This window comes from Gymnogyps californianus, chromosome 5, assembly GCF_018139145.2.
Source record: "Gymnogyps californianus isolate 813 chromosome 5, ASM1813914v2, whole genome shotgun sequence".
Lineage (NCBI taxonomy): Eukaryota > Metazoa > Chordata > Aves > Accipitriformes > Cathartidae > Gymnogyps > Gymnogyps californianus.
Genome location: NC_059475.1, coordinates 7,184,231 through 7,328,409, shown reverse-complemented (window position 1 = coordinate 7,328,409; position 144,179 = coordinate 7,184,231). Strand labels below are relative to the sequence as shown.

At 37.0% G+C, this 144,179-nt stretch overlaps 1 protein-coding gene across 1 annotated transcript; it reads right to left on the bottom strand.

Moving 5' to 3' along the window:
• Positions 1–41,218: 41,218 nt before the first annotated feature.
• On the bottom strand, positions 41,219–143,357 carry METTL15 (methyltransferase like 15). The gene is made up of 6 exons (XM_050897718.1): positions 143,324–143,357; positions 141,090–141,369; positions 100,891–101,027; positions 52,282–52,473; positions 49,997–50,175; positions 41,219–42,249 (listed from the first exon to the last, which is right to left on the bottom strand). The coding sequence occupies exons 2-6, from the start codon at positions 141,351–141,353 to the stop codon at positions 41,804–41,806; spliced, it is 1,218 nt and encodes a 405-aa protein (XP_050753675.1). The 5' UTR covers positions 141,354–141,369; positions 143,324–143,357; the 3' UTR covers positions 41,219–41,803.
• Between the last annotated feature and the right edge of the window lie 822 nt (positions 143,358–144,179).

Below are 144,179 nucleotides of genomic sequence, written 5' to 3'. Positions count from 1 at the left end.
GTAATTCAAAATTCTTAGCAAAAGTGCAGTGTCATGTTTTACTGTTTCAGACTGGATAATCAATATTTCAGAGTATGCACAAGACACGACATAATATTACAATACAAACATCTTGAATATATGTGAATATTAAACAGGAAATACACATTAATTTTTACATGATTCGCTTCCATTCCTTCACATGTTCTTCTCCACATTATTGGAATAGCATCAGGTCTATGTTCAAGTTTTTCTTACACAGAATGTATTCATTTATGGGATCACAATTCTTTCCATAGCAACCAACCTTCATGTGAGAGATTCAGGATGTGTGAGCTTAATGACAGGTGAACAGGCACAGAAAATGTTAGTTGTGTTGAGACAGAGAGGATGGTATAGATCTGTCTAGTCCTCTAATCGAAAATTGCCATGAAATTCTGTAAAATAGCAGCTTTGGTAAACTCAGAAATAAAAGACACTTCTCATGATCATTATTCACATAACAATAAGTCAAAGCATGATACATGAAAACATTGCCCAGTTTGCATAACGAATATAAAGAAACTTGACATCTCATATACTTTTCTGTGGTGTCATTTTAGTCAGCATTAAAAATCAGGCCCCCTGTCAAACCACTTTACACCAGTGGAAGTCACACGAGCGTTTCAGGTGAAGCGACCTTCAGCAAGCACAGCAGTCTCTCAGTGCACAGCACCCTGGCTGGTACACGACGACCATCCACCTCTCACAGGCCACACTGAAATCAGGGAAAATTGGGGTATTCCAGCTACTTCTGAAACCCACACTTCTCCTTTGCTCACTTTTATTTATCTGGGGCCTGCCTGTGTGCATAAACACTAGAAGCCAAAGGCAAATCCTGAGCAGCACTGATGACACTTTGAGCGCAAGGGAGCACTTCCAGAAAGAGCAGTAATGCTACAAACTAAAATAAACCTGGAGGAAAGCTTCTAAATCAGTACCATTGATAAGACAGACGTATAAAATGTTGATATGAATAGTCAATAAATAGAAAGGTGGGTGCTAAACTGTTAAATATCTAGAGAAATTAATTTACCCTTAACACAGCTGTCATGGTGCATGATTGCTCCTCCACACAGCAACAAGCCCTTCCAAATGAAAAAAAAAAAAAAAAGAAAAAAAAGAAAAAATTATAATAGAATAGTTAAAAAATAGTACCTTGAATTATTCTTACAATGTTACCACTGAAGTGTTGTAACGGCTCCTCAGGACAAATTCTCCCCAGCAGCAGCGGCGCTGCACTTTGCTGTGTGCAGCCAGTGCCAGGCAGCGAGGCCACACAAAGATGGCACCCAGCCAGCCGCCCCTCAGTGCCGGGCCCTGCTCAAGCAACGGGCCCGGCAGCACCAGCGCTCCCTGCCGCCTCCCCAGGCACCGTCCACTGTCCTGCAGCTCCCAGGCCGCCCGGTTTTGTTCAGGGCAGCGGGCTGCCTCTTTCGACCCCCCTGCCTAACTAGGCCTAACTCTGAGTCGGGTCTGGAGCGGGGAGGCTAACACACAGGGTAGTCACTCACCTTCACCTGATGTCACATGCTCTACAACCATTGTGTTTGGGACGGAGTATTCCCCAGAACTTTAGAAAACGGGCGTAAGTAAGCAAATGAGGCGAAACTAAGATAATTTCAAAAGTTAAATGACTGCTCACAACTCCTTTGCCTTGGTTTTAGTGTCAACAGAAATACAGAGAGGGCAAGATCCTGACACACACCTGCAGGAGTCGGTGCGTCAGCAGGGCACACACCCGCGCGAGGAGCGGGACGGCACCTCAGCAAACCAGCCCATGGGCCACTGTGTGTCACACACGGCAAAAGACTTCCAATGAGCAGCTAACAGCATTTTTTAGGTGGCGATACGTGTGTCGAGGACTTCAAATCAGAAGGAGATGGAGGAAGGAAAGGATGCTGTTTAAAAGGAATATATGCATTAAAAAATGAGCAAAATGTTTCAGGGGTTTTTAAATTTTGTTATCAGTGAAGAGCATATTTACCTGTAGGAGCATGTAGCTGTTGAAGAGAAATATTATTTGAAGCATTTTTTTTTGTCTTCAGAACCAGAAGCCTGGGATAAGCACCACAAAATTATTATTTTGTGAATATTATACTTTTATTATTATATTTTAGTATTTTTTTACTTTTGCAATTGTCCTTTTTCTTTGTAATGGACTGAAGACCAAACAAGCCCTGACACAAACAGCCCCAGTCTCAGTTCAGTTGCTAACAGCACCCTGTTACAAGTTTAGGCCCTATATATTGAACTGTCTAATGAGAAGCTGAGAGAAGTTGAGCTCAATTTATAGCACCTTGGTTTAATAAAGATTAAGTTTTCAAAAGCCTGGGTTGACCTAACCCTAGTCTCAAACTGGACAGTATCAGCTGTTAGGGAGTGTGAAAGTTGTGCCACAAAGCTGTTGCCAAATATTCATGAAGTTTCCCCAAACATACAAACACAATTTTCATTCCAGTGGCACAAACGAAAAGCATTCACTTTCCCTAACACATAAAAGGGAAAAAATCCTTATAATCATTCCCTTTAAATAAGTAACTAAACTCTGAAATGAAATCACTGTTTTCCTTCAGTGTTTTTCATCCAGCCACAGGCACAGCTACCAACGCATTTCATTAGACAGAAGATGAAGAGGATAAAAAGACAGACAAAGTCAAAATAATTGTTTTCAATTTAAAAAAAAAAACCAAAACAAACTTTGTCTCATGCCTGTAGAAGGTGAAAATAAAAGATATGTAAAAAGAAAGAAGCTGTTTAGCATCCTCCCCAACAAAATGGGGAAATTACATGTTTCTTCTGGAAGAGGTATTTTAGCACAGTAGGATGTTCTTACGTTATGACAAGATAATGTGTGTGTAAAGCACTCCTATAATTTAGCTGTCACACAGATGCGCCTACTCAAGTGCATGTGTGTCAATGGAGAATTAGCTTTGATCTGTAAAATACATCAGATGGTTTCCATTCCTTACGCTGAATCAACTCAGTTTGATAAGAAATTAATCTGACCATCTTTCTTATAGCCATCTGGAACTTGATGCTGTGACTGCATGGAGCTGTTTACAGGGTAAAAAACTAATGTCAACATGGATAAAAATCACATTTTAATGGTTTTTATCTTAGCACTTCCCCTTTACAGCACCCTAGACGTTTAGGGGCATCAGGGTAACACACTATCCAGCATATTTTTCTGGGAAATAAAAAAAAAGCAATATTTAATCCTGAATAGACACTAAACTTTGGAACTGAGAAATACATTTTCTGTAGCTTTTGCAATTTCAGCATTAGAGATCCAGATGTGAAAATAGAATTATTTTTACAACTATGCCTGCCAACACTATAAAGACTGCCTTAAACTTGCAGTAGTTGAAGCTGTTTAAGTTTAATACCACAGCTGGTACTAAGTTTTTTCACTATAATCATTCTTCCAAATACAACTTAACATCAGCCTGGACTCTTTAAGTTCTTCAGCATGTGCTTCTTCAGACAAACAGAAAGCAGAAGTGACTCCAATTTCCAGGAATCAAATCACAAAGAAAGGAAAATAATATGTGCACACTGCAAATCTAGGGTGAAAATTTTCACCTATTTTGAGGAGTCAGTATGCTTTGAAGCTGATGCTTGCTTTCAGGGACTGAGATCTGGGAGCTGTCTCCTACTTTCCTCATGCACCTCCTGCACATGCTCACTTGGACGCGCAAAATACTTCCACGAAATTCCAATGTTCTTTCTAGACTGAGCATGCTTCAGTCCCTAAAGTTTAGCTGCTGCTGCAATTCATCTGTAACTTTTCACTTGGCATGTGGGAAAAAAGGCTAAACATCAGATCAGAAAAAAAAAAATCAGCTTAAATAAGGCCTTCATCTCAAGTATTCCTCTCTGCCATATACTTCATAGTGCTCCAATGTCTTACCTCTAAGCACAGACAAGTCCTTAATTAAGAATCTAGTGGCAGAGATTGCCTACAGTCATTTAACGCAGCACAGAAAAGAGGACCCAGCATGACAAATGAAAATCACGCCCATACTTGTTCTTAAGTTAAGCACATTGCACGTTTGGCTCTTCCCGCCTCTGACCATTTTATTGTTTCTAAAGACTACTTTTACAGAGTGCAAACATCTATTTTGAGGAATCTAGAAGTCTTCACTGCCAGTACTCCACTTCTATAAATAAGTATGCCTATATGCTAACTAATAGATATGGTAATACTAGTGAAGGAAAATAAACAAAAGAGAATACATGCACATAGATGGGCTATTTCAGCATCCAGTGAAACTCGGGTGATAGGGCAGAGAAAGATGAAGTGGTGGTAGTATTTTTTAAATCTCTCATCTGATGGAGTAGGAGTGTAGAGAAGAATGGGAACTGTGGTGAACAACCAGAACCAAGTCATTTGGACAGGAGACAGGGAAGAGAACAACTGAGTCTCCTCTCTGTCTATCTGTGGCCGTATATATATGTGTGGCTATTAGTTGTATTACTACACAACAGTTACATCTCTGAACAATAGTTATATCTCTGAATATTCAAATAAATCTAATTCCTATATTCATACTACCTTCCAAAAATTATTCTTAGATGTGAAGAGGACACACATTAATTACTCAGTTACACACATTAGTTATGTTTGTAGTTTCAGCCAGAGCAGGGAAGGTAGAGCAGTATTTCACAAACCAGCCCATACGATTTTTTGCAAAGCCACAGGAATCAACAGCTTTGTCACCAACCCTTCACTCAGAGAATCAGCTCTTCTCTGGTGTTCACAAGGCAGCTCACCTCTATTTTCCCAGTGATACCAGCTTCCTTTAACTGCCGATCTGCTTTCCCTCAAGCACCTGTGTACTTTCTTCCTCACTTGGCAGTAGGAACACCCTCCCTCCCTGCAGAAAAACTACCACCTCCTAGGCCTCTTTCAAGTCCCCCTTCACCACTAAGTCCCACTTTGAACCCAGTACCGTCAGCTCATGATGATCAGGTAGGTGGCAAACTGCAGAGGCTGTTGGTCGTTAGTTGACTGTGGTTCTCTCCCTTCTGGGAGGAAATTCTATTTCACTTTTCCTCTCTTCTCTTTGCCTATAATCCCCATCCTCTTGCCCTGCCAATAAGAAGGAGGAAATAACAAACCAAACCAGAATAAAAATCCCAACCTACTTTATTGTTCCCCAACTTCCAGAGAAACTATTCCTCTCTTGCTCAAACATTTGGGTTTTTTTGTGTTTTTGTTGTTGTTGGTTGTTTATTTATTTTTTAATATGATCATGCTTCAGTGGTCTATCTTCACTGCCTTCTCAAATGATTCTTCTGAGATCTTGGACTTCAGACACATACCGTGATTCGTCTATATACTCATTTAAAATACAGTAGATGGGATTTCATCTTGGTCCGTATTCTTGGCTGCAATTGTTGGACTGCAAAAGGACTAGTAGTAACAGGCATACATAGAACTAAAGTCAAGTAGGATGAGATTTGTTGTGAGAAAGAAAGTACCAAAGTGGAATGCAAACCTGGTAAAGACAGTATTTTTTTGCCTAACCCTGAACAAAAACACGAGATGGCCAAAAAAGTGTGTAGGCACTTTTGGGCCCATTAAAAATGTAGCATTTCTGTCTGCAAAAGTTTATTATATACAAGCTGTATGTTTGTTTCTGGCTTGAAAAATAGAAATTTGCAAAGCCAGAATCTGAGTAAGCAGAAAAACGTAATAGATCTGTCCTCATAATACATTCAGAAAGAAACTTGTATACCCTGTCGTATAAAGAGTTTAATGGCTTTCAGATACACAGTGCTGTCCAATAATCAGACAGAATTAAAGTGCATTTAATTACACAGGCTGAAATGAATATATTAGTTACTTGATGGTACCATTTCTATGCCTAATAGGCTTCAAGCTGTATAACCAAAACAGAAATTGTAACCACAGCACAACTTGCTATATGCACAGATAATAGACAGTGGCCGTTAACTGCCTTTAATGGTTTTCACACCATGAGTTCACTGAAGAAAGGGCTACAACAAGTATCCAAATAATATACTACAGTGAAGGTGAAAACAGGCATTCCTTACTCCCTGATGGAAACGTAACTGCAGTAGTTGAAGAAATAATAACTCATAGGGCAAGAAAACCTGGGCTAACTACCAAAGTACAAAAACCATCAAATAACCAGTGTTTATTTGATGAATGTTTGAAGTGACCAGCCACAAAAGGAACCAGTCATTATTCTGCTCCAGAATGCAGAGTCTGTTGATTCATTTTTAAGTAAAATAACACACACACGGCTGTTTTAGAGTCAGTAGTGAGTAAAGAATTGTGTTGAAATTTCCGAATATTTCACAGCATCTGAAGTGCAGAGAAATGATATAGTCTCCCTCCAGCTTCCTTAAAGTAACACATACAGACTACACAGAAAAGCTCTGCAGGACAAGGGAAAGGAATGAACTTCTGGCCACCATTTGAGAGCCTTTCAATAGGCTGCCACTTCTTCTGTGCAACCAGGAAGCAACATTCTGTTACTCATCACACGATTTATTTATTACTGTCATAAAATAGGATTTGAAGGGTTTAGGATTTGATGGAGATACATACCACAAATCTTTTACAAGCAGCAATGTGGCCTATAAATTTGCTTTACTTACACAGCTTTTCTAAAAATAACACACAAACACCATTTCAATATAACTTTTTGAGCTTGCCACTTGACTTTGCCTCCAAACCAAAAGTTTTGCAGACAGTAAGTGCATTAGAAATACTAATTCACTGCTTTAGAAAAAGGGTAGACCTGTATCAAATGAGCAAAAATGTGAATCAACTACATCAAAGTATACTTCTATTCCTAAAATTTACATGGACAACGGTATAAATCTCACAATATTGTCACAGTACCACAAATTATATGCAAATAAATGACAACACAACCATCAGTTCCCAAAAGCTGAGACCTGGAAATGCACAAAAAAATCTTCAGTAACCTAGGCAAATTATCGATGAATCAGGCAGTCTGAAGCCATTCTTCATTAAGCATAATTAATTGCAAATTCTATGATACTCATAAGCAACACTAGCTAGTAAAATAAAACTGCTATGAAAGAAACTCCTCTTCAGTGTCTAGTGTTATGCTAGACATACCTGCAGTGCCAGCTACCTTAATAATCATAATCTGACCTTAATTCATCACATCATTATAGAATTTTTGATCTAACATTAAAAGCTAGAGGTTTCCTTCTGAGAATTACCTTAATAAAATTACCTACGTATTGTTTTTATCCACCATATACACCATATACAAACACTATATCATACACATGGCTTGTGCTCATGTCTTTATGCCATATCTTTGTGTAAATAAGCTTTACTTATGTCAGTTATCACTAGATAAATCAGTTCTTAGATTGGGGGGGGGGGGGGGGAAATCAATCAACAAAGTCAAGCTGATGGAAAACACAAGATGGAGAACCAAGGACTGCCATGCTTCCCACTAAGCCTCTGCTTGGCAGCAGTGCACACTGTCCTGTGGGAGCTACTGCTTGGATTTGATTACACAACCAACAAAAATCGCAACCACTTTAGATTTAAGATTTATAGATTTAAGACACTGGCCCACCTTGGTAAGATCTGCCATTTCTGTGCATGCTTCTGTGTGGCAAATGCAGCTTGCTTGCCTCTCCCCCTCAGCACAAAAATACAGAATTGACTCAGTATTGTTGCTCTCTGGATAAGAGCACTGCTGGTTGCTTCATTACGAAGGGATTTCCTAAGTGACCTTTGTGACTACCTTGGTTTGAAGGCTGACCTATGAAAAGTAAAGTTTTGTAGAGCGCTTGAGGCCTTCTGGTAATTCAACACAAAATACTCTCTATATGGACACAATGAGCTCTTGATACACAACTTTAGCTCTTCCCTAGCAGCCTTATATAAAATTCAGTCATAAATTAAATGCTGTTAGCATTGTTTACGCTTAATTAATTAATACACATTAATACGCTTGTGCATTAGCTATAGAGTTAAAAGCTGAAATAACAAAGCATTTTCCAATTTCACTGGAAAGCAAAAAAAAATTTGAGTGAAATGTATCTGTATGCTCTTTATGTGTGCATCTAGAGAACCCAGAGCTGGACAAGGAAGACGGACAAGGAAGACGGACAAGGAAGACGGACAAGGAAGACGGACAAGGAAGACGGACAAGGAAGACGGACAAGGAAGACGGACAAGGAAGGCGGACAAGGAAGGCGGACAAGGAAGACGGACAAGGAAGACGGACAAGGAAGACGGACAAGGAAGACGGACAAGGAAGACATTTCATCTATAAAAGCCCTTCAGACTGACAGCATACTTTTCTTATTCTGTGATAATTCATTTAAAAATAGAGGATTGGCAATCCCCCATTCAGTTCCCATATGTACAGATGTACTTCTGTCATTCATTTCTCCAAAAAGCCAGAATAATATACACAGGTAATGCGTCTGTGTCACACCAAGATCACATCAAGGCAGTGAGAATGCTCTTAGAAACACCTGGGAAGAAGAAAAGAGAACTGCAGTCTCACTCACTGGACCCATGAGGTGGTCATGGTGGCCTCTAAGAAGACCATGTAGCACAGGATCACTCTTGTGTTCCCTTGTGAAGGAGGAAGGATAAACGGAAAGGCAAGTCTCCATTCTCCAAATCTTGCCTTACTATTAAGATATACATAATACACTATGAGATATAAGTATAGTGTATATTAAGATATACACTATAAGATTAGAGCAGTACATTCCTACTCATAGCCTTCACTTTCTTTCAGCTAGCTCCGTTAATCTTGCACCTGAAGTACCACAGTTCAGGACACTTCTCAAACAGTAATGCTGGTGTGGTGCTGTGCAGGGGGACATGGAGGGGATGGAAAGTTGTTACAATTGTGCATCAAAAAAGAGTTATTGCTGCTTGTTTTCAGCAAGAATACCAGGAAGTAACAAAAATTTCTTTGCATTTTAAACGTAAGTCTCAGGCTTAACGTCCTGCACAGCCTTTCTTTTCTGCATATGGAATGTCCTAGTTCTATGGCTTTTGCACCCACCTGCCTATGAAACTGTTATTCAGTGCATTGGACAAGCGCACTATCAGATCAAGCATTAGTGAAGTTAAAACTGTCTGTTTTGCAAGGTTTCTTTTGAACAGGGCTTTTGTCATGAAAAAAGAAGGGCAACTATATCCTTACAGAGGATTATTAAAAGACCCTCTTATATTATACCTTAGAACTAAACTTTGTGTGCAGAATTACATGTTGCTGTAAAGCCCTAGTGAATCAACTGACGAATTAATATAACCTCTGTAGTTCCAATAGTTTGAATTTACCACAATTATTCTCTCCAAGTCTTAAAATCAGACTGAAAAAAAAGATTCAGCTCAGTTATGTGCAAATAGGACAGACCTGAAGTGATAAATACAGATTCCAAAATATCAGTAGAATATTGTTTTAGTAGTTTACAGCTGAAGACTAAGAAAGAATGACTTTTAAGCAAAACAGAGATACAAACAGTCAGTGTCCCCCTTACCGTCTTAGGATTCAACGTCTACTGAAGTCAGCAACAACTTGTCCTTGGATTTCAGTTAGCATCAATAGGTTCTTCGCAACTTCGTGACTTTGTTCCCATCTGGTGACTGTTTGTTAATTTTTAATAAAACAGTAAGATACAACAAAATGAATCACAGTGACAGCGAGATGCAAGAAATAAGTAGCTCCCCAGTTCAAATGTATGATGAAAGCATTGAAATATAAATTTGCAACAAATTCTATTATCAAATTTTCGTTGTTATTGGCAACAGGCTTTAATAGTTGGAAATATTTCTTTTATTCATTGTCTCATTTTAAATTGTTTTTACCTTCCCTGGAGTACCTGGACTTCAGAAGGTTCATATTTTATCAATGTCTTTGTTGTGAGTCAGTGAATAGCAAGATTCCCAGCTGGACTCTTGCTTCTGCTCTTCAGCTGGATTTGTTCTGACTCTCATGAGCTCAGTCTTGCGTCATTGAGAAAAAATTATTCAAATAACTCTAGCCTCAAAGTTGTTCATTGAGAAGTTGGTTTTTTCCCTCTTTACACAGAGAACGAGCTGTGTTCTTACTAGCATAGTGTTCAGCCAGCTTCCCGCCCCCCCCTTCTAAATTCAGGGCCAAGGTCATTTTTACATTATCTGCTACAGACAGATTTTAAACACACCAGCCAGATGTTACTTACATTTTAAAAACATAGCAATGGGAAGTGTTTTAAGTCAAAACAAAAGAAATCTGAGGATTTTGGAATAGTTTTAAAGTAACTCAAACTAGGAAGGGAGTCCACATGATGTTGCAAAGAAGCAGTTAACAATATATCATGTTGAAAGTACAGAACACTAGAGAGATCAGCAATCCTGAAAATTCTGTAAAAGCATATTAAAATCTTGGGAATAAAATAAATATGATGACTCATATATTAGCAATGTTATTAATGACATTCTAAAATGCCTGTCCGAACAACAACTTCAGAAGCAGCACCCACTCTTACTTGCAAGAAAAATTCTGCCACAGGTTTGTAGTAAAACCTCTCTCAGTACAGTGAAAATCTTCTATCGCTCAACAATGAGAACTTGATATTCACGTGGGAGATCACTAATGTACACTACATATTTACAGCTCACTTGAACTATCCTAGGAGATACCATCTCATTTAACCAACTACTTAAATAAGGAACGGAGTTCACTTTTTAATCTTCTGCCATAGGCAGCCCATGTCAGTGGTGCCCTGGTGAAACCATCCACACGTCAGTCTACCGAGAAGGAATGGTTCTTGCTTTCTTGCACCGTGTCGACGCAACCTCACATAAATCCTTTCTTAATCTCACATCTTTTGACCTTAAAAAGCCCACTCCTAAAGAATCATCAGGCTGTGGCTGTGATCTGGTTATCTGAATTTCAAAGGACCAAAGAATTTTCAGTCTTTTTTCCTCTGCTTTTTCAGAGGCTCCCAGAATGCTCAAGCTAATAGCGCACGTTGAAACCTCAGCATCTTGGAAAGCTTTGTTTTTCTCGCCAAGCCAGGAGAACCGATTTTCTCATTTCTTCCTTCCTATCACTTATCCCCCCCTCCCTATTTGATGCAACCATATTTCAGTATTTTTTTTTTTTTTAAGTTTAATCTTAGTAACTTTTCCATGGTATAGTCAGGAAAACTTTGCAACTCTACACCTTGTAAATGGTACCAATTCTAGTACACTTGCATCTCCTATTTGACAAAATTGTCCAATCCTAGGAAGTGCTGAGAGCATTTAACTCCACTTAAAAAGGGGAGTTATACAAGAGATTTCCATAATTAAAATAAATATTATCAGGGCTTGTTCTCTGTCTCCATGGCCACTGAAAAACTCTTTCTGCTTTTATAAGATTAAACTATCTTTTTCTAAAAAATGGATTGCTTCCAGCTGTCGGTTGGGAGTGATCCCTGGCCCATGCCAGCTACTTTGTGTCCAAGAAACTATCAGGGAAAACACTGTCTGACCAGGCCAAACAAAAGAGGCAAGGAGTGTTCTAACAGGAAACAGCACAGGCAATCAAGTTTCAGTGCTGGGAAATATTCCCTCTTACTGCTGGACAGGATTTACATCTTGGCACTGCCTATGAACCATAAAACTACTTTGTGCAATGCTAGCTATACACTAAATATTCGAGGCCCAGAGAAAAGCTCTTGTAAAAAGGCTACATGTAATGCTCCCTCCTTTCGTTAACATGGCAATAAACAAATATACAGGTAAAATGTTATTACTTTCTTTTAATTTGACTTTGCTCTTGAGTCTTGAGCTCTTGAAAGATCTGAAATAACTTCAGTTGTGCTGTTGGCAGTCTTACGTTATTCTCTGAGATGATACAGCAGGGCAGGTTGTTCCAGCTCTTCTTCAGTTTCAAGTTCTCCAAAAAGACCGACATTGGGTTTCATGATGGAGCCACTGGGGACTGAATGGCAACTCTACCAGATCCTTCAGTATAGCAACAGTGTTAGTTCCTTTCACTAAAGAAACGAGAGAGATATATACACGTATATAAAAGAGATAAATACATCATGCAAAGCCATATCTTAGCACTAATGAGATTTTTTTAACACATCCAGCAGGCACACACCTGGTTGTGAGGTCCACATTACATGTTCAACATTTGGGATCTCAATTATTCCAGTATATAGTCTAAGCACAATTTCATTTATGAAAGCGCTAATAAAAAGTCAGGAGGCTGCTCCTCTGACTCAGCTGTTCTACCTTTTATCCTTTCATTTTTCCTTTCACTGTAATCCAAAGAGCCATGATTTCGTACATGCCTGCCCCTGGTGGGTTACCACCTGTTTCGCAGCTGGTGGGTCTCTTTCTTTGCATAAAGCAGTTTTCAAACTAGACCTTCATTCTGGCACCATGGGGCAAATTTTAGTCCCACTAAAACTTAGTGTCCGATTGTCTTCACATAATCATAGCCACAACCCCAAGCACTGCTGTAATGATTCCAAAAAGACAAAAATCTGTAGCAGTGTGAAAACATGCTTTATTCATCCACGATTTACTGGTCTGTTTGCTTCTTCCAGAAGATTACATATTGTGACATTTTGCTCAGTCGAACAGATACTACAAACAACTCTTCTTAAAGCTGTGACCCTTATTTTTGTTTGCTGGTTTTGCATAATGTGAAAAGACATATTAACAGTCTCTCCAGTAACAGTGAGAATTACTGCAATGGATTTATTCTTTGCCTAAGTATTTTTGCCACATACATAAATTTCCAATGAATCTCAGCTCTTTTGTAATGAAAACTCAGACTTATGCCTTCATATTCCTCCTGATTGGTGTTCGATTTCGCTTTTATTTTTATTCCTGTCCTCTCACAGCAAATGCATTTTATTTAAAAACCTGAGAAGGAAGCGAGTGTCTTTTCAGGACAAAAGGATAAGGGTGTTTCAGAGATGATTTTTGTGGAGTAACTGTTGTTACCATGATTTAACTTTCATTTAACAATTACCTGGTATGCCACCAGGCCAAGTTGAGATATGATGACATATACTGAGACATTAGCTTTCTCTGTATTAAGGGAATGTATATAGTACAGGTCTGCAGGCTTGTTGTCCAGCTAAGTATGGAGGTCATTTATTTATGGTTTTATACACGATTTCTAAAGTTTGCTGTTAAACTTTTCTTCTTTGAAACAAAACACAATGTTAGCACCTTTTGGATTTCCCCACCAAAGACATTTTTGCCTAGGATGGCAAATATTGATCCTTCCACAAGTGCAATATACTATAACGTGAGAGTTCTACTTGTTAAAAGTGCTTTGTAACAATTATACATTCTGCCGTGTTCATTATATTTCATACTTGTTGCAACTTAAGCACTTTAACAAATGTCTTCAGAGTTTTGTTGCTACGGCACGCTGATAAATGAAGAGAGATGCTCACGTAATCTCTGACTGAATGCAGCCGGTCATCTTCCTGTCCACTGCAATCTACATGCACCATGTAGCAATCACGCTAGCTGTGTGCATTTTTACGTGACAAGAAACAACAGTCTGGATAGATGCCATGAAGTGAAAGAAGCGTTCATTCTGCATTGAGAGAGCAGAGCAAACAGCAAAACCCAACACCAGTGCTTTTCCTAAAGATGTGTGCTCTCTCCACAGCTATAAATGTACACCTCTCCCTCTCTCTCTCAGTTTCTTTCTTCTGACATTGCTATTTCTAAAAAGCATTGTTTTGGAGTGCAGTCTGTATGAACAGTTGCATTGTGCTCAGAGGAATAGATCACTGACCCACAAAAGCTTTTGTATGGTTACCAATCTGCCTTTTGCGCACACTTAGGGATTCTCCAAAGTTATCTAGGCTGAAGAAATCTTATCAAAGTCTTTTGTATTTTACCCACCGCAGAAGCTTCAAGGGGAATTTTATGCTAATGATTCCCTTTAATCTCCATATAATTCAGGCCAACTAAAAATAGATCTTTTACAAACAATGAATCATCATGACTTTAAGTGGATGCAGTTCTGCCACAATAAAGTTGAAATCTCTGTTCCATAGCCCCTTTCTTTCCTCTCTCCACATAACAACCACCCAACAAGCCACTGACAAAAATTAATACAATTGGTTTTTCTTCTCCCCTCTTACTTCAGCTATCAGTAGTATGACCAGAGTCTAATAAAGAAACAATTCCAAGTACCATATTCATTTGAAGGATAATTCCAGAAAATAAATACAATTTACCGATTTTTTAAAATTAAGAAAATTAGACATGAGATTGTCAAATCTCATGACAGTAGCAAAAGCCAAGGTAATTTCTTTTCTGAAAGAAGAAAGCACCTAGTCCCAGAGCAGGCTGTAGACCTACTTTTACTGCTGTTCCACCCTCCTGGAATGTGTGAGAAATCAGAGACACATGCAGTGACTGAACCGATTTGTATGATTAATTAGCACCCATGTTACCTTGCAGATCAGATCTGTCTCACAAGATTTCACACAGTGGTGTTCTACTTGCAAAGATTTCTCCTGGTATGTCACTAGCAGGAGAAAAACAGCTTTGCAAATGTATCTCGAAGATAGAGCTAGTTTTGTATCTCTCCTTAGCCCATTTTACTCAAAACTACCATCAGCAAAGGGAAGCAAACAGTCATGCTGAAATCCTAAACAGTAATTCATTTGGCAATTGAAAAACTACTCACCACTTAGTGACAATATGATTGGTTTCCTAACACAATTCTTGCGGATTCCTTGAATTTTACCAACACCCTTCTGGAATTCCCTTAAGACTAGCACAGAAGATAAAGGTTTGTATGCATTTTTCTTAGACAGCAGGTGGAATAAATGAACAACTAGAGAGCAAAGGCCAACTATGAATATCATAGAGGTTTAGGGCCAAGGGAGATCCAGGTGTTGGCTGATGAAAAGTAACCATAAGACAAACTGAAAGATTGTTTCCTGGACTTTGAAAAGCCTTCATGCTTGAACTTCTCTGACATTTGCTTTTGGATCTCATTACATTTTATTTTATACTTTTTCAATGGAAGTTAACAGTATGATCCCAGGGTTAAGTTATGTACCTTACTGACTGTGAGACATCTCTCTCAATTTACCCAAATTTCAACCCATGGAACTGCATGGATCTGATACGATATGGTCCTATAAATGAATGTGGATGTCAGTATTGGGTAGCATGACGGAAGCAAATCCCCCTAAGGAGCAACGCCCCAGCTGCTATGCAATGCTATGTGACCTCTCTTACCCAGTGCACGATGAGGAATTACAGACATTTTTAAGACTACTCCATTTTAAAACATGCCGTTTAAAATTATTGCAATATATACACCAATAAAATCAATGGGTACAGATGCAAAACACCAACCAGGAGACAATGAAGAGCAATCATGATACCTGTAACTAAGCAGACAACCCAGGCAAAGAAGCAGATCCTGCAGGACACCTGGAAGAGTGAAGCCCCCAGACAGCGGGCTCTGCTGAGTTCTCCATAATCCTTCCTAGGCAGCAGAAGAGGCTGCTAGTTGGGAATAGCCCATTCTCTGGGCTGCCATCTTTCCCAGTCCAGAGCATGAAGAGGTCAGTGAGAGTGTCCAAACTTTGTATCAGGATGATATCAGAGACAGCAGGACTCTGAATTATACCTGAGCAAAGCTGAAATTTAACATTTTATTATTTACCTCCCAAGTGAACGTCTAAATCTCTATGTCTTGCTGATTTTTTACAAATACGACTAAGAAAATTGCTTTCTCCTCTAGAAACATATTTCTCACTTAGTTTGCAGGTGCTCTGAATGTTTGAGGTGTAAGTTAAATTGGAATTGTGCACTTAATAGGATTCAGATTTTTATATTTTCTGCAGGAAAGCATTGGAAGCTTTTCCTTCTAGGCTAGTAGTAGCAGATCCAGATACATTTAAATCAGTACAGTGCTTTTAGCTCTGAAGGAACATTTTCTATAACAGCGTATGTATGGAGATACACATTTCCAGCAGAGAGATATTAAAATATGAATAGTAATACACACTGATACAGTAATTCACTTTTGTGGTCACAGACCATAATGATGAAGGTGGGAGAGAAGTCAGCTACAGGGAGACTGTTAAATTCAAAGTCTCCTACCAACAGTAAAAGGAAAGGAAAGGATAACAAAGGCTTAAGCAAAGTCAAGACCCCGAGAAAGCATTAAATATAAACCAAAATAGTGTTAAGTGGTAGTTGACAGACTGTGTTAAAAACAAGAGGTTGACAATGAAGCTGAGAGAAAGCATCATCTAAAATTCAAATATAAAAATCTTCTAAGAGGGAATAAGAGTACATGAGCAGAAGTATGTAAAGACGTAATACAGACCTAGGGCCATCTTTTCATGTGTTGAGTAGTACCTTACGCCACAAATAAGCACCTTAAGTTCTCCATTATTTCCACTGTACCTGGGGGAGGAGCAAAGTCATGAGAAAGTATACTGGAATCTACTTATTCTATGGGTCAGAAGACTTGTAACAAGATTTCCTTTAAGTATCTATGATATTTTTCACCTAACTGCTGACTTTTTAATCTCTTCCTGAACAGAATTTATGCTTTGACCTGTACTAGGGATACACAGAGAAAAAAGGAGAAAATTTTTGAAAGTATTCAGTGTTCCTCAGTGTTGATACCTAGGTAAATTACTTGCTTAACTACTATATAATACGTAAAAGAATCCAGCTTCCACACAATATATATGAAAGCTCTTATCTTTCTTTCCCCTTTATATTTATTTTGGCTTTTATCCTTATTTTCTTCCTCTTTAAACTTCTTCTAGCTTTCCCTTTCTGCTTACAGTAGTCACCTTCTTACTACCAAGCGCTCACTGTCTCTCTGTGCTAATAATTATCAAACTGCTATATTCATAGAAGAATGAACATTAAAGTTTGACTCCGCTTTTTGAGTTACCCCTAGAAATTACTGTAGAGGACATCCAAGGAAGTACAATTACATAACATATCCTAAAGGCAATTAATAGACGTGAAGTAATCTGGCCTAGAGAAGACCCACTAAAGAATATTTACTGGAGCTTACTAAGCCTCGGAATAGCCTGTTTAGAAAGGCTGTTCCTGCATGAAGTGGTACACACACGTACATGTTCTTTAAGGTCAAATTGCAACTGCAGGCAAAGAAGGGTGATAATGAGTTCCTTCTGTATTTCTGAAGGAGCCCTTAATGAGTGCAAACACATCTGGGGTTCACTCTGCTCTGCAGCAATTGAAATAAATTCTTTCACATTTCATAGAATACTTAAGGGCCATCTAGTGCATTACACCTCCCTGCTTACAACCTTCTTTGTAATTTCTGAGGATCAAGAAATCCTCAGAAGGGTGGAAATTTTGACAACTTGTTATTGTGTAAGAAATTAGAATAACAATTTACAGAGCATGGCCCTATGAATTATTCTTTAGACACTCTTGGCTCAGACTAAGCATGAGATTTTTGAAACTTTCACACCTTATTGCCCAAATGAGACAGAAATAGCCTATGTCAGGTGGGTTAAGTTACCTTGCATGTGTTGCACATCAAGCATATCAGCATGGGGAACTACCATAGAAAATTCCAGTAAGCTTCCATGTGACTTTACTTCATGTTCCTTATGCATACATATTGTTATTCCTTTGAGTTTTCTTTCTCAGCGATATAACATACAAATTATTCCCTTACATTATGGAAACTTGTTTACAAACTTAAACTTACGCCGGGAAAGACTTTCCTTAGAGTTTGCATATTTCATTATATTCATACCACAACGTCCATTTTGAACGCCCATGGAGCACGTTTGTAAAGACTAGGGTTGCAACACTTTAAAACTTTGTATTTACTGATTTCTTTCTAGGAAAATGAACACTATCTTCACCATAGCCCTTTAGTAAATGATGTTCCATGTTTTTTTTTCAGTAGCATACCTATCCCAGACAAATAGTAGAACACAAAAGCTGTCTATTTCTTTCTCTCCTTGCTTCCTATTTTTCTTTCATAGCACTACTTCTGTGCTGTAGAAAATAGGATGTATTTTCCAGATTAAAAACTGTTTTTCAAGTTCTCTCTTCACAGCATGTCCCATTGTGCAATGACCTACACACAATCTTACTGCTATCCCAGGAGAGAAAGTGCGGGGAGAAATCCACAGTACCTTTGTCTCCTAACTAGATTATTTATAATTGTGAAATCTGTGAATAAACTCCCTTAGGAAATATTAAAAATTGATCCACTTCAGTAAATCACTATTAATGCTTTCAACTAAATTAAAGAAAACAGTCATACTCGTACGTTGCTTGCCTGATGGGCAAGTAATAACAACAACATCCTTACTTTGTTGTCATCTTCATTTTTCAGTTGCTGAAACCTCTCCACTCTAAATAGAAAGACATGCTGAAAAATCAGAAGACAAAGAATTAGCCTGCCCCATAGTTCTTTGATTCTTCTCTGCTTTGCCTTATTGTTCTCCATCATTGCATACACTGGATAAACATTCTTAAATTGAAGGAACAGCAGGTTCCTTTCCCTCCCTCTACAGAGGGATAGCACAATAACTGTGCTGAAGAAGGGACCATCTTACATGTTGCAGCATTCTCACACAGGTCGTTTGTAACTTTCTTTGAATCAGCTGAAGTGCCTGTGGGAGTTTCTTGGGCTTTGTATTTTTAAGCAACAGGCCCTAGCACTTAATATTTTGGAAATTATTTATCAATACATTTCTCAATTTATACATTTCTTAGGCTAAAAACGTTACCAAAATGAAACCAGATCTCCCTGTAGAAATTTTTGCCAGACATTGTCATTGGTTTTGTAGAATACCATGTTGCCAAAATAAATCATATCGAATCTGCTATTAAGGCATTTTCAATGTGAATGCTGTGAGTCAGTCAGCCCATGGGCTGTAAAGAATATACTCTAATGCACATTTCCTAGGGCTCACCAGAAATGAGGGACTTAATAACTCTGTGACAACGCAAGTCGTCTCCATCAGCACAATTGCACCACCACAATAGATGCCTGAAATTTGTGCTTCTAGTGATATCACTGGTGTGCATCTGTTTGTATAGCTGTATCTATGTGAAGTTATTAAGTTTAGAGTTTTTTACTTTTTCACTCAAAAACATATTCCCAATTTTTTATTACTGAGGAATAACACATTTGTAAACAATCAGATAGCAATATTTAAAACTGTAGGCTTCAGAAATCTGTAGTATAAAACCAACTTACATAACATTAATGAAGTTTTTAAGCACCTGACAAAATTTAATAACTTGATTCTCTTTTGGAGGTGTTCTTACTACGTCAACACGGTGTGCAAATTAATATCGCTGTTCTGATTAAAAAATCAGAATTATTTTTTTTTCAGAGCATTCTGACCATAGCAACCCAGGGTGTGCTGAGCAATATATTCCTTGAGAAGATGGTCAAAAAGCCACCTTCTTCCTTCTCTCCCCCACAAAATAGTAAATTCAACTTGTCCATTATAAGTTTATTTTAGTGATACAGTAACAAGTATATTGGTGTGGGGATCAGTTACTAGTATTATTTCATAGCAAGATACTACTGCTGGATGTTTCAGATGGTCCCGTTACAACGAGTTCTATACATCAATGTATCTTTATCTCACTGGCCTGCTAGAACAATGCTTTTTTTGGAAAAAAAAGCAATCTATTTTTCAAGTAACAGATGGATAAACAGATGGGTGGAAAAGTCCACTGAATAGTGTGTTGGCTGCCTGTCATTGCCTGTATGACAGCCAATAAATATCATATGGACTAAACCTGTAAACTAACACGTCCCTCTAATGAATTCTTTCAGAATGGTACATGTTTGCTTGCCAGTACCCATATAAATGAAATGCCACTTTGGATAAGGTAAATTTTTGCAAGCAGACCAAACACCTAAGCACAGCTTGTTCTAAGATTAAAAACCAAAAGCAAACAGGGAAGGAAACCCCATGGTAAAGTGTGTACGTTTTTACAGACTGTCTATGAGAAGGTACCTTTTGTACACCTGGAACGAATTCCCGGAAAGAGCGTAACCTTCAGTATGTTTACACTTAGGAAAATGTTTTCATACTGCTTACACAGCTTTTTGTAAGAATTTAATATTTTTGGTTTTCAGGCTTGCATAAAGGAGAAGTGCTTAATTCAGTAGCCAGTCATGAGAAACCTACCCACATCAGACCAACAGTAGAATACATATTTCATTCTCTTTTGAAAGATTCTCTCTATTTTGGGCTAACATAAAATTAATGAAAAAAGTACTGACATGACATGAAATCCCATATTTACTGGCACTTAGGCCTTTCTGTGTCACGTGCACCTTGCATTACAAATGACAACAATTTGCCTGTCTGCCAAACCCAGAATGGTTGTGAGGAATGGAACGTGCCTGCTCACTTTAGGGTGTTCATCAGCACACAGATCATTACGTGTAAAAAGGTAGTTCCATTACTTTTCTTCCAGCCTACTGTCTAATATTGACTGAGTAATTTCTAGCTTTTCCACAGAGACAGAGTAAATAATTTTTTCCTTATTCAACAAACCATTACTGATCTTACAGACAGAGGTAAAACTCTTACAGGCTCGGTTCCACAGGCTGCAAAATGACATGGAGAGAGATTAAACAATTTCCTCACACTGCATTGAAAAATCTGCCTTGAAAAGGAGTTCAGTTCTCCAGAGCAATGCTCCAATGCCATCACCACATGGGAATCTTATTCCTGAATTTTTGAAGAAAATACAAAAGTAAATATTCAGGCTGAATAATGACATGAGAATTTAATTATTAAAATTGTTTTGCTTTTAATAATTTTTCACAGGTAGTAGAAATAGATTTTCTGATTTTCAAAAATTTCCTTAAAAACAGTATTCCTGAAAAGAAAATGCAGCACTTGTTGATGTCATAAATCATAAAATATTTAGTTGTGCCAAGATGGAAAAAAATAGAAAATGAAAACAGAAAATAATATCATTATAAAAATATATTCTATTAGCTCAATACCAATAGAAGGGGTAAATTTCAGTAAAAGTTTCTGAAAACGTATAGACAGTTAGAAAACACTGAGAACAATATTTTGCAACACTATCAGACATACAAATACAGATGTGTCCAGCAGAATGGTGTATGACAACACGAAACCGATTATAATTTGAAAAGGAAATAAAAAATGATAGAAAAAACCCTGAATCAGTTAGAAAAAAGATTTGACCTAAGGAAGACATGGTTGTCGTCGTTTAACCCCAGTCAGCAACTCAGCCCCACGCAGCCGCTTCCCCCTCCCCCCTCCCACTGGGGTGAGGAGGAGGAAAGGAAAAAAAAGTAAAACCCGTGGGTTGAGATAAGAACAGTTTAATAACTAAAGTAAAATATAATACTAACAATAGTAATAATGAAGTATAATAATACTACTACTAATGAAAAGGAATACAACAAAAAAAAAGGGGGGGGGGGGAAGCCAGTGACGCACAATGCCATTGCTCACCACCCGCTGACCGATGCCCCAGCAGCGATCCGCCCCTCCCGGCCAACTCCCCCCTGTTTATATACTGGGCATGACGTTCCACGGTATGGAATACCCCTTTGGCTAGTTCGGGTCAGCTGCCCCGGCTCTGCTCCCTCCCAGCTCCTTGCACCCCTGCTTGCTGGCAGAGCATGGGAAACTGAAAAGTCCTTGGCTTAAGATAAGCGCTACTTAGCAACAACTAAAACATCAGCGTGTTATCAACATCATTCTCACACTCAATCCAAAACCCAGCACTGTACCAGCTACTAAGAAGAGAGTTAGCTCTGTCCCAGCCGAAACCAGGACAATGGTGAAGATTAACATTGAAATTTAAAAATAAATTCTGCCCTATGAAAGTGTTAGTATGAAGACATCTTTCCCTTTACATAAGACCTTTTCCTTGAGGAGCTCCAAATCCCATGAAGAGGTTACAGCTTCATGACATTAATTACTTTAATATTATTCCATTCATATGAAATGTGGCTAATGTGACATAACAGGAAAGAAACCAGCAAACACTTTAAGACATTCATTTAAAAAAAAATAAAATAAAAAAATGAATAAGAGAACCTGATCAGTTCAGTCCCCCAAAGCGTCTGAAGAGTAGAACTGCAAAGTGTTTAGAGAAAGATCCAGGCTGCAGGTGTTTGTCCTGTACACTGCATCGGAGAGCCTAGGCGAAGCCAGGCTCTCAGAAGTACAGCAGCAGACTAAACGTATAAACCACTCAGAGGACAGCACGTTCCTGTTATCTACAGCATCACGTAAGAAAATATAAAACACTGAAGTGATGTAATGAGAAAACACATGCAAGAGATTTCTGATTAGCAAGGCTCCTACTCTGCTACAGGAGCTGGTCCTAAGCAGAGACAGGGGACAAGACAAAAATCGGGCAATCCAGTGGTGCAGGATTACACAAACATATGTGGTGCTGAGTCCTTAGTGTAATACAGTTAGTTGATGCCTTCTTTAAAAGCATCACAGAAGCCTGTGAATATCCTTTTAACCTTCAGAGTCTTCCTTACAAGGCTCTAGTACAGCCAGCAAGACCGTAACGCTGAGCAGCCCTCAATCCATGCTGACACCGCTCCTAGTCAGTGTACACAGAAACAGGTAACTTTAGTTTTTTAAAAATCATCTATCATTTTTCCAGCCTGTTTGGGCATATGAGGCATGTGTTTGTGAAGACATTCCCTGGATTCAGTCTTGCCTAGGGCTGGAGAGTTCCTGAATGGTTGGTTCAATTTTCTTATGCACTACAGCAGCCTTTTGAGTGACTGCATACCTCTAGATCTGACTGAAGGGGTGAATTAGAAGTGGAATATTCTCTTTTAGTGTAATATTACATGTCTATGCATCTTGCACTTAGTCATCCCTCCATGTGTGAATAAGCCCTCCTGTGAAAGAGCTGCTCTACTCTGGGCATATTACTATGACTGACAGAATCTGTCAGAAACCATAGTGAGATTTTTGCCCTCTTCCTTAACTTACATATAGCGGAGAGTAAAATTTTTAAAGTAGTAGAAAAGTTAATAAAACCACTAGAAATATAATTGAGATTAAAAAACCCAGGCATTTTATTTTGACCCCTCAAAACTGGAGAGTTTCAAACTTTGCCAAATGAATTTTTGTCCAACACTTTTTTTTTTAAAACACAGAAGTTTTACATTCCAAAAATAACTAAGTAATTCCATAGAAGCTTAGATTAAAATTAAATGAGGCTTAGATGTGTATCTGAACTAATTTTTACTCCTTGGCTGGTTAGTCTCTGGAGTCTTAGGAATGCCTGTGTCCCAGTTATTTAAGGCAATTCAAAGTCCCAAAAATCTGACAGGATCCCAGGTTTCAAAGTACCATCATAGAGTACAAATTTACTCTACTGGATACGAGCAACACAAAACAACCAAGTGTTCTCAGCCTTCTGGGTACGTACAGATTTAAAGCTACTGCTGTCTTGATATTTTTGCATCCCAGCAGGGATGGATTATTCCATGGGACAACAGCCAAAGCAACGCATGAAGTAACTCTTCACACAAAAGTACAAACAGTGCACATTATTGCTAGCCTTTTCATACCTTTCTCCTCCTATTCTCCTATTTGACTGATTTTGACCGATTTGTTCTCAATATCCATGTCATAATCAGACTTCATTTTCTCCATCATCTAGAAGATTTTAGTGACTACATACTTGACTACTTCAGTCTTGCTTTTTCAACACACAGTGCACAGTTAGGTGGATCCATTTTCTTCCCCTCTTCAGCTTTCAGCCTTATGCACCTGCCTTCAGTAGATTAGACTGAGATCCCTAGCAACTCCAGATATATTCCGCTGACAGGTGATATTAGATTGTTACACAGGTTGATGCCACCTTCAGCTGAGCTGACCTGTGAAATGATTTAACCAGACACACAGGGAGTCCCCTTGACATACAGCCATAGAAAACACAGCTAAAACACAATTCCCCCGATACAGCCAACAGAGGATCATCTCCAGGGGTTCCACATACATCATTACTCCCCAGGCAGATTCTCTATGTATATACATTTATCACCACCAGACTACAGCTGACCAGTTTTGGAAGTAGTCTAGAGGACACCCAGGGTGATTTATGTCTCTATGGCCACACTGCTCTCATAGACAACTCCAACTTCAAACTGCCTACAGCGTCTAGGAAGGACTCCGGACCAACTTGTCTGTGGAGACAAGTACAGGCAGGTCACAAAGCAGCAGCTAGATGATGTACAGCCTCATCAGACATACTCTCGCTTCCAAAATATAGTCTACTCGTGCTTGACCCTGAAACACCAAAGCTGAGTTGCTACAGAGATGGTCTTGACTGTAAACCAGGTGACAAAACCTGGAAACCTGGAAAATTTGGCTTTCAAGGTCTACTTTAAATACAATATAGTGCTAGCTCTATCAGTTCCTTGCAAAGATGCAAGAGGCTCTTATGATTTGAATGATCATAACAAATCCTTATTACAAGTGTGTTATCATTTGGAAAAATTAAAAAAAAATGCATAGAAGAATGAGGCAGTGTGCATTTTATTACTAAAGTCACAACATTAATGTTGTTTTTAGACCCTGAAGCTTTGAGTCTCCTAACAGCAATAGTCACACTGGATAAAATAAAAAAACTGATCAGTATCCTTCTTTGTAAACCCCTTTGTTAAAGCGTTCAGCATCTAAAGTGACAGTAACCCCCAATATTGCTGGTTTTTGTTCGTCTTTTTTTTTCTTCTTCTTTCTCCTTATGTTAAGCCATTAAAACTATCTTTCTAGGACAAGATGACAAGAACCTGCAGGAAATAGTTTGTAAAATATGAGCAATGTAGGCTGATACAAGTTTCATATCTCTTATTTAAAAGTCTTGGTGATTCACATTAAATTACTTCCTAAATTTATTTGTTGACAGAAGAAAAACAAAAGCTAACAAAACTCCAGAAAAGAGTCTGCTAGTCAAACACCTAAAAATGAAGATAAGAGCATGTGGGGATTTCCAGGGTGTTTAATTCCCACTATTTTTTTCAACTTCTGTAAATAAAAAAAAAACAACTTCAAAAACCCAGCTCTTCCTTTATTTCGCTTCAACTTATTGGTTCTAATTAGAAATGCTGAAAAATCATGAATGGAAGGCTTAATACATACTGTTTCTGGACTCACTCAAATTAACTAATGAGGAAAAGGCCCCATATAATTCTCAAACTTATTTTGGCGTTACAAGAGGTTCAACAGAAACTTTGAACTTCAGTGTGTTTTTTAAGCTGAATTCCTAAAGCTTTCCAGATTAACCTTTCAATGTATTAATAACAAAGCTGTTTAAACAAAACTGCCATTTTAAGAATTGAACCTAATATTACAAGTACCGTGCAATTTGGTCTTCCCAAACATCTCTCCTAATAAATCCCTTCCAAGCCTCCAAGCTGTGATTCAGAAAGAGAAGAATAGTTCAGGGGTAACAGCACGGTGAAGCCTTGAGTCATGCACACTTTATGGAAAGAGTTGGTGTATCATTAAGTAATACAGGAGGAAAGAATAATTGATACGAGCCTAGTCAGCCAAGAGAGGACAAAGCCTGCATTTGTGATGTGTGACTCAATGCTGCTCTTCAGCAGCAGCGTTACAGACAAACAGCTCTCTGCCAGTCCAAAAGAAGTGGGGTCTTTCGAGAGGAGAACATGGAACTTTTCTTTGGCAATTTGCTACAGCCCAGAATGTCTCTCTGCGGTATCGCTCACGTGTAAATATGAGTTACGCATTATAGGAGAGAATTCAAAAACAACTAGGGCCTCCTTGTTACTTCTGCTATGCTATACATACTACAAAAATAGCACTATATAAACCAAAACACCCTCACAAAGATAAAAGAAACACATTTTAAGCATCACAGATGAAGAAACTGGAGTTCAGTAACGTCATTTGCCATCTCAATTGTCATTTTAGTTGCCGAAGTCCATCTGTTTCTCTACATCCCTGTTCATACATAACTCTTTCAAACAATGGCCACGTCACACAGCAATAGAAATACTGACATTAACTAATGTTGGTTTTAATGAAACATTAACATAGATGGGAAATATTCCTTGAGTTTCTGGGAAGAAAATGGGTATGGTGGTTATCACCATTGCCAGGAAAAAACCCCAACAGAACAGAGCAGGGAAAAAATAGGTAACCCTACCAACGTTTTCCATCTCCAACTACTCATATATCAAACGTAAGTACCAGAGCTCAATTAAGTAGCACCCACAGAATCTGGTGGCCTAAAACGAGAAATGGACTTCTTTCAGTTCGTTCCTCTGCCAATATAGAATAATTTCTTACTTGATAGTTGTCGTTTCTTCATCAAGTCTGATTGGCAAAGCCACCTCCACATCTTCTTTGGAAAAATCTGTGCGTTAATGTAGTTTTCCATTAAATTCACCCTTCTTTCAAAATCCATTTATTCAATTTTTTTCCCTTCAAACCACCCCAAATTCTCCTCCCTCTTGCTCTTTCCATGTTCCAAGTATTTATATTCAAATATCACAATTCTTTGCAATGGTCACTTGTGAGCCAAACACTTAGATGTCAAATGTGTACAGATGCAAGACGGTATTGCAATAAATGGATTAGCAAGTGCAGTCCGTTATCATTGTTCACATTTAAGAGTTTACAACCTGGCATCTGGTGACTGAACCTACAGAAGTGGCTCTTACACCAATATACTTTACCTTTGTACTAGCTTTTTCAGGTGTGTTTTTTGACCCTCTTTCAGGTTACGCTTTCAGCTGAGAATTTTGTATAATTTAGTAGCCTAAGGCAGTAGGATACAAAGATGGGATTTTGGTGAGAGACAGAACAAGAAAACCTAATTGGAAAATGTGCAATAAATGGTAGGGATAAGGCTGCGTTGTATTTATGTTAGCATCTTGATGACATCCGTAGGAAACGTATTGTCTGTTCACCAGCTACTGAACTTATCTACGTATGAACTTCCCTTCATTATCCTGCCTTCTTCCTCTTGAAGTAACAGGCCTTAGTTTCACAAATACCCTAAGGATGGTCACGCTAATTAATGAAGCATGATTTCTTTATGTGTGTCTATATATATATACACACACATCTGTATGTATGTACGCATACCTAGATATACACCTGCATACATACAATTAATTTGGTTAAAACAGTGCAGCTTTATAAACTTTGTGCTGAGGTAAATGAGTAAGTGTAGAACTCATCCAGAATCCTACAGTGTAAGACCTTTGATGCAAACAAATTCATAGCCTTCAGCAGTCATTTGCCATTGTAACACTCTTTATATTAATACCTCTGTAAAATGGAAATTTGATCTAAATTCCAGCACAGCTGCTCCAAATTTTAAAGAAAAATAAAACTGAGATGAAAAAATGGCCAAAAACTCATTCACTTTTTTCTATATCTTCATTTTGGGGTAAAGAAAGAAAAGTAGAATTTTCTTCGCTTCTACTTAAAATCTGAAAAAAATATGCTTGTTTTCAGATACACAAGCTATTCTATTTCCTTCAGCATTTTGACTGAAAAAGCTTTGTATTTTCCAACAGTCATCATTTTGAAGAGGTGTAATATTCTCACTAGGAGTAAGGTGGTTTCCAACAAGCTGTACATTATTTCAGTAACATGAAGAGAAGAGAGGGATAGGATTTACAGAAAGGGAAAGACAGAATTTGAGAAGAAATACTTTGGCTCTTGGTAAGCAGCAACTGAAAGATACTACCATGCGAAAGCTGATCTGTGTAACATGAGGTGTTTATCCCTTCAGTCTACATCTAAAGACTTCAGCCTCAATAAAGACCTTACAGTGGTAATTAGCACCATTTCAAACAAATTACATGAGCTCGCAATTCATTGCTTAATTGATATCACTCAACAGAAGGTATTTAATACTCACGTAAACCAGAATTTTATTAGAAATGTGGTGAATGTTTTATTTTATAGACAACGTAGTATGCTAATAAAGACCAGGTTAGAACTATGATCCCACTTTGAGACTATGCTGGTGCAATGACAATTTTGCAGCAGGAGCTACATTGTAATTATACTAATAAAAGCTTTGTTGCCAGTCAGTTCTCTATATGCATGCCATTCAGATGATGTTAAGTATTTACATATTTATACATAGCTACATACATATGTAAATCTATACATATTTATGATCCACTTTTTCCTGGTCAGAAATGACTAAAAACTATGACTATCATTTAATTAAGAAGATGAAGTGCAACCGAAGCCTCCTCTTCCCCCTAACAAACACTGGAAGGCGAGGGAATTTAAAAATACTGTATTTGCTATTTCAGATTAGTTGAAGCTTTGGTGTGCAGCATCATTTCCACAAAGCCAAGCAACTTATGAAATATGGATTCAGGCATCTAACTTGTAGCATTCATACCAGAACATCCCAGTCTAATTGACTTGCCGCCGGCCAGCCAGGGAGGTGGGCACCGAGCTAGGAACAGAACCCAGAGCCCTGCCCGGTTGCCATCCTACCCTCTGACCACTGCAGTCTGGTCAGCACTACACTTGCTTTCGTATTAATCAATACACAATTTACTAACATTTTCACAATACTCTACAATACCGTATTCCCAATTTAGGTCTTTTGTAATGTCAAGTAACCAGTGAACCAGACAGCATGGCAAATTACATAGCTTCTCTGCTAACTTCAGTTCTATGGAATAGACTGTACCACTTTTAGCAATGGCTTGCCTTTCTACAGGGTTTTCCTCAGTTTGAGAACTGCACTTCCCTTTTGATAAGAGGAAGAGCCTCATTACACTGTACTGGAAATACCTACAGCAGATGGATTGTTATTAATGGGAAGACAAGGATATGTTTACATAGGCAGGGGAACCACAACTCTATTTTTAAATACAGACTTAATTCATTTAAATAAGGATACCTGGAACTTTACACAAAGCAGACTGCTGAAACAGGTGATAACACTGTTATTTTTAAGTCTTGGAAAAGCTTAAATAAAGAAAATAAGATATAATTAATGAAACTCTGCCAAGATTATAAAAGAAAACAATAATATATTTCTTCAAGAACATACTAAACCCACTCATGAACTAATCTTCAAGGAAAGGAATCTTTCCCAAAACAGCCTCTTAGGTTAAACGGAAGGAAATTATGAAACTGAATCACAAAGCTGTAGGGCTCATGTTCATATTAAAAAGAAAAATAATAGGAACCAATCACCCACTCTTTGTCTTCTGTGGTTGCTACTGCGTCTTATTATTTTTTTTTTAAAAAGAAACCAGGCAGGCAAGATTAAACTCTTCTATTAATGAGTACGTGTTGACTCTTGCGAAAAGAATAGTGACTTCTCCACAGCTGTTCACATTAGCTATTTTTAATTTATTGCATAGGCTTAAACATACTGAATGTCCTATGAAAACATTTAATCTGAAAATATTTTAAATAAGTTTAAGCTTTCAAGCGTTTTTAATTCTTAGGTGAGTGAAGCTTGCTAAGAAATAAACATTCTTCCCTTTTCTAATTTATTGTTCACAAAATGCATTTTTGTGGTTTGCAAGAATCGCTGTAGCCAGCTACACACAGACAGCAAAGATTATTTCATTAAAGCCACCCACAGTGTTGGGCTGTACTTGAATATGAACACCTACTTATCTACCCCTCTGGCTGCAAACAGCACTGAATATAATAAAAACGCACCTAGAGATATCAGTATTTAACTTCATTTATTAATTTGTGCAGAGACAGAGAAAAATGCGGACATTTTCACAAGCCCCTTTCAAAGACCTATGTTGACTGCGACAAAGTTTTCTATTTGTTTCCCTGCAGATAACTCAAATAAGGAACAACCACAAACAAAACATCCACCAGAGTTTAACTCGTGTTTTGCAAGCAAAACGGCAGAATTAGTTATTTCTAGTAGAATGTTGCTTTGTTCTCAAGGAACGCAAAGGTGTCCCTTCACCGAATGAAGCTCTCCACCTTCTTTTTTAGTTGCGGACACAGAATGGGGCTGGTACCCCACATTGCCTGCTCGCTTGGGCTCGCCTTGCAGAGCCCTCCTCTGCTACAGGCTCCGGAGAGCTGCAAGTGCCAGACCTTTCTGAGCTTAAAGCACAGCTCACCTTCTGCATTATTCAGTCTCTGACAACTTACTCTCCAAGCACAGAAGACAATCCACATCAACCTCATGAAAGGAGCACTTAGCACCAATACACCTGTTTGCACAGAAACCTGAACTGTCACAGAAAGCTCCGAATAGCAGCTCCTCCAACAGTTATGTCAGCGAAGGACGTCGGTGGTGACAGACGAGAACGAGACGACGCCTGGGTGAGCAGTGCAGTCACAGGCAGCCTGCAACACAGAAAAGAGAGGTCATAAAAATAAAACTGTACATGGTAAAATGCATTAAATAATTTATTAAAATATTAAATAGTACGCTCATTTCTGCATGCAGACACACACTTACTCACACTTCATAAACTCCTGGTTCAACATCAGAAAGAATTTCCTATGTGTATTTAATTAGATTCTGAATATTTTTTCATACACATCCTGATGATTTGGAACATTTCCAAAAATGTTAGGATTATAATTAAATATATATATGAAATTTTGGACATTTTTGTAAATAGGATTTTCATCTTACCTTTTCTGCATAGTGGACCTTGTCATGGCCCACTGGCCAAACAGCTTCTGGGGGCAGCCGTACCGTTCGTTTATTATTGCAATTTGTGCAGCTCATTATAACGAGAAAAACCATCGAAGCTGAGGGCTTTCATCCATCCATAACCCTATGTATTTTTTTAAGCCAGTGGCTAAATCTTTTACTGAGATTTTGATAGATCTTAAGGATTTGTAATTTGTCCCTTAGAAACAGCTTTTTAATTAACTTATTTATTTATTGATGAGTGCAGATGATAGGAAAGGAAAGAAGCAAGGGTAATAAGGAAAGCGTATGTTCCCAGCCTATTAACCTCTGCTATTCAATAATGCTCCAAAAACCCCTCAACTTTCTTTTTTGCTCTCTCTAGATAGATAAGGCAAAATGTTTTACATTCAGTACGGAGGAGAAATAAACATTCTTGCCAGCTACATTTCTGCAGAAAGTGAGCCCCAGATCAATAGATTTGTGTATTTACAGACATCTGCCACAGATGATGAATCCTCCAGTAGATTAAACTCAGAAGAAATGACAAATAGTTGTTGGCATGCTGCTGGAGATTGGCTACGTTGCCATTTCCCATGAAAGAGTACAGGCTTCTAACAGTCTTTAACCTTGTTGGACAAAAAAACCATCCCAAACTATACTATTTGCCAAAACTGCACTTAAACTTTTTCTGAATTAGTTTAATATTGCTTTACTGGCGTGCTCCACTGCTGCTCATCACATACTACTTTAAATAATTCTAGAAAGAAGGATAGTATAAAAAAAACTGCTATAAAAAGGTAATTGCAGACATCACAAAGAAAACAGTGACAGATATAACATGAATTGGCATTTAATGACAGTTTAACATGCTTGCAAGTCAACTGGCATGCTATTAAGTAGAACACCACTGATAAAAACCCAAGCTGCTACAGACTCAGGTTAGTATGTTCAAGAAAACGATAGTGTGACAGACATGGTTGCTCTGTCCCAAATGCAACATAGCCATTTTAACACACTGTCAAGCTAATAAATTTTGCTCAACAAGGATTAATAGCTCTGGTTTAACTAAACTGCTTTCATTTCCAGGACTAACACGTCATCTGCACAGGTTTTACTAAATCAGTTATTAAAACAAATTCATATCAAGTAATTACAGATAGTGTGCATTTAGGCTAATTCTTTATTTTAAGTGAAATCACAGCAAAGTCACAATTCCCTTTTGATGCAAATCATGTGCTTTTCATGCAACATTCAGGCATCTAACAACTCTTCATACCTGCATACACCTTAGCTAAGCAGTTTGCTGAGATAAGGAAAATGACATTTTTATGCCATTGCCCCTTCTTGCCATAAAATGCTGCTACAGTACGCACTGCCCAGGCAAGCAGTCAGCTACAACTCCCTTCTCCTTGGATTTTGGAAAGGAAGCAATGGCTGCAGTGAATGCAAATAAAGCTAATAATAATTATTAAAGGCAGCAACTGGGTACTAGTCACACATTCTAACGTTTCTCAAGTTTTCTCACGACAACGCTTTAAAGCCTTAGAGCATTTCAAGCTGCTGGATTTAACATTGGGTCAGACCCCATATAATTGCTAACTGCCCACCAGTGTAGCATAATTTGGGGAAAAAATGGAAGCATGACTCAGGCAATTTGAATTATATCTCGACTTTAATCACTGAAAGTGATATTCCCAAAGAACTATCTTTCAAATTAAACGCTTCTCCCCATTGCAGAAGATACACCCCTCCAGTTTAACCTGTCCAAGAAAAATCATGCGCAATATTCTTTTTGAGAATGACAAAATGATTCTCCTTCTCCAATAATAACCCTCAATCTTTATCATTACCCATGGCAACTTTACGTTACACAATCACCAATTATACCGTGTACCGCTAGAGGTATTCCTCAATCTCTTAGTATCACTGAACAATCCTTGCAGACTTCAGTCAATAGCCAGATCCAGCCACATTCAAACATCCTACTGCTCTGTCACACAGGATTCCTTTAGGGACAGGATGAGGAGCTAGTAAGCTATGGACCCCACATCTCCAGCTCCCCGAAGCACTGGCAGTCTCATTCCGGCAAGGTGCCTCCCATCAGGAAGCTCGTCGAGAAATCCAGTGACTCTGGCTATCAAGACTAAGGAAATTGCTCATTGGGAAAGACTGGGTTTACAAAGCTGTATTTATAAATATTTTCATTCATGAGTTTAATTCAACAATCTGTTGCCTTACTGGGATACAAAGTGTAAGAAATACTTTTAAGGATCCATTTGTAAAGGTTCAAGTTTAAGAGAGGCTTTTCTGCTTCAGAGAGTGTAAAAATTTGTGTGTTGAAGATGACCTGATTAGCTGATAAATCACACATAAGCAGGAAGCGGCAACAAGCCTCCTTTTCCTTCACTTCAAACCAGTGCCATCACATGTTCTTAACTGTGTCATGACTGGGATTCATAGATACTAAAGATATATGCCAATTAATACAAACGATTTGGCTCAGATTTCAGTTTGGAAGACTTTTAGGAGAAGCCCTAAATATTATATTATGTTCTCAAATTCGATGCATTAATTTAAAAACAAAGATATCTGATCCCTGTCTATTGTACTCCTAAGACAGTAACTTTTCAGCAGGCAGTGCTCAACAAAGGATAATTGAGCGAATAAATGAAAAACCAGGAGCATCTCAAATGGACTAGAGGCAGTAATCTATGCAGGGAACATGCATTCACACAGCAGCGAGGCGTGTAATGGCACACCCAGATGTGTTCTGTGCATTTACTTCATTACATGGTTCCATAAAAATTCCTTGTAAACTGATAATTAACAGCGTCCTACAGTAATTGAGATGGTACATGTTGGTACCACGAAAGAATGATGGCATGCAAGCAAGGCGACAAGTACAGAGCCAGTCCTGTAGGCTCTTTCACGCTCTGCTACGCACACACCTTCTAGAGTGGCAAACGGAGGGCAGGGGGAGAAGGGAAAGGGCTGAAAACGTTCAAAAATCAGAAGGCTCCAAAAAAGACCTGGCTATCCTAAAATAAATAAATAAATAAATAAAATTACATTTGCTTATCATACATACTCATGGAAAAGATAAGGGGCTCCAATTCACATGGTTTCCTCTGCAGCCATGAAGGCTGGAAATCGACTTTAATGTTTCAGGAAAGCTGAGACTCTCATGCCCATGGGAAAACTTGGAACACCATTAATTACAAAGGTAATGAGTGTTGTCAGCACTGAATCTGATGCAGTGTCTTGAACATGGAAACATTTCATAATTTTTAAATGCAAAATAAGTAAAATTACAAGTGTGAATTTCACTTAGAGAAAAGAAAACCTAACTTAAGCAAAGTTATTATGTAGTCTCGTTATTAAATTAAGAGGAACAAAAGGTGAATGCATGCTGAGGAATGCCTGTTATTCCACAGGCTAGAGGAAGTGATTGGGAGTAAGGCCAGTTCAGGCGATACGCTGTGTAAGAGGGAACATGACAGTCAATAGCTCTACTCAGTAGCCAACATTAATTCTGTACCTCTAATTGAAATAATGAATTACTTCAAAAGGAGAAATGATGGCAGAAGTGATTAGATCTGTATTTCCTCATCAAAGTTAAAAACTAAAAAAAAAAAAAAAAAAAAAAAAGGCAAAAGTGCACTGTTTTCTTAGCACAAGACTATATTTGAAGAAAGTACTTTATAACTTTTTTATACAAAGCCTGCTCAAATGAAACAGAATCCTGAAAACTAAGCTACAACTTGGATAGGTGAGTAAAATATTTGCCAACTATAACTATGGAAGTGGCTAAACTGCAAAAGAGTATTTTCAATATGCTGCTGAATTACTGAACTATTGGGAAATGTGGTATTTATGGAGGACTGTGCTCCCATTGGGATATAATTGGATCTAATGGTCACTGCAATTAAATTCATTAGTTATTTTTGGTCTCAAAGAAAAATGTTGACTGCTGCTGCTGATTCCAGGAAAGTTTCACTTAATTTTAAAAGAACAATAGCTAGCTTGCCCCGAGAACAACAACAAAAAAACCCTTATCAAGTTCAAGCAGCAACCAGAAAATAACCCCTACACTCAGCTTGTAATATGTTATTTTCCAAATAACTAGAGCTCTATCAATAAAGCACTAGCTAGTAAGTCAGTGCTCTAAAAAATAAGATATTGTATAACATTTTAAGGGGAAGCTCAGATTTTAATCTACGCATCAGTCATCACACTATCAGCTACAGCAATGCTCCTGCCCAGGTGTGCAGGGTGCAGCCCAACACTGCTGTGTTTACTTAAGACATACACAAGAAAAACTGGCAGGGTCCTGGTGTAAAGGCTAGCGTGACACATCCCTAATCATTCCTTAATTACTTTAGTTTTAGAATACTATTAAGTGCAGTACAACTATATGGCAGGGTATTTGCCAAGCTCATTTAATTAATCTACTGTTTTATAATTTCATATCACCTGCCAGTTTTTAATAGACTGATTAATAGCGATAACTACAGTATGTGTGCAGTTTAGGTCTTGAGCCCATGTTTTTTTAAACCAATGGAAGCTTTTTATTACCTTTAATAGGGGCAGCAACAGTAGAGACTAAACGCCCTTTCCTCTTAAATAATTTTTGTCACCCTCCTGCCCTCCACAAGAGGCAACAAAAAAAATTATATATGAGCTTCAATTCCAAGGATTTTTTTTATTTTCCTAGCTTTAGTCTTCTGAAACCCACTGCCACCATTGTTAAGCCACGGTGAAATGCAGTGTAATATACACCAGTGGACCTGCCTCCACATCAAGAACTTTGTTAATTCAGTATTATCGTATTTAGTTACTATGGTACGAGTTCAGGCAGTTAGCCTGGACTGCCCCATACTCGGTGGACCTTGTTTTGCAGACTGTCAAGTCCTTTCTGCTTCCACAGAGACGCACCTACCAGCCTACTGGACTTACCTCTGCTCTCTCTGTCAGCTCTCATTGCCTACCAAGATTTCAACTCCCATTTGTGTCACAACTTTGAGAAATGGGACATTTTAGAAATAAAGCATGTGTATAACAAAGATGTACCCATAAGTCAAGGTTGCAAGATTAGGCTCTCAGATTGTGCATGTATTAATAGGTATGCATGCGTCACTACTCTTGAGAATATAAATTTTGCACAGTATTACAAAACAGTTTTAATGATATCTTCATTTTCAGATACTTATCAGCCAGGACTGTCAATACGTCTTATTTCAGTTCTTTGCAAAGTCTATGAGAGATGTTCTTAAGCATGAAACTACTTCTGATTTAAAAAAAAAAAATTTTACAGGAAAGGTGTGTAGAAATGAGCTTAAAATATAGTTTGAATTAAAAAAGCAGCTCTTCTAGCCTGAATTGTTGATGACTAAGTTATTACTAAGCTTCCACACATTTTAGTGTACAAGTTATATCACCATGCTTCAAGATTTTTTTTATAGTTACTAACTTGTGATATAACCTTGTTAATGTTATGTTTCTATGTTAATGTTATTAGTAATTACAGCTAATATAAAATGCTAATAACATCATAAGCCTAGTAGAGACTTATTCTGAGCTCTAGCATACATTCAGTGCAAATATAAACAGACAACCTAGAACTGAAAAGTAGACTACATTTTCTTTGTCAGAATCACATCCACAGACTCAAACTAATGTGGCACGTGAACAAATGACAAAGGAGTACACTAAAACCTAAGTTTTTACTCAGGTATTCTAGCATGTATGAACTCTAGGATGTAATTTATATAGCGTCATTTATTTTCATTCCAGTATCTGTCATATCCCCTAATGTTTTACTGTTTATGCAGATTTTTCCATCAGCACAGAAAAATTTTTTTAATGTATGTCAACAAAAACATGAAGTACATTTGCCACTGTTATGCCTGTAAAAATTGTATGGGCACTAAAGAATAGCTAGAATTTTTATACATATTTTATTCTAATAACAAATTACACGTTTAAGAAACTTACTGTGCAAGTTTGGTTTTTTGTCTTTTGAATTAGGTATCTCAATTGAAGTATTTTCAGATAAGAAAATGACTCACTCTTTGTTCTTTTAAAATTCCAGTTAGCATACTTTAAAACAACTACTGACCTGTAAAAGAAGTTATCCACATGTTTTTATCTTGTATCTTCATGTTGACAACAAACATGCTGTTACTATAATCATTTGCAGGTGCACTCCAAAAAGAACAAAGCATAGGTATTCCCAGGACAGATAGAGGGAGCTGTATCTCCAGTTTTACTCTTTAAAGAGACAGCTATAAACAAGGTGTCAAGTTTAAATTTGCAAACATCAAAATAAATTTAAAAAACTCCAGCTTGTTTTTGACTATTACAACCAATCAAGCTAGGCTTTAAAAGCATCAGGAGAAATCTAATTTGCCTAAAGATCAAGGTACAATGAAAAAGTTTTATTTTTTATAAACATAGCTATGTCAGTACGGCAAGACATTCAGGCAACTGATCACTTGCTCTGGTTTTTTTAGCTTAGATTTCCCACGAACAAGTATTTGCCCCTTTTCCCATCTTAGTGATGTAATAGCAATATTGAAAAACATGGTATGTCATCACTAAAATATGTCAAGAAGTATTAAATAGCATTAATTTTAATAAAGTTGGATGGACATGTATTACAGTTTTCTGAAAAAGAAAAGCCCTTCCCTCTGATTCACCCTGGGATAAGCTTACAGAGGATTCAGAAAGGTAAACACAATTCTAACTGCAAAGGAGACAGAGGGAAAAATATACAGAGCTGGATTTAGAATCATACATACCTTCCCGCTATTACCTTTGATTATGCACTAGAAACCATGCTCTGCCTCCATGTACAGAGACTGAGCTACCTCACCGCTAAGGTGTTCAACTTTACTGCTTAGTTCTTACTTTTTCATTAAACATATTTTTCTTCTACAGGGGCTGGGAGAAGGGGAAGGGAAGTTGTTGTTCTACATTCATTTAAATTATTTGCAAGACTCACTGTAGCACTGCAGTCTTAACCCACAAAATCCTGCTTTAATTCCAGTATCCCTCAAGTGTAAAAAGGCCTCCACATTTGATTATACTTCTGAAAGACTTATAAATACGACTGCATATTATTTTAAGTTACAGATTAGTTCTAAGCAACTGCTATATATAAAAAAATAAAGGTATGGATATGAAGACCCACTCCCATACTCCACTGAACAGTCTTTGTAATCCTGGTGTAAATTGTCCTAATCATATTGAAGGGCCCTTCCTGGAGAGATTTTGGGGCACATTACTCTTGCCAGAGGTAAAGATGTTAAGTAAGATGGGCAGCAACAAATTGGCTTATGAACCAATTCATTACTTCTCTGTTTATTCAAATTCGTCTCATTTTTCACCAGTACTTTTGTACAGTGATACTCCAAACAATGAGTCAAGACTGACATCTAAGTTACTTTAAAATTTAAATTAATCAAATAAAATCACCAACAATCTGCACCTAAGACTGCTTATTGCAATCATCCCACCCCTGCACATCACCTTTCCTCAGGGCATAGCTCCTCATGCTTCCCCCCTCATTGTGCTGTTACACTATTTAGGAGCATAAACTCTCCAATTAATACCATGTCTTCTCCAATACAAAGAGTAATATTAGAGCAATTATATGAATCATTAATAATCATAGAAATGCTACCACTCTAGAAAGCAGCATGCAAAAAGTCTGATACAATACTTGCTACTAGAAGAGCCACTTGCTAATAGTGTTTACTGAAGTTCGTATTTTCCCCGTTCGTACTACGTTAGGAATCTTCTCCTTCCAACTTCCATCTATCAAATACTTCAATACGTCTGTACAAAAGCCGACATTTCAGACTGCGATTTTTCCAAGTCAAGTGGCAATCTCAGCAGATGTGACTATAAAAGACTACTGAGAAATTACTCAACTGCAATAGTTTAAAAAAAAAAACCCCAAACCTGAAGAAAGAAATATTAATTCCTTATATTACTTGAAAACAGTATGATTAAGCTTCTGCATTCTGAAACAACGAAACTGATTTTTTTTCTTTAGGAAGCAATAGCAAAGTAATAATTGTTGGTAGGCCCTCATGGGCTATAAATGCAGCTAATTGTGCCTATACTTTAAAATTATATTTTCAAAAAGTACTATATTTTTACTATAAAAACCTTATTCACAGGGTAACTGTGTCTAGGTTTCAAATAATTATTCTATGCAAATCTCTTCACCAGGTAGGTACTTTCAACGGCATATGAACTCTTTACGTTCACTTGGATTAACTAATTAAATCACATTTTCTAATAATTTCAATAGGAAGTATGTTTACAATGCATACGAATAGCCTTATAGCTGGTTTTTATCCTTTTTAAAGTTTTTCCACACCCTTCTGAAGAAAGAAAAAGATACGCACTTTAGCAGTATGCTCTGCACGCACATATTGTTTGGCAACACCATCGTCTCTCCACAACTACTGCTCAATATTCTCTACAAATACTCCACATACTGGATGTTTCTACTACGCTTCCCATCGTGTACAGCACCACGGTATTGCCCTATTCCTTGTAAACATGGTCTACAATCTTTTTTCTTTGTTGATAGATAATCTTGCATTTGGCTGTATTAAAATGTACATTGCTCAGGCTGAATGGCAAGTTTTTAGAAATGATACACAATTTGTATCTTGACAGCATGACTTGGTTTTCCGCAAGACTAATTTTCCACCAGATACGTCTCCTTCATAAATGCCATTGTTGATTATGGTAAAAAAACCCCACATCTAGTTTTACTAACATGTCACATACACCATGTCAGGAAAATTTAAGATATGCTATGTAGACATGTGTCCTGGTAAGAACATAAAGACCTAATACCCTTCACATAACATAACTTCACCTACTAAATGAAAATGAAATGCTGAAAGACAGAAGAATACTTTGACTAAATATAACCAGAGGTTTTTCTGGGAAAACCAGAAAATTCTTTTTTCAGGCAAGCAGAAGTTAAAATTCCAGGACTCTCCATACCACAAGTTTAAAGCTGAAAGTGAGGAGACCCTGAGAGGAGAGAAACAGATCCTCTAAAGAGAAGAGCTCAATGACTGATGCACTGCCATGGCTGTGCAACTCCAACCTAAAGGTAAAGAAAAGTCTCTTACTTTCCCTAACTGAGGGAGTGTTATTTACAAAAACTGATACACAGTAGTTCAACTATCATAAGAAACTGTGCCTTTGAAATTAGATGCGGGAAGCGTGGATTTTAAACGTTGTTTTAAGCATAAGGAATTTTAATGCTTTAATATAATTTCTGGGATACTGATACTTAACTTCTGCTATAACTGGATGGTCTTTTCCTGAAGCGTGTTCCTGAACAACACACAGCATGGCACTACAACTCTTCTAAGCCTATGTTGGAGGCACAGTTTTTCCAGCCTGCAATTGGAGTACATTTCAGTACGGAATCTTAGAGAAAAATAACATTAGCTATTTATATTTAATGTTTGGATGAAAAAATGTCTATTTAAGGTACAGCCTGTTGTCTCTGAGACATCAACAGTAAGTAATATTATTTGAAGTGGAATGTTTTATTTAATATTTAATAGCATGTATAATGAAACTAGTGGAAAAATATTGAAATTTCAGAAAAGTATGAAATGCCTATCATCATTTGACTGTTGTTTCAGATTAGTGATAGATGTTATCATGTGTATACCTAACAATACATTACTTGACTTAGCTTCACCAAGGAATTAAACAATATTCAGATATTTCAATATATTGTGTGTTATAGACAGTGAACCTAAATTTCAACTTGTGTCAATATGACCCAAAAAACTCCCACGAAGTAATCATTTACATCAACATAAAGAGGACGCTTGATGAAAATCAAGTCCAGAATGATCCAGTCAGTTCTCTTCCAGAAGCTAGTAATCATTTAGCTCAGAGTCAGAAATTGCATTTTTTTATTGTACCAGGCAAGTTTCAGGTTCATCACAAATGAAATCCTGCTATCGATTTAATTATCCAAATAAGGACTTTTTTTCCTGAAGAGATGAGTCAGAGGTCAAAGAAGTTGAAACTTACACTATTTTCTGATTTAAGATAAAATATAAACCCAAAGCTAAATCCAATTCATATTAACTTACTAAAAAATAAATTATGTTACATGTTCTACTCCTAGTACAGCATCCAAATAGGAAACTAGTGTTACAGTGGGCCTTTTATAAAATAATTCAATACTTACCTATGTAGCACCTCTTAGTAAATGATCACCAGCAAAGGAGACTACTTCATAAGACCCACAATACTCCTTTTTTGATGAGTTAATTATAATTCCATCAACACCTAAAAGTTGTACTGGATCCGTGCACAGAAGTTAGGGCCGCAGGAAGAAATTCAAATGATCAAGTACAAATCTGACTGCTTGCTTGTAGTGTTCAAGGGCAAACAGTGGTCTTTTAAGTATCTTTTTTCCCCAAGATACATTTATTATTTAGAATCCATAAACATTAAATAACCAGTTGATCACTCAGAAGGAAATGTTTACTTATTTTTAAAAAAGGTAAGAGCCCGTTTACAAATTCCAGGATAGAACATTACATACTGATATCAATTTATTTAAAAACTAGCTCTTGTCGACAGGCGTTCACACAACAAGTCAATTGAGATACAGAGACTTATATATCATGAATTCTTAGGTTAGTTTAAACTTACTCTAGACTAAACCAGCCATCTGACTTAGGTGTGTGAAATCCACCCCCATAAAAATGTGTCTGTCTCAATCAGCTACTGAATTCAGACTTAATGTCAGGGTTTTGTATTTAATCTAAAGGAAATACTCTAAATACACCAAAACTGTAATTTTTTAAAAAAGAGAATAAAAACCAGGGCTTATAAAATATCTTTTCTTTTATAATTAGTTGCACCCACCTAGCTACATTTATTTTACCTTTTGATGCTCTACACTACATCCTAATTAAAAAGAAGCACAAAGTTAAGAAATAAATGTTTTCTAACAGCCTTCATTTTATTTTTTCAGTTTGATACTATCTGTCCAGTTAGCCTTCTGGAAAACAAAATTTAAGGAAATTATACAATTATATAATCATATATTTTGTTTTAGAGTTTGATAGCAGCTCTTAGCTTGGCCGACCTTCCTCTTGGGTTTGTTTGAATATCCTTGGCCTGGGGCGTGAGAACTTTTTTCTGTATGAAAATCCACTTTGAGTTGGATTTTCCACTGGGAAATTCTTGTGTATCATCTTCTTTGGAGCAATTTTTCAGTGCCTGTCTTATCTTCTGCCTTGAGCCAAGATTGTACTTTTCTGTCATGTCTATTCCATGAAGAAAACGTTTGATAATACGATCTTCTAGTGAATGAAAGGAGAGGGCTACAAGGCGACCTCCAGGTTTTAGAAACTTCTCAGCTGTCTTCAGCCCTATAAAGAGTTCATGGAGCTCATCATTTACAAATATTCGCAGGCCTTGAAAAGTTTTGGTAGCAACATGCGTAGGTCTCTGAAGCAAGTCTTTTCGTGCATACAGTGCTGATGCTGGAAAAGCACCTGTCAAATTTTAAAAGGTATATGTTAATATCTTAATATTTCTACATTGCTATCCTGACATTAATCCACTCATGCATTATGACTTTAAAGGAAAGCATACTTACAACTGAACCCTGAGTGGTGAGATTCCTTCTTTATAATATATCTTTATTTTCTGCTTTGAATTCACATTTCTGAAAGTAAACGCTATTAAACTGAGCTGGCTTGCAGTTGAGTGTTTTTTCCTAGAATCTTTCTTAGAAATTCCTTCCCCAAATGCTTCACAAAGCTAAAATACAAAATGATGGCTGAAACCAAGACAAGGAAAAAAATGAAGATGGGCTAGATAAGTCTCACTTTACAGCTCAGTGTAGTCAATGTCAGTTCAGTATTTGTGGTGGTTTGTTTTATGCTTTTAAGGCAAAAAAAAATTTAATATACAATGGACACAATTTTAACTGTTGCCTTCTAGATAATTATGCGTCTATTCACAGGCAGAGATAAGATGAAGACAACGTCTACCTGTGATAAGTATCTTTTAATGAATTACTTAAAGCTTAAAAGAGGCATCTTTGTTTGGGGATAAAAATTGTTGACCACTACACCTGTGCTTCTTCAAATGTTCACTGAAATACCTTGAGAAATTCAGAAAATGCAGCTGATGCTGTTGCTTTTTCATGTGCCTATACAGCAGAACATGTCAACGTATGAATTTGTTGGATGAAAAATCACCAGATTAAATAATTTTTACTAGCTGCACAAAACTCCCTCTTCCTTTCTCCAAAATTCTTATGAGTTATACAAGTCTCTGTAGAGACTGAAATTTTGATAGAAACTTTAATATATCATTATTTAATATATTTTAGGCTTGAATCTTCATTATCTGAGTATAGAGCAAAAAGCTAGAGAAGCCAGATTTGATGGATCAAAAGGGACTAAAGTGCAAGAGTCTTACAAGATCTGTGAAACCTGAGTGAACTTATAATCTATTATGTAAGTGAGCGCAGGAGTCTGGTAAAGATAAATTGAATGAATAATGCTAGCGCATAACTGGAAAGAATTATTTTTCCAAAGAGGGCCCATTAGAGATAAGGCAATACAGCTGGTATGTATGTATTAAAATGCCTTAATTCCATGCCAGTGCTAAACTACCACATAATAGAGCAATGGGTTTGAAGTAAATGCAGTTCATAATCAAGTAATTTATATTCTACGTAGTGGAGTAAAAGAAGGGAATATGGTACCTCTGAAGCAAGTTGACTAAATTCACATTTACACAGGTGATTGAAAAAAATTTAACAGAGATATCATAATCCAGTATGTTGGCACAAAATAATTTGTTAGTGGAATTCTTGAGAGTTTTAAAGGTAAGATTTTACTTATGTCAGAAAACGTAAGTGTTTGGCATCACAAACACACAAGAGATCATCAGTCATCAGCAAAGGGAGAGGCCCATAATGGGATTTAAAAATTCAATCATTAACAAAGTTATTATCATGTATGCCATGTATCTAAGATGCGTTTCTGCATACTCAATTTTCCCAGCTACATTCCCTACCTCCTCTGACTCTAATGCTAACAGTTCCTGAATTAACTGAAAAGACCCACTGTAGCTGTTTCCTATTCCTATAGTCGGAATCCTTCGACACAGAAAGTGGCAACAGGATCAACTTCTCCCAACGCAAACTACTGTACAAGAATTTGTGGCTTTAAACTCTGTTTCATGAAACAGAGTAAATAGATATAACCTGCAGGAGCTAGGCTCCTCCATCGCTTACAAACTCGAGAAAAAGTTACACTAGCTAGCTAATATAATTTCTGTCTTCGAGAACACCACGTTCTATACTTTCTATAAATCATAAAAAGAATATATACCCTCATTGTCAGAGTCACAAAGCCTGTTTTGATGAAAGAGCTGAACTAAAAGGGGAACTCAAAATTGCAGAAGGTAAGATATCCCAAGAAACCAATTGACACCACGCTTGTAATACCTGGCACAGTATCTGTTTCCGTATTTCTTTACATACCTAAAAATAGATTATTTGAAAATGGAATCCTTAAAACAGCCATCGACTGCCATTTGTGTGTGAAGAAAACTGTCTCTTAATGCGTAACATAAAGGAATGCTGTGCGGAGCAAAATAAACAATTTTCTTTAAACGGTAAACAGCTACAAACACTAGTAGTATGCTCAGAACTCTTGAATAGTTATTAAATGAAACAGCAGGGTTTAAAATCAGCATGTAATGTATCCAAAAACACCATAGGACACGCACGTTTCCATAGCATGCGCTAAGTGACTAAATATACATAGCTTCGTATTCTCCGTAAGACCTGTCTTAGGTTTCAGTCGTAATAGCATTTTTCTTCAATGGAATTTGAAGTTGAAACATCAGATACCCAGGTATCTTTTGAATTCCAAGAAGCCATGGTCTCTTGAATAAGAAAATACTGGTTTTGTAAAAGATCTCACACAACAAATCTATCTCTTTTTCTAAGCCTACTTTTAAAACCACTGAAAACATACCTCACTCTTCCCCTCCCCCCATCCAAAACCAAGCCCACTGCTGCCATGTTCACTCTACGAAAACAGTTGTAACTGGAATGAAAAAGCACTGTTCCCTTACAAAATCTTAGCTATTAACAAGCTAGTGGGTTAGAAAACAGGGTGCATTTTGTTGCTTCTACCTGTATTATTCCTGCTCCTTGCTGAACAATTTACTGCTGTGACTTGAAGAGCACCAGTTTTATATTTTCAATTTTGGGCTGTTACTACCCAGAGCTGGTGTTCACCTCTCAAAGCAGATCCAGAATTTTTAACTATGATATTTTAGCAGTCTAAGTATTTTCTAAAAATACTGCTGGTTTTCTGGGGATGATCCATTTCTGATATTCTAAGAGTATTTCAGCTTCCAAAAGTATCACAGATAAAAATGAAGCCAACCCATAAGAGTACAGCATGTAATTTAGGTACAAAACTGACTGTGCTTCTTGATTGGGACCGAACCATAAGAACAGAAGCCTAAAATGAGATCCTTTGTTCAAATTTCCACAGCCAATCTCACTGGAATTTTAGTAAAATACTGGAAGCTTTATCTCCTATGTCACCAAAATATCTTTTACTTATCTGAAAAAATAAGGATGATATAAAGATCTACTTCAAAACTGTTTTTGTAAAAATCTAAATAGACATGACATGCTGATATCTGGCCGGATTTTTAGTAGTCTGATCATGAACACCGCTATTTTGCAATTGCAATACTGAATAAACAAAAGAAATTAGATACTCAGGCTACCAGCACAACTAGGACATTAAAAGGTCTTTGGAAAGTTCTTCGATTTGTCCTGCCATGCTTGTTGAGTGCAGTGTCTTCCTACAATAATCTTCTATGACGATTAACTGTGACATTAATTTATTACTGTGAATTAATTTATCACACACTGCAGAAAAATAATTTAAAACCCAGATATATTCTGTAAGTATAATACAACCTTACATGCCTCAGATGAACATGCACAAACAGCACTGCAGGTCATGTATAATGGTACAGAATACTAATATTCAGGAAACTGGTAAAGAAATGCAGCCACTTTGCAGCTTTATGCAACCAAAACTCCCCAAACTAAAACCAAAATCAACCCATTTCCAAGTTCAAAGACTTATTGGTCTGTCTTCAGAGACTGGGATTAACTAATACATGTAATCTGTGGTAGTGATTTCTGTCACACTGGCCTTCAGCTTTTTAGTAAAGGCAGTAGAGTTTGATCTATGGTCCAGGGGGAAAAATTTTCCTACCCCACTCTTAGTCCTCTGGTATAGTTAAATAAAAACCTATTTGTGCTTTCTGCTAAGGCACAAAATCTCTTACCCAGCCCCCTCCAATTACCATGACACTAAAAGAAAATCCTTCCTGGTAACAGGCTGCACAATGTACAAAAGTATAAAAAAAAAATCTGTATGGGAAGCTTGTAAAATGAATTTCATTCATAAAAACACCACGCTTCTGGCTAGATGACTGGTTTGAAATCCCAGTGAGAGAAATTATCATTTTTAGTTTTGGGATGCCCTGACGCTACTTACACTTTTAAAAATCTAATAGATTCACATGTTGAAATGCATTGAAATTTTAAAGCTTGTGAATGAAATTAGCAACGTGCTGTGCCTGTCAATATGAACTATTAAAGTCCCCAGAGTGTATGAGAATGGGAGAGTTTAAAAATTAATTCAGATCGTGCACCTGTTTGCAGGAATCCGTCTGTTGAATTAGCATTGCATTTAATAAGTTTCTGTGACGCAACTAATGTCCTTTTGTCTAGGCTCCCTCAGTACAGCGTTAATTCTCACCCATCTGAAATTCAGGCAATATTACAAATTCCAAACTGATAAAGTCTATAAATGTGAACCAATCTGAATGAGACTGGCTTTACCCATTAAAGTTCTTTTTAAACTTTTCAAATTTCTTTAATATCTCATCATCATCAATTCCTTTCACGTTAAGTCCAAATGATTACATGATCTCAAAATGATCTATTAATAGATTACACATCTAAATGACACTGAGAAAAATCAAATTTTGAACAAAACCTAATGGATAACAAGGAATATTACTCACTGAAAAGAAATAAAAGCAGATCACTAGTTGTACGGAAAAAGCATACTAAAATTACATTCTAAAGATTTCACTATTTTTAACCAGTTTTCCTGCACATCGAGTTAAACCTATTGTTTCCAAACAACTCAATGAGCTACAGCAAAAGCCATCAGGAAGTGTTTCTTAATCAACTTCCACACATCTATTCACAGACCTTCAGTTGAGAACTACTGATCTTTAGTATTTACAGAGCGTTCATCACTGCAGATAGCTGTGTGAAAATTATAAACGGTGAGTGGAGTTTGATTGTGCTGCAAGAAGAGGTGAAGTTCACATGACTGAACAGAAAACTCCACCTTCTTCCCATGTAAACTCCAGACTCCATAGCTCACAGAGATCTCCTTATTTAAATGGATCAGAAGCCTTGTGGACAATATTTAGAAAAACAAAAAAAGCCAAACTTTTTTTAGCATTTTTTGTAGGACCTCATTCATTGGCACAGTATGTAGAGAGAGAACTTTCAGGCTCTATGTCAAGAAATAGAAGGAATTATTTTCTTGAACTGGAACCAAGGAGAGCAAGAAATCACTCAGATACTTGAGTTAGCCCCAAGCTGTTGCAGGCAATCTTGACATACAAATCCATTTATGTATTTTTTCCCAGCCATACCTTAAAATTATAACTCTTGCTAATACAAACTTTAGAAAAGTCTGATTGTTCTGTAACTGTTGTGGAGCTGGTTTGTTCGTTTGGTTTTTAATTACATCCTTCACTCTTATCTCCCAATCAATTAGCAACAGCAATACACGTTCTAACCTTTTGGAGGGTGGTAGGAAAGACCAGAAGTCTAGCATTCTACAAACAGAAATGAAATTTTCCAATTTCAGGCTAGCCCAAATCTAGATTCACTGGGATTCTGGTTATCAGCTGGACCTTAATGCAAAACTTTGGAGTTCTAGAAAATCTGAAGCCACAGTAATCTATAACATGTGAAAGAAATACGGACTATACATGAATTATCACATACTGACACCAACAGAAAAAGAGACAAATACCCAGCCTCATTGGCTAGATTTTTTGCTTGTTTTCTGGCTCCTTACTACGCAAAAAAATTAATCCTCTTCTGGAGAGATAAACATGCTTGTATAGAGTCTACAAAATCTAAAATTCAAGATTTTATTATCCTAATTATTTTTTTTTTAAAGGACTTGACATTTAACTAATACGTCATAGAATTTACTCTGGTAAAGTCCTGAATTAGTCATGGGTCTTTTTGTGCTGTGCCACCAAGAGGATCCTGTAGCTGTGGTCTCTGGCACTTTAACTCTGGCTTACCTCAATAACTTCATGGATATCATTTTGCATAAGAATATATATTGACGATAGATGATAAATTAAACAAAATATATTACAGTTACCAGGAATTTTCTTAAGGCATAATCAGTTCAAAAACTAATAGGATCCACCATTGTGCTCCTTTACCGGAGGAATCAAATTAAAATCGGAAGAAGTTCTACCCAAACAGGGATCAGTGTAACAGTCCTAAAATTGTTTTAAGTACTTGCATACTTCAAAAAAAAGCACACAAAACATACATATTTACTGTCTTGGCAGATATGTGCTGGATTCATTGTCTTTGGCATGTATACTATCTGATGCATACCTGATTCACTTATCAAGCTGCTCTTCAAATATGGCAGAGAGTTTAAAGCAAGAACAAAAAATCCTTTTCATTGTCACAGAAAGTGACCATTAAGTGATGACTCACATGCAACACAAACATGAAGGGATCTTCAATCACTGTCTTTTATGCACTAGTATTTTTATTTTCTTAGTTCAAGCTAATGCACAAAATTATTTCAGAAGTTACCGAGTTGCTTGTTTACAGCCTACAACACACTACATCTCTAGCATAGCAATATGGTTGCTTCAATCTCAATAATGGCACACTGTTTTAATCAACAGTTTTTCAAAAAGCATGATACATATGTGACAAAAAACTAAATTATTAGTTGGTGATGTTGATGACAATGACTATATGAAAAATGTAATTCTTCAAGTTTTGTAAGAGACTCATAGTATTTTATCTCTCTGGTTTTATAAGATTGTTTGTTCCTCACATTCACTATATTTACAGCAGGGGCTTACAACAGCAAGCAATGTCTTCAGGTCCTTTAATCACATCAACTAAATTTTGGGCCTTGGTTGACCAGACATTTTGCTCAAGTATCCTGACTTACACAAATCCAAACCTTTCAATTTGTTTGTTGGTCATTAAAAGTAAGTCCCTTAAACTTCCAGTTTAAGTAATACAAATTTTATATTTTTATATTATATTATATTAAAAAATACAATATATTTTTTAAAAGTCTTCAGGACTAGCACTATTCTTCAGCAAATGTTAAATCTGGATAGCCATTTTAAAGGTCTACATTCAAAGGAGTCAGCAGTTTAGAGTTATTTTTGACAAGATCCAGTAATTTTCATTTCTTGGTTAAAAAAAATAAAAATACCCCAACATTGCATATTATAATGTTAATGAACAGGATTTGTGTCTTACATTTTTCCTTGAAAATTTTCACTTGAGAACATTAACATGAAGGTTCTTGATGTGAGCACAGTTCCTGCCTAACTACATTTTGTTCAAGTTGTTTACAGTGAAGAGCAAGTAAGATGAAGTGTTTCAATAGTCGCTTCAGGCTGATCTAGTTGGCATTCACAAGGCGAAGCAAGCCATGTATTGCTTTACTTTTTGCTTCCTGATTCTTTAAGCAGGCAGAAATGATCTCATTTCATTCATAATTGGAAACTGCCATAGTACTTCCCCTCAAAATATTAAAATGTAGAAATTTAAAACTAAGAGAGGTATATGACGTATCTGATATTTGAAGGCTTATCAATAGCTGGGATAAAGAATTCCCTAGGCTGCTGTCATTCTGTGTTTCAACTTGGTTGGCAAAATGATAAATCACTTCATGTAAAATCTATTATTAAACTAATCATCAAACTACAATATAAAAAGTGGGAGCTTAAAAAAAAGAAAAAAGAGAGCGCTGACATCAGAACAGAATAGGCAGGATTAGATCCTGCATGATTTCAAGTACAAATAGATCCCTCTGGGACTTTGGGGATTAATATTTTTTCTCCTCAGCCACTGTGAAGAATTAATGAGGGTACCTGCAACAATGCTTGCAAGCTGCTGAGTTCTGGTGATGGGGTATATGCTGCGTGCCTGAACGATGGCTGAAGCGATTTTCTTGGCGTGCCTCTCCTCCCCATATGTTCTCAGGATGGACGCAAGCGCCTGTTGATCTAAAGCATTCACAACATCAGCAGCAGTGGGCATGTCAGGGTACCTACGCACAAGAAGAGCCAATTAGTTCACTGACGTCAGTTTTCATTGACAAGAGGTGAAGCTTCATAGCATTGAGACATAAAGTCAAACACACACACTGCATACAAGTGCCTTTGAGGTTTTCAAATAAGAAACAGCAAACCTATGAAAACAGTTATAGCTTGCACCTTTTAAATCCTTTTTCTTGCTACTTTAAATGGAGTTTGTTCCTTAACATCAATTAGAACTGCTGAAACTTCCAAGTATTATAATAAACTATACTCAATGAGTTGACAAGAATAAATACATTTCAGTATCATGTTAAGATGGAAATGCTGCGTGAATTTTTATTTAGCCAGCTTTAGAATATAAACTTGCCCCTTATGGGTTCATTTTAGTCACCTTGCATTATATGTTGTTTTCTGTCAGAACGGATTTCAGGGATCTTTTCTTTCACATCTCCTGCTATGAAAACAATTGCTCATGAAAATAATTTAACTTTACTTTTCACTAAAAAGCATAAGAATTTATATCCAAATACTGTTTTGAGATAATAGAAACGACCTAATATTATAAATGACAGGAATTATTACAATATAAACAGTATAAGCCACACATTTATTTTTTTTAAATCTCTGTCATTTTGCTATTGAAATAGATCAAGGTATTTTATGAACATCATATATGGGTTTACTAATCAGAGAAAACACACAACCTACTTAATAAATTCTCTTCTACAAAGACATGAATGTGCAGAATGTTTTTCAGGCATTTATCACTCTCCTGCAGTATCTTACAAAAGATAACAAAACTTAGAAATCAGAGGCAAGTAGTATCATAGCAACAACTGTAGTGTAAGTGTCAGGCTTTTGTTATGCCACAGGTATCCTTTGTTCTTATGCTCCTGTTCCATGTATATATTCTCATGATGCAAATATATGCCTGGAGTTCAGATTCCTGAAATCTGAGGGCTGAATCCCAGGAAGATCACGTAAGCTTTTTACACAAAACTGGAAAAAGCGAGTATCACGAAATTTGCTGTGTTAAGACTTAACATTAATGTGTTAAGATAATTCCTTAGAAACTGAGGCTTCCTATCGGCTCTATGTGAGCAATGAAAGATAAAATGACATTTCTTAAGACTACAGATTCATCAAAACATAAAGCAAAAATTTTCATTCTCCCAGTAATGCATTATGCAATTACTGCCATCATCTATACAACAGAGATCTTTGGTTGTTCATGTAAAAAGCTCAATGCTACACAAATATATTGGGTTGTTTGAAGATGAAAACTGCTACGTAAGTAGGAATTATCATTCCACCATTGATGTTCATGCTCTTGAATGTACTAAACACCAATTCTAATAATTTAAATAGAGGCGATTTATTTAGTAATTGTTAACTTGACAAGTAAGCCTGATGTGCCTCCTACACAATGTGAAAGGAAGCTTATAATATTGCTAAGAAAAGCTTACAATAAATCTACGGGCATGAAAGACAACATTATACTAGTGTGTTAAAAGCAATGTCGCTATCTGATTTCAATTGGCGGATATCATGGATGGGATTTTATTTATTTATTTTATATTACGTTCCTTTTAGAGAGAAGTAACTGGGTCAGATGCCCATTGCAGAGAAGAGGGAGTTGCTCCTTTCCTGAGGGAGCAACTGAATGTGCTCAAGTGAAGGCTCCACAAAAAGTAAGTGTGGCAAGAAAAGGAAAGGGACTGCAGTAAGGGGTTGTGAGCCTGCAGATCAAGTACAGTCTGGGAAACTGCGGAAACAACAGGGAGAAGACAGGCCTCTGAAAGTGAGATGCCCCTGTGACTCTACACCCTACACTGCAAAAATGTAAAATTTTAATGGTATAGTTAACAAAAATGTTACTGGTTTAATTACTCATCACTGGAACTTCCCTCTTATTTCAAAGAAGGAAAAGGCGATAACTAGGGTTTAAGTATTGAGATCGAAAAAAGCTTTGCGGCAAAAACCAGACAGTATACTCGTGCAAAATTAGATGCGGTTTGATGGTGAGAATTCTTCAATTTAAGGGGAAGTGAAATGCACGGGGGCTGCTAAGCACACAGTTTTTGCTTTTCAAGGAGAAATATTTTATTAGCAGGTACCTGTCACAATCCATTCTCATGTCTAAAGGTCCATCCTTCTGCAGGGAAAAACCTCTTTCAGGTGTATCAAATTGCATAGAAGAACAGCCAGCATCCAAGAGGACTCCATCTAGAGTCCCTGGCTCAACTCCAGAGGAGATTAACAAAGCCTCTGACTGGCTAAACTGTCCTAGAAGAGCTCGAATCTGTTTCCTGTAAGAAAATAACAAATAAATAGCCTCAATTTTAACAGTGCAGTGTCTTCACCTTGTATAGCAGGCATTAGATAGCAGCACTCACTTGTCTCAGAAGCAATAGGGCTAATCCTAAAGTAGTAGTTTAAGTACTTTTCATACATAAACATTGAAAACTGGTCCAACCCACCCATCAGCGGCTACTTCAGCTTCTTTAACTCTTCACTCCCTTCCTGCTTGATCTCAAAGAAATGGAAACATGACTAAAATTTCATTTTTTCAACACACAGGAACTCAAAGGGACACCTTTCACATTCAGCAGGAATGTTCAGCGGGAGTGCCCTGATCACCAAGTTACCTGCTGTGCTGAGCAGGGCCCTTAGTCAAGTGAGGCCAAAGTGCAGAAAAGAACGAACGGTTCTCAGCCCTAGAGGAGAAGCAGACAAGATGGAACACGACTGCACAGCCTTGTGGCTAATACTTACCTGCCAGGAAAAAAATCCTGGGTTCCTGCCATGGGATAAACATCTTTCTTTTTAGTGGTATTTGCCATTTCAAAAATAATTGGGCAAATGAGGCGCACTGGATCATAAGCAGATAAAATACTTCAGTGTGGTTTGGATTCAGGCACCTAATCACGGGGGAGAGTAGAGTTTTACATGCATTTTTGTGCTTAGCATTCTTCTTTCTTAGATTTAAGGTGGTTCTTGCTTAATACTCCCATACTGGGAAGGGGAAGTGGCACAGCAAGGGAGATGACGACATCTCCGAGGTGCCCAATGCTTTCTTGGGTGTCTAAACATGGACTTTTGATTCTTGCTTATATATAAGGTGACTTACAATTAAATAATTTATTTCATCTCTGTCTCAAAATCTCAATGAATTTCACAGATTTAAAAAGATTAACCAACATGTTGCTGGATTTTTAAGCAGTACCTCCAAAATGCAATATATTTCTGCCCCTAGCAAGAAGCCACTGCCTCCACATCTGAGTTTTGATTACAGTTTGGATAACTGCTCTTCAGCCCCATTGATTAGCATTCACATTATTACAAAGTCCACTAGGTTAACTCATATAACTTCGTCTAAGTTACGTGGGCAGCAGTGCATGGATTGAGAGAGCACCTCCTTTAACTGTTTCAGCTACAAAAGGACAGCTGCCCATGTATCTTTCGACACTTCAGCATTATAGTAATTTTGAAAAGAAAACTTTTCAGCTTAAGTCTAATCCTTCTTTCAGGTCAGTTTAACATCAAGACAGCTAGCACTATGACACAATTTACTCAGCTCCAGTGGCCACGGTTTTAAAATAGCGTACAAATGGGGAATCAGAACCTTTTTTGCACCCATCCAATTGGGGTGAGAAAATGCTACCAAGATTAACAAAAAAAGAGAGAGAGAGAGAAAAAAAGCTCCATTAAAAGGAAGACGTTATGAACGCAACCATACGGAAGAACATTTAGCTACACAATGGTATCCTCATTAGAGCAGAATGAATCAACCTATTTAACATAGCAAAAAAATTGGGAAATACCTTGAATGAACAGATTTCATGAGGGATATCATGATCACACATACGCATTTTTGATTGATTACTGTCCAGCACATAATTAAATACAACTATTCAGCTTAATAAGAACTGACAGTTCCTGAAAAGCACAACGATCCACTTAACATATTTAAACCAATTTAAGCTATATAGTTATAGCTTTGAGATTGTATTTCCCCTCAACATAATGAGAGGAATTTTCTTGAAAATCTGTACCACTTTGTCCAACTGGGCAGCGTTTCTAACTTTACAACTTGTGCAAACGAATGAACTTTAAAATTCCGTATGTGGGAGATGAAAATAAATGAGAGCTGGAAAAAATTATAAATTGCCTTTGTCTAGTTCCCCCAGCAGGCACTAATCCACGTCAGCAGCTATGAACTAGCACTGTACTGTGCTACCAACCAATCTGAAAAATTATTCTGAACTATATTTATAACTTGCTAGAAATTTGATTATGTTTCTTTAAACAAGTCATAAGTATGCAGATGGCTAAGATGTTGGGGACAGTGGCCTTTGATTTGTGGTCTGCCAACCCTTTGTGATTAGGAAAAGGTAGTTAAAAAATAAGTATATTTGAAGTAAGTTGAAATTTACTCTTTGGTAGAGAGATGCTTCAGCTGGAAAACGTTTTGGAGTTTGCAAATAAAAAAAGACTGAAAAAATTAGATTGACATTTTGATGTCAGCCTTTCAGCTGTGTGAAATTATAGCTTCTGTATATAATCTGTTTGTTATACACTGCATTTTGTGTATCAATAGTGGATATAGGTGTCTTGGTGAATACAAATCTTTACTAAAAACAGATGCTTTTCATGAGATTATGACGACTATATTAAAGTGTTCAGGCCAGTTCTCTGAATTCCTGTTTCTTTGTGGACTAGAAGAAACAATTTTAAGCATCTTGGGTATCTCATACATTTCAATTAATCAAACCAAGTACACAGCTATGAAAGATTTATTACCTTATGAAAGAAAATACAAATATCCACTCTTTTTTCGATAGGATAGTAACAATGATGATAGTGATGACAAGGACTAATCTATTAGATTATGAGCATGACACATTTATTTAAAGAAAAATATTTTACCAAGCATTCAGAAGCATTTATTAGAACATAATAAAACTCTTCCCTTGTCTACTATTCTTTACGCCTATGTTCAAATAATAACTGCCTGTTACACACATGATTTTCTCTAAAAATGCTTAATTTAGCCTCAATTCCTTCTGCCTTCAGATTTTTCTTTACATCATCTGTAAATCCTGTTTCCAGAATAACCTCAAATAAGTAATAAAAAACTGTGTACCCTATGCTAAAAATGTTTATTTCCTACAGTCACATGATTTCTGCTCTCCCCAGGTATGTAGAAATTCTTTTTGCTTTCTTTTTCAGTGTTTCAATGTTTTCTTTGGGCATTAGAGGATTTACGTTCCATGACCATACTTACCAAGTGTGAAAATCTGTCTATGACCCTTTCTGTCTTAATATATCGCAAAAACAGGGCTTAGTGGAAAAAGCAGGAAAGGTAAACCAATATAAATACCAAATAAAACAGCCAAGCTTATAGTTCCAAAAAGTCTGAGAAGAGAGAACGTATCAAACATTACAGACCAAGATTGAATGGAGGTTTTAGGCGGGTCTTGGGGATACCATCAAAAGCTGTTAAGAGTACAAAGGGTCACATAGAGAGCATTTTAACCATTTTAGGTGATCTTCGAAGGTTACAATCTAACTAAATCCAATTGTCTTGCTTAAGAGAAAATATTTAAACTTAGTACTTGAACAGCACTTTACATACTCAGAATATTTTAGAAACATAAAACAACTGTGAAGAGCTTTTAGCCCCTCTCTTGTAAATGGAGAAGTAAGATTTGCAGGGTTTAATACTGAATGACTTGAAGATACCTATGTAGAAAGCTAAGCCAGTTTCAGAGATTATGGTCTGAGAATGTAAAAAAGCAGACAATACCTGTCATATGTTTAGCTCTCATTCGGCTTGTGTGCATGTGCAGTAATAGCATGGTAATTTTTGACAAATTCCCAACTGCTACAGTCAAGCAACCTCTAACTTCTCAAAACATTCAACATGCTCACTCCCTATTAATTTTGACATTCTCCAAGAAAAAAAATATTCAAGATTTTAAAAGAACACTGCAAACACAGACAATCTAGCCAATTTTAAAAATAATAAAAAGTTATTTCAGCTGCTACATATGTTGTTGGGGCCTTAATAGATTTTATTGCGCAAGAACCTTAAGAGCTTGCAGAATTCTTGTACTGTTTGCTACAGTTGGAAAATAACACAGAATCTTGGGTTCAGAACCCTTTGTTCAGGTCATAACACAGTATTTTATTATACTATACTATGACACATAGCATAGTAAGTCTCACAGACAGCATTGGATCCACACTTCTGAATTACATGAAAGAGCAGAATGAGAAAGAGTTCGAAGTCTCTTAATGTATTTCAGGCTCTTCTGCTTTCAGTTAACCTCTGGTATTCTACAATGCTTTATAAAAATATTTCTTTTTTATTTTACTCAGCTGAGAGGGATGTGCACAGGAAAAAAGTAAAGCATGAATATAGCTTCTACAAAAAAACAGAAAAATCTTTTCCCTTATCTAGTTTCTCTCCATTGTCACAGAGGTCGCTGTGACATCAATCATTCAAGTAATTTCCCAGAAAAGTACGATTATGTTTTCATGGTCCTTCAGCATTTTTTATGTATATATAACAATACTTGCTTTTAGTCTTCCACCATTGCTCCCCTTACAAATTCTATGTATGAATACATAGAAAGTCGGGAAGTGATGATCCCTTGTCAACAGTGAAAACTACCTTCTACTCAACCAGAATAAACGGTTTCTTTGAGAGAACTGGGGGAAAAAAAAAAAAAAGTTTTTCAGCTAACTCTTGCCAACGCACATCAAACGAGGAGACCAATCTGGTGCTTTGTTTGATTCAGTGACTCCACCGCGACTGCCAACAGTGGTGCCAATTAGCACCAGCTGTAATGAGGATATTGGTACAGACCTGGTTTGATGTCATTGACTCACTTCACCTAGGTCTCTCAGCAGCTGTCAGATAGCTGCGACTTTCACTCACAGCGGCACTGTGCCAGGCACACCTAGAAGCAAACCACAAAGTACTCCAGTTGTAAATCCCTGGAACTTTCAGCATCCTACCTGGAAATTGTTGTGAGCGTTACTCTGCCTCAGTGCAACACCCCTCCCAAAAAACGTATCTGAGTATTCTGTAAAAAATTTTAAATGACCTTTGACAAATGGGAAATTGGCAGTTTTCAGTTTGCAAAGAAAAAAAAATAAAAATTATAACATCTATCAACTTACAAACCAACCTTGTCATTACATTCCTAGTTTTACAAAAAATTAATTACAGCTCTGGAAAAAGCACATATATCTATTTGAGAACTAACAGTTCTAGTCTAGGCTGGGTTTTGTGCTACAAAAATACAACCCCAAATCTCAGCCACTGATTAACAAAGACCTGAAAACAGGAAGAAGCATATGTAAGAAGCAATTTCCACAGAACCAAGTAAGTTCACATTTTCAAATTTAAGGGCTATAATCATAATTTTATTCTGTGTGTTAAGATCACAGAAATGTCATTTTAAGTATTTATGAACTGGTAAACATTTATGTACCATGTACTCCCACTTAAGAGTACGGAACACTTAAAAGGTATGCATACATTCTAAAAGTTAAATACTTCTTTCCACATAACTTGAAGACATCACACCAAACAAACCCTCCTTTTTGTATTAAGCTGTAGAACACTGAACATCTTACACTGTCAGACCTACTATCCCAACAGTGAAAACACTTGCCTTTCTCTGTCTCCTCTTGTCAATTGCCTGTCTTCTGTCTTATACAAACCCTTATGAAACTAGTTATTTCCTGCTTTAATTGTTCTCCTGTAGCTTTCAGCAAAACTTCCTCTCCTTCTTATTCCACTACAGATTCTGTAAAACGATGCTCTCCTTTGTTCCTCGCGTCTCATTGATTCCAAGCACCAAAAACTGTTTCTAACAACCTCTCAAGCATACCTGTAAGAAATTTCAGGATGGCTCAAAACAGATTGCTCATTATTTTAATGTTCATTTTTACTTTAATATAAAGTATGCATTCCACTATTCTGTCCACTAACACAAATACAATTTCAGTAAAAACTACTGTTCTAAATTGAAGGAACTGTAAACACTGTTTCAACTAAAGGAAAAGATATAATTATTTAATCAAAAGCACAAATATCAAAGATCATTTCCATAGAGTACATCAGAAATCTTACCATATTACACATCTTTCATAGCAGGTATGTTCAATCCTGTCAGAAAAACCATGAAAATTTAAGTTCTTAATGAACAATGTTCCTCTCTGGCTAAATTACAGATTAAGGAGGTAATTTCTTTCTGGGCAAATGGATGACTAATAGAGTAAGACTAGTGATTATTGAGGCAAATTTCAACATTATATGCCTCACCAATATTTGAGAAAATGTATTATTAAGTTTCCTCAGTAACACAAAGTTTTGCTGAGTAATAAGAACAAATTATATTATTTTATGCAATTTGCAGCTAGCCGGAGTTAAAAACTTTGTTATAAAATACATAACATTGTTATGCATGCCACCTTTATTACATAATATATGTAAAATATGTAACATGCTGTCATCATTCAGATGTGTCAAGAAAACCAAGCCATTAGAATGATTTGCTTTTCATTCACGAGACTTGACAGCTCAAAGGGTAAGGCACCACCCATCAGAAGAATCATAAACATTTCTCTGACTTTACATTGCCCCATCTGGGGATTTTCGTTTGAGGTATATGTTAGTTTAGCTTTCACAGCAATAGGACAGTCTAGTTTTACAAGGTTCAGGGGACATAATGCAAGAACAGCTGAATACCCGTATCATCATCTCAGGTCTACCAAACATTCATTGTGACCCTCAGCTTTATCATCACTGATTTTAACTTTAAAGCTGACCAGCTTTCTTTACGCTTCTGGCTCTTTTTGTACTGGTTTGCATTCCCTCTCCTGTTCTCACACAACCTCCAGGGAACACAATGCAGCACAAATAAAGACAACAGAGCAGAGAACAATTTGCTGGGCAAAACGGTGAATCAGGTGGCAAAACCACCAGATGCATTTTACAAAAATGCTCATTTTCCATGATCATGGAAATCAAAGAGTTGAGAGGAATAATTGGGGGGAAAAAAAAAAAAAGGACGCAAATCACAGAAGGATTTATGGTCTCTACTGACGGAGGAATGCCCCACTACACCACTTCAGGATGGCTTTGGTTTTGCAAGCAGAACCACACATGGTTCTACCTCCATTCAGCCACGAGTGGAAGCAGACAGGCTACAGCATAGTTCTGAAGCAAGCAGAGACTTACGCAGTAATATCCACAGCCAATGAAACCACACTACGCTGCCCCATCAGATCCAGTATGTCTATATTACATATGTCAATGAATCTGCCCGTTACTTCAGCTCTCCTAATAACTATTGCTTTAACAATTACTGCAAGAAATTTTGATGGTCTTGCAGCATTTCTGCTGACAGTTTGCACAATTACTTTTTAAGGGTGAATGTTCATCTCATTATTCAAGTTCTATTTCTAAGTTTATCTTTCACTGTAAGAAAAGGTAGTAAAGCAACTTTCCTTAGAGTTGATAAATCTTATGCATTATTTCCTTATTCTTTCTATACTAGCATCTTAAAAGATATCTTTGTAAAAATCTCCTCTCCATTCCCCAATGACCCACATATAAATTCATACTTTCATTAAAGACACAATGGTGTTTCATTGAACCCAGAAGAAATGTTGCTACTGGCCTTAGAAGGAGGAAAAGTTCTGTTTAATTCAGTTGCCAAAACCCTGTAGAATACAGAAAGAAATTCTGGATATACATCAGCAAGTTGAAAAGTACAAATTGACATCAGAAACTTAACAGCTGTGTATACACATTTTTCAGTCCATGAATATAAGAATACTAAAATCTGTAGCAACAATCATTGCAGATACATTTTTTCAACATGCAGGGAATGAGCAGATCACGTCATCTTCTTCCCAGCGTTAACACGCAGTCTCAGAGGAATCTGATATTATATTCAGGGTTTCAGACTGGGGACAAGGTACACAAACAGATTTACCAACCAGCTTTACTGATCAATCACTCATCAGTTGTGATCAGCTATGTATAATGACCAAAATAGCATATATGAAACATTACAGTTTCAAAAGACAAGAACTTGTCTCTCCTGTATGTTAAAGGAACAAAAAAGTGTACTTTCTCTACTAACTGCTTTCCTTCCCTGCAACATTTTGGTTTGTGCTGTCTGAATCTGTTTCTACCTTACCTAAATCAGTAATTAACTACTCTCTGCATAATATGGATATTAATGAAGAAGGAATTTTTTTTTTTTTTTTTTTTTTTTTTTTTTTTTTTTTTTTTTTTTTACACATAACAATCTCAGATCAAGTACATTATTTTTCAGGCAAAGAAAGTTGAATTTTTACAGTGTTCAGTGCTTTCTCTTCTAAACTTGTAATTTCAGAAATACATAGTGATCTGTTCATAAACAAAGGATTACGAAGAAAGTGCAAAATAATCTTGTAGTCAGTTTCCAAGATTAGAATATAGCTATCCAACTTCCAACGGTATTCATTCATTAGCTGAATAAAAGGTTTAATTTTTTGACATATTTATCTGGATATAAAACATGAACTTGAAGTTAACAGAATGTACACTGATGATTTAAAAAGCAACATGCAATGAACTGTCAAAAGGCTACTCCTACCTACAACCCACATGTTCAACTGTTTTAAAATGACTCCTATTACAATTTGATTTACATTTAAGACTGTTATAAAAACACAGACATACAGCATGTAAAAAGCATCTTTTTCCTCCCTGCAGAACTGAATAATAAATGAAACTATTGTTAAATTTTCTTTAGCTAACAAAGCAAATTTACACAATACTTTTCCACATTGCAAATTCTGGCACTCTAAAGTGCTCTATTCATGGAGAGAGCTTGCTCAAGATTGTGCATAATTGTTGCTTTGACAGACCTGCTGCTACTGATACTTGGAATACATTTGCATAACCTTTGCCTTGTTAACAAAATATGAGTCTAGACCTTGAGACTCAGTGGCAAGACTATGACATAATAAATGGAAAAACAATCTGAGCCACAGGAGCCTTTTTTCTTTTCTTAATTATTCAACAGCTGACAGTATTGGAGTGGCCTGATAAAGCCCTACAGGATTTTTATTTCCTTTGACAAACTATTTCTTTGTTTGACATGGTAGTTAAACCTTAGAACACTAAGGATAAATACACCTGGCATCAAGAATTTATTACAAATACAAGTAACTTTCTTCCCTCCTGTCATTCTTACCTAAGCTATCTCATATAAGAGCATGTCTACATTCCTAATTGACTCCCACCTTAAGCATTAAACTGTCTGCCCATCACTTGGACAGCGTCACATCTCCCAGCTATATGCTCCTAATTATGGGAAGGAAAAATATGAGAAGCAGAACACGAGAGGAATGCAAATAAGGGCAGAAGTGAAGTAGGGGTATCACTCAACTGGAAATTACAGAAGCCACAAAGCTTTGCTCTTCTGTATCTTTGCTTGTACCAGGTCTTATCCTTTTTGAGACAAGGGAACAAGAACTGTGCATAAAATTAAACATACAATGATATCATGGGTTTAAGTCACAGGCTAACATTCACTATTCTGTTCTCTATTCCCTTCCTAGTAGTTTTTAGAGTGCTCTTCTAACCACCAGTGAACACCAAGCTTTAAGTTTTCATAGAACTACATAAGCCCAGTATTTCATTACTGACTGGTCAGCTCATAGCCCATCACTACATAAGTAAACCTAACATGGTTTTTGCCACATGTCACTTTATACTTAACTATATGTCTTTTCACCTGCCTACTTGTAAGGTTTTGCAGTTCTTCAGAATAAGTCTTCATTTTTGCTGTATTAGGTAACGTAGCCTAATCAACAATCATCAGCAGTTATGCCACCAATTTACTGTCTTAGACTAGATCATCTATGAATAAATAGGTTGCATACCCTACCCACATATCCTTGTGGTACTTTACTGGTGAGCTCATTGCTTTGAAATGAGTGTGACCCTTATAGCTAGGCAGAAAAACCTACACCAGAACACTTCTTTGCTTCTACTACCCATTCTTTACACAAAATGGTTACTTTACCTTGTTAAATCGTACTTGTTACTTCTGAATTTACAAACTCTGAAAATTTGTTCCAAGTTACAAAGCACTTAAAATCAAAATTAAATCTATATTTGCTTCTCACAGCATTGCAATCCATTCTTGGAAAGAAAATCATGTACTTAATCCTACTAAAGATTAAGGTTTATATGCATATTTAAAAGGAACTATTTTACTAGTTCATCAAATCAAAACCTTAAGAAAGTCAGGATTTTCAAATACCGTATCTGAAAAGTTTGGTACATCCCCTAAGATAACACACTTTTAGTTACACTGGTAAGCATTAAATTCTGAAAAACTACTAAAGTTATACAAAAGAAGGGAATATTAACAACTGTAAGAATGCTTCTGATTTAAAATGCTGTCTTAAAACACAATTTGGCAGCAATTCACTTTCCCAGCGACCTTGACCTTTTTTCTAATTTAAAAATTTCAATTTCAGAATGTAATCATAAAAATAAAACTAGTTTGTTCAGGAACCATTAACATCTTGCTGCTCTGTAGACACCACCTGGTTAACATCCACGTAGAATCTTGCAGGCAATTCTATATTAAATTCTAATTCTGTTATCTCATTTATGAAATATCTTGTAATAAAATCTGGCAAATTTAGCTGCATTTCACCAGTGACGATATTTCCTGACAATCAGTGTTTCGTACTGACATTTTTACTTCATACAAGTCATGAGATGCTGCATTCAAATGGACTTCCCTCCTATACAATGAACATCCAGAAATTGTGCAAATTATCTTTTAACTAAATAGAGGAAATAAGAATAATTAATGTTTTTGTTGAAATTCCCCAATTTCAACCACTTGTATTTTTTTATGTACAGAGACTACATGCACAGTCTAGTTACTTGCTACTGCAGATGACAACATGAAGTCTGAAGCTGTATTTGGAGAAATAAGAGAATATTTAATTGAATAATGTTGGTCCTGAAAGTACACACAACTTTAAATTACTGCTCTGTTTCTCTCTACTGGGAAAATATATCCAATTGAAATTCATTAAAAAAAAATGCCCCACTTCTGAAACAAGACAACATCCAGAGGTAAAACAAAACAGAGAGTCACCTCCACCAAGTGTAAAAAGTAACTAAACAGTTACATAATCAACACAGTGTGATTTTTTCAAGCAGTCAAAATGAACAGCTGAAGCTAAAAAGGTACCGTATAGAAGAAATAATGTGGAAGTATACTAATGTGACTGCCAGGCTATCAGAACAGAAGCTGTTGCATAAGTCCATTTAAACTATCATGAAACATGATCCTTAAAAAACCCATGAGCAAAAAAGTATTTGTAGTCAAGTTTCTATTAACCTAGAAGAGGCAACATCAATCTAGTTAATTTTGTTGCAAGTACCCCAGTAAAGGATGACAAAGTTCATAAAGAAGAGAAACGTGATGAGCTGAACAGCATCACATGTGAAATCATGTACTGAAGTGTCAGAAAAAAAACCTTGCATGAGCTGCAAGCTCATTATCTGGGCATAACCGTGAGGAAAAGGAACATGAAGTTTTATTTGACCATAAAATGAACAGTAAACAGTAGTGTGAACACAGTCACAAAAAAAGGGAAACAAAACCCTAGGATATACAAGTCAGAAGTCTTTTCATTAGGAATAGAAAAGTATTAATGGTAAGACTTCATCCGGAATGTTGTATGCCATTATGGACGCCTTACCTAAAAGAGAGCAACTCAAAGTGGAACTGGCATAGAGAAACTCTAATAGGATGACTAGAAGAAATGAAAGCTATTATTATGAGATGAAAGTATAAAAAAACCCCAGACTTGTTTTGCATACAAAAAAGGCGGCCAAGAATAGATGTTAATATTCTCCACTGAGTATTTTAAATGCCAGGGAGAGAAAAGAGCTAATAGATATTAATCAACTATTAGTTAATTTTATTCAACTAAAATTAAATTAGGTAACTACTTTAACCGGAAATTTAAAGAAAGTTTCATATAATGAAAAATTAGACTCTGGAATAGCTGGAGCACTGCATATAGAACTCCTAATTACTTTTAAGACAGATCATAGTGAAAGAGATTAAATTATGCAGTGGCTTGTAATACCAGGCAATTGGATTCAATGATTTAAAAGTTTCTTACAGCATGTTTATATTTGGACAGCTATTGTAATTCTCCATTGTAAAGTTCACCCCGAAAATGTTTACTTAAACTTATCAAGACATATACACATTACACTTTTTACATGTGTAAAAACACACTCCAACCTAAGAAAAGCATACTCCTTAGGTATAAACGATTCATTTTATTTTTAGAAAAACCTAAACTGAATGCATAAATACAACATTGGCATTGAAAAGGCTTCTTTCTCTTAATTTTTCCCTATCAAAGTGATTACCGGGGATTTTTGAACCAAATATAACACTGGTATTGACTGGAAACAGCTATTTTCTGATAGCAAACTCCAAAAGACACTGCTCTCAGATAAAATGACTTTTCGCTTTTTTAAATTCAGAAGAAGAGCAGCAAGCAACTCCCAAACCCTTTTGCTGCTACAAAAGGATGATTAGGATCCCAAGGTCAACAACTTTTGATCATTACTGAAGGAAAAGTTCAGTATCTATTTTTCCACAGAGAGCGAGAAAATAGTCTAAAGGCATTAACTTAATGTGATATAAAAGGAGGGTTCTGCAATACTCAAAAAAAAATCCCAAAACCAAAACCAACTTACTCCAATGGCATTTCAACTATATTTCTTTCCAACCAGCATAAAGGAGAACTGGCTTCTCTGAAAAGAACATGTTAACATTCTGCTCCATGGCTTGGGACTTTGTAGGCTGTATTTCTCTACGTTTATGAGCAGTTTTCCATCTGTTTCACACAGTAGCTGATTCCTCAATTAGACTAGTACTTTCTTTTGTATTAGTAGCTTTATTAGAGGCTAAGATCTTATAAGTAAAATAATTACAGGTAATTTCCATGTGAAGCTGAACACCCTTTGAGATGCCAGAAAATACACAGTAACATGATCTTGACAGGCTTCAGAAGACAAGTACAGTCTACTTAGGCATTTAATTAAACTGAAGTTTTCCAAAACTGGAATTATGCAAGAATCCATCTGACCCACAAATGTTCCGACTGTTATGGAGAACTTTTCTGAGGTGTCATCTTTTTACCTGAGAAACACAGAATCAGAGAATAATTTGTCAAAAGAGACCTCCAGAGGTCTTCAAGTCCAAGCCCCTGCTCAGTGCAGGTCTAATTAGATGGGGTTGCTCAGGGCCAGGTCCAGTTGAGCCTTGAACACCTCCAAAGATGCCACAAGCTCTCCAGGCAACCTGTTCCAGTACTACCACCCTTATGGCAATTTCTTTCCCCCTTATATCTAATTGGAATTTCCTGCCTTTTAACTCGTGTCCCAGAAACTCCAAAGGACTCCAGCTATATGGCAGCCCTTCAGGCAGGTGAAAAGCTTTAGTGCAAATTGTTCATAAAGTTGGTAAAGGGTTTTAAATTATTTAAGTCTTCAGGAACATTACAGATCACTGATCCTGTTTTTAATTTTTTCTCCAGAATTATAAAGATAAACTTGAAATTAAGATAAAGCAACCGTGTATTTAGTCCAATTATAAAACAAGTGTAGTTTGACACACCTCTGGAACATTAATCCTTCGTTGTGTTTTGTCACACAAAGCAAAACAATTAGTCCTGAATCATTTACATATTTACTTCAAGTAGGTCCATTTTCCATATCAGGGTACTAATACAAGAGTCAAAGTTTTTGATGTTGGATGCTTGGCAGGATATAAAATAATCGTTCATCATTACCTGATGACATGAAAAATCTAAGAATCAAAGTCTAAACACAAGCTGGTTTACAGCTCAGTATTTTTGCACATTCTCAAAATAACTGATTTTTCAGTTATGATATGGTTTCTCTTTGGAAGTTTCAGTAAATGGAGTTTCATTGCCCTCCATTTGCTACAATACTCTTTTAGTAGAAACAACTCATTACTGAGTAGAATAATCCTCACTGGAAGAAAGTTTCATTTTTTGTTACTATACAAATATATTTGTGTTCCTGTTCACAAGCTGGACTACTGACATCAATATAAATACAAATACCAGCACTTCAAGTGAAAAAATTACCCTTTTATTTTGAATAAATTTCTCTTTGCCATGGCAAAAACATGGGTAATCGGTTAAATTCTTCAAAAGACACTAGATGGCTCCACTGGCGTTCCTACAACATGCTCTGGTAACGTTTCAAATCTCCCATAGGAAATACTAAAGAAATACCCTACTATTCCATTTCAGCAGTATAATGGATTATCTAGAGTATACTCTTCCCTAAGGTGACATACCATAACATTAAGTATGACTCCATTTGAAAAACTTCTACAAAAGAAACTTAAAAGACACAGTATTTCCAATAACAAAATATCAAATAAAATCAAACAGAATTCAATAGAACCATCCAGCAGAACTCATTAACGTTAGGACAAGCATACCTCTGCTTTTACTCTGCAAAACACTGCCATGAACTCAGCGCAGTAAGTTCCATCCCCACCACATACCTCCTGCAATGCTAATGACTTTTGCATTATATTCACAGTATGGTTATTAGATTTGTTACAAAGTGTATAGCTCCATTTGATTTATAAAAGTAATCCTCAAGTAATCCCAGAGCTATTGTTCTGTCTTACAAAAGAATCCAGAAACTATTGCCCAAAGAACTTCCTCTGTGAGTCTGATTGCTCAACATTCATGCATGTGGACTGACTTCTCCATGTAAAGCAGTTCTGACGTCATACTGCTTTTGTCCATAAAACCAGTGAGTTTTCTGATACACAGATTAATGAATAAAACGTTATGGAAGATGCTGTCTGCTGAAAAGATGATCAGAGACTTCTGGTTCTATTAGATGGGGAGATAAAAGACATATTCATTTCATTACAGTTATTTTGCATCATTCTTACAAAGAAGGAGCTGAGCAAATCAATTCAGGCAAAGGCTTAAATCACGTCAAAAATATTTTGGGGTCTTCTCAAAATATGTTCCTCACCATTTTTTTTTATTGCTTCTTTATCTGATACCACTTCTTCGTGGATCACTCTGACAAACACTAAGGTCTTGTCTAAAGTGAAGAAAAGAGTAGAATGATATTCTGCACAATAAGGGTCTGGCACGTCTTCTGTGTATATATATATGTATCTTCTTCACACTATATTAACTGAAGTGAGAAGATTTCTGCTGATGATCCTGAGGACCTGAACCAGATTCCTCTCACAGCTATGAAGCTGGTACTCCAAGACCCCTTGTCAGAAGCACACATGTACGGCAGCGATACACTAGCGTTTTAGATAGGACAGAAGTGAGCCTTCTGATCACCCGCACTTACTGCACTTTGGTTTGCATCAGAGTGGCTTCAGGGCACATAACCTGAATTCCTGTCCAAAGAATCTAAACATGAAGAAGAGTGTTTAATGTGCTCTGAGCGCTAAGGGGCATTCAGTCCTAGGGATAAGAGTATTCAACAGCAAAGATCGCAAAACAAAGCATAGATGTCAGGTCAAAAGCACCACCACTCCTGTTGCATCACACTACATGCTAATGCAGGCATGGCTTATGACTGTGGATCTGGGAATTCAGGTGAAGGATTCCATCATCATATAGGCTCATGTTTCCAGGCAGTACTTGGCTTACTTTACAAAATACCTTGAAAACAGAAGATTGGAAAAATAGAATAGAATAGAATAATTTTCAGTTGGAAGAGACCTACAATGATCACCTAAGTCCAACTGCCTAACTACTTCAGGGCTGACCAAAAGTTTAAGCATGTTATTAAGGGCATTGTCCAAATGCCTCTTAAACGCTGACAGGCTTGGGGCATCAACCACCTCTTTTTTGAGGCTACTGAAGAACCAACATATAAGGACAAAAAAAAAAAATCTACATAGGAATTTTGCAAGAAAGTCACATGAAGCCTGTATTTTGTTTAAGAGAAATAATTTCTTCCCCCCCCAAAATTATGGATTGTGGGCAGTGAGTATAGAGCACAGTTAGTGCTAGATCTTGACTGTTCCACATAACATTATAGCAAACTAGGAAGTTATGCCGGAAATTTCTGCAGCAAACCAGTAATTATAAGCAGTCTGTAGCCAAACTGGATGGTAACCCAACATGATTTTTACAGGCACTGAGCCTGGGCTTGGTACAAGTCATTCTTTTCTATACTGACAGAACAGTAATACTTTTTTTAAAGTTCAAGACAGCTCTGAGCTGAAAAACCACGGATGGCAAAATGAGCTTAATTCTGAAAAAAAAAAAACAAAAACCAACCAACCACAAAACACCACACCAAAATTGGAGAATTACATCATTCAACAAAATACCCTACATTAGAAGACGATGCTATTAGGAAAACAGGCAAATATTTTCACAGTATAATTAGCAAAAGTCTGATAAACAAAATTAAGAGTCAAGTATTCCATGCGACACGGAACTAATCTGGTATCACCTGAAGTACTGGGCCAAGTTTTACAGACAGTGCTTTAAAAAAGTAGTCAACAAACTGAAAGAGATCCAGGGACCAAAAAAAAGGTGGTTAGAAAACATGACTCATATGGAAACACTCAAAGTTGTGCTTTGTTTTGTTTTTCTTCCTGGATAAAAGAAGGCTGGAAGGGATCAGGATGCTTATCTCTATAAGAAGTTGTTAAAAAGACATCAGTATTTAGTCATTCTGCATGCCAAGCGAGAGCAAGTCAAGGAATACCTGGCTAAAGTGGCAGCAAAGCAGCTCTGAACTAGACATTTGGAAATTTTTTTAAATTATAAACCACACAAAATCACACATTATTTATGCAATTCCTGTTACTTAAAAAGGTGTCTAAGAACAGGAAAGGAAAACACCCATTTAGGAATTCCAGGAGTATATTTGATTTTCTTTTAGATCAAGAAAAATCAACCAGGTACTTTCTTGACATTGTTTAAAACCCATGTTTCTAACATCCATGATTTTTTTTCTTTGAATTTCTTTTTGGAAATCATTCAGGGTTGAAGTTGTTTCATTCCTATGTTTGATCAGGAAATCTGCAGTTAAATTTCAAGTTGGTAACATTTGATTTCATGTCTTAGAAAAAGTGACTGATCAAATTTTTGCCTATATCATTCCATTCTCTCTTCTTATTTCCTGATACTTCTAAGACTGCATCAGGGGCTTCGTTCTTTTATCACAGATTTATTTCTTCGTGCTAGAAATACAGGCAGAATAGCCCCCTCCATGCCCTTATCTCCTATCCCTGCAGTCAACAGTCTCCCAAGTATGTTGGGTATTTCTGAAAGGTAGAGATCACAGCGCCTACTCTTTTCTGTCTATTTATTAGTAAGGTGGTATTCTGCATTGATAAACCAGCTTTTGGATACACAGAAAACTTCCTGCTTGAGTCTGCAAAAGTAATCTTTGACTCTCCTTCCTTCAGTATCATGAATGCCAAAGTATCCTTGGTCCTTCTAATAAACTGTAGTTTATATAAAACATATATAAAAACCTCCTCAGAAAAATTACAAGAAGTATGCAGACAATTATTATTTGTTCTCTTTTTTAAAAAAGTATAACATATAGAACCCACATTTCTTTTTTTGTGTGTTATACATCTTGCAGGACTGCTTCCTGAGAACCAAAAGTCATTACCCACAGGACTTAAATCATCCTTGTTTCCTTTCCTGCATGCACAAAAAGTGCATAGGATTTTTTTCAGAAAATCTTGGCTGGCCAAATATGACAGGAAATGTTCCACAAGTTCCTGTAAATTAAAATAATGGTAACAAAATCTCTAATGTAATCCGACATAGGCAACTACTGCCTATTTCAAACGAGAAATTGAAAATTCTAGCTCAAAGCTAACACAGATGTTACCAAAAAAAAAAAAAAGTGGGCAATTTCCAGGAGGCTCCGGACTGCGCAGAAGAGCCAAGTCTGAAGGGACCAGCATACACTTAGAAGCATTTTCACTGATCGATTTCATGCTGAAGTGGACAGAGAGGTGTAAAGCCACGGTACTTTCCATGGCAACTGTAAGAGATGACATATACATTTTTTTCTGTAGAGCAAAAAATAAAGTGAGACAGAAATGCACAACCAGGCACAGTTTTGGTTTTTTCCCTCTAAACAAAAAAACAAAATCTGTCTTTCACTTAATACTTCCACCTAGAACTAGATATCCTGAAGACATACCCTGAGGACTCCTCTGAAGCTGCTTCTTGGCTATCCCTGACTTCCCCACAAATTTTAACTACTGGTGTTGAACGGTCAACCAATATTTAACTTCTGTTCTTTGCCATTTTGCCTGTCACGTTCCACATTTACATCTTTTCCATTCATTTCACCTCTGACTCATATTATTCCTCTCAAAAATGTCCTATCCCCTTCAATCATGAATTATTCACGTCACTTGGCCTTTTGGTATTTTTCTGATGTTCCATTTTTCTCAGCCAAACTTGCATATAGTTCTTGTCTTCTAGACTTGCTTTTTATCCTTCGATTGCTATATTTTTTCAATTGTCCTCATGTTTCTGAATTTCCTGCTCTCTTCCATATTCTTCCCCACTGCTTCTCCATGAAGTATCAATGCAATCCTATAGGTATTCTCAAGGCATTGTAATTTCCACACTCTCTGAAAAACGAATGGGTGTTCATCACAGAAAATACCACTGAAAAAGCTTTTCCTATTTTCTAGGGGAAAGAAGTCTTATCTTTTCTTAGGACACTTATTTCTTGCTATTATTTCTCATTTACCAATGTATAACCCAAATAGTTATGAGCCATGCTTCTTTTCCACTACATCAATACAGAGATCAAATTAAATATATTCATGTTCATTACAAACAAATCTCATCTAAAGTGATATGAAATCACTGAAATTTCACAATTCTGCACAAATGAAGATCAACCTCTGAAGCTAATTACACTGACATCAGTTTACCCAAACTGCAATTGAAGATAGAGGGCTGAAACACTGAGTTGTAGATATGACTCAGTTCTTCACAAAAATCTTTCCATTACAACACCTCACCAATTGAACTTTAAATAAATAATCACTTGTGTACCTTGCATCTCTAGTTTAATCTAGTTCCCGATGAAATGGTGAATGTTAAGAAAATAAAAAACATCTGAAATTAATTTGTGGACCATCACTATTCTTCTGTTACACACTTTGTTCATTCCTGTGACAATGAGAAGAATATACTGTGTCTGAATTACAGATATTCAGTTATAAAGGTTAATGTAGCATATTGAAGGGGATTAATATTCTCGAGCAGATTCATCTAAAAAGCTAGCATTTGTGATTAACGTACCTGATCTTTTGGAGGAAGGGAATGCTGAGACAAAAAGGAATTAAAAGTGAAATTGTGTAACTATTGTCTGTATTATAACAACATTTGAGCAAGGAAATTACTGGTTTAGGCCTTTCACAAATACAAATTCTACTTAAGGGCAGTTCCTGCACTGAAAATTTCTTCATTTGAGAACCTTAGCTCATGATTAACAAAAACTTGCATATCAGGGCTACCACCTTTGAGGTATCTAGATTTTGCAGGCTGTAACAGCCTAAATATGAATTCATTTTGAACAGTTACTTCAGAACTTTTCAAAACGTTACTCTAATTTCCTTTTTCACAGGAAGTTTTCCAACAGATGATCTTTTCCCTGATTCTTGCATGTGCAGTAGCAAAAGAAAGTCTACAATCACTATTCAGGTTTCCAAAAATAACTGTTCCAAGTATTGCCTAAATATCTGTAAATTATTAGCACTCGGGAAAGAGCAGGAAAAATATTCTGTTGTAATTTTAAAGCTGGATTAACATTAAAGTGTAATTCTTAAATTTGAGATTTAAAGCAGTTTTCCATCTTTCAAAAATAGCCAACCTTGTACTCACATTCACAGTTAGGCATCTGTACAGAAACAACTAGCTAACAAATAGCTTCAAAATGTGCATATTCCCATGAACAGAAGACTGTTAATGATCTCCCTCAGGAGGCACAAAAGCATAAACAAGTGATCTGTCCACTACAGAATTTCTTTAAAAAGAATATTGAAAGGATCATACAGGAAAACAACCATGGTTTTTGATGTTTCAAAGTGGGGGTTCTCTTACGTCATGGCAGCATGTACACAGTTCAGAGTGAACATTCAGACAGATGCAAACAAAACGTGCACACAGGAGTAACCAACAAGGCCACTCTCGCCTTCTGGAAGACATGATGTCTCCTTCGTATAGTTGCTTAGGCAATAAAAATCCTTTCTCCCTCTCTAATTGCCTACTTGCCTTTCCCAAAGAAACCGGAAACATCTCATGCAGTTTGCCTTCTCTTCTAGAATGAAGTGTAGCTTTTCTCCTTTTTGTTTTAATGGTCTCCAAATCCCATCACCTCTTTGGCAGTCTTTCCCTTCAGTCCCTTGGGCAAACAAACCCCTTCTTTGTCAGTCCTCACAGCTACTTTTTTCTACCCCGTATGTTTCAACAATTTTCTCAGCCGCTACCCTGCAAGAAGAAAACGTTTGTCTCCATTAACTTAGTAAGGTCACTATAACAGAGGTTGGAAAAAGCAGAGCCTCTGATGTGCCGTGTCTGCTGTCAGATCCTGCAGCACCCAGAACAAACATCCAAATTACAGGAGATAGCAGTGAGGGCTGTCAAAGGCTCCACACACGGCAAACACCAGAACTAGAAGCACAATATCCAAAATTCTTCCCCCTCCTGGCTGCGTAAGAGATGGTTGTTCACCTGGAATTACCTGAAAACCATATTATAACTATATTACACATAAATGCAGATGCCTGATACTTGAAGATCAAGTAGCTTCTATTTACTTGGAAAATTAGGATGTGGCTGCCAAAGTTAAGGAACTTTAGCTTGCAACCACGACCATTTATGCAATATATTAAAGTTGGCCTATTATAATAAAGATCAGAGACTTCAAGAGAAGCATTTTTGCAGGAAACAACCTATGACAAAAGCTGACAATACTTTCACTACTGATCTAAATAACACAAGATCATTAATAAAGTGCAGGAATGGAAAAATTTTCTTATATAAAAGAGCATTCCCTTCAAAACAAATCTACAGTACACTAGTAAAGCAACATGTACAAACAAGTGTTTTGTAACTTTTGTAGACAGGCAACTCCAACTTCATGCATGAATACACAGTTCATATTACCAAGCCCCCAGGAGAAGATCACCAAAAATGACACAGAAGGAAAACGTGTCAGTTGTAGGTTCTGTTTGTACATGATGGCATTTCAGAACACAGACAGCGAACCTAAACCAACAACCAGGAATCAGATCCTATAGCACCCTACTATGCAGCTGTTGCATCACACTGTATGTAGTGCATGCAACATACAAATATTCTGAAGTCTAGTGTTGCTGAAGTTTAAATTCTTGGGGAAAAAGCCAGCAACAGAAACCTCTACTGAAATTTCTCTACAAGACATTTGTTTGTGCCAAGCCCATCCCGTCCGTCCAATTTTCCTCCGCACCCCCTGTATCTCCACAGTTCTCTCTACCTTAAGTCTTCAGCCCCTTTCACATCCTACTGAAGCTACCAGACTGACCTCCAAGCATGACTCAGCTGTAATTACATTAAATTCTAATAAAGGCTCATGCATTTGACAAGGCAGCCTAGCTTAACCCCTGCCTCTCAAACACACATGTACAACAAGCAGTCAATCTGAAGTGTGGCTCAATAGTATGTTTTGTGAACTCTGAGTGCAGTAATTCATATTTTTATGCTGTTGTTTTTGGAAAGCTACATTTAGTAAGTTATAAAAAAGATCTCTTCCCTTATTTCTATATTGAGAAAGAATCCTAATTGGCTAGAACCAGTCATAAAAATTTAACCACATTTCTGAAAACACGAGTGCCAAAGGGTAATGCATTGCTAATGGTTGCCAGTGGAATAAATAGCAGTTCTGACGTCAAAACTTTGTTACACTCCAATAACTGGCTCACTTGGGGTTTCAGGTACAGCAAGTTACATGTCAGTTTTAAATAAAGTTATAAAAATAGAATACATGGTGAACCATATTGTCACTATGCAACCCAAAACTACATGATTTATGTCTAATAAAATGTTAACAAAGGTGATAGATGGTATAAAAATAGTATTTTCTACCTCATAATATCCTCTTACTTGGATTTGAGAGGGCAAAACAAGGCAGATATCATTTCTCCTTTGTTTTTCAAAACATATGCCCAAAACCAGAGTAAGCAATTTCAAGTGAAAGTGACATTTTTTAAACATTTATAGTACCTTTACCCAAAAGACAGTCTAGTAAAATTCAAGTTGTAAAAATCTGCATTACAATAGATCTTTGATTCCCTCTCTAATAAACACATTAAGAAGCAAGTGTCTTTCCCTTGCCTTTCAATTCCTTCTATAGAGCAACTATTTAACAAAATACTCTCTTTACATTTAATTTTGTAAAAGATGCAAATCATGGGCCATGCTTGTATACCTAGCAGTTCACAGGTTCAGTGATGCAGCCACCCAGATGATGGACAAAACTATGGTGCATGTGTGGAGCTTAATGCTTGAATGCTTCCAGCTATGCCTACACAGAAATAAAGGTTTAGCTGTGCAAACTATGGTTGCATCCATAGGGAAGGGAATGGACAGTGCTCTTAAGGTAACACACAAGGCTAGAGATAGAAAAAACTGATCTAAGAGCAGGTTCCCCAAACGGTTATCTGGGGTCCCACATACATAAGACTACACCATCCTGATCAAATGCTAGCATTAAGCGTTACTAATCTTTCCCTTTCTAAATCTAAGTCTGATCATACAATCTTGCCAAGATATAGCCATAAATGATAACATTTTTCATTTCAGGATAGCTGAAATGCTGAGGGACTTCCACAAAAGAGGTCATATCACGTCCAAAAATGAGGTTAAAAGAAATATGCTGTTTTGCCAAAATTTTATGATCATTTAATTGAGCACATCCAGCAGCTCACAGTTCTAGAGCTGGAACTTGAAGTGTGATGACAGTGCAAGATACAGCTATGAATTAAACCCTCTACCCTGTCATTTGGGTACAAAACATACATTATCCAGAATATTGCTAAGGAGGAGACCACAGGTCCCCTCAGCCACGCCCTGAGATTTGTCTCTGGAGATGTGCTTTTCAAAGGTTGCTGTATGGGGTCATCCTCCTTTGGTCAAGGTTATAAACCTCCGAAAACTGCTGTCTCCTAAGTGTGTAGATGGTTCAGTTGTGGCTTACAAAGGGCTTAAACTGGGGGAGGGGCCGGGAGGAATGATCTTCCCCCAGCATACTCTGAACTAGAAGTGAAAAGGATTTTTCCTGCCATTACTCCTCACAGAGGTCGGGGGTCCATGGTGCCACCCAAACGGAGTAAGGAGGCTGGTCCTTTTGAGAAGAAATTCCCCTGAGATGGTGCTCCCCCTCTTGCCTTCAGCAGGCAGCTTGGGCAGAGCCTGTCAACTCTTCACGTAGTCACTAATACATCTCTTTCACTTGGATAGCAAGTCTTGTTCATCTCAAATCATTTCTGTCTTGAGCACCTTTTTAAGTATTCCTGGGAGAACAGGCATTATTTCCATTTCAGAGATCAGAATGTGAGCTAAGTAATTTAAATATTTGTACCATGCTCTGCATGTCTGCAAATATACACAAAAAATTTTGTTCAGAATTTTAAAAAATGTTCAAGATGTTGCTCCAAGGAAACATGCAGCCAAAATAAATCCAGTTTGTCTGTAGCCCCTGTAGAGTTTACCAGTCTTTTGGTATAAAGTTTAAGAAACTGAGCTTTAGACTCAGCATATGTGATCATTTAAACACTGACTCAGATGATACTAAATAATAATTAAAAATGGTAACAATATTAGCATTTAACACCTGTTCTTTTCAAAAAGAAAAAGCATTAGGACAGTTAGCACCAGTCTGAAGGAAAAAAAAAGTAACAGGGGAAAAAACCTGCCAAAAGAAATTCTTACATATTGATTATCATGAGTACCTAAGGTGTGGCAAAAAATAGCTTACTACATATACTTCAACGTTTTCATTGCTGAGTTCTCTACTCCATTTTCAGTACTTCTCCTGAGTGGAAGAAAGGTACTTGAAACAAAAACTGTCTGCAAGTACTTTTTAAATAGTAAATTATACCCTATTATATATTGCAAGCATTTTTTTTCAGCTGCAGAACAGCTCTAATTTTCCAGTAGGTTTTTCCCTCCAGTGAGTTACAGCAAATGCTAAAAAGAAAAAAAGAGCAAAAAGCAACAAGCAACAACTGCCCTTTCAAAGTACAATTGACTACGAACAGTAAATTTCTTTTATAAAGATAGGGCAGCTTTTAATCCTCTCAATAAAGGTGACTATTTTACTTGCCGTATTCATTTAAAATTGCAGCGCACATAACTTTCTGATGTTGTTTTTCTGACACTGCACAATAACCATTACATTTTAAACACATCATTGTTCAAAAACACAGACCTAGTTTTGTTTGGTTTGCTTTGGCTTTTTTTTTTTCCCCTGGTATCAGCTGGTGCACTTGTCTAGGCTGGCAAAAGGAAATTCATCTCAAGAGGGCACAAGTGTTTCGGCCACAGGTTTTTATGAAGAACAAACAGCCGGAGCGGTGACAGGACCATCTAAGACTGAGCTTGCCCAGGGCAACGGTGAAGCAATGCACATTTGCTGCCTTGACTATGTCCCCATTTTTATCAGTATCTCTAATCTTGCGCTGCATTGAGATTTCTACCTTTTGTCTTCCCACTGGGGAAACACAAGTTTAAACCCTTTCTTATACGACAGAAGCAGCAAAATATCCCGTCACTATGAATAACATTCCAAATTCTTCACTTGTTTAAAAGCCATTAAACAATTACCATTAGAGAGGGCAGAGGAAAGAGCTCTAGAGTAGTACCTGGGCAGGAAAGGCATTGGTCCCTGCAGCCTTGATGGCTTCCCTCCTTGCGAAGCACTGAGCGGGCAGCTCTACACAGTACGCATCCTTCCACTGCCCAATTACTTGCATCTTTTATGCCATCGTGTGATGTCCTCTTGCCATCACCTGATGTAGCCCAGCAAGGAAGCTATACTTTCACTTCTTGCAAACAACACGTGAGTCAGAGTTTGGCAATTTAAATCAATTCTTTCAACTCTCCCCGAGTACTTTCCAACAAAAGCCGAAGAAAGTGTGTAACAACCTGGGACAATCCTTGATTCATTAGTGCAAGGCAAACACTCATCATACAGAAAATATCTTAAAACTCTAGGTGACTCCTTAAATCAGACTATAAAACAAAATAAGCAGTATAAAAGTTGACAGAACATCAATACGCCAAATTAAGAGACATTCCCTCTCCAAGCTGCTCCACTTCAGTCCAAGTTCAAGCAAAGACCTTATGCAATTAGTCCATCTTCTGGTTAGTACATAAACTTCAAAATAAGGCAGGTTTATTCTGAATATATTAAATAAGAAAACCTTCCCAGTAGTGTCTGCAGGAGGTTACAAAATTCTGCATACAACTTGCAGACTTTTCCAACTTTTCCATGTGATACATGCTTAGCCTTCTATCACAAATGTAGGAGTTCTTTCACTTAGGATAGTGGGTTGTCCCAAATGTATAACCACTTTTAACTATAATTAGCAACTATAGTACTTTTTTTATGGATGGGAGGCATTCCTCCTATCATTTCCTTTCTCTTTAATGGAACTCAAAATTTAAGTGAACATCACAACTGCCAATCATATAATTTTCAAAAAAAACAAAAAATGCCATCTATCAGTTTTGAGACCTTTACTTTGCTTTCAAAGTTATTTATTTTTTAATACTTACAATACTTAGGAATAATTTTAACTGCCTTTTTAAAATTTATTTTAAATCTAAGAGATTTTTCCCTAAATAGGGGAAAAAACCTATTAATTTTGTTAATAAGGCATCAACATTTCACTATACGATTTTATCACGTTAGCTTTAAGACAAAAGTCCTTATATTTTACAAAGTACATCCTGCATCAAGAATTCCCGATGTTTCTAATAAATTTTACATGTAAAAGAAAATACCCTTTAAAGAAAATATTGACCAAATTTTCAATACATCAACACATTCTCTCTATCAATGTAGACATTTAACTATAAATATATTCTAATCTTAAAAGTCAAACAGAATGGAGACGTACAAACCTTTTTATGCATTTTAGAGTCCTAACTTCTAGGACAAAATAGGAAAAAACACTACTGTATACTCACAAATATCAGAGGTCTGACAATATATAAAGATACGAAGTATAGCCCACATGTCTCTAATACTTCAGGATAGATGATGACCATCATTAGCCCATGGAAGTTCATACGCTCAATTCCAGCACTTTGCTTAAGTTTTTTCTCAAGGTCATAATCCAAAAAATTCTTTACATCTTTTATATAACAACTTCTAATGCTATACAAAGAGAGGGAGAAAGATGTCTGACCCAATTAGAAGTAGGATACAGGCAAGACAGTACCAAATATAAAGGGTAATTTCACTGATCTCTTGCTTCCTCAATGGGGAGGAAACAGATTTAAGGACACAGGGGGCATAAAAAGATAATATGAAAAGTTTTAAAGGATTCCTTCTAAAATTAACAATGAATTTAAATCCATGTCTGCCCAGGTAACCTATTCCATGTTTCAGTTTTTATTTTGCTCGGTCTTTATGTGATGCTCTGAGGAAAAATAACATTACAATCTTCATTAAATGGTTATAAGGTAATTATTTTCCCAAGTATAGAATTTATAAAGTTTTAGCACTGCATCTTCAGAAGACTTTAAAGAGAAAAAAATGAAATTAGAGACAGTATCTACAGCACGCAAAGTGTTTTTAAAATCAAGAAACATTAGGAAAAACAGAGAAAGTTACTTTTTTCTGCTTTACCACTCTGAATGCCAGTACCTAGACATAGAGAATAATGAGTATTTTCCTATAATGTAAACAAGAAGGGAGATCAGAACTCGGTGAAGAAATGAAGACTTAGTAGCACCTTTTCTACTTGCACTGTTTTCATAGCTTGTACAGAAAGGACAAAAAACTTGGAAAAACAAATTGAAATACCAAGTTTAAAGAAAACTGAGAAAGATTAACTTCACATTCAGATGAAGAAATCAGGTGGCCAGACTCGAAAGACAGATTAAGTACTCAGGCAATGAAGGAAGATCTTGATTAATAAATTTAACATAAAATTCAGTTTTCTGCATCCTGCTTTTCTTCTGTAATTGCTTGTGTTGTTGGAAATCTCTATTATACACTATTTTTCTAAGACATAATTTTCCGAGACAGGTGAAGAAGTCTAACTGTTCCATTTCTAAGTGGCAACCCTAAGTGTCTTGTAATTATTGTCAAAGCAACACACTCCCCATACAAGTTCAGGCCCTCAAGGTCTGAAAAGTCTGATTTGAGTCTACTAATGTGAGCACTGGGTTTCTGGAAAGAATGCTTTCTTTGCAAGCAAGAGGAAAATAAGGGAAGATGTTCTTGATTTGTTGAACCTAAAAGACTCCTAAAACTCTCGAACAAAAGCCATGATTGACAACAATATTGTTCTCCTGCAAAATAGCCTAAAAAAGGTGTGATTCTATTCATGCTGAAGATCAGTGCCTGATTCTGGTGTAAATTCATCTAGGACCACTGAAATCACATAAATACACAGTAATAAGCTCATATTTAATGCTGCTTTCCCAACCTCCAATAAACGTAAAGTGCAACAGAGTACTCTACTACCCAAGTTTATCTATGAGGGATAAAGACAACGCAACAATGAAAGCTCCTAGAGCAAACAGCTGGAAAGCATTCATTTTATAATTATGAGCCATAGCATAAGCAAAGAACAGAACAAACCTTCTGATCAAAGTTGCTGTTGACTTCTCTCAAACAGAAACAGGGTGAGCCAATCTAGCTAGGAGAAAGCCCTTTTACTGCTATGTTCAGCATTTTTGCATAACACCGGAAGAATGTAGCTTTACTTTGCTACGTATTCACTTAATACAAATTATTCAACAAATTGAAAATATACTATTTGAAATGTATTTTTACTAGAAAATCACATCATGTATCATCATGATACATTCAGAAGATGGTGTGACACGATCATATAAACTGCATATCCAAACTCTTTTACGTACTAATTGTAGCATGCAAACTTCAATAGACATTTTCAATTTATTTAGTATATTGCACAACACGCATCACATTAACAATTTATGTACCTTCTGTTTAAGCCACAAGAGCAATTTTAGAAAAATAATGATTGCAAACAGAGGACATTTAACTGCTACAGTTTCAGCTTCTTTCCTTCTCTTAACTAAAAATAAAACCAAAATACCTACTGGTTTAGCATTTAAATCATACAGTCTTGCAATAACTGTGTAGCCTTCAAAGACCTTTAAAATTAATCAGAACTAGAATATGTATTTCCAGAAAAAAGCATGAAGAAATCACATTCGCTTCAGTCTAGTTTAGGAATAACAATAGTTGTCATTTTCACCCATAGGCTCTCCAGTGTTTAGTTCAAGAATATTTAGACATTCATACCATTACATGTATCTCCCAAAGCAAAGGAAATTCAGATAGCTTGCAGCACTGCGGATGAATGCACATACATGAAATCTCAGCCTTATAAAAGGCTGGGGATAGAATTACAAGTTACCTACACTAAGTCTAAACTTTCAGCAGAAAAGACTTAAGCATTATAAGAGCCTGTAGAAGCAGGGGAGTAAACTCAGCACCAATCGCAAAAATCAATATTTATAATTAAATTATGTAAGTACTACTACATGAAATCTGTGAGGAAAATTTTGGAGCGAGAAAGGAAAGTCTGCCAAAGTTTTGTTCTGAAAACCAGGAATTGCCTATGTATAAGTGAATGCAATCAAGTACCCTGGAGAGGAGTGTGGTTAAAAAAAATGAAAATAAAATATCCCATCATTTCACATTCAACAAAGTTTTGTCTCTTTGGAAGGCACTAGCTTTCATTAGTTAAATGTTTATAAAAGAGTTTATCTTATTTGAAAGGATCCTGAGGTTTAAAAGGAACATAAAAACACCACAAGAAACTATACTCTTTAGACAGCAATCTTCCACATGGTCATGGAAATGCCTGGTTTTGTTGCTCTTCTAGTTCTGTAATATTTGAAGATATAATACCTTCCTGCTGTAATGACAACCTTGAAAGAGACTTATGAATAACAGAAAAAGAAGAAAAAAAACCCAAACTAAACCTGAAAAAATGATATATTAAGACTGATATCCACTTGAGTGAATGTTCTTGAGAAAAAGCCATACAGCAACATTTGATAAATTGAATAATCACTGCATTAAATATAAAGAGGGAAACTTAGGTTCTACATAAAATTACAACAGAAAAATCATTATTTGAATTGGTTCTTTGTATTACAATAAAACAAATTTTCATAGTATCAAGTACAACCAATAAAATAATAGGTATTTTGACTTCTATAATTTACTTTCTTCTTTCATCAGCATCAGTTGCACCACAGGCTCCTGCTGTTTATCGTCCTGGTTGATTTTAAGCCCTTAGGTGACTTGTTAGCAAATGATTTGGAAATAAAAAGTGACGCAAAAAGCTGCGTAAGTCCTTATTAATCGTTAACTCACTCTACCTCCAAGCCACCTGCAGTACCTCTTAAAGTTGATTATAGAACAGAAAGACATCAGAAAGCCAAAACACTGAGAACATTCTGGTTCTAGTTAAAGGGTGCACATTATTTCATATAAAGCTCTACTGAAGTTGTCATTAAAGCTTAAAATATTCAAAGAGTTTGACTAAAGTGCTTTAGAGATGTGTTAAACCTACAACAGGTTGTGACTGGACTGAGCATTGCAGCAGGGAAGAACAAACAAAATATCTTGTAAAAGTTTTTTTTTTTTTTAAACCCAAAAATGAAGAAAATCCCATCAGTTTAAGAACTGCCTTCCTCCTCCTGAATGTTGTTAACTTAGGGTATGACCTAAACCAATAAAGGTCTACTTCACTTTTTTCTTTAAGTCATGTAATTCTAAAATAAAGTAAAATGTAAATATCCAGTCCCCTCTTACCTACACAGAAAACCTTCCCAGACCACATGCCACTTTAGAGAGGGGCTTTGCCTCCGAGTACAGCAATGCTTACTAAGAAGCGCTGAACCTTGCACAATTCTTTTTCTCCAAATCTTATCATAGGTGGTAAAGAAACAAAGTACCAAGCTGTCATTCACTTGGAATTTTACTTTTACACAGGAACCTTAAAAAAATTCCCCCAAAACCTCAAAGAAAAAACTTTCAGAATTTGCTGTTTGAAAAAATAATTTTCAACTTATCATAAAGTTGCTCAAGATTTACAGCCTAGATCTGCATTTTCTTTTATTTTTTTAAACATGGACGTATTCAAAACAGCTTCAAGTCAGTCATAATGATTTGAGGACTTGCCAGCATTTAAGATCACAATACAGCCGATACTTTTAAAAGAAATAGAAGAATTCAGCTGAGTCCAGTTTCACCTCTAACAAGTATTATGCTTTCTGCTGAGTTTAAGCAAAGTTGTCAATGACACAGCTGACTTAAGATTAATCTTAAGAGAACATTTTAGTAATTGATGTCTTATGCAGGTTATAGTGTTTATCCTCTGCAATAGCTTAAGACAAAAATATAAATTACAACTCATATTTGTCAAAGGCAATTTAAAATTTTCAGTGCTAAGAGTATTAGAAATTACATTCATTTTATAAATGAAAAATTTAATTAAACTCTTCATGAAATTTATCAGAAATGGTCTTCCACATACTTATTAACATACAATCCGCATCCTCACATTTAACTGCTTTCAGGGAATTGGTAAATATTCCTGTAAGGGGGGGAAAAAAAGACTACAACAAATGTAGAAGTACATGAAAACTGGACAAAGGCTGTATGTTTATGTAGTAAGAAAGTTCTGGGCCAGTTTCATATAGCGCCAAAGGGAATACTTGTAGTAAACTGTACGATACCCATACTAACAAAAATATGGAATTGGTAAAAACCTTTTGGTATCAGAAGCAAGCATTCCAACAATATTTGACTTCAGGTGTCTCAGCTCCTGAGACAGCCTCAAACAGATTTGGGAGGAATGACAGTGAATGGTGCATTAACAGATTATTCTTCTTGGAAGGAATAAAACTGTCTAAAAATACTTTTTAACATTGACATCCTAGATCCTAGGCTAGACAGTGCCATTCTGCAGTCTAAGACTTCAGGCAAAATTGCTGGTGATCCTGATGGTAGCGAGGAAGACAAGTAGCAGACTAGAAAACCCAGGATTCAGGAAGACCTCAGCCTGTTCAGGGAATGGGTAAGCAGGAGGCCTTGGGAGGCTCTCCTGACACGTGAAGGAACTCAGGACAGTGGGTCAATTCCCATGAACAATCTCCACAAAGCGCAAGGGAATCCATTCTCATCTGGGGGGGGGGGAAGACACAGCCACAGCAAGAGGCCAGCTTGGCTAAACAGGCTAAACACCGAAATCCTGACAATGCCAAAAAAAGGAGGGCCGAGAGAGACACAGGACAAGCTACCAGGGAGTAAAAAAGCAGAAGTCCTGAGCTGGATTGCACTGGGCTGGAATTAGGAACACATAAATCTGTCTGAAGCCAAAACTGGGAAGGGATACGTCATGAAGACACAGAAGACTGGAGAATGGCACAGGTGACCTAGTAATAAATTTCACTGAAAAGGCTGAGGTAGTAAAAGCCTTGCCTAAGTATTTACTGGCAAAATCTGCTCCAAGTGCCCACCGTCAAAGACTAGGAGGGAAACGTGCTAACACCACAGTACAGGAGGACCAAACAAGATGGTCACATACAGCAGTTGGACATGTACAAGGCTAAGGGATCAGATGACACATATCTGAGTGTCGAGAGAGATGGCTGATGGTATCATGAAGCCACTCTGTCAGCTTTAAGACATTGTGGTGATCAGGTCCCCGGTGACTGGAAAAAGGTCAGTGCCGTGATAGCTTCAAAAAACTGTCAGGAATGATTGTCCAGAGAACTGCAGGCTGGCAGACCTCACCTCCTTCACTGTGGAAATCATACAGTAAGTCCTCATGGAAACTATTCCCCAGCACATGAAAAGCAAAATGAGAACAGTCAACACAGATTTACTGAAGGCAAAACACTCTTGAGCAACCTAACTGCTTTCTAAGACAAAGTAACTGGCTCTGTGGATAACAGGTAAGCAGTAGATTTAATTTGATTTTAATACAGCTTTTGATATTTTTCCTCTGTTACCTTGGTAGCCAACATGAAAGGCACAAACTGAATATATGGGCAAAAATCTGGATTCAAAGGCTATTGGTACAATGGATCAATGTGTGACTTGCACCTGGAAGTCTAACAGGAGCGAAGAGCTTCCTTCCAGAGAGAAAACCCTGTCAGACCTGCCAGGGGAATGTAATTCTGAGTTGAAAACTTAAGTAAGGTTCAGTACTTAAAGTGCGTACACTACATAGGTGGCTGTAGAATGAAGGGATAAAAGCGTTTTTGTGTACCGTAATTTTATTACGTATTAATCTATTCCAATAAACTTGCAACACTGACTCATTGAGAAGCTTCCAGATTGGCACCCAAATATTGACTTTTCTTTCTGTAGTTATGGTTAGAGAGAGGAGCGGACAAGACATTTTTAGTTCTGCACACTTCTACTTTTCCATGTTCAATATCTCATTAACTATGAAAATTAAAAATGGAAACATATTCCTTTGAAAACAAGAAATTCCCCTGATTATACAATGAGATTCAGTTCTTGTTTCTAGCCTTAGTAAGATAAGTTTCTTTGAGCCATGAAATCATTGCACAGAAAAAGTATAGAATTTTTAAAAGTTTTTAAAATTCAGTAGAATTTTGTTTGATTCATATTTCTTGCTGCAATATATCTGAATTTATAATAAACTAGTGTCTCAAGCAAACAGCTATGAAAAAGGACATGAAATTAATATCAAAAGCCTACAGCAGCTTCTTTTCAGTCCATTTGTTTTCTACAAAACATCCACAGAAACAGAATTCAAGGTTTCCTTCGGACATAGCTTTGATGTCCTGTCCATCACATACGGGACCGTGCAAAACAAAGGAACAGATGAGACCAAGAATACCAGCATCTTCCATACCTGCTGCTTATTCTGCTCAATTGCCCACAAACCTGTAGTATTCCAAACACCTGGGAACAGTAATACATAAATTCTCTATCACAAGAATGATGTCAGAGGTCTCGTCTACTTTGTACTATAAAACAAATATTAAAAACAGCTCAAAGACTGGTCAACAGTTTCATGATTAGTCATATAATTTCGCATTATAACAAACCATTTTAGTTAATACGATTGTTAAGGTATTTGAATGTTGATAAAAAGGTTATTTTGAAGGCAAAAGAGAAAAATATTTTAATTATGTGTTTTATTTTCAGAAATTAAATTTTTTCCATGGCACAGTGTGCTTTCCAAACATGCAGAAATAAGTTCATTCATACTACACAAGCCATAAACCACAATGCAGAAATCCTACTTTAAGCATACCGTAAAAATAATCCTATTTGTGGGGTTCCCCTCATTAGCATGATCAAGAATACCACACTATCATTAACCTTCATACTCAGTCTTTCCTTAACTGCGGATTTTGACACATATAATAGACTCACCTTAGAAACAATAACTCTCTGCATAAGAAGAAAATTTCATGTTATATACACAAATTTTTGTTAGCTTGAACTAAGAAGTTGCCCTTTATACTCTTGGAGCCAGTACCTATGATGCTCCCCAAATTCCCTCTAAGTGAAATGAGCCTTGCTGCAGCATAAAGTTTCAGAAAATGACAGCACTGATTATTCAAAATAGGCACACATTTTTGGTCCTGCTAGTTGGACAAGTAACAAACTGCACATTCAATTCTATTGTGACACAGAATTTTTTGTTTGGGTTTTTGGGGTTTGTTTTGGTTTTAAGAAGATGAAAAGGTACTAGCATAATATCATATATTATAAATTCTTGGATTAAGTATTACTAAATGCCAGAAGGTCATATCTTAATATTGGGCTCACCAAGTGCTAACATCCACTTCTTTTGACAAAGGCAGACTGTGGGAAGGGTTGAATTCAGGTAAGCATGCTCTTCTGCTCCATACTTGGAAGGTCACACCATCACTCCACCTTAACCTAGACTGTATTGCAAGGAATCAAAACTCATGCTGATGCTCAGTCAACTGAATGAGATTTTTGCCTTGTCTTTTGCGGCAAATCACTCTGTTCATTAGGAACAGCTAGTAGTCATGAATGACATGAAGGAGGATGAACTACTACCTTAAACTGATGGAAAATATGATAACATGCAGCACATGTCTTCAGAAAGGGTGGGAAGAGACAATGCAGCAGTGGATTAAGCCTTCCCTGGTAACAGAAAAGTTGGCTTTTTAACAGCTGCTCTCCCAGTTTCACAGGAATTGGTTCCCAGTTTCTTCTGAGGGGCAAAGGTGCAAGTTTTCAGGTCCCCATGTAATCACTGGAATAAAAAAAATAATGGTGCTTTCCCAGAGGTAGAGACGCAATGGCTTGGGGGAAGGGAGTGCTTCTTATCCTCCTCTTTCCCTTCCCAGCCTACTAGCAGGTGGCACAGATCACCTAGAAGATGAACGGCCAATCTAGATACCATTATCAGAAAGAATTTGGTTCTGTTTTCCTGAGTCATATTTAAAAATTTAAGTTTCAGCAGCCTCTAACTTCTCATGATCAGTGTAAGACTGTATAGTAAACAATACCAATATTACAGATTGTTTCTGCTGTTGAGACATGACATTTCTATTATTTCTTATAACTCTGTGTGTGTCAAGAGTTAAGACCACTTGCTAGTCAATACTGGTCTCAAACACTTGCACCATTCAGTGGTGACAAGGCCACAGGTAACTTCCATTCCAAGTTACATGTTTTCTCCACCGAGGTTTTACACAGAAATTCTCTGAAATCTATCCAAATCTTTGCTGCTTCATCAACCTAAGTTGCTGTATTTTTCAGGCATCCAAATACAAAGCCAGCAATTAACTGTCTGATTTTACTTTCAGTCCTTTGAATATTCTGCACAACACTTGGCACAGCTGAGTCACAAAGGCCAAAATCAAATTAAAATGCAAATGATGTTTATTATTATGACAAGAAAAAATAGAATTATGTAGTCAAACTCAAAGTAATTCACTTTTATGGTCTACGTCACTTATATGCATAATCCTAATGTATCTAAGATAAGAATAATAGTATTTGAAGTACAATGACGCAATTAGAAAAATAATCTGAAATCCAAAGAATTTCTCTGTACATTTGTGTATTTCATACTTAGTTAAGCGTGAAGCTCAATACTGACACAAAAAAGTGGTGACAAATATTTTCATTTAGTTACCTGTTTTCCTTTTTATCAAATTTGAAGAAATAAAATTATGAATCAGAGGCTATCAGCTTTTTTTATTTGTTTTAGTTACTTAGTAAACAACATGTTTAGCTTAAATACCAACAAGTCTTGACCTTCTCTCAGTAAGTGACAAGCACCTTTTTGTCCACACATTTATATCATCTCCACCTTCATATGAAAATGCTGGAACCTTTTACTCTCAAAAACTATAATCTATGTACTGATGAAATATACTTTTGCCTTTATTGTCTGATACAAGGAGGAGTATTTCAATACAGTTTATGTCTTCTTGTTTTGTGTAGAGTGCCTCAATGCCTCCTATTGTAAATGTGAACAAAAATAAGCTAAATATACACCCCTTGACAAATAGCAAGCTAAAATACTGTTGCTGAGAAATAAGACGATACCATGTTCTCAATAGGACAAAAAGATATGTAGACAACTAGCTACCAGGTGCAAAAAACTTGTTAGAAGCTACGTTCTCTTCTTTTCCCTTCCTCCCTCTCATTGAAAAAAGCAGAATGTTGAGTTTTGCTGTTATGAAAAAAAAGAAAAAAAAATTGAAAGGAGTACTCTTATCAGTTTCCTTTACAAAATGCTGATTATTTTTATAAACAAACTCGTTTGTTACTGTAATGAAAATATACCTGGAACTCAACTGTTCAGCCACCAAAAAAAATGCTTTAAATGTTTATAAAAGATATTTCTAAATATTGTTTTATACATACATTTTAAAATGTTTTTAATTAGAATTTAAGTTCAACAAACAGAAAATTTTACATGTATTTTAGTAATAAAATGGTTACAAAAGTAATATAAAAGTACCTAAGTCATCTAAACACCTATAAGAAACTTCCTCATCAAAACCAAGAAGATGGAAAACTGGCTGAAAGGAAAAGTCAATGTCTCCTTTATGTATCATGTAAGTTCAAAGGTTATTTCAGCATCATAATTATTTACCTTAAAAAACAAAGACATTTGTTCCTTTTAGAAAAAACCTACAACCCAAATTAGGCTTCACAGAACTGTCCTCAGAAACACTCTGTGTGTAAGATCTATAACATTAAACTTTAAAGATGTTCTGAGCATTTCTATACCACACTGATATACATGAATTAAAAAAACGATATAATGGACATGTCTGAAACTACTGCTGGTTAAAGTAAGACTTGGCACTGCATTCCATATGAAGTTGAGCTAGCAGATATATACAATGTCCTTAAAAATAAATTAAGGATCTGGACATTTGTACTGAAAAGAAATTCAAATCACCCACATTCAGCTCCACGTCCTTAACCAATACCTAGAGGGTTTTTTGTTTGTTTTAAATTATTTCAGAAGCTTCTTATCCCTCTTAATCAACTTAAGAAATAAAGGTCCTCTCATTCTGTGAGAGCAGTTAGCATTTTGTAGTATTCCTAGAAACACTGATGAAAACCTGTGATGGAAGAAAACCGACATTCAACAGAATGTTTCTTCGTTTCTTGATCACTATCTGTGGTCTAAAAGCTGTAGTTTCCCAGGCTGGAAAGTAATTAAGCTGCTTGGCCTATACTTCCTTTGTCTAACGATGTCTAAGATGATTCAGATACATGTGTAGATGATCATATTGACTGCCCTGACCTAGCAATATCTCGAACAGAGAGTATGAAAAGGAATAAAGGGAAGCAGGAATAACTCACAGAAGCAGAATCACTTCCTGTATGCTTTGGATGAGGATCCACTCAACAGAATGTTTGAAGGAGATGACTATATGATGCATCTCTCAATTTAATTTAAATTCGGTAAACAATATAAACCAATATAAAACCCTATCACATGGGATATGACACCAGGGGCCACCTTAGCATACTCACTACTGCCTGCTGGAGAATGGTGCTGCACAAATTTACCATTTAATGCTACACCACTATAGCACAGTAAGATCAGAAAGTGAATGTATTTTAGAATCCTATTGTGCCTTAGAAAAATTCAAGACCACCCACTCACATCAGGTTACAATCTACAGTCTAAAACCGTTCCTATTGAACCTGCCTGAAGCATGATGCTGGACTAGATGACATCCTAAGATCCCTTCCAATGGAAATGATTTTCACATTGTGGGAGAAATTGCCTAAACCAGAACTACCATCCAAACTGATAAATATCAATTATTCACACAACTCTGATTTTCACTTTAATATTGAAATGTAAAATGACTCAGCAACAGAAAAAACATGGAAATAAAACAGTTCATTGTTTTAAACCTAATGCTTGCAAACCTTCCTTCAGAGCTTCAGGTTGGCCAACATCTCTTCTAAGATTTTCCTACTAAAAATAATATGACGCTGCAGCTTCTCTCAAGACTACTCCCATCAAAATGGCAGCAATTTGTTTTCCTAAACCAGTAACATATAAAAGGGCTGTCCTGACTCCTTTGACTGGAAAGTACATTAAATCTAGCACTGGTGCTTGAGATGTTACGTATGAAAACAAAGACAAAACCCCAAATTTATGACATTGAAAATAATTTTAATAATTCATATAACTATCATTTTGCCAAAATAAAGGAAATAAATACATATAGCATTAAAAAGATTAACAGAATCTTGTAAATAGAGTGAGTCTTGATAGACTCATTAGTATTTAATCATTCTCCAAATGTTTTTATTGCTAAATAAAAGCTTTAGTGGGAATGTCACCATAACCATGCCTTGAAACTAGTGCCATTGTATATATAAAGGCAGTATTTGGGCATAGCTATGTTCTTAAAAGACACCTTACTCCTTTAAGATGTAAACAGTGCAAATAAGGACTTCTCTTATGTAACCAGTATATGAAATTTAAACTCAGCTACTAATATTGGAAATGGTCTGTAGGCATCCCACCTCAATGCATGAGCTAGACAGATCTCGCAAGTTAAGTAAGAGTCAGGTCAGGACAGTATTTGGTTGCAACTGAGGCAGAAAAAAATTAGAGCTCTGAAGTGATTCTGATAAATTTATAGTGCTTAAATTCAGCAGATAGAGAGCTTTTCCTTGTCATTCAGTATTTAAATTCTGGTGTGATACAGTGCTAAAAGAATTCTGTGATGGAGAGATATGAGATGTTGATACCACGTTCACCAATTCATCAATCCTTAACATCCTATACCTTGAGCATAAAAAGCTCTGCTCCAGCCTTCCAAACACACATATTAACCTGCTTCAGTAGAAAGTGCAATCTTTCCTGCACTTACTGACTGTAATGTAAGTAAGAGCTATTTTCTGGCTTCCCATGCATACAATAGTTGACAACTCCCACCACTGGAACTAAACACCAGTTTTAAGACCCACTGCATGGGCAATATCGGCACTGAGAAAAATTCTCAGTTTAGGACCCCATTCAGCCTTTCCTATATATATGGACGCAGTGGCAACTCACACTTCCACACACATGACCACTCTGTAAGGTACGGTGTACAAGCTTTTTCACACCTACCTCTGAGGAAGAGAATAAACGGGTTGGAAGCTGAATCTGACCAAAGAGCCACAGTAAACCACCACTGCATCAAAGGTATGCTTAGTACAGCCTGCTGGACAACTTGCTTATTCTAGAAACAATTTTCCCTGCCTTCAGATAACTCAAATTTGCTTTCCCTATGCTTTTTCCCCCCCCATAAGAGAGCAAAATAGGACTTTTGTATCTTAAAGACTGTGGATAAATACACTTTCAACTGAGTAACAAACAGACACTACTGAAATTGCAGGGGGAAGATCTAAAGATATTTGGATAAACTGTTGCATCCAACTCATTCAATCTTCTCAAGCTTCAGGCTGACACCTGAAGACTGGTTGTCTGCTCAACCAGTATACTCAGATTTGTGATCTTTTTATGTTCCCATCTTCACGGCCTTCTCCTAGCTACATCTTCCCAAACTTACTTCTAATACTGAGCTACGTATTGTTTTAAAGAAACACTGGGATTTGTGCAATGTTTCTCTTCCCTCTCCTTTTCTAAGGAGGTACTGTTTGCCTACCTGGTCTTAAATTATGCTGCATTTTGAGGATGCATAGGAGGTGTTCATATATCTATGACTACTTCCACAGGAAATGTGCTCTGCTTAAGCCAAACAAATACATTCTGCTTATATGAACAGACATACAGATTGAACAAATGTAAGGTACTCTCTAGATGCCCTCTGTTTTTCTCCATGGGTGACAATCTCATTAATACTTCTGTTTTTCAAATATCCTATAAAGATCAATAAAACACAAAAGAGAAAGATAAAAGATAAAAAGACTGACATACTACACAAAATATTGCACTGCTCAGTGACTAACTTCAATCTGTACCTTTATTCCTTAAGCAAAAACATTATGCACACTCTCGAGGACAGTAACTTTCCCTGTCCATAGAAAGCATCAGAAACTTCTGAAGCTCATAGGACACTAGGAATTACATAGCATCTTCCTGTTTTAAACCACTACTCCTTACTGATCTCTATGATTAATTGTAAAAACAGCTTATTTTTGTTTCTATCCTAGTTATAGGAGTTTCTCAAATGAACTTTTTTCAGAGCCAGTCAACAACGTATAAATGGACTACTGTGACTGAGGATTAACCAGCCCTGCCTCTTTGCTTAACTGTCCATGCTGCAAAGTGTGATTAAAAAGTATATGCCACATTATATATGCCACATTGCACATGCCACATTGCACTTGCTCTCTACAAAATCACATTTAACAGATTTTTTCAAAAGTAAACATATTAAACCATATTTTCATATTGTAAAGTATTTGGTTTCTACTATGCATTTTTACACTATAATTTGGTTTTCCCATCTTTTTGCTGTTGTCTTCCAATTAAAATACATAACAAGAGTTGATGGTAACTCCAGGGACAGTGGTGTGGGCATGCAGGCACCTGCAGTTGCTCAGTGTTCATGTACGTGCATAGAAATTGTTTTAAGTATACAAATACAGATATAAATTATTAGAAGTTTTACAAACTATTTATATTCAGAGCAAATAAATTATTCTGCTAAAAGACTAATTAAGAGTATGGTCTTGATGAGGAAGCATCAGTATTTGTTCCCATTATCTCTTGGTTTAGCCAGGAAATACCCAACAAAATATTATGAACTGGTCTTAGCATAACACTGCATGTTAGTCACTGCATTTCAGCTCCCTGATCTAAAATCTCTAACAAAAACAATAAACATGTCTTTCACAATTCCTTGGCAGAGATGTATTATTGGTAACCGTGAGTAGATGACTGCAATAACAATTCAGAGTATTACCACAGGAATGTTAAGTAAATTAAGAAAACAATCCAGTAACATTTAGTTCAGCTAGTTAATACTGTCAGTTACATAAGAACTTGATGCTGAGCTGTATTGGGTTTGCATGGCAAGGTTTTGGTAGCGCGGGGGCTACAGGGTTGGCTTCTGTGAGAAGATGCCAGAAGCTTCCCCCGTGTCCGACAGAGCCAATGCCAGCCGGCTCCAAGACAGACCCGCCACTGGCCAAGGCCATCAGCAACGGTGGTAGCACCTCTGGCATAACATATTTAAGAAGGCGAAAAAACTGCTGTGCAACAGCAGCTGGAAAGAGAAGGGAGAATATGTGAGAGAAACAACTCTGCAGACACCAAGGTCAGTGAAGAAGGAGGGGGAGGAGGTGCTCCAGGTACTCCAGCAGAGATTCCCCTGCAGCCCGTGGGGAAGACCATGGTGAGGCAGGCTGTCCCCCTGCAGCCCATGGAGGTCCACGGGGGAGCAGATATCCACCTGCAGCCCGTGGAGGACCCCACAACGGAGCAGGTGGATGCGCCCAAAGGAAGCTGTGATCCCATGGAGAGCTCGCGCTGAAGCAGGCTCCTGGCAGGACCTGTGGCCCCGTGGAGAGAGGAGCCCAGGCTGGAGCAGGTTTGCTGGCAGGACTTGTGACCCCGTGGGGGACCCACGCTGGAGCAGTCTGTTCCTGAAGGACTGCACCCCGTGGATGGGACCCACGCTGGAGCAGTTCATGAAGAACTGCAGCCCATGGGAAGGACTCACACTGGAGAAGTTTGTGGAGGACTGTCTCCCATGGAAGGGACCCCACGCTGGAGCAGGGGAAGAGTGTGAGGAGGAAGGATTGGCAGAGACAATGTGTGATGGACTGACCACAACTCCCATTCCCCTTCCCCCTGCACCACTCAGGGAAAGGAGGTAGAGAAATCGCGAGTGAAGTTGAGCCTGGGAAGAAGGGAGGGGTGGGGGGAAGGTGTTTTAAGATTTGGTTTTATTTCTCATTACCCTACTCTGATTTGATTGGCAATAAATTAAACTAATTCCCCTGAGTCAAGTCTGTTTTGCCCATGACAGTAATTGGCAAGTGATCTCTCCCTGTCCTTATCTCGACCCACGAGCCTTTCGTTATATTTTCTCTCCCCTGTCCAGCTGAGGAGGGGGAGTGATAGAGCAGCTTGGTGAAGATCCATCCAGCCAAGGTCAACCCACAATATGAGCGTAAAATACAGAAACATACACACACATGGCTAAAAACGTTTTAAAAAAAGAAGACTGAACATTGTACTATGTGGTTTTTATGGAAATGGTTGTAAAAATTTTTTTCATGAGTTGATTTTTTTTTTTAACACCAAAACTGCCAGGAAAAGAAGAGTTCCCCACTTTCCTTTTTCAGTACCATTTACTACTGGGTATTCCATAGCCTAAAATGAAAAGATATTGTCTTTGTAACACTTACAAGGAACAGGACTGAGAACACATTAAATAAAGAGTTGCTGCAACCATGGGAAAAAAAAAAAAAAAAAAAACACGACTTCCTTTCTCTGCCAAGAAATTTCCCTTTTAATCAGGCAACGTGTTTTTCTCCTTTGCTTGAATTTAGGGAACGTTTACAGGAAGAGGGAAAACTAACACTTCCCTTAAAAAGTGGGATTACACGATTCTGGCTTCTTCCACCAGTTTAGTTTCATTTTTGCCATGCTACATCCCAATGTCACGGGCCAGTTCTGGATACAGAGTTTGTGATGCTTAACTTCACATTGAGGACCACTGAGAAGGCGTTCATCTGTCCCAACAACACTTATGTAATAGGAACACTTTCTGAATTTGAAATTATTAGACTGCAGTCTATAACTGGTAAAAATTTTGCAGCCCATACAATGAATTAAACACAATCATTATGTTTGCAAAGAAAAGAAAATTAAGAAGTGCCTACACAAAAGATTTAATTGCAGTTTCAAGTGATGTGATGTTGGTAGTGAAACATCTATAATTACGCTATATAAGAGAAGACTGACACTCAAATCACAGAATCATTTAGGTTGGAAAAGACCTTTAAGATCATCAAGTCCAACCACAAACCCAACACTGCCAAGTCCACCACTAAACCATGTCCCTAAGTGCCACATCTACACGTCTTTTAAACACCTCCAGGGATGGTGACTCAACCACTTCCCTGGGCAGCCTCTTCCAATGCTTCATAACCCTTTCAGTGAAGAACTTTTTCCTAACATCCAATCTAAACCTCCCCTGGTGCAACTTGAGGCCATTTGCTCTCATCCTATCACTTCTGACTTCGGAGAAGAAACTGACCCCCACCTCACCACAACCTCCTTTCAGATAGTTAGGTCTCCCCTCAGCCTCCTTTTCTCCAGACTAAACAACCCCAGTTCCCTCAGCCGCTCCTCATAAGACTTGTTCTCTAGGCCCTTCACCAGCTTCATTGCTCTTCTTTGGACACGCTCCAGCACCTCAATGTCCTTCTTGTAGTGAGGGGCCCAAACCTGAACACAGTATTCGAGGTGCAGCCTCACCAGGGCCGAGCACAGGGGGATGATCGCTTACCTAGTCCTGCTGGCCACACTATTTCTCATCCAAGCCAGGAGGCTGTTGGCCTTCTTGGCCACCTGGGCACAGTGCCAGCTCATTCAGCTGGCTGTTGACCAACACCCCAAGGTCCTTTTCCTTCAGGCAGCTTTTCAGCCACTTTTCCCCAAGCCTATAGCATTGCATGGGGTTGTTGTGACCCAAGTGCAGGACCCAGCACTTAGCCTTGTTGAATCTCATACAATTGGCCTCGGCCCATCGATCCAGCCTGTCCAGATCCCTCTGTAGAGCCTTCCCACCCTCAAGCAGATCAACGCTCCCGCCCAACTTGGTGTCGTCTGCAAGTTTACTGAGGGTGCACTTGATCCCCTCGTCCAGATCATTGATAAAGATATTAAACAGAACTGGCCCCAATACTGAGCCCTGGAGAACACCACTTGTGACCGGCCACCAACTGGATTTAACTCCATTCACCACAACTCTTTGGGCCTGGCCATCCAGCCAGTTTTTTTACCCAGTGAAGGGTACACACGTCCAAGCCATGAGCATCCAGTTTCTCCAGGACAGTGCTGTGGGAAATGGTGCCAAAGGCTTTACTAAAGTCCAGGTAAACAACATCCACAGCCTTTCCCTCTGAAGTTGACAAGGTTTTAAGAAAGCACTAACAGGCCAAGTTATAAAAGAATGTAAAAAGTAAAAAGGGAAAACAATTGTTAAAAATAGACTGTTGCATGTGGTTTGTATGTCAGGGTAACTTTGAATTGGGCCCACATTTGAACCAGGAACATGATGTATTGAAGGATCAGACTGTATGTATGAAAGCAAGCAAAGGTTTCTAGTCATTCTGAAACCTGCACAGCTGGAACTTCAGCAACAAGAGAAAGAGTTTTTATTCCTTATGTTTTTATAAGGAAACATATTTGGGTTTGTTAGCCAAATAAACCTTTTGGGGAACAAAATAAATGACAGAAAAGCGCTATTTTAATATAACAGCATTTAAAGGTCTTTTTAGTGCTCTCAATTGCATTTTTCCATCTCATATTTAAGGCAACTCATTTATCTATTTTGCCTGCATTTGAGAGGCAGCCAGATGTTGACATACATGGAAAATTCTTTAGAAAGAAATAACGCTATAGGTAACTAACTTACTTATACATAGTCAAGGCACCATTATAATGAATACGCCTTGATTGCACACTGTTAATTGTATCCTTTATGCACTACAGTCAAAAGTTAAATAGTAGCCTATATAAATAACATATAGCAACAAAAGCATCAATATAGAATACACTCAGCTACAATTCACAAGCACTTAAAACAAGCTTATTGCAACTGAAAAAAGTTCTGTTTTCCCTAGAATTGAACAAAATAAATTCTATTTTCCCCAGAACACATAACGCACAGCTGATGGTGCTATCCCACTTTTTCTATAAACTTAGCATAACCCTGAAAGCAAAACCCACAAGCACCAACACACCTCAAAATTACTTTAGAACTACAATAAAATGGTAGTTAAATTGTATGAGAAATTTTGTACTATTTATCCTTACTTTTGGGCCACAATTTCTTATTCTGCTCAGACAATTACAAAGAACATATTGTCCCCTCTGCGTAGGCTTTGCATAGGTTTCTCATACTTAAAAGCTTGCAATGATACTGGTTAATTGCCAGATTTCAGCCACCTCTCTAACCTCTCCCTTTCAGTGCGCATGAAAGGGTTTACTTGTAATATATATTGCTACTGACTAAATTTTATCTTGTTCTCCTGGATTCTCAGCAGCAATTCCCAAGTTAGAGGCTTCCCCAGAAAGCACGTCAAAGGATTCCCACCCACACACTGAATATCTAACAGGCCCTGACCCATTTTCTCCTTATTAAAGCAGCACTACATATTTAAAAAAAAAAATAAACAGAGAGGCTAAATGAATGCAAGAATTGCAGTTGGAACTCTACCCTCTTCAGATCTTAGTTCTGACAAAATCACTACCAAGAAGCAAAGAGACACATTTAAAATACAAATATCAAATGTATTTTTCCTCAGTGTTCTCATTCAGTGACTTATTACTCCAGCTGTCTTTCGGCTAAGTACAAGGAGGACTTCTTTTATTAGTTCTGAATATAGAAAAATCCCCTAATTTAGCCATACTTACCTCCTCTTCCAACCATATCTTTGGGCATATTTCTGCAACTTGAGCTTTAATAATCTTGTAACTCAGTGACTTAAGATATAGGATGCTTAAAAAATGAAGCCTCATAGTGAGTAACAGTTGGAACCACATGATTTTACTAAGATTATTAATGTTACCTAATCAGAATAAGCAATAGCAATTAACTCCAAATATTTAGAATCGAAGTTTTTTATGGTAGGACAGACTACTGCAAATACTACTGCAAGACTCAAGATCCGTCATGTAGTTGATATGCTAGAATTTAATATCCCCAATTAAACAGGTACAATATTCTGTTTTACGTAGAAACACAATGGCAACAGAAAATTCAATTGATGTATGACCTTCAATTTGCCCATCACATTCACAATTTCAAACATAGTGGGAATCGGATTTTACAGGTTACTGTTGCATAACAGCCTTTTCCCTCCCCTTGTGCCATCATCTCCAAAGGAAGTGAAGCACTTCAGCAAGTCAAATAACCTCTCCCAAAACACCAGTGTTAAACAGAAGAGGTGAAAAAACCCTACAACAGAAAAACAATGGAGAAGTTTATACTTCTGTGCTGCAATTCTTCAGTCAGTTACATCTACAGCTGTGCTTCTTACAGAAGGGACAGCCCTACATTTCTTTCAGCTTGCAACTGCATGCTGCCATTACCATTTTTAAGATAGCGCAACTATTTCTGTGGCTCCCTGGTGAACCAGGGAACTATTTTACCTGAGAGTAGACCTGACCATATAAAGACGTCAACTGGATGAATTCCCTGAGCTTTTGATGCCAACACAGATTTGAATTAAACTGATAAAATCATGATAAAAGATTTATTTCTAACACAGTGCAAAAAACAGACACTAAAACCTCATAATATTATATCAACCATCTTTTAATGAAAACTGAAAGAAAAAATTCCGTTTATGAAAGCTTCGTATCTCAGAAGTAAATCCTTTATACTTACAACTGATTTGTAAGCAAACCCTAGCTTTACCTCTTATTTATAAATTACAGACTTATATCTCTTCCTTCCCCCTTTTAATTTAACAATGCTTTATGCAACTGACTTTCCAGGGAAAGCAGATTAATAATGAGCACATATACCATACATGAACTTTTTTTTTTACTTTAATTTTCAACATAAACTATTATGAAAAAGAGATATATTTTACCTTCTGAAAAAGGACCCACCTGTTGTTTCCAATAGGAAAGACGGGAGATGAGGGAAAACACCAAAACAAATAAGAATACTGCTCTGTATATTACAATATATATTCAAGTGGCATGCAGTCATCTTTCAGTGATTAAGACTTTTCACTAACAACTTAACACTATGTTATTTAAGCATCCACTTCATTCTAATAATAACTTGCATCTGTAAAGGTGGACAACACCATGTCTGGAGTCCAAGTAACAAAGTCTATATGATTTTACGAACAAAAATAGGAACTAGGAGACCTCCTTTGTTTATAAAGCCATAGTAAGTTACATCAACTGTAATACTATACTGATTAAAGCTCATCTTTTCACAAACATAAGCAAGCAGAGAATTAAGAACATCAATCATTGGCAGAACAACATCCAACGCTTGTTAAATCTCTTAATCTATCTGGAAAATAAACTTCCTTCACACCCAGGTTTGCATGGGATACTTTACGGATAAACATATATTGAGGCAGAGGACTGTTCATCATTGTCTTATGTTGTGTGAATGTTTCGGAAAAAAATTATTAGCTATAAGATTAGCTTTAATTTGGACTACACGTATTTTTTTTCTATGACACAAAAAGCAGACGACTTTACAATTCCCATGACACTTGGTGGAACGTGTTTGCAGACTTAGTTTAAAAGAAAATTTCCTTGCCCATATTCTCCACACTATTCTGTCAAAAAGAGCATTCTCTGGAGAAATAACAGTTGAGAGAGGAATTCCACAAATTTGTAAGTATACACTGCATGTCACTTCAGCCTACAAAGAACTGAAAATTTAGAGAAATATATTTAAGTGGTCTTACAGAGTAGGATGACTAGAAACTGAGCTATGCTTTCTTGCCACATGCTTGCATTTTTCCCACTGGGCCTCTGACAATGGCACTTGAAGAAAGGAATGCACAGTTTAGCCTTTTCTTTTAGAAATGGTGAGGAATACCTTCTGCATTGCTTGAATAATACTGCTGTCTTAGAACTCCTTTTTATGTGGGGAAACATGACTGAACAACCAGGTGTTTCTTCATCCGCCTCTTCCAGTTTTCTTCTTATTGGAAAGATTTGCTCTTCCTCATGTAAAAGCTCTTTTGAAATAAATACTCTAACATTTTCAACCTGACAGTAAGTGTCCTCTCCTTCCTACTTTCCCTAAATTTCCTAAGTATTAATTACTTCATATTATTTAATTTTATAACTACATATTTTTACTTCTTGCTCAAATTTAAACAATAGCAGTTTCTGAAAAGCTCATATTCAACTCCACATATTGCACACTCCTGCATGAATGTACTCAAGCTCTGACTGGGCTGTTTCTTAAATAAAGGAACAAGGACTTTGTATAACTAAAAAAAAACCTAAAAATTTGCATTTAGCAATTGTTCATGTAGCAAATTCAGCACTCTAAAAAGAAAACTGAAGCATGAGCTTTACACAGAAATAGTAGCTTATTAAATTGTTTAGTAGTTTCTGAAGCCAGTGGCAAAATATTTAGCAAACCTAATACCGAATTACAATTATTTTGGGGTTTTTTTTTAAATTAAAATATTCATAAGCCATATTTAAATTACCTCATTATTTAAAAGTATATTATTCATCCTTTTTTGTGAAATATTTACCACAAACTGTATGTTTTTGTACAACTCTGCCATCAGAATCATCTCAAAGCACGCAGAGCACAAGAATCTTTTTAAAAACAATTTTAAAATATAAAATTGATTATTTGATGCATACTCAAAATTAACGGAGTACAGAATATGCATTTAACTCCAAAAACCTCAGAAAAACTTGCAAGCAAATACTCATAAATTGAATTGGATCTCCTATTTAACAAGGCACATACAGCATATAACGCTATTCTACAATAAGCCATTAAAAACTATATATTAAAACTATAAAAATATATTCAATTGTGTATATAATACCACAGTATCAACTTTATCTCGACCTTATTTGAGACAGGAGAAGACAACTTACGGGTACAATTCTGAAAGCTGCTGAGCTATTTCATAAGCTGTGGGGTCCCTGTCTAGCGCATATATTGTAATGTCGCTGGCTTTCTCTAGAAGAGCTGTAGTATGACCTCCGGCTCCAAACGTCATATCAAGGAAACGCTGTTGAGTGAAAAAGACAACACCCTTAATTTAGAACCGTGATAAACCGATTGTTGATTTAAAGTTTCTTTTGCTAATCTCTCTCATATGCTGGAGGAAAACATACCATACAATATAGTCACAATGCCTTCTTGGAAATATTTTCATATTTTGTGCAGAACTGCAATCATGTCAGAGTAGTGTTTTTAGGGGTTGTGACCTCCCTTCCAGCAAGCCTTCCAGAACAAAAGGACAATCATTTGGTACAAGCAACTGCAGCTTCATACTCTTCCCATTTCTTCACATTTTGAGTTTAAAGGAAAACCACTTGACTGCTGTGTTTGGACTTGCTCAGTTTGATGGACACAAAGATATATAGGACATGGGACTACAGGAAGTAATCAGCACCACCTGCTTTGTAAGAATGTGTCTAAAAGGAAGGCTGAAGTATTGTGTATCAACTAAAAAAATGACACTATCATAGTTTTATACCACAGATCACAGTGTGATGGCAGCACAGGCACATATATATCCTGAGTGGGACTAACCTAACTAGCACAGAAAATATAAGTTTTCAAGACACATTACCATTGATTTTGCATTCACTGTGCAAGGACAGAGGTATGTATTTAGGTTACTAAGATACGCTGAAGCCCAATCCTGCTGTACCTTCTCTACCATCATTACATGTGTTAATTAGATGCAGAATAGCATAGGAATACCCACCTTAACAGCAATCCCATTTCAACTGCTGATGTGGCATACTCTATGGGCTTGAGTTACAGCTTTTGATAAACAAGACATATTTCCTTGCTTCTGACGAATATTTACTGCCCATGAACATATACCATGTCTGGTGTTCTGGATACACAAACTAAGACTGGAAGATTTTTAGTAATACCAGGCAGACACAGCCATCCTCGCCAGTCTTCTAAAACAGATGACACATTCAAGGAACTTTGAATGCTCTCTGATGAAAACACACACAGGTACAGATTCAGCACAAGTTGAGTAAAATTAGGCATTGAAATTCCTATAGCAAGTCTCTCAGAACTCAAAGTTCCTGAAAGTAAGTGGAAATTTCACATTCCCGCCATCAAAAACTTCACAAAAAACCCAAAAAAGGCTTTCTTCTCATACTTGAGAAGGGTGATGTGGTCATCAAATTCCACAGAGAGATAAGGTGACTTCAAAAGGCTGGTTAACTCCCAGCCACATCACAGAGGACAGTGTCTGGAACAAACGGTTTGCCTGCAAAGAAGGGAGACTGAGCAACTGGTGTGCAGCAGGTCCCAACAGGAGAAAGGAAGGAAGAAGCAGAAGGGCAGCTGAGATAAGACTCTGGAAAGGTGAACACTGCTCTCCTGACAGCTCTGCAGTTTCTGTAGGCTCATTCTAGAGAGGTTTCTGTAGTCAGAGTCTGTTTGACCAACAGGCTGACCAGGAGGCTTTGCTCCTGAGACTTTCCTAAGAAACAATGACTTGGGACACAGTCAGCCACTTTGAACCAAGGCAGGTTGGGCTAGATGATTCCACTAATGGGAGAAACACAAGAAAATTAGGTAGAACTTAATGCTGGTTTAAGTCTTTTTTACCTGTAAAACAGCAGTACGGTTTCTAGAAACTGCCCCATGCGCCCTCCTCCTTTGGCCTGACAACACTGGTACTTAACTGCTTAAAGTCAAGAACTATTTTGTTGACAGAAATAACTGGCTCTTCACTTCGCAATGCAGAGGTGGTATGACTGCAATTCCACTTAGGAAGTATTTCCTTTTCGAATTACTAAGAAAGTATCTATAATTCTGTACTCTATGGAAAACATACTGGAGTTTAGAAAGAGACAGATTTTTATTGTTTTATGACAGTGTATATAAACCAAAGTAGAAAAGCAACTGAACAGCATCTTCTCTAGTTTCTGCATCTCTGAATTCCCATAACTCTTTCCTCTCAATTGATTTAACTGACCTCTGTTGATGGGGGGGGGGGGGGGGGGGGGGGGGGGGGGGGGGGGGGGGGGGGGGGGGGGGGGGGGGGGGGGGGGGGGCGGAAACAGACTCCATGCAAGCTAAACTAGAAAAGCAATTCTCCGTATCCTTCAATATTAATACTTGGTTGGGTTTTTTTTCAACTTCTCAAATTATTTTACGTGAAAGTTTTTGAAGACACTTATCAAGCGGCAATCATATTAAATAGAAATTAATGTGAACTAAACTTATTTACAAAAAATATACCCAAATGTAAGCACTTTAAGGGAATTTTCTAACTTCTCTCTGAAAGAATTAAGATCAACCACAAATCCCTTTGGATAAAAACAGAAATTCAAAGGCAATGAAGAAAGATTCAAACTTTTTTCCAGAAACACTTTTTAGAAAACATAAATAAAGGCTTTTTAAAGGAAATCCCATAATAATAAAACTGAATATTTATGAGACAAATAATACAAGTCTACTGTGGCTAAAAGTAAGTGAAAATTATGATGCTTTAAGATCTTTAGGTTGTCATGATTTAATTTTTGTGTTATACCATCATGCTTCCTAAGTCTATGCTTTAGAAGCATAACTTCCCTATAATAATTTACAAAGTTCATGGAGAAAAAAAATCTAGCTGGCTAATCATCCAATATTAAATTGCACCATTCATACGAAAAAATAAAGAACTGACATAGAATTTTTTTTTGTAAGCAGTATGTATAAGACGAAGTTATGTTACAGAGGATATAATATCCATACTATATAAATGCTTCCGCAATCTATTTAAGCATTCTGATTTATCTTCTGTCATAACAAAAACAAAAGTATATTCACTGAAGCCAATTTATAAGCACAAAACTGAAACAGTCAGAAAAGTGTGGGTATTTTTTAAAACACAACTAACCACAAGAATTTAGCTAGGTTTTGAAATATTTGCATACATTAAAAATTCCAAGCTACTGAAAACATTTATTTTCTCTATAAGCTCTCACATTAACACTGTTGATCAGATTCAGAGAACCTCTCTTACGATAGAGCGACCATTCAGTATGAGGTTTTTTTGCACTGTACTGTTACTTGTACTATCCTTGCAAAAATCCAATGCTGGCTATTGAGTGGGATATTAAACTAATTAGCAAAATTTGTATTATCTCTCTTAAATGAAATTATTAATATGAAAGTGTAATTGTTAACTCTGCATTTAGTTTAGAAAATTGCAAAAATTAACATGATTCCTAGAAAATAAATAAATCCTCTTAAATTACTCTTAAATTTCCAAGAAATATCTGATATTCTTTGATTTCCACTCAAGTTATTTTTATTTCATCCTTACCAGAAGTAATGTACATAAACAATAAACAGACCTTTCACTTTTATCTTCTATTTCTGTAGAAAAATCCCTTTAGAAAAATGTGAAGGAACAATAGAAAATTAAAACCACCTTTTTATTTCTTGCATAGGATTAACACACTCAGAAATGCACTCAAAAAACTTGGTCACAACAGTCTCAAATGTCATTTAGGATTGCACGTATTCTGCAGCAACACAAAACAATAAAAACCAAGCTAAATTACATCATAATTCCTCTTGGAAAAAACAGGTTTAATCAACATGAGTAACATCTTCTGGTGTAGGTTTGGTTGTTTTGTTTAAAAAAAGAACAAAGAAATGCTCTTACTTGATATCATAGCTAGAAATCTAGCACTAAAATTTTTGAAAATCTCAACATTGCTATTCCTGAAACAGACCTACAATGTTGGCAGGAAGAGCCAAGGAAGGTATAGGAAGTGCTAGAAGCAGCTACTTAAATCTTCTTTAAAACAAGAAAGTTTGCAATAATAATTTTATTCCACTTAAAATCACTAGTAATGTGACATTCCAGAAAACAGTCTTTCTTCACCAATATGTTTATTTCTTGCACATCTGTTCATTTTCTAAACATCTAATTCTTCTTTGGTGACCTCTAGAAAGTATTACACAGATTTGATCCTTTGCGCCTTTCTCTCACCAGCACTTCTATACGATGGAGAAGGTCCTTTGTTTCATCAAGTTTGAATAGCAGAAAATGAAAAGATGAGTTAGGGACCTTTTTGGCCAAGCATATATCCAGACCATTTTGCTATTTAAGCAATATTTAATACTACTATTTTTTTTTCCCCCAAATGAATTTTTGAAGATCTTGTGGCTCATTCAAGAATACTTATATTTGTTATTTTGCTTAACAGTCTCACCTTTCCTCACATGCACCTGCCTCTGCTTTCAGTAATTTTAAATTTGATAAACTTTAAGCTTGATAAACCCCTTGTACATGCTGAATATTAATGAACCATACAGAAGATCTTATAAATAAACCAAAAATACTAGCAGTGCAAAGGAGAGAAGAGAAAGGATAAGGATCATTGTACCATGACAGTGACAAGCTCTCAATTTTGCGACAGCATCTAAAAGCTTTAGTTAAGAATTCATGCAAGCGTTCGCTGTGAATAAACACATGCTCACCAAATTATATTGCCCTTTCTGAAAGAACCAACACAAACCAACCAAACCTTTAAGAAACAGCAGACAACTGCAACACGATCTTTAAATTGGGAGCACTACATAAAACAGGATACAGTTCTGATTCAAGCAGAAGTGACTGCAGGACTGAATAGACAGTGCTGGATAAAATACTGCCTCACCAGCATTAATGGAATAGGCTAAAGCATTTTTGGCATCCTAGGAAACCTAATTAAGGCTACATTAAGTACATTTTAGCATAACTTTTTAAGCTAAAGACCTTCCATGGGTTGAACTGCACAGATACACATGCCTAAATTAGCAAGCAAGAACTCATACAGATGCCTCATAATCTAGCTCTTCCACCCAAAAGCAACACTTTGCAACTAAAACCCCCAAAAAATAAAATATCACCTGAAGTTATCAAATAAAATAATTTTGCTATTAACACAACCATTTCGGAGCATTGATCAGATCTGAAATTAATCACTATACTATACTGCTTCATAATATGCTTTTTATATATTCCATTCATCTTTCATGCCTGAAATAAAAGAAAGATGCTTCATTTTTTTCTTCCTCTTTCTCTCTTCCCTAGTAGTTTTTAATCAAATAAAATTAAATGACATTTTATCCTCCTGGTCCTATAAATACCGGAAAAGATTATTACATGAATTCCTCCTGCAGTGACTCACCGTTCCATTGTTAAGTTATGATAGCCCCATCAGAGTCCCCCTCGGGAATTTTATCAGTTTGTGACTGTACGTTTTAGAAACCATTTGGCTCTTTCATGACATACAGATAGCAACAAACAAAAACTTTATAGCCTTCATTTTACAACTAGCTCTAAGATAGTTATAGAGATACAAAGAGTTCATCTTCCTCATTTTTGTATACAAGACTTTTCACTGACAAGCTATCTCCTAATACCTTTTAGGCGCTTCATTTTACTATGAGTGAAGTCATCTGTAATTCCGCTTACGATTGTTCCGCATCTAATAAAATTTACTCCACAATACGTGATAGCCTTTGCAATTATTTTTCCTTTACTGTGTAACAAAATGAGATTGCAGAACTTATACAAAATTGAAACTCAAACATGACACACAAATTGAGACTACATGAGATTTATTTTAAAAATATGTAAAATACAAGTTTTCTCACTAGTTCCAGTAATTTCTAGTCTCTGCTTTCCTTCTTTGTAAAAGGCAAGAACTTTATCACGTTCTTAAAGTAATTTGACGCTTTAGATGTACAACTTTATTTTCCGCTACTAACCTTAATTCTTTCAAGAACTTCATGGCAATCAGCTGATCTTTCACAAAACATTTTTTCTTTCTCTTGCAACCCTGACACAGTCTCAAAGAGGACTTCGACAAGTTGTACAAAATCTCAAAGAGACTTTGGCAAATTGTACAAAATATTCAAGACATACTGAGTCGGAATATAGTACATGAAGTACTATGCCAGTCTTCTGTCCTGGGTATCAGTACTTCATGAACAGTCTCTCTCTTTTGCATCGTTGACCATATGACAGACTTTTGCTGTTTACCTTTTTGTCTAGACAAACTGGGTCTCAGCTTGTTCACACTTACACAACACTAAAAGATCATTATTCTGCTATGATTAACTAGTACACATAAGGCATTCTCCATGGCTCGTTCCAACAGATAACATGAATTTCTTCTAAAAATGGAGAGCCTGTTATTCCCCCCCAAAATTACCTTGCACTGCATAATTATTTTTTCTTCAACCCCCATCCCTGTTTATCCACTTTTTTGTATTAAAAAAACCCTATATTGATAACGACCATCCTCTCTGCCTTCAGCAAATGTTATCACCTGAACCATCTTAACCCCAAGTTCACTCATTATTTAAAAAAAAATATTTCAATTTCAAATCAGCCTTCCTGGGAAAATGCAGTTCCTTCCTCCAGCCCTCTGTTTCGCACTTCCTCTGAAGAGACTTAACGTGCACTCACAGAAGGGAAAGCCGTACAATTATTCCCCTCTGATGCTCTTGTATCATATTGTTGGCATTTTTCCCTTCTTGTCTAAAGAAATTTTTCTTTAAGTGGCAGCTATTCAAGTATAGCAGGATAACGTACTGAGCAGAACATTTTGCAGTACCCTTCAGAGTACGTTTGTTGGAGTATCTTCCTCACAAATTAAATGCTCGTAAGATCCATCAAACACAGCATGAGTGAATCACTTAGAAGGTAATGAAGACAGCTATCATGTCAGTCAAACAGAATGGTAGGCCAGTCATGGAAAGACAAACTGATACTACATATATTACAATGCATGACCTCTATACAATGTAGAAGTAACTCAACTTTGCCATTTGCAATATATGTATCAAAAATGGTTCAGATGTAGTTTTAAGAGGAAAATGTTACTCACTAGTACGCCAAAAGAAGGGAAAAGAATCCTACTTAATTAGTCACCTCTTTTAGCTCATAGGAAGGACATACTTCCTGATGTACAAAAAGCAGGCCAAGAGCAGTGCTGTTTTCAGAACAGAAAACAATACGAATGCAAAGTTTAAAATATGAGCAGAAGAAAAATTAACCTGGAGAAACTATACACTTTGCCAGTACCATATCAATATTATATATGAATATAATATTTTAACAGTGATACATGCCCGATGGAGGACTTTCCACCCAAAACTGGGCTTCACAAATGATAAACTAGAATCGCAGAACTTTCCTGTAGGAGGCAGAGAAAGGAAATACATCCACAATCCCTGCTGCCACAGCTGAGAACACAGCCCCAGTCCCAACAGTCCCTCACCCTCCATGTTCCATCTTCCAGAAGAAAAATCAGGAGTTAGAAAGAATAACAGTTACAAAATTAGTATCTTTTCAGTGCCTGCATAACATATTTGTTGTGAAAGTAAATGGCACTCTTTCCACTTTTTACAGGCTTGAAACAAAAAATACCAGAATACTGATTTATTTGAAACACATTTTGCAAAGAAAAAGGGAAGAACAACTATCCAGAATCCAAGCTATGCTGCCTAACTTTTCAGCTCATTAGAAGAAAAGAAAATGCCTAGTATTTGCTGCTTGAAGGAAGAAAAATAAAATGGAGAAAGACTCTTTCGTGCAATTGAGACATCAAACATCAAAATAACAATAATTTTTCTTGACACATTGTTATACTGAATATTCTAACAAAAATAAGCTCACAAAAATAAATGTTTACATGATGAGAGCAATGACATATTTCTACGATAACTAAAGCCACCATCCACTAGTGTATTCCAAGCCAACAACGACTGGGTCACAGTGCTTCTCTTTGCTTTCACTGATGTAACCTAGTGAGATGACAAGCCAACATTTGTCACAATAATACAGTTTCCATACTTGAAATGAGCATTAGTGTTTTCTTGTAAATGCAAAGAAGATTGAACTACTAGTATGTTTGTATTTTGAACTGAGATGTTTGTTAAGGCTAACAATAAATATTTAATTTATTACTGCATTGCTAGGCACTGTTGGTAGGTATCTAAGTACTTAATCTTATTTTATTTGTACCTATTCCATCGCTTTGCGGAAAAAAAACCCAGGAACAGAAAAGTAATATCATAAACAAAATAATCAACACATTGCAAGACGTTTTTTGCTTCTTCATTCTCCTGGTATTTCTATGATGAGTCATGTTCTCTAAACTTGTTGTCTGAATTTCCTTGTTATTCACAACAGAAATTGTTCATTGTCACAACACAACTTGTTTTCCACTCTGCTTTATTTTTCAAATATCAACTCTAAATGCATTAAAGTATAAATATATCTGACCTCTTGTTCAAACATCTTGAATTTGCCACAGCTTACCATTTTAATACACTGAACTATTTCATATACACGTAAGGAGAATAAACTGAGTTGAAGTGGGGAGCAGTGACAAGGAATTCTATAGGAATCTTTTTCTAGCAGTGTTTTTTTGCCAAGGAGTAGTTGATCTGCTGTATGCTTTTATTACCACATTTTTCACAACTAATCACTGCAAAGGTATGAATTAATATAGACATTTTAAAAATAATTAATGGAGTAAATGTTTCTTGAATAAAACACAGACTATTGTTTGGGCACATACTTTAAGGTCCACAGTGGGAAAAGGCAGAGTCTCTTCTCAGTTCCTTAGTCTCTTCCTTCCATTCTGCAAAGCTCAAAATCCACCAGCTCAAAATTGAAAATTAATGCTCAGTGCTGGCCTTTGTTAATACCAACCTCACTGAACCTATAGTTTCTATAAACACAGACAGAAAATTAATCAGAAGTACAAATCTAAAAAGTGATGCTAAGAGGAAGGAAAAATATATCCAAACTTTAACATATTTCCTTCCAAGTTCCTAAAAGTAGAGATTCTGTTAAACCACAACACGAAACAGAACTTACTCATACTACAGAAGAGGACTGTGATTCACCAAAGAGACTTCAAATCCTATTCCAGACAACAGGCTGAACTGAGAATGCCCAAGATCCTAAATGGGCTTCTGTTAGGAGACAGTGGCAAACACTGCTTTAAGAAGGTAACCTTCCCAAAACCACAGCTCACTCCACATCCACCCTCTACAGAATTATAACAGATGTTAAGATTGGTATGCATGGAGAATGAACGGGAACCTCTGGGTGCGAATATCAGTTCTGACCCCCACAGACTATCAATTAGAATACAGTTAGTGCATGCATAAATACACATGCATATACAAATTTCTAATAGCAGGAAGAACTACCATTTGAAAAAAACTACAATATTTAACAAAACAACTTAAACTTACTAATCTTAGAACTGTTCTGATTTGCAGTCTCCTTCTTCCCAGCTAGTAGTAGTAATTGATGAGAACAAATAAATATGGTTCATCCTATTCCAACTCATTTTCTGAATTTCAATAGAAGACCAATTACAGCTTCAGCATATGAGCAAGTATTTTTCATCCCAAAATACATCTGGTCAGTATGACAGAAGATGGGAGAAAAGGCTCTGTTGCTTTGAAATCTATAATACTGTCATGGTTTAACCCTGGCCAGCAACTAAGCACCACACAGCCGCTCGCTCACTCCCTCCATGGCGGGATAGGGGAGAGAGTCAGAAGAGTAAAAGTGAGAAAATTCATGGGTTGAGATAAAGACAGTTTCATAGGGAAAGCAAAAGCCTCACGCGCAAGCAAAGCAAAACGAGGAATTCATTCACCACTTCCCATCAGCCAGCAGGTGTTCAGCCATCTCCAGGAAAGCAGGGCTCCATCATGTGTAATGGTTACTTGGGAAGACAAACACCATCACTCCGAACATCCCCCCCTTCCTTCTTCTTCCCCCAGCTTTATATGCTGAGCATGACGTCCTATGGTCTGGAATATCCCTTTGGTCAGTTGGGGTCAGCTGTCCCAGCTGTGTCCCCTCCCAACTCCTTGTGCACCCCCAGCCTCCTCGCTGGTGGGGTGGGGTGAGAAGCAGAAAAGGCCTTGACTCTGGGTAAGCCCTGCTCAGCAGTAACGGAAACATCCCTGTGTTATCAACACTGTTTCCAGCACGAATCCAAAACATAGCCCCATACCAGCTACTATGAAGAAAATTAACTCTATCCCAGCCAAAACCAGCACAAATACTTACCAGAATTAAGTCACAAACATTTCATTCAGGCCTTTTTAACAGCTATTCTGACATTCTTTGGGATACAGTAAAAAAGTATCAGCGTTTCTATATTGTTGAGGTTTTTCTTCAATTCCACTTCTTTTTTACTTCATCAAAATGCTTTACAATATGAGATTACCATGCACCTTAGAAAACCACGAATTTATGGGCATATTCAAGTGCCTTAAAATTAAGATAATTGTCCGAGTGGATTGAGAAACAAAAATGTCTTCAGAAAATAAAAAAAAAATCTATCCTAATTGAAATAAACTTCCCATGTTGCAACATGCAGCAATATATTACACAATTTTAGAAACAGAAAAATATAACGATTTTCTTTTTTAATACTCTTTTTAATGTACAGGAGATATATGTAAGTTCAGAGGGCCTTTACAGATTACCTTTCACATTGATACATGCATACCAATGACCAGTAAAAAAATGCTGTTCAGTAATTTTATATAATACACAGTAATGATAAAAATAGCTTTCCAAGTCAATAAAGAATAATTACACTAATCCATTTTGTCCAAATTAATTTGCAATCATCTCCAAAAACTGAAGTTAACAGTTTCGTTTCACAAACGTTGAACTGTGTACATATATGCATTCTATGCTGTTCAATGAAAATTAATTCAGGTAGCAAATACCAGACAACCATGTACCATGGAGCTCTGAAAGTTAGTTTGCCCCAGTGCCTTAACATGGCAAGTAGTTAGTTCCATATAAACCAGTTAAGCTATTCCTGGGACCAGCGTGACTTAAAGTATTCCCATGCTACCAGAACCACCTACTTGTTCCAGAACATGATTTTTAATCAACAGAAAAGATAATTATTCTGAGATGACGTTATGCTCTAATTCAGATGTTTTCATAAGAAACTGGATGAATGGAAAAAAAAAAACTGTTCTGTGCAGCAAAGTATTTCAGAAAAAAGCAAAAAAGTGTTGGGGGTTTTTCTCACACCAGTATCTGATCCAAACCTCATTCGCTGCTGAAATTGTTCACCAACAGAATGACATAAACAGTACATTTTTCCTACCCTCTTTCTCCATGTCACCTAAGCATGCACAGCTCAAGCCTACTGTCAAGATTTCCACAAACTCTTGATTTTGAGTCAAATTATGGCAGTACAGATTATCCCATACAGTTCTCAAAAGACAGTAATGTTAAAAATACTGTTTTGATATGCTGAATACAGTAATTGAAAAGGCAAGCTAGCCATATTTTTGTATTCTTTTGTAATTTTTTTACATTACAGAAAAAATATTTCTCCTAAACACTTATCACATAATTCAACATTTGCACTTCTCACAGCACTTGCCTTTAATCCACTAGATATATTTTTTTAATGCTAAAGCAGACAATCATCATGTCATCTTCTCTCCCACATGGACTGTGACCTTTCTCAAAGAAATTTTAAGATTAGTTTTTGCAAAGTACAGCAAAACTTCTAACATGACCCTCAAAGATTTTGAGATACATGCAGAAAATCTTTGAAGCCACACGTCAACATCTGTTGGAGTAGTTTTGACAGATCATGTTTATGACCAAATATAATGGAAAACAAAAATTAAACTTAGGACTGTCTTTTCTTAACACAAGTTCTGAACAACACAGTCCAGAAAATTATAATAACCAACAGGAAGCTAAACTTCAATTTCGTAATAACTGAAAAGGCACTATTAAGGCGTAACTTTGTCAGAGACAAAAAGGAAGTAATTTCAAATCTCTTTACATAGAGTTATTTCAGGTATTATTTTGCATTTTAAGTTATTCTTACAGTTATTTCTGAACAAATTATGATGGTCATTGTGGGCAGCAAATAAAAGAATATAGTTCAAAAGGAACTTTGAACTATTTCCCTTAGGTCACTGTGAACATATTTATGTAAGAATAAAAATTAAAAGCGTTTCTGTGCAAACTTATTTAAATTAACATTTACAAACAAAACCCCAAACCTATTAATTGCAGTGCCATTGCAAAGTCACACACGGGTAAGTCATACCAGCTCAGTTACACAGAACTATCCAAAATGTCGGTGTTGACTTTGGAATATCTTATTATGGTAACAAACAATCTATTTAAAAGAGACTAATGGAAGTAGGATCACTTTTCGTCTGAAAGACATATGGAGTCTTTTTCCTGTCAAGTGAAGTTCATGGCTGGACTCAATTTACAACTCTGATCGGATTAACATGCTTAAAAACCTAGTGTGTAGAAATCTCACAAATGTTCTCCTATCATAATAGTTACATAACTTTGTAACATTATAAATAATAATTATTGATAACAGTCCTTCTGCTAATTGTACCATTATATGAAAATAACTTAATGTAAATATATGCTCAATTTGGTTTTGAGCATACAACAGTAACAAAAAACACACCACAAAACCCAACCAACCAAAAAAAAATTCAAACCAAAAACCATGGCATTCTCCAGAAGAAAAAAATCTCCTTGAAAAATCATGTCTTTTTATTGTTCACCTTTGGCTGAAGTGTAAATACAAGATCTTAAATTGTACACAGCTACCAATTCAACTACATTATGAATTAAACTTGTTGTTAAGAAGAGTAACTTACCGTCAACATCAAAAAAATCTACTCATCCGAACTCTTTAAATAGTTTTCTCTTGGTAGTATTATTTCATCTAATATTCCCTACTGATCAAGTAATGGATATTTCAAAAAAGTTACGTTTTCAAATACATTTCAAATATATTATTCTTCTATAAGAGGACATCAAAAGGCAGTGATCTGAGAATAATCTCCCATTTGTTTTTAACATTATTCATGCAATAAACTTAACTTTTTTTCCAATAACCAACTCAAGGTCTCTTCTCTCCTCCTCTGAGCTACTCCTTAATTTCATTCTTTATAATTCATATCTGAGCATATTAAAAATAGGTTTCTGAAACTCACCATCCAAACGTGAAAGTTTTAATTACATATGGAGAAACTCAAAGTAAAATGGCATTTGTGATCTCTTAGGAAAGGTTAGCCCCCAAACATCATGAAGCCCTATGTTTTCTATAAAGTATATAACAGAAGTTCCATTTCATAAGAAAAGTTTAAGAAAAAAACAAAACAAAAACAACCCCAACCATAATATTCCATATACTCCCTCCTCAGACAAATCCACACCACTACAGCGTTGGATAAAACTGCAAACACGTGATGCACACTTAAACACTCTGAACAATGTTACCATGTAATTGAAGTCTTTGTCATAGTATGCATTCAGACAAGACCACGATGTTTGTCCTACCACCTTGATCCTTTCATTTTTCATTTCCAATTATTTCAATTGTGCAAATTGAAGTGCTTTGGGGTGTTTTTATTCTTTAACACACACACACGCACTCTCTCACTCTCCATGGAATTAGGCAGAAGGAAATCAATTAACAGAATTAATTCTGTTCTTTAGGATACCGAAGCTCATCTGACTTGCAAATGAAATGTATTATATACTCTATAGCTATTTCTCTTCACTTTTCTAAAAAGAAAAATGTTTGTAAAGCAAAATCAGGCTATTAAAGCTATTATCAGGCTATATTTCTTACTCAACAGGCTTAATACACAACATTGTCCTCCAGCTCCGCTGTGTTATGTCTTTTGTCTCAAACACAGCAGTGTTTAAGAACTGTGGGCTTGGGGCATGTTCAGTAAAACATGACATATTACCAGCTTTCCTTTTGATATTAGTGAACCCAGGCCACTTTACTTCAGCTCTAAGATCAGTATTTCTTTGAAAAGGTCATGCCTGCCGACTATTTGCTTCCTGCTCAGGATATGAACAGTTCAGTACAACACTGGAATGGGATGCAGTGCACAGAGTTGCCAAAGGTAGCCCGTAATTCACATGCTTTTCTATATGCAGATGGTTGGGTTCATGAGTAGAATAGATCATTAGAAGCAGTTTGAGCAACTGTGCAACAGATTTATACCCTTATCACACCAGTTCATGTTAACCTATCAAGTAGCATTTGCTTCCCTAACACAGACATGTCAAACACCATGCTGATAATGCCTCCTTTAGATACTGCAAGACAGTAGACTAGATGTTATAACAAGGGGTGTTCTACTTAGAAGCACAGACCACTGCAGAGGATGCGCTGTTGAGGGAGTGTGCGTAGCAACAAAACATTGTGCTGTAGAATAGCATACCCTGAGAGCCAAATGAATTCTGGTATCTCCAGACCTTGGTTGATGCCCCATATCTTGTACTGGATAATAATTATGTCTGCTAATATTGTGACTTATTAAAAGACTTGGCATGCCATCATATTATGATAATTTTGCATGCGTCATTTTTGTATTGTGTTGATCAACCAGACCTTGTTCCAGTCATCTGAAGATTTACTAATATCCAAACAAATCACACAAATGGACATATGAATAGAGAGCTAAGTTAAAATATCACCAAAAATCGTGTTCCGGGATTAGACCATCAGCCTTGTTTACAATGCTTTTTAGAAAGAGAGGCAACTGTGCTGGCTCAAATTCCTACTTTATATCACAGCAATATTTGCAGTATGGCAACAACAGTATTAGTAAAGTTTATCCTTACAATTCATGAATGCTGTTTAGCAATAACAGCAGTAAGCTTCTGTACACCTAAGTCTTATGACTGACAATCTAAAGCCAACAACAATATTTTCTGCAAATCACTTGGTCCCAACATATTTCAGCGTCCTTTCTAGAAATTTTACATTATTTTTAGCAGAAATAATCTCTGCCTGAAGAGGGAAAAGGTCAAGTGTAAAGTGGCAACAGAAGAAGAGACACTGCTACTGAGAACGCAGGTTACGTTAGTCATCTTGTCATGAAATTAATACAATATTTTTGGACCATGGTACAATTCAGCCATGTATTTATGAAATACTAAAAACTATTCTCGAATAATTGATACTTCTTTTTATTTTACATTAAAATATCTCAAAATTATTTACAATGACAGGGTTTTTTTTAAAATATGTTTATAATTTTACAGTGTTTTACAGCAATTGTTTTTCATATTGTCAAAAATCCCCATGGAGTTACTTATAAAGTGAGTGATTGTCTTACTGTAGCTAAACATAGCCACTCTAAAACAAGCAACAAACACATAGTACATTTTTCAGTAATTAGAAATGCAGTGCTAGTAAACTTCATAGAGCAGAGAAGATTTAATGACCTCCAATACACCTTAACTGGAGATGCTCATGCTCTCATCTAGTATGCAAGTACAATACACTAATACATAATTAAAGAACAGGCAGTTACTGATTTATATTTATGTGAGATCAGCTTTACAAAAAGGAACATACTTCAGACTCATGGGCAATTAAAACCAGATTAATTTCCTACCACAAATATGAGTTCAAACTCCTAGTGAGAACAGTATAACTTATCATTTACTTTAATACTCTTTATTACATTAATACAGCAATCAAAACATAATACAGACCCTCAGAAAAATCCTGTCATTCACCACTGGCAAAAATAACGAGCATGAAAACCTTGTAGAACTATACAGTTTTCATATAATTCATTGATTACACAAGGCACCTACTCTGCCCTTCAGAGCATATAATCGAACACCAGGAACTTCCAACCTTTTGTGGAAACTCTCCAGCTGGTTCGATAGTAGTGTAAGAAGTCTTAATCAGCAACATGTAATTATAGTAATAAAAAAATGTTTAAAGTGTCTGCAGTGTTGACATAAGTCACTGAAAAAGAACCTGTGTCCACTAAGTGTAGTCTGAACAAGTGTCTCTTTACTTCCTTTTAAGGCAAAACACATTCTCAGTTGTATTACTTGTGTATTTCAATATAACATGCAATGCTGGAAATCAGAATACTATGGCATGACTAAGTTAAGCAAATCTTTTGGGGGAGGGTATTATTTTTTTAAAAAGATGTTCAGCTGTTAATTACAAAAAGAATAAACAAGTGCATTAAGAACATAATAAACTATATTTTACATTTAAGTTGTTAAACTAATTGCTTGCATTTCAACATGACAGTATAGATACTATCATAAGCCAAAAGCTGGAAAGAGGCAGCACACCAAACTCTTCACTTTCTGACAACACTCTTTGTTTATCAAGTCAGTACTACCTGTGGCAGCATGTTACGAAACGAGGAACTGATTTGGCTCACCTCTGTTAGTTCTTATTGGCTGAAACAAGAAGCATAGAGTGACTACGTCTAACTTAATTACATAGATTAGATATACACAACAGTTGAATCAACCAGTTCTAACACAGCATTAGTTTAAAACACAACAAACGGGAGCAATGCTACTTAACATGCTACTGTCCGTGTAAAAAAACTGTTTTAAAAATCCCTACAAATACACAGGAAATAAGACAGCTTTTATCACGAGAAGAAAGAGTGTAAATACATAAAACTTTCTTGCTCCCCTTTGTCTATTATTTATTGCCTGCAAACAAATTGTTTTACTCAGTTTTGCTACAATGATGCTTGTATGCCATGATCATTTATTAGAGGCCAAAGGAATTACCATTAGCAAAACTCGTTTACTTTATGAACTGTACACACATACAATACAGTTCTTTTCAAACAAACTTATCTAACTTAAAACAAGATCAAACAAATGAGTGGGACAGCGTAGGAAAGACCATACAGATAACAGTAACAATTCCATGTAATTACACAGGAGTCACCTCCCTCAGAGCAAAGCAATTAAACACGTTTATCTTCAGACACAGTTTCATTTACCTCCAAAAGACTATTCATGGGTTTAATGTTATGAACATGCATACAGAGCATAGCTGTCTGGGAATGAACACGCACAACTAGATGGGTCTGTTAGTTTCATAGTTGTTAGCTTTATCCTGTATTTCCATTCAAAAGTTAATTGCACAAGAATAAAAATTAAAAAGCAATTATAATTTTGAATCCTCTCTTCCACAAGCAGAATCTGAGCCACCAAAACCTCTTTTTGGATCTAGCTCTCAACACATTCAGTACTGCTGAGCCCCTCCAGACATGAACATACAATTACCCTTTCTTACTGCCTGCTGTTGCAGCCACAAGCTTCCACTGTCCTGTATGTAACCAACCCGATCTTCACTTTGCTGGTACTGTGACACTCCAGGCACATGCTGGGATGTAAAACTACCTGAAAAGCATTTCCCCAAACTGTATCCATCTGCAGCTATTTCATCACACTCTTCTTCCTTTCACTCTTCTGAGAAAAACTGGTTTGACATTTTAAATTGATTGCATCAGATTTATCAGCAGAAAACTAGTTTACAATCAACAGCTCCAGTTTGGAACTATTTAAAAGCAGCTGATTTCCTTTGTTCCACTTATCATATCCTAAAGTATAGATTCATAAGGCTAAATAAATAAAATCATCACCAAGTACATGTTACTTACCCCTAAACCAGCTACACATGTTCAGAGTGAATGGGTCAAATCTCTCTATTGCTTAAAGAAAACCACAGTAGTAGCCCCATTACTGTGTTAGCCCCGAGACAGCTCATGTATTATTAGGGAATATTTGTGTACATTTCCCAAAAATCCACCTTAGCAACAATTACTCTTACTCCCTCTTTATAGCACATAGGAAGGTAATACCACTTTAGGGAAGCCTAAATAAATACAAGGATGCCGAAGGAAGGGACTAATTCTTTAAGAGCAAATATCCTGCTTAGCCTCACTTATTTGTTCTTTACCCAGAAAAGTGCCAAGCTTGTGTACATTCCTGATCTGAACACAACACCCTAGAAAGACAGAGTCCGTTCCAACACCATGGACCACACAGGTCAGGACAACACAGGCAGGACTGGACAGAAGCACAAGCCTCTAGAAATCTTAACTGTTAAGTGAGAGAGATTTTTCCAACAGTAATCAAACACACAGCTCAGCATTCAGGCTGTGAATACAGCAACAACCAGTGAAGATATAACACCAGTTACTGAAACAACTGGATGATTTTCATAACTGGTTTTCTCCATTGTATATCAACATTCCAATTTTCTTTACATGACACTTGCACCTATTCGCTCAGTGTGGTCTAATCCATGTCAGACATTCAACTGCTCAAACAGAACACAAATAAAAATTAAAATTTATCTTACTGGTATAACACTTGTTTTCCAATTGTTCGCTTAATGAAATCTTCCATAATTCCTTATGCTATTAAGCTTATTTTAAGCTGGGAGGATTCTTCTCTTTTGAATATGAGCTATATTTAGCCACACACCATCCTCATCCAGTTACTCTGCCTATACCAACAAGGTACAAATGAGAGCACATAAGAGGTGTTGCTGGCCAATCTGAATTGTCTTCCATTTTCTTCCAAAGAGTGGAATCATTCAAGAATAGTAATATCTACTCTAAATACCATAGGTGTGTCATCACCCTAAAAATCACTATAAGGAAGAGTTAAATACCTTAATGCAAACCCTAGCCCCATTATTTCCTTTCTGTCCAAGTCTATGATAAGTCATTCACTATCTTGTACGCATTATTCAGCAGCGAGTAATAACATGACAACACACCAGAGTTACAGGGGAGGGCAACAGCATGACTTGGAATTACCAACATCTCAGAAATTGTACCAAAATTCATGCAAAAAATGGCAAAGTCAAGTATTATTGGTAAAATGGGGGGGCGGGCAGCAGGGAGATCACAAAAATCACGTAAGTGCAGTTGAACAAGTGTAAAGGCAAATTAGAGCTTTAATAAAGGTTCATTGACTAAAAACATCAAACTCCTAATAATTCAGCTGTGTGAGCTTTTCTGAAAGCAATGCAAAAGACAGACATGTTTGTCACTACAGGACACAGTCATGACTGTCAATTTATATATTAAACTTATTTTCCATAAAAATAATGTGTATGTCCACTTTTCCTAGCAGTATAATATTTTCCACACCTTTGAGAGTAGTTCATTTAAGGAAGCTGGAAAATAATCCAGTTCTGAAACACTGAGGAGTGGTATTACATCCACAAGAATTTGAAGTATACACTTCATTGAGTCCATTTTGACAAACTCTTACATTTCTGAAACTTCAGATGACCCTGTTAATCAGCATTTTCTGTTACAAGTAAGCATTTGGCAAAAATAACTGTGCAAGATTTTAAAATTCCACTAAAAATAACCTACTTCATAAAAGAGCAAGCTTTTTCTATTCTCCAATCTCATTCCGCTTCCTTAAAAAAGCTGAAGTATAAATTTAGCAACAGAAAACAGTTTGAAGTTTAATTTTAATATGCTGCCTGCACTATTGACATTTTCTCCAGAAAGCATTAAATAACATATAATTTAAAAGGTGGCATAAAGACTGGAGGACCTGTTTCCTGTTCCTATGTCAAATGGTGCTCAGGTTTAAAATGAAATGAGCTAGAGAATATCAGGTAAGAAAACTGGATCAAGTCTCACTGTCAGCATTCTCTACAGGATGCAACATGGAAGGGAAGTAGCTTGTCAGTGTCACATGTATGTCTACACTACAAAGAATTATTACTGGTAATTCTTCTTAAGAAGTCATGTCACACTCAAAAAATCCATATCCCATATCACCCCAAACTCTGCAAATTACTTTTGACAGCATCAGTGATCAGGAATTTTATTAAGTACCCACATGAAAGTGGCTCAGTGCGAACAGAACAGAGAGAAGATTTCACCCTACTCTATCCAACAGATATTGTACTTCTGCTAAAAAAGTAGCGTGTCATAACGCAGGATATGAAGCTACAAAGACCCTCGAGAAAATCCAAGCAATCTGATACAGCTTCTGTTGAAGAAACCAGGGAAAATAACTAATTTTGAAACTTATGTAAGAACAAAGACTGCAAATCTCCACACTACAGTAACACAGAAAACATGCCCTGCTTTGATGAAGAGACAGCACTTACAGACACTGCAAATTTAAGTATCCTGTGTGGGACAAACCAGTGAAGTCCCTTAACTAACACGTAAGCACAAATACATTCTCCAAGTCTTCTGGTCAAGACATACAGGCATTTTATATTCTTTAAACTAAGAATATAAATAGTCAAAAAGGGACATCTCTAAACATAACAACAATGTAAGCCTGTTGGAACTCCTAAAATATCACTGCATACAGAATCCTTTCACAAAAAGGTTAACACACAAAAAACCCACACACCACACAACTGGTAATTACCACCAAAATAAAATATGAATAAAATTCAGATATTGAAAGCACTGAACGCAATGGGTAAGTATTTACATCAAAATTTGTCAACGGAGGAATGTGTTGAATGTCACCAATAAAATTAAGAAACAAAAGACAGTAAAAGACATCTACCAAGTAAATTTGTTTGAAAAGGAACATTATTTTTAGCCTTTCTGCTCTTCAGCATTAACGTTTGCTCTAATTTAACCACAGCCACGAAAATCTAATAGGTTTCAGAACTGAGACTTAATGATTGCTTCCAAAAGAAATCCAGAAGGACAACATGTTCAATGAATGCCACGTAGGCCACCAGTACTGCAAAGGAGTCATGGAGACTCCTAAACTTGCAAAATAAAAAACCCCACTCTTTTTTCGTGTTCATTGATGTAAACAGAACAATATAAACCCATGATTGGAGGTGATCAGTAATTTCCTAGAACACAGACTACAAGAATCTAGTTTGCATTCAAAAACAAGAGTTACATTTGTCCCCAGTTGCTCCAATCAAAGCAGAGGTACACCAATGAAAACGTATTTAATAAGAAAGTCAATGTACAGATGTAATCCAACTTGTCAAATCAATTGAGTATATTCACACTGTTATCTTTCACTCTACAACCTCCTTAACCAGGATATGAATGTATATGCAACCATCTCAAGAAGAAATCATTTTTCAAGCATGATAGGTACATACACATTCAGGGATGGCATGTTCTCACAAGTGTCTGCTGACAGGCATGGCTGGCCATGATCTTCAAGCCTCAGGTATTTCACAGAACAGTAGTAATGCAGAATGCCTGACCAAAAAAATTGGTATTACCATCATTTATAATTATTTACATCCTTTTACTCAAAATATATTTCATCAAAATTATCACATAAACATTTTAAAACTTAGTTTGATATGGTAACTAGCAACTGTGAGCTCTATCTCCTAAAATAACAGTATGGATATACATTTCTTGTGATAAGAATCACTGTTTTACACAACTTTTAATACTTGCTTAAAATAATTGCACGGTTGATTTTGATAACTTACCCCTTGCATTTCACTCTTTTGCTTTTAATATTTATATATTTTAATATACTACTCCAACAGAAAAATCCCAATGCAAGCAATCTGACTTGCTGAGAAAAATTAAAGACATTCCTAAACCACTTAGGAAAATTCTTCACAAAACCATAAGAAACATGGGGCGGCTAAGAGTATCTTTCCAAGTATACTTATTGGACCGTTTGTTAAATTATTTTAACTATTACAGCCTCTGAAATTATTCTAAAATTGGTACCTTAATTGTTTCATGCCTCAGTAGGTGTTAAAATTTATCTTCTGGATTTTCTAAATGCCAGCTCCATCAGGTTCTGAGCACTTACTCTTGCCCACTCAGAGTCAGGTGAAGACAGAATTTTTGCATAACATTTGCTGAAATGAAGTCTTAGTTCTCTAATTACTCTGTCTACCAGCAGCCAAGAGACTAACAAATACTTCCAAGACTAGTGTTTCGGATGCCATTTAATGACTTCCCTCCCCGCCCCCCTTACCTGCCTGGAAGAATGAACTAATCTCTTAGAAATGTTGCACAAAATTTCAGTAAGTAATCCATCTACCACAGCAAGGCAAAACCATTGGCTGTAACATGCAGTATGTCAATGCACACAGAACACAACCTCTAAATATTTCACTTAAATGTTCTATTAAATTATAGAGGAAAAATAATAGATATTATCACCATTAGTTATTTGCTTGTGTTATGAAGAAAGCATTGTTCCACACAATTAAAAAGGCATGATTTTATTAATTATTATATGTAAACATTCCTGAATATTTCCTCTACCTAAAGCAAATAAAAATCCCACTACTAGTGGGATGTTCCAGACTTCTGTACTGAGATGCAGAAACCCCATTAACAGGTGAGAAATCTCATTTCTTCATCTTCAGTACTCCAACTTAGAACAGATTGATTCTGTCCAGCAATAACCTAACCCAAAGAAGTCTGAAGTGCTAAAAACCAAAAAATTTATGTACATTTGCATGTACAAATGGTGTGTGGGAAACTGGATGAGAACAAATAGGAAACTATCCCCGCTTGTAACTCTATAACCAAGATTATATGAGCAACAATGCACTTGGCCAAGGAAGAGCCATTAATATTTTACAAAGGAATCACATCACACAACTTTATCACTGAAGATACTACTACTGTTGTTACTGTACAAACCAGAATATTACACTTTCCAAATTACTGAGTTTAAAATCCAATCTACAAGTCTCCACTACAGAAATCTTTTCATAAGTCTTCCGCATAGAGGAAGAAAAGTTTAGCTGAAATGGAAGATTTTCATCTGATTTAATTCCATCTAGAATGGGATACCTCCAAGTAGAGGTTTATTCTCCTCAGTGACTGTAAGGTGGGTGGAAGCTTTGCTTTAAATCTTTACTGTTTCTTTCAAATTGAAAAAGATGCTTTGACATACGCTGCATTTTTCTCTCAAAGAATTAATTTTATTGCTAGTTTCTGGGATAAATATTATTTTGGTGACCATACTCAAAATATCTAAGCGTCTTCACAAACTGATGAAATAGAACAAATACCTATATGAAAAAGTTACAGCCATAAAACTATTTAAAAATGTATGTTTTTAAAACACTAAACTATATGCAAAACCAAATGAATATATACTTTGATGGAGAATATGAGTACAATTAGGGAAACAGGAAGAACTGCTAGAAAAGGAGAGGAACTGGATAAAATCAAGATAAAGACGACAAAGGAAAAATGCATGAAGGAGGAAATCCTATAGAAAGGAAGAAGGCTGAGAACGAACTGCATCAGTAAGTCTTGCATTCCTAGGAGAAAGTTGATGTGAGGGAAATCTACAATCCAGAAAAACAAGAAAATCACATTCAAAGAACAAATTTCAGAGCTAACTGAATGATTGTTTCAGGAGAGAACAGAACACCTTCTGTCACTGCTGCTTTATATGAAGCTGGGCTTAGATGAGGACAAGAAGATAGGAAATGTGGAAAAGGAGTCCCTTAGGACACATCTCTGGTCCAATACAACATTCGAAGGCTCCAGCAATTTTCTGTGGAGGACTATTAACATTGCTTTTATACAGCTGTAGCAGATGGTATGATTCACTTATCCTAAAATACAAGAGCTCAGGGAACCTGATGATATTATCAGGCACCAAGTCAGAAATAAAAAAGTGCCTTTCATGCAAATACTGAAACGATGGATATCATGTTGCAGGGAGAGGGCTAATATTTAACACATTTTTTTAGAGAGATCAATTAAACTTGGAAAAAAGACTATGCCAGTGATACTACATGAATACAACCCTAAACTTTTTTTTTTCCTTCTCCCACTCAAGGATGTCCTTAAACTACTGTCTGAGCATTAAAGCTAATGCAAGGTAGAAAAATCATCATTCTCTACTTGCCCCTTCTGCTAGGCTTCCATTAGCACCTGCTGTTGGGCACTGTCAGAGACTGGACACCTGGTCAGGTACACTTCTGATGTGAACCAGTACTGTATTACTGATGGTCCTGTGATTTACCAAGATCTTTAGATCTAAAGAGCTTAGGAGAGAGGAAAAAACTGTTCAAGAGAAAAAGAATATGTAATCAAAACATATTCTACCTCCTCAAGTCTCTAGAAAGACATTTCTTCACCATACCAGCTTCAGTGTTTATCACATATGGAAGTAGCATAGACGATTTCTGAAAGTTCAAAAATATTGTCTCAAAGGTTTTAAAAATAAGAAAGTCAGTTGCAAAGAGAGCCACCATCCATTCAAGTTTTCACTCCTTAATTCTCAGCTAGAGCAAGCAGGAGTCCTACACAAAGCCAGCAAGGTTTTTTTCAATAATGCAAATTATTAAAAAAATAATAAAAATCAAACCTTGCTTTTCTCCCAAGACCTTGAGGTTTTTTTCCTTCATGAAAGACAGACAGCTTCAAGATATGTCCTTTTCCCCCCTGCCCCCCATATAATTCTTTGCCTCCTCAAGCTGCATCATGGAAACACACACATACACAAAGGAACTGAAGAACAGGAAGGAGAAAGGCTCCAATGATATTGGAAACCACTGCCATCATCTGGGCATGATGGGCAGGCACTGGGTTAAAGAAAAGCTATTCATTATTATAAAACAGGGTACAACACAAGATGAACATTAGAAATGAAAACTAGCAAAATTGAAAATGTAATCTGCAAGTCAACACAAAATAAAAATTAAACTTAAAAAATTAATATAAGAAATTTTGCATAATGCTTATAAAAGTTTAGGAAAAGTGAAAGAAATATCCATCAGTGTTAATAGGACAGTTCTTAATGAAGAAAACTAAAAAAATCCTCAAAGGATCTAAACATCTGTAAATCCACAGGCATGGTGAAGAGCATAATTACCAAATACGTGACCTAACAGGGAAAAAAAATTCAAAGTGAGTACTATAAAAATCATAAAGAGGACAGTAAAAGATAATGGCAATGGCAGGTCTATTCAACAGCAACAAGATCTTAAAACACACAAATTTTAACAGCAAAGAACAATTAATGTAAGTTGCTAAAAACAAAATACTTCAGTGGGATGTCAATCAGTAACACAGAGCTCACAACTGTGCTTTAATTAAATTTGAGACTGTTACCAATTAGTTAGTCTAGAGCACTACAGGCTTCATGCTGCCTATGACTCAGTGCACTGACTCATCCAGTAAAACTTTTCTTACAGAACTATCCAGGCACCCACAAGGATGCAAGATCAAAAGGAAACTAGTTTCATTGACCTTCTTAGCAAAAGTCTTGTTTTAAATTTAGATGACCAAAAGTATATGCTGACACAACTGCTCAAACAGGTTTATGAAAGAGAGAATTTCAGGAGCATTGTTTTAACCCCCTTTCAGATAAACATCTCAAAAAAATCAAAATAGAAGTAATGCTTCGTACAGTTTGAAGCTGAAGCAGCAAATTTTAAATCTCCTTTTTTATAAGCTGCTCAAGTAGCATTATTTATTATTAATAAAATATCTACCATTTTTCATTGAAAGATCCAGTCTTTTGCCGCTTAGACTCCTGACTGATTTTAACAACTGGAGGCTGAAATTTTGCTATGTCAAAAGTAAGGTCTTCAGCTGATGAGGGGGGCGAAAAGCGTGACAAAAAGTCTTCAGCCATTTCCCTGTTCAGGGAAAAAACATTTTTGCTTAGATTTTAAAACAATCCTACCATTGCACTAAGCAGTAATGGCATTTTCGAGTTCTGAAATAAAATTAACGGGAGGATAATCCTGGGTGAAAGACTCTTCTATTGATATTCTCATGGACCTCCAAAAACATGTTAGATTTAAAAGCAAGACTTCTTTCCCAGTTGTTCTTTGTGAACGCTCAGGCCATGATGTCTAAGCTGCCAAGCACAGGATCTCAGAAAAGGAAAGCTGCCTCTCTTGCGCTCAGATTCCGCTCCGATAGCGCCAATACAGAGGGAGCAATCAAAGAAAAGAGTGGATAAGAGGTGTCCAGACCTAAGACAGGCAACCTGTTGAGGAGAAGCCCTTCAGTACATATGTACAAACTGATGTAAACATCTCATTGTTTCTCAAAACAACCAGCTGCTCACTATCATCTTCAGCTGTAGCTGCACACTGGCCCTGTAGTCACAGGTTGGATCAGCTTGCTTATTCACCTGAAAACCAATTGAAAGTAAATTGACAATTTTGGTGTGAGCTCACTCCATGGCTGCACAATCAGCAGAGCAAGAGAGGAAGCAAGAATGTATATCCAATTAGCAGCATGTGCAGTGCAGTTTAAGATCTGTTAAGCCATATGATAAGCAGGACCAGACAAACTTGAAAAATAACTTAGAGAGTTCTATTTTAGGCCTGGAGCAAAGGGTGGAACAGGTAAGGTTCCTAGGGGTTAAAATGAGCATGAATGTTGCAATTAAGAGAGACTCTTAAATTAAAGCATGTTTTCCCCAGAACGTACACTAGGATCTACAAATCTCAGTATTTAATTTTTACCTATTGAAAAAGCTGTAACTTTACTGGGAACAGGCATACTTCATCTCCTTTTCACAGTGAAGTCAGAGAATGACAACCTACCAGAAATCGGTGCTAAGGGTATGGTTTCATGGGGGGCGCCGGGCAATTCTGCACTACTTTCTCATGTGCAAGTCTTCCTTCTAGTTCATTTCTCCCAGCACTGGTGCTTACTAGGTACTTCCATAAGCCAATTTAACTTACCAGCATGGCATAGAAAACTAAGACAGAAGAAAAAGCTGTATTGTTTTCTGCCATTTTAGTGTGTTTAACTGATTTGCAGAACAGTCAAGGAGGGACAGGACCATACGGAGATGGAGATGCACGGGGAGCAGAGAAGCTGGACTTGCCCCCTTCAGTAGCAGCAAGACATTTCACTGGCTTACCTGTTCAGCCTGGCTGTTCCAGTAAACCCTGTAGGAATGAATCAACCACTTTGAGTTTTATTTTCAAATGCCAAGCAACACTGGAAATTGCAATATCCAACACAGTAATTAAGAAACGCACTCAGCTGACAGATGAACACTGGAATCTCTGCCACACAGCTCTTGTGTGATTCTCAGGAGGTCACTACACCAAGCAGGTAGGTCACATTATTGGTTCTCATTTTTCTGGCTGTAAAACTCAGGAACTCTAGATCTGCTTCCCAGACACACTGTGACCTCAACAAGTGGATGTCACTCCAATATTTCTCAAAGCTTTAAACCAAATGTTTAATTCAAAATGTTAACCTCTTCAAAAAAGCAGGAAAAGGGGCATTTCCGCTTGGGCACCCAAAGCATAATTTTGGCATCAATGCCTCTAAGTTCTGCAAAGTAGAAGTAATATTACTGTGCTACCTTATAGGACAGCTGTAAAGATCAATTCCATGTAATGAATTTCAATGAATGGATTTATCTATGAAGATAATTTGTGAAGAACTCAAATGTTGCAGGGATATAATTCAAGACACAAAAATTTGAATTCAAAGCAGAGTTTGAATAGTGAACAGCATATAAGACACGTCTGTGTACAAGAACAAAACAAAATAAATAGCTTATTCACCCAGCACACTCTGGCTACACCAACCTTAGCAGGCCAGTGGAAGATGATTCTCAAACGGCAGAACAACCGTTTTGTCCAAGATCCTACACGCGTGCCAGTGAGATTTACCTGAGACTGTTTCTACTTTGATTCTTCAGGCTGAATATTTATTAACAGTTGGAGCACAAGGTACACTCTCAGAATCCATCTCCTGGCCCAGCGAAGAAATCCAGTTTGTGCGCTGCAATGTGACCCATCTGCTTCAGGCAGGGACAATCAATACATTCTCTCAAAAGCAGATTCTTTACTCAAGAACTGAAATGCCAATGCAGATGAACCCTATATTGTGCTAAAAACAAAGTGGGTTTTTTAATGTAATTAAAATATAATTTTTAAATGTAATTATGTTTTAAAATGTATTTTTTAAAATGTAATCTAAAAGCATTTTCCAAAGGAAGCTCACAAAATACAGAAACAATTGATGCAATCTGGGAAGCCGTTGAATGCCACAATTGTAAGTGACAATTAAACAATTCAGTTATCCTTTACTGCATTATTAAAACCCTACAAATTGGAAAACAGAGCACATAAATGATATCTGTCATGCCAAGATGCATTTTTCATATATTTAGTTTAGTCTTTTATAATACTTGTATGATGCTCCAGTCAACTTCCTTTCTCTTGGTAGAGTTAAGATCATAGAATGGTTTGGGTTGGAAGGGACCTTAAAGATCATCTAGTTCCAACTGCCCTGCCACGGGCAGGCACACCTTCCCCTAGACCAGGTTGCTCAAAGCCCCATCCAACTTGGCCTTGAACACTTCCAGGGAGGGGGCATCCACAACCCCTCTGGGCAACCTGTTCCAGTGCCTCACCACCCTCACAGTGAAGAGCTTCTTCCTTACATCTAATCTAACTCTACCCTCTTTCAGTTTAAAGCCATTACCCCTTGTCCTATCACTACATGCCCTTGTAAAACATCCCTCTCCAGCTTTCTTGTAGGCCCCCTTTAGGTACTGAAAGGCCAAAAGGTCTCCCCAGAGCCTTCTCTTCTCCAGGCTGAACAACCTCAACTCTCTCAGCCTGTCTTCATAGGAGAGGTGCTCTGGCCGTCTGATCATCTTTGTTGCCCTCCTCTGGACCCGCTCCAACAGGTCCATGTCTTTCTTACCCTGGGGGCCCCAGAGCTGAACGCAGTACTCCAGGTGGGGTCTCACGAGAGCACAGTAGAGGGGCAGAATCACCTCCCTCGACCTGCTGGTTACGCTTCTTTTGATGCGGCCCAGGATATGGTTGGGTTCCTGGGCTGCAAGCACACATTGCCAGGTCATGTTGAGCTTCTCATCAGCCATATTGGATATGGTTGAATATAAAGTACAGACCACCGTGTAATGCAACTTTTTTATGTCTGTATCTGTACAAGCAATACCTGTTCAATCATAAACCAATGGTTAGACCGGTAGTTGTACAAATACAGTCTTGAGTTTAAAAGAAAAAAAAAGTATTTTTTACACATTTGCTATAAAAAAAACCATCATTCTTATTAATGCTTCCAGTACACCAACTACAGAAATCCAAAAATACTGCAGAAAGTCATCTTAAGTGCTACTTTTCTTTCTATATGCCAAGAAAGCTGTTAAACATTTTTACTACAGAAATCTAGTGTATTTAGTGTTTCTTCATGTTTTTATTATACCAGATCAAAACTGTCTGTAGTGAATAACCATTTAACCTATTCTAAGCCATGCTCAAAACATCTGAAATTCATAAACCAAATTATTTACAAAAATTAAGGTAAACTTTTTAATGTCTCACCAAGAAGTAATTAAAGAAGTACAGCAGATCTTAATTACCTGACAGAGTCTGCAAAATTCTTCAAAAAAGGAAATCCAACTAGATCATCTCTCCATGATAAAATAATCCAGATAAGTCTACAATTAAGTAACTCCTTAAAACATTACAATGAATTACATCTTGGACATTATCCCAAATGATCTATGCAATACGAAGCAATCCTGTTAGTGTTATAATATATGTGTATACTAGAAAGCTCTCTAAAGAAGATAAAAGTACTAGAACATTGAGGAAAAAAACCCACACAACTAAGTCCTAGTTGTGGCCAAGTAAGCATTTACTACTTCAGAAATAAGTGGTTTACATTCTACTAAGAAGGGCTTTTCAATAGGATACCATTTCCCATGGTCACTGTCATTTTTATACCTTCCCTAGGTAACTGCTCGCTTATAAATTCAAGGCCAAAGGGGTCTGCATTCAGTCCTGCCGAACAATTATCCATCTACAAAATTCATTAAAAAAAAGATAAATCCTCTCTACTCAAACAAAACATAGACTATGTACGCTCACTTGACTTTGCAATAGCAATATTGCTGGTTTTAGAGAATGGCATCTGTCAAAACTTACAAAAAGCTTAATCAGATCATATTTCTAAAACTATTAGAAATCTAGAACTATTTTTGCTAGAGCAAAAATACTAATAAAAAGATTTATCAATTTGAGTTCCTTTTTCTTCTCCATGATGTTAGCATTTCAGTCACCAAAATACTAGCAGATAACAGAATTATCCATGAGAAAACAGAGTTTCTATGAATCTTTCTCTCTTCTGCTCTGTCAGGGGGTACACTGACTGCTCTGCTAGAAGTGACATCTGTTGAAAGAACATACCTCATGTAAGCTGAAAGATGTGCAGCTTCTCAAAGCCATTTAACAAGAACTTTAGACTAATCTTGAAAAGCAAAGTCTAACTACCTACCCCTGGTTAATTCCAAATCATATATCCATAAATTTTAATTATTTTATTTCTCAGTTCTAAGCGCTGCTTCTTCAGTTGACTCAAGATATGGCTTATGATGGCTACGGCTCCTGCATCCTCCCCATTTATCCCAAATCTGTTTATTGCACCTATCACTATGTCCTATCTTAATGCATGCATAGATCAACCAGGTAGAAAGGATTATCTTTTTATTTTCACACAACTACCTAAGAATTTGTCTTTGATTCCCATTAAATATACAGAAATTAAAAAGGCATACTTGTTTTATGCGCCTGCCAAAAGGCAGGGCTTTTTAAATTATTTTAAATAAAACCGATTGTTAAAAAACCTTGGCACAGAGACACATGCTATAAAAGTTGGTTACTCGTGGGATCACAACGAAGATTTGTTAGTAGAGAAATCTACTGTTAGAGAAATGCTGGAAGAGTTTTAATATTTCTCTAAATTAAGAAACTGTACACAGTCACAGCTGAAAAAAATTAAAACATACACTTCGCTGTTACTCACATGTAAATAATAAAAATTATCTTAGAACTAAAAAAATGAGAGATCAAAGATAGTCCAAGATATTCTTACATTTTTATCAGGATATTTTTATACCATTGCAATTTAGTAACAAGCATTATTTACTCTTTAGCATACTCACAACCCTTCCTCCCTCTTACGAGAATTTAAAATATTTTGCAAAGATGTTCACTTTCATAAGGTAAATCAGACATATCTGTTTTTAAACTACAGAGTATCTATTTTGATTTTTAATAATTGTTTCAAAACTATTGCCTCACAGAAGGGAAAATATTATTACAAGTCTAGAGAACCACATACTGTACACAGACACCTAGATACTCTGAAGTCCCTACCTCCCATACTGAAAAAGTTGCCATTTGCATTCCGTTACTTCTATAAGGAACTCCAAAAATGAAAGATGACTTACAAGTACATGTTAATGTCATCTCAACTTCGATCAGTAACAAAATACTGCCATGTTATAAAATAAAATTATTTCACAATGAAAAAGGAATAAAAAAGGAACTTCTGGAAAACAAACACATCAGTGCCAAAAAGTGATCGAGGTTACCCTGCAGAGGAAAGCAGTCATTCCAAGTTTCCCTGCAACAAATTTCAAAATGTTGAAAACATACGCAAGGTAAACAAGCTTTCCAAAACTCAGCGCCTACTACCAAAAAGGTAATGTTGATGACACTGCTATGAAGTGTATGAGCAGCTACATTGTACAGATTAAGCCACAGATCTACAGAGGCACAACTCCCATCCAAACCTTGCTCAAGTATACAAGAGCTGAACTTGTCAGTGAAAATATTATAAAGGGATTAAAAGGTCTTATGCCTTATGACATCACCTGCCAGAAAATAAAGACGACAGAAAAAAAAAATCTTACAGTTCTATATTTTTGCTAATGGTAATATACTACACCATACAAACCATTTTTTCTGGTATCTACTAGAGAGAAGAGAAAGAAGCAAATAAAGTACACAGCAAAAAAGAATTTTAGTTGCAAGCAAAAAATAGTTCCTATCAGTTCTATACAGTACATGTCTTTCATCTATGTAAAAAGTTATCACATGTAATTTAAAAAAATAAGGAATGAGAGGTGGAACATAACCAGACTGCAATTTTTTCTAAAAGCACTTTTGAGAGAATATGAAATGATAAAAAAGTTGTTTACACTCCAAGTCTAACAATCTACATTACAAAAAGAAATCTAAATAAATAGTTGGCATTTTGTAGGAAAACAACCTTCTCACATAATGCATTAAGTACAATATAAAAAGATTTTCCAGTACTGGTCTATTCAACAATTCAACATAATGCAACCATTATTACCTATTTTTCACATTCATCTCATCGGTACACTAACAGAGGATCCTACTAAATTATACTAGTATACAGCTGAAATATCTGTAAGATCACTGACTAGATGTGCATATTCAAGCATTTCAGTAACTTGCATTCTCTATCAACTATCTCTACATCATTCCACAGAGAGGGGAAAAAAGATTGTTATGAATACGGTATTTTGAAGCACCCATCAATCATAATCACTCAGTACCCTTAAAATTAATTTCAAATATATTTTCTTCACAAGGGTTCAATTTTCTGATTACAGCTAAATATGAAACAGCAGTTTTATAGGCAAGATAGTCCCTTCTTATGAACATTTTTTATATTAAAACATAAAAAAAGGCATTTTACCTCCTCTTTGTTATTGTTTTGCCTTCTTCACTTATTTTCTAAAGCTGCATACCTTCATTTGTGATCTTGATTCTACAGAACATACTGGAATACTCCACCTGTAAGCATCTACAATTTATCTTAAAATACATAAGGGCTTTCTCAGTGATCAATTGTAGGTCCTTCACAGAAGCTGGGAAAAGTCCATTTGCTGGTAAACCACTCTAACCCTCGCACATCCAGAAGCAGAGGGCCACATCCCAGACCCTCCAGCGTATGCCAAGTGGCATTCCTTGAATAGTGTGAAACCTGCCAGCCAAACACTGCATTTCATGTAACTGAGTGAAACATCCAGGAAGATTACTGGGAGCAGGTTTTTTTCAATGCAACAGAACACAGATGAACCCTTTCCCCCTTCCCTCTCAGATGAGAGGTAGAGAAGCAAACAAAAGCCGCCACCACCTGCCTTTGTCACCTGCTTTTAGACAGCTCTGGCAGGCCTTGCTTCAGTATGCATTATTTACTTTAGTCATTTTCCTAAGAGTAATGTTGTCTGGAGTTAAATTTAATGACATTATGACTCAAGCATGCCATTATTAACATTTCCATAGGAAATTAAAATTTCAATGTCTGAATGACTTCAGCTAATCACTAGACTTAGCAAGACAGAGCAGATTTCCTCAGCTACCTCAGAAGAAACTTCATTCCTCAATTATAACCGAGCAGATATTTAAGATGCAATGAAAATTTTACAAAGGCTCAACTGAAAGTCTAATCCATTCTTTAATATTTATGGTTAGCCAACCCAAAAAAGCCATGTACATGTTTTTGATAAGTCTTGGCTGCCAGGTGCCTACAGCAATTTGACATTAGATAGTACAACTTTCTATAAAGAGGGAGCCTGAAACAATATTAGTTGAGTTCAGTGTTTAAAACACAATTATTAGAAAAGTATTTTCCCAAGCTGCTGAGCACCAGCAAACACCACTGGAATGAAGATGGTGTGCTCAGAAACTCTGGGAAGAAGAAAATTAAAAAAAAAATCAGACCATACATTTGGATGACTTCAGATACCTGTTAATTTTAAACATCAAATTTGGTAGTTTAACCTTTTAATTATCTCTTTATGCAGAACAAGCCTGTGCAAAGCTGCAGATATTTCCCATACTCCAACTGTGATCTTAAAACTCCTAGTGATATTTTGTGTGGTAGAAAAAGACTGTATTCCTGTTTACAAACTCAAATTCAAATATTTAATAAGAAAGCTTAGCCAAAAGGCTGAGTAAATAAGACACAAAGTACTAGATGGGGAGGAAATGAGTAGCTACATATATTATCACCCCTTCCACGATCACAGGCTCACTCAAGTTAAAATTTAAAGGGCTTAGATTACTTTCTGGTCAATTTTATTAGTTTTCCCCAAGAGGTGCAAGACTAATGCTGTCACAACAGAAAAGGAGAGCATACACAGCGTCATTACAAGCTGAGTCACCCAAAAGCACTGAATCTTGCTTTATTACAACACAGCATCTTAAATAGTCTCCTGAAGCACTATCATTTGTTATGTGATAGAGTGATAACAGTGAGCTAATCCAGTATTACAATAAAACGAAATCTGGTGCATCTGCAGAGCTGTTCTCAGTAGGCAGACCAAGTTCCTTTGCTGGTCTCTTTGGAGATAGATAGCAGCTGCAGGCTTCCCTTCCTCTACTGCAATAGAGAAAGATGCAAAACAAAGTTGGTGAGAGCTGTCTTGTTGTTGCTGATGATGATAACATTTAGATATGCCTGCTGAGAGGCATGCTGCAGGTGGGAAGAAGAGGTGGTTGGGCAGATGTCCAAGAATTACAACCAAAAGATTCTTCCCTGTGCAGCTGTAGCCATCAACTTAATTCTCTCCCCCCCCCCCCCCCCCCCCCCCCAAGTTTTTTGGTTACTTTCTCTCTAAAGAGCAAAATCTTGAAGTATAAAAAAGTAGAATCTGAAGGGACTTCTTCACCATGCCTCATTCGTACTTGGCGTCATTCAGATCCAATATATGAATACTTTTCATTTCCTGGTACCACAGTCTAATCACACAGCAGTACAAGCTTCAAAACAGAGAAGAGTTGTGCCTCAGATGTCTCTCAAATAAATCATATGTGTTTTAATTCGTCTCTCATTAGGGAATTTATGATCCCTGTATTTTTTTGGGACCCACTACACATGACAGCAGAGCAAGAAACTTCAGATGATTAAAGAGCATGACTGGACTTTCTCCGCCCGTCAACTGACAAGCTGTTCATGAACACTATCTCCTGTCTTTTTTTCTTCCCTGTCCCCTACTTTCCTCTCTCATCTCATGATGGAACTCACCCAGATGCAGATACTGTAGAACTTGTATGACACTTGCTGGCATCACATTGTCAAATAATACTCCTTCTACCTTCTTTCTTTTTTATTTAGACTGCTTGTCACAGCAGAGAGCAATCGGTTATAAGTTAAGGAACTTAAGCAAATGGGGTCTGGTTTTCCAAATCCCCATGTAGACACTGCCATCATAAAACCAGATAATATTGTTACTTTAAATAATGATAGATATTTGAGGGACTATCTTGTGCATATCTCAATCGAAACTTTTTTGAAAGTATTTTGAAAATGTTTTCCGTTTTCATGCACTAACTTCAAATGCTAACTTCACCAAAAAAAATCCCTTTTAAAGTATGATTTTAGCCAAATATTTTAAACAGTGCTCTCTATCTGATGTGATTCCATTTAACAAGCTTCTTATTACACACCACAGAAAATGAAGACACTTTGCATACATATGCACTCTGTGCACATTTTATTACAGATCTCCCTACACAGCTGTGATCTGAAACCTGGCTAGACTCTTTTGTAAATTCACAACATACACAACCAGGAAACCAGGTAAGACAAGAGTGACTGAAAGGGTACACAGGAACTACACGATCAGCTGAAATAACTCTCAATACCCCCCAGTAACACTGAAGTATCACGGGAAAAAGTATGTTCTGTAATTCCCAGTTTATTTTCAGAATTTCTCTATATTAATTCATTGCCTCTTTCAAATTCCAGTATCTTTTTCCTGTTTTACAACAACGGCTTATCTTTATCAATCACCATATAAATCACTGTGCTGCTGCTGCTACAGAAAAATTAACCATACAATTTGCATATGGAAAGATATTTTCAGCATGCTTCCCACAAAAAAAAAACCAAATAGTTGTTTCTACAATAAAGAACACTACATAAATCACTTGCCTTATGTCACCTACGTTCATGTAACAAGTCCAGTGGAAAATAGGCTAAAATGATAAAAAGTTACTATGTCCATGGAGCACTGTGCTTTTCCAAAACAAGTATTTCAGCATTTATCTCATGATGTAATTAATATTCCATGCCAAACTTGGTATTTTGGTTGCATCCTACAAAGTACCTCATACAACTTGAGAACTCGGAATTAATTTTTCCAAGTCCCTTTTCAATTCCTGTTTATCTTGGACACCCTGCGAAGAACTTCAATTTTGAGAGCCTTTAGTGTAAATGGATTGTTCCAGTTATAAACTATTTGCAGATGGCTTCGGAAGTACTACAGTAAGTACACTGGTCACCAGCATAGCCACATAACTATTTATACACCATGACACTTGGAAACCTTTCTCACAAAACAGAAGTCCACTCTGCAGGGGGCTGTACAGAGAAAGGTTATTTTTGTCCTTAAGAGCTTACACTCAGTATAAGACAGAAAAAGAAACGGAATACTGACATATGGACAAGGATATAAACAAAGACAACCATTTCAGCACAATAGACCGTGCTTTTGCACACCAGCAGTCTACCTCACCTTCCTTTGAGTGTCATACACTACTTGACTAACTAGCTCTGTGGAACAGGAAGGAAACAACTACGCTCCAGATCAACAACATCCAACAGTGGCAACAGAACTTCAGGAGGTGAAAGGCTACTGTCTTCAAACTAATTGCAGAGCTCAAACAGCACTTCAGTGACCAAAGACCAATGTTTGACTGTCAGCAATGTCTTATGCTTCCTCTTTTTATTTTGTAAGGCCATGCTCATACTCTCTCTCAACTGAAAAAGAATCATTTGACATTCGGATGCATGAAAACAGTAGCTATCCTGAGAACAATGCAATATATACTTCAAAGACTGACTGAAAGGAAAGCTCATGGCAAAGCTGGATGTTTTTAAGAAATACCTCTCTTTCTAGAAGCTAGGTATCACACATTATTTCCAAGACAAAGAGGATACCCCCTTCAGTGAAAGCTGGGTAGTAAAAATAATCTGAATAATTTTATGAAAAATCAAAGAGGATACCTCTGCAAGAAGTCCCAGCTAACTCAAGATGATGTCAGACAAGATCTGTTTGGGGAAAATTAACTGCCTTATTTTTTTAGACACAAATTAACATAACGAGATAAAAAGATCATCTGATATTAACTGTTTCTGATGAATCACTTAAACACTGGAGAAAAAGGAATGGTCTCATTCATTCTTTCTCACCTCAAGTTTGACCACCTACCATTTAATCTACACATATCAAAAAAAGCTTCCAGAACTATCACAAACAATAATACTCCTAGAGCTTACTGTATCTCCATTTTAGTCTATTCTAGATCATATTTAATGCAAAACCATAGATGTCATCAGCTTACAGGCTTCCTCATAAAATCTGAGTAGGGTATAATATTTCTTTTTGTTCTAGTTGGAGTTTAAATATTATACATAGAAGTGTGCTGTTTGTGTTGGAGCACTATCAAAATAGTTTCCTAGAGCTCTGCAACCTGTAAGAACCTTTGCTATAAGACCCTCATAAGAATAATTAAAATTTCAAAGTTTCATCCTCTGGCATTCATACTAGAACTCACTACTTATGAAGTTCTTTTTCATATCACTATAGCTGCATGTGGAAGAGATGCACATCTCCAGTTAAAAGGCAAGTGACTATCGCAAAGGAAAAAATAGGAAAAAGTAGGGTGAAAATTGGGAAAACATGCTTCTAGATGTCCAATGACATTCATTCTGAAAATATGCTTGGTTCTTCGCTACCTTTAAAGTTTAAGAGAACAGAGAAAACTCAAGCTGCCCAGACAACTGCAGAAACACTGGTCGAGTACCTGTAAAGAACACGAGTGGACTGAGAAGACTAAAATGTAGTTTAGTCAATACAGTAAACTTAAAGAGGAAATTACTTGTGCATGGATTTACTGCAACAGACTTTTCATTGAGGAGAAGTGAGGTAGATCAGTAAAACTAATTTGTACAATGTGCTTCAAAGACAGGACTACCACAGGGACTTTGCAGAAACAAGCTCTAAGGCAATAAAAGAAGATTCAAAGATAAGTGGAAATACTATTGCTTAAACCCCTGACAAACAGATTCCACAAAGGAGACAGTCAACAAGAATATTCAGTAGGAGGGTACTAACATCTTGATCTCTGCTGTGACTCACTCTTAAGTAACATTTATTTTCCTAGGAATCCCTATAAGTAAAATGAAAACCCCATTCACTGACCAGAACCATAGGGAGAATGTTGTCTTTCTAATTAGATTTTCTTTATATTGGCAACTCCTTGTCTTAGGACACAACAAGAAAGAGAGGCCCAAATCAGCTTTTTTATAAGAAAGAACTGTGTTAAAGCCAAGTAAAGGAAATCTTCGTGTGCATAGGATAGAATAAAGCAGAAAAACAAAGTCCAAAATCAGAACATTACCTTCCCTGCCCACAAAATAAAGAAAGTGTTCATGGACTTCCTGGTCATGACTATAACCTTAAAAATGTAAATTGATATGACAGTCCCAGTTCTATATCCATGTTAACAGAAACTGTACAACGACTCGTGTCAGTGAGAAATAATTGCAATCTTTGTTCAAAATTTCACTGATGCTTACTCTAGCAACACTCAGTTGACGCATTGCATCCTTTTGCACACTACTTACTTTCAAAACTTGGCTTCAAAATGTGCTGCAAATATAGGATTTACTTTTAAATCTTTTAAAAAGTCTTAAATCTTTTAAAGTCTTTAAAAAAAGAAAAATGGAAGCGCTGTTTTCATTTTCAGTTATGCTAAACAGGTTAGCCATATTATAAATCCTTCTGTTCAAGGTAACACTCTTGTGCCCTCATATCTGTCATTAGTGCTTCACGACTAGCTTAGGAATCTGCAAAACCATGTATACACAGACCTGAAAAAATCCCACCCCAACAATAAGCTATTTTACATTCATAAATATTTAAATTATCAAAAAGCCTTCAGGGACAACAATAGTTACTCTCCACAGTTTATAACCACGACTAGAGTTTCTTTTGCAAGTTCTGTTGCCAAATAAGGTTTTTTATGTCAACAAACAGTTTAATAAACAGTCACTTCATCAGCCTCTTCTTAATTCTTATTTAAGTAGAAACTTAGACAACTGGAAAAAATACTTTACATACAGTGTCACAATTTGTATGTTCATTTAATGTGTGAAAATCTCATCATAGTTCTGACATCTGAACGAAATCTGAACTCAAAGTTCCTTATGTTTTTCACTAGTTTAAGTATCTTCAACACTAGGACACATGCAAGAGCAACGTGTATGTTACAATAATTACGCTATTCAGATTCCTTCTGGTTTTCAAAACACTTAAAATGATACATTATCTTCCAAACTAAAGAATTTCTCACAAGGCAACGCAACAAGATTTTACTGCAATTTTTTGATCCCTGAATCCACCTCAAACTTGCTATATCCCTTTGCCACTGTCAGACGATGCTGTTTTCGAGTAAAAATAAACACACACACACTTTGAACTTTTACTTCTTTATGTATCATTTCAGTCTTTGTCGTAAAACTACACATTGATAAGCCTAAATTAATAAGATTCTATGAAGCTAATATAAAAAGCACTAAAATCACAAATGAAAGCATCTGAAATGTGAAAATCATTCAAGCATTTAAGTTGAATAAGAAATCCTTTTGACTTAGTATTGTATTTAAGAGCCCTCAGATGAAAACTATTTCACTGTGTATCATTTTTATAAAGGGAGTGTGTAACAGTATACTTACACTGCATACACCAGTACAATGTAGATGTATCAACGCTGCAGTGTAGAGAGACCTGAGCTAACCCAGATACCAAAAGGAATCTACTCACAGTACCGTAGCCAAATAAGACTTCCACATTATTGATGCTAAACCTTCTCTGGCACCATACACAGTCATTTTATAGCTACACTACCTCTACAGTGCACCACATTATGCAGTGTAAGCATATCCCAAGGAAATATAGTGCCTCAAACCAAGTGAAACCACAGAAATAACTATCTCAGAACAAGGTATTCTGATGATGATTTTTAAAACCTACATACTTACTACCTCTTATACAAAAGGAAGAGAGCTCTTCACAAATTGATGACATAACCATACATGAGAACTCCCTGCTACTATTAGTAATTAACAGAACCCTAGAAATACACAAGAGCAATCCAGAAAAACAAGCACAAAAGCAAGAGGTTATTCAAATACTTCCTACAGTTTTAACAAATACTGCTCATTTGGGGATTCAGGCATACAGATACCAGATTTTAATTATTTTGAATACAGAGCCTTAATTTGAATTCCAAAACAATTTCAAACCTTTAAAAGGTGCAACTGATTCTTGAAGAGCATCCCTTTATTCCTCTAAACAGAAGTTATCCCTACACTGCACAAATTTTTCTGCTGGACTGCTACTGAATCACAAATGTTAATTAACCATTTAACTCACCTGGCCTGGCTGGGGGGATAAACAATTAACAACCTCCTCCAGCATCACTGGTATGTGCAATCTTCCCGAATTATTGTTTCCTGTACTTTGAGGCAACTCTTCAGTTTCACATTTCTGGACAGTTTGTTCCTTTAACTCACAGTCAGAAAGCTTTTTTGCTGAAGAATGGATCCTTCTGGCCAAAGTTGTCACATTTACTGAATTCAGTTTTAAGTTGCGCAGAAACAAACATTTGTAAACTCGGCAAAGACACTGAGATAACATTTTGGAGTTGATCAACCTAGAAAAACAGTAGATGTTGGGAATTACTTTGAAATAAATATTTAAAACAGTAGGTTCATTTAAAAAACAAAGTGGAAATGCTATAAGTAAAGCATTACCCAGTCCAAGACGGGCAGTTTTATAGATAATGTCAGCAAAAAGTGAGAATCTCTTAACTTGTTTTCAGAATTTTCAGTGTTATCTACCAATCAATCCTATTCAAGCAACAATGGTTTTCTTTTCATAAGGAACACCTTCTTCTCCTTTTCATTGCCAGGACTCTTAACAGCATTACGATGCCCCAGAGACGCTACCATTAAATGACTAACCAAATCTGAGCACAACCAGAACAGTGACTTTACTTTCAAATTGTTCCCCTCCATTTTGCCAGACATAATGAGACAATTGCTCTGAATAGTAGCACTCTGGTTGCCAAGTTTTCCATACTTCTAGTTAAAACGGGAATTGACAAATCACATACTGCAACTGTATTTAAAACAGTGCTATAATTTAGTGTTACACATGTTGTAAATATATGGTTTTCATCATGCATTACATCTTGTAATACCAAGTATTTCGAGCACAGTCAGAAGTAAGAATGCTCTGGAGTATAACTACCTGAAATAATACTCGAAACCCTGGAAACATCAGAGTGGTTAGCTACACAGCTTGCCTTTTAACTACATGGAGAACTGATTATTTTTTCTCTCTGTCCAAAACACTCCAAAACTAAGTCAGTAGCCTACTAGTAGAAGGCTGCGTGACTTAAGCAAATTTTTACCTTCAATAAAAAAACAAATTGAAAGTTTAACACAGGTGATAATAAGGCTTTATTTGTAAGATATCTGCATTTCTTTATGGAGCTGAGACCTTCTGTGATACTGTATTGCATACTCTCTCCTGCCAGGCAGGAAAGTTGCAAACTTTCACATAAAACCATTCAAAAAAAGTGTCATCCTACATTTATCTCATTAACAGAAGGGCAACCTTATTTTAACTATCAGGTTTTCATTACATGCTTTGCTTGCATTTACCTAGGCAGAGGCTTCACATATTTCAGCTGCATAGGTAAGAACATGCTGAGTCATCACCTCTGGAAAGTTATTCTCCCGCTAATTTAAGCCTCAGCTGGGCAGTATTTCCCCTTACCTTAAATTTGGAAGCACGTATCACTCTATAACCTTGCACAGACATACCATAGCCCTGAGGTTTTGCAACAAACCACAGTGTCTCTACAGAAAATACTGTATGTACAGGGTGAAGACCAACAATCACCATCCAACTCGCACTGCCCTACCGTGGTACAAGCCCGGGAGGTGTTAACACCAGGGACACACTTTGCTTGGAGCCAACCTCATTCTACACAATTGGGGACTTTTTTTCTTAGAAGTGAACAGAAAGCGTACTTTCTCACAGCACGCATCTTAAGCGGCATTCGGGCAGTTTGAGGTAGCCGCCTGCAGAGTGGGACCCGCACTGAACTGACCTGTAAAGGCAGCTAGGGAACAAAAACTCCGACTCTGTAACGCTTTTTCCCGGAGACGACCGGAGAAGCGCCACGCAGCCCGCACCGCAGCCCAAGCCAGGCCCCACGGCGGTGCGCGGGAGGAAGAGACTGAGGGCTGTTCCCCGCTCCCCACCCGGGCCGGGCCGGCGGGACACGAGGGGCCGCTGGGAGCGAGAGGCCGCCTACCCACCCTGCTAGGCCCAGGGGGGAAGACCCCCTCACCGCAGGCTCTACCGCTGCCCCTCAGCTCCCACTCCCAACAGGGTCGTTCCCCACGCACACACACCCCCCTCACCGCACCCCCCTTCCACCCAGGCCTCCCACTTTCCCCCTAAGAAGCTCAGAAAGGCGGGAAACGCCGCGCCCGCCCCACCGGCACAGCTGGGGGGGGGGGGGGGCCTCCACCTCGGCTTCATACCGGCGGGGCCACAACCCAGGGGCTCCCCCCACCCCCAGCAGCAGGCACCTGCGGCCTCCACGGGGCAGGACAGGGCTGAGCCCCAGGGGCGACACCCGCCTGCTGGGCACCGCGGAGCGGAGCGGCCCGGCCCCGGGGGCGCCCGCGCCGGCGGAGGCAGGCAGGCCCTGACAGGGGCTGAGCCGCGCGGCCGCTGCTCGTCCCCACACGCTTACCGTTGGCGCCGTCGCGCTGCCGGCGTCACGAGGTCGGCGGCCAATGAGAAGGCGGGGGGGGCGGGCCGCTTGTGTTTGAATTCGGCGGCCGGGGTTGGCGGTGGTTTGCTGGGCCGTGGCGCTGAGGTGAGTGGCGGCCCGGGCGGCGGGCGGGCGGGCGTCTGGGCTGGGGTCGGGCCCTTTCGCCGTACCCTTGGCTGTGCTGTGGGGCTGAGCCTGATGGTGGGCCCTGGGGGAGAGCTGTCTGTGGTGGGGTGAGGAGCGAGTCAAGAGGGCCGGGTGGGGCTGGGCTGCGGCCCCCCCGCTCGCCTGCTTCTGGGTGTTCCCTCCGCGTTATGGTCTTGCTCCGTGACCGTGTCTCAGTCATGCCAGCAGCTGTGGGGTGGCTCGGCTGAGAGAGGGCAAGCTTGCCCTGAAGCTGAAAAAGTGTTACCGAGAGCCTTTACCGCGAAGGTCGCTGTCTGCCGTTAGGAGTGAAGGGCCCTCAGTTACCAGCAAGGATGGCCCATTAAAAGGAAATTCTGGTTTGACATCTATGGAACATGTTTCTGTATCCTACGCAAATTATGTTAACGTGAATCCCGCTTTAACTGTCTCTTTAAACCTACATGCAATGTGACTAAACCACATTGCTACTCTGTGTTTTGCTGAAGGACAAGAAAACCACTCGCTTTGGTCTGTGGAAACCT

Excerpts from the sequence above, each read along its gene's own strand:
- METTL15 (XM_050897718.1), bottom strand. The coding sequence starts at position 141,353 with ATGTTATCTCAGTGTCTTTGCCGAGTTTACAAATGTTTGTTTCTGCGC. Across the intron at positions 52,474-100,890 it reads CAGCTTTCAGAATTGTACCC|GAAACAGATTCGAGCTCTTC; the intron begins GTAAGTTGTCTT and ends ATTTTCTTACAG. Across the intron at positions 50,176-52,281 it reads ATGAGAATGGATTGTGACAG|GTACCCTGACATGCCCACTG; the intron begins GTACCTGCTAAT and ends TCTTGTGCGTAG.